The 144,179-nt window shown below is 36.7% G+C and overlaps 1 protein-coding gene across 1 annotated transcript; it reads left to right on the forward strand.

Annotated features, from left to right (window-relative positions):
* The first annotated feature begins 125,838 nt into the window (after positions 1 to 125,838).
* On the forward strand, positions 125,839 to 126,312 carry LOC145682932 (uncharacterized). Its single transcript, XM_081754293.1, has one exon. It carries the CDS (start codon positions 125,839 to 125,841, stop codon positions 126,310 to 126,312), a length of 474 nt encoding a protein of 157 aa, XP_081610419.1.
* The last annotated feature ends 17,867 nt before the right edge of the window (positions 126,313 to 144,179 follow it).

A 144,179-nucleotide genomic window follows, 5' to 3' on the forward strand; every position in this document is an offset into this window, starting at 1 on the left:
CAATCACCTCTGGTGCGTGCGGTAGTCGGTTCGATTTCGGTTAGTGCCGTAAGTGGTGGACAAACATCGTATGTGTAGGGGTGGCCAAAATTTTCCGGAATCCGTATTCCAGTAAATTTGTTTACCGGAATCAGAAATTTTACTTTCCGGATTTCGGAAAAAATCCAATGTCTGGAAAATTCCGAAATTCATAAAAAATCCGGAATTTAGAAATATCCGGAATTCGAAAAAATCCTCATTTTTTCCGAAATACGGATTTTTACCGATTTTGCTTTCCGGATTCCGGAAAGTAAAAATTCCAGAGTTGGCTATCCGTAATCTAGTGTGTGTGATTTCTGGGAATTGACTCGTATCCTACCACTTTCATGAAACGATGTTTTGTCTGAAAGTTGTTCAAAATTTCGTGCTTGTTTCAAAGAAAGCGAAATCAAACATTTTTCTACTTAAAATTTTGCTACCCCCTATAGCGAGATTTTCGGGATGCCCATTTTCAAAAATTTTATAGCTTCATTCCGCATATCTCATTTAATAATTCACTTTAGTTTCGAACCTTTAGTTAACGTTCCTTTTGAGTTACAACACACGAAAAGTCGCGAAAACCCTCCAAACCACGATACTTTCGACTTCCAAGTAGATCTTGGAAGTGCCAAACGGTATAAGCCATCAACAAGTACTTCCTTTTAAAGTTGTTCAAAATTTCGAACTTGTTTCAATGGGAACAAAATCAACCCCTGTTGCCATTTAAAACTTTGACCTTGGCCTCCTGTAGAGGAAACCCCGAGATGCAAAAGCATTACCGTGTGATTCCGCAAATAATTTTTTAATGATTTTTTTTTTTGCATGCACTACAATGTAGGGGGAAGGTAGGTTAAGCGCTTCAGACGGCAGGTTTAGGTTGCAGAAAAAACTAAAAAATAAAAGCTACCACGAAGTAAAATCGCAAATTGAAAATGAAATGAAATCTTTAAGTTTTACATCCACGATTATGCCGGTTTGGCTAAAGGAGACGCTGAAGATGAGAAATGAATGAAATTGGTGGAATGAAGAAAGTGGGAGGAAACGGGACAATCCCGAGAGAACCCACGAGCACGATGTTTGTGCACCACAAAGTCTACACACCGCGAGCTGGGATCGAACCAGGGACCCCAAGCACAAGAGATGAACGCTCTACTACTGAGCCACCGCGCCCCCTTAAGCATCAAATTGAATTGAAATAGGTCAGGCCTTGCCTAAACGTGTTCAAGATTTCAATGTCGACACCCTGAGACTTTTTTTAAATGTTATTCCGTACAGCCTACCTTACTGTCTAAAACCGCGAGTCAAATCAGATAGGTTCGATCCCAGCTCGCGCCGTGTGGACTTTGTGGTGGACAAACACCGTGCTCGTGGGTTTTCTCGGGGTTCTCCCGTTTCCTCCCACTTTCTTCATTCCACCATTTTCACTCATTTCTCATTATCACCGTCTCCTTTAGCCTAACCGGCATAACCGTGGGACGTAAAACTCAAAGATTTCAAATCAGATAGGCAGGTCTACTACGGTACTGGAGTTAGTAATAGCACACGCCAATTATAATAGTAAAGACGGTCTAGGACAGGTTTAAAAGGTGACGTGACCTTCCTAGTCTTCACTAATTGTTCCTAAGTCCTAACACTTTTAATATATAAGGTATGATAATATAAAAATGTTTTTGACAGAGGAAGTAAGAAAATAGAACTTGGCTTATTACAATTACGACTGAATTTACTGTTATGATTCGACGATAAAGCAATGCCTTAACAAGCTCCAGAGACAGTAACAAAATAGTGGAAAAAAATGTTTAGGCCGTGGCGTCGGTGGGTCATGTAGTTTGACTAATCAAAAACGATGAAAAGTGTGATGAAAGGTAGGGGGAATTGTTAGTTGACCAATGAAAAAATAATTAAATCTTTATATAAATCGTGAGAGTAACATTGTGTTTAGTGTTCAGCAATATTTTTTCTTTTCCTTTTATCTCTATGCGGTTTGAATCAAGTGTTCTTTCCGTCTGACGAATTAACCAAGCAGGTAAGACGCATGACTTCTAACTGAGTAATCCATGTTTGAATCTTACTGCAGCTAACTGTTTTTCTCCCACTACCGAAATCACCACCATCCGTTCTGTTGATTTAATCCTAGGAAGTCCAAGGGGAGCTTCTCGAAACCCTTCGTTTGTATTTCTTGAAAAAACCCCGTCGTAAGTCTTGATTAAAATATTGAGAATTTTATTTATTGTCTTTTATTACATCTTTGATAAATCCAGAGCATTAATGTGTTTTTTTGTTTAGTAACTTGTAAGTTAAAAATTATTTCCAAGTAGTTAGCTCATTGAACCCCCTCCTTGGACTTCCATGTGACATATTTTCTACAATATCACACGTAGACTTACCCCAGGGGTGGATCCAGGGGGGCAATCGCCCCCCCCTTCCAGAAGAAGAAACGTTCTTATTTTATATATAGCTAAATAAAACCCATCCCAGATAGTCTGGAGGAAAAACCCTACTTTTGGACCAAACCAAAAATTTCAGTATGTCTAATGTTTTTCAGCGGTTTTTAGCTCATTTGAGGGTGCTGAATCTGAATCTGCCGGGTGTACAAATGTACACCTTGAGCGTTTTGAGTAATTCAAGATGGCGGTCAATATGGCGACTGTAAAAGTGACAGGAATATTTTTGTATATTTTATCAAGATGGGTATCAAATTATATGTTCTTTGGGTTGCAGATTCCAATAATAAATTCAAAAATGTTATGAAATTGATACAAATCGAGATATTCAATATGGCGTCCAATATGGCGGCTGTGAAGGTGACAGGAATATTTTTGTATATTTTATCAAGATGGGTATCGAATTATATGTTTTTTGGGTTGCAGATTCCAATAATAAAGTCAAAAATGTTATGAAATTGATACAAATCGAGATATTGGATATGGCGTCCAATATGGCGGCTGCAAAAGAAGTTTATGTTGCCATTTCTGAAACCTATTTTTGAAAAAAAATATTTACTGACATGAGTAATAATAAATCGTAAAATCTTAATTTTGTGCTCACAGATGGCAGTATTTTCATAGAATTTAGGAAAAATATCTCAGAAACAAAATAAGAGATACTTCCAATACTAGAACGATTTATGAAAGGCGATCATTTTCTGCGTCGCAAATCAGGTATCTGGAATGCTATATGGTCAGACATGTTCATTGAGAATACATTTATGCGTCATGGCCATGGACCAGGAGGAATAATCGGACTTACACTAAATCCATCAGCAGTGAAGCGATGGGCTTTCAGCCTTCACACTTGCAGTCGTTTAGTAAATGGCATTTATGTCATGAGAGATGCTGGACGAGATATGGAAATAACTAAGCATAAGGAAGGAATGCCATCTCCAGTAAAAGGAGATGCTGCAGACCAAATTAAGTTAAAGGTAAAGCTGTCTCATTGTATAGATCCTCTGAAGCCCGATGATCACCCAAAAACTATTGTGAATTTGTTCCCAGAAAGTGAATGTTGGTAATGCTGTTGAGATAGGTGAGAAGGCGTTATGTTCTTACGAAGAAAAACTACCAACTGGTTTTCACGATCCAATCTAAACAACGGTTCGTAATGTTTCCTGCGATGACGTCAAAAGAACAGCTAATATTGGTGTCATTGACACAGAACTCTTGTACACGCGTGCAATGTGTCTCATATCTACAAGAGATTTTGATGCTAAAGGAGTGATTTCATATGAGCTTGCCGCTGTCTCCACATCTTTGTTTGATAAATATGGGACTCCCAGGTTCTGCAAAAGTAAGTCAAAACTGAAACAAATATTACAGGTAGAGAAGTCTATGAGATCGTACAAGCACGAAGATGCTATCATACTCGATGGTTGTGCTGTTTTGTGGGTGATCAACTGGCCACCTAACGGAACTGTTCTTGACTTCATAAAATTGTATCGGTCATATGTGCTTGAAAAATTGAACAAATGCAACGTGTACCTGATATTTGACAAATACAAGGAGTTCAGCACCAAAGGAGGAATAAGAAGCGTCAGAACAGGATCAACATATAGCAGGTATCATAAATTGTCTTTCAACACATCCTTGCCCTCCCAACAAGTTGTGCTGAATGTTACGAAGAATAAAGTACAACTAGTACGGCTGATCTGCAAGTATATAATGACAGAAGGGTTGCCACCAGATTCCACCAAAAGTCTATTCATCACTGGACCAGAAGATGTTACAACAGAAATAACTGCTGATTGTATCAAGGAACGTCCAGATATGAAAAACACTCTCGAAGAGGCTGATGTCATAATTATCATACAAGTAGTGATGGTAGCCAATCAGTTGGACAGAAATTGTACAATAAATGTAATTAGTGACGACACGGATGTTCTCCTCCTGATGCACCACTACCACACACAAAAACTTACTTGTAACATTTTTATGGAGGCAACTCAAAGTCATAGAGGAGTTATTGACATTGGATTGTCTGTGTCCAAACACCGTGATATTGTTTCAAACTTACTAGCACTTCATTCTCTTTTTGGCTACGATACAGTTCCTACTCTTTATGGCATTGGAAAGCAGAAGGCAATGAAAGTACTACAAAGTGGGAAGGAGCTTCAAAAGCTTGGAAATAAGACATCACTACTTGCAGATGTGATTCAGGAGGCAACTGAGTTTATAGCTTCTTGCTATGGTAGTAGGATAACTGGCCCTACAATGTCTGATGTCAAAAGAGATGTCTGGCTGAAGAAATTGTCAAAGAAGTCTGCCGTACATATCCCGAAATTGAAGAGCTTGCCACCAAGTACGGAGGCATTTTCTGAAAATGTAAAAAGAGCTCATTTCCAGGCTTGTATTTGGAAACAAACAGATAAACCAGACCCACCAGACATGGATCTGACACATTTTGGGTGGTATCGTGATGAGTTGAACAAAACATTGGAACCAGTTACTGTACCACCAAGAACTGTGATGGCACCGAAAGACATCTTAAAGATAGTGAGTTGCAGCTGTTCTTCTGAAAACATGTGTAAAGGACGTTGTGGCTGTGTGGAAAATCATAATAGCTGCACTGACTTCTGCAATTGTCAGCCTCTAAACGATGGTGAAGCTTCTAAACGATGCCAGAATATCTTCACACGTCAAAATACTAGGAATCTAGAAGACGAAAACATGGATACTTCTTCTGACGAAGACTGACAAGTGACTGATTTGTGATATTTATTATTTTGTTGCGGAGTAACATAGAAACATCGGTATTTTGTATTGTAAATGTACATATTTCGCATTAATGTGGTCAGCAACATAATTCTTGATTAAGAAAACGTCCAGGAAAAAAATATAAGAAAATCTTCAAACCTAAGCTTGTGTTGTTTGTTTTCTTTTGCACGCAGAAAGGAATGATTTTGTAAATAAATATAGAGAAGCCCAAAATGCGGAAAAAATGTTCTGGAGCGCAAACAAGGTGAGTTGCGGTGACGGAGAAAGCATCAACACCCAATCCAAAATTTCAGTGTATCAGATATTGTTCTAAGTATGTACCTAGCTCGAGGGTCGCGAATCTGAATATTCCATATTGAATATATTGATTTCTATCAATTTCATAACGTTTTTGAAGTAACTATTGAAATCTGCAACCCAAAAAACATATAATTCGATACCCAAGTCGATACAATACTCAAAAAATATTCTTGTCAATTTTACGGCCGCCATATTGGGTGCCATATTGAATACCTCGATTTGTATCAATTTCATAACATTTTTGACATTATTATTGGAATCTGCAACCCAAAAAACATATAATTTGATACCAATCTTGATAAAATATACAAAAATATTCCTATCTTTTTTACAGTCGCCATCTTGGCCGCCATCTTGAATTACTCAAAACGCTCAAGGTGTACATTTGTACACCCGGCAGATTCAGATTCAGCACCCTCAAATTAGGTAAAAGCCACCGAGAAACATTAGACATACTGAAATTTTTAGTTTCGATGGATTTCCTCCAAATTTTAAGAGTTTGTAGCTCTTAAAACTAGCTCTAAGTATCAGTATTACAACCCACTGCCCCCCCAGAAGTCCGTCCTGGATCCGCCCTTGACCTATAGCTTAACGTTGGACCAGAACCACTTGACCTTCGACTGGGGATCGAATCAGGTCTTCCGTGCATGTGACAAGAAAAGAAAAACTATTGTACATGATTTAGAAAATGGTTTAATCTCGAAATTAGCTCAGAATCTCAGCAATTTCATGATATAATTTTATTACACTCTTGTCACATTTTATCACATTTGAGTTTTATTTAAACACATCTTTACTAATCTAATTAGCTACTGGGCCGCGGTGGCTCCGTGGTAGAGCGTTCACCTCTGGTGCTTGGAGTCTTGGGTTCGATCCCAGCCAAGTGAACTTTGTGGTGGACAAACACCGTGTGCGTGGGTTTCCTCGGTGTTGTCCCGTTTCCCACCAATTTCTTCCTTCCACCATTGCATTCATCACTCGTCATCACCGTCTCCTTTAGCCTAACCGGCATAAACGTGGGACGTAAAACTCACAGATTTCATTTCAGATTTCTTATTAGCTACAGTATTTTGGTATGCCGAGTTGGTAAGAATATTGTACAATATTACCCTCCTGAAAGAGTCGTAGGCTTTTCTGAAATCAAGAAACAAAGCTTTTCGAGCATAATGAAATGGGAATTCATTCCTTTTCTTCTTTATAATGTTATAAACGAACTGTACGAAAGTAACTCGTTTCTTGTCAAATTCCATCTTGAATGCGTATTCATAGATTTGTTTCTGCTGTCAACCATGTCAACAGTGCTGCGCACAACTATTGTTGCAAAATTTTGAACCTGTTGGCAAAAAACCGTTTTCTCCGGTTTATTTCCGGAAAATTGGAAAAATCTGGAAAATAACAAAAATCTTTGTATTAGGTTAATTTTACTAGTAATGAAAAAAATTTTTTTGAACGCTTGAAAATTTTAAGTTGAGAAGTTTCAATATTGCGAATATTTAAATAAGAAGCATTCGAAAATAAAACTGTTTTAATTATTCTTGAAAATTAATAGTCTGCACTCATTTTCTTTATGTGCCTTTTATTTGTTTACTCCTGGTTGTGCATTAATTACAGAACTTTTACAATTGCATACACATCTACCATGGTGAAGCGTTTCTGTCGCAACAGATGAAGCTGAGTTCTTAATGTGTTCCTTCATCTCGTGGAATCTTGCTAATTTTAACCAAGTTACTTCTTAAACAAGAGAGCAGTAGTCAAATTTCACTAATACTCATGCACCAAAACATTTAATTACTATTAATATTTTAATGTTGAATTTTGTATAAACTTTATGTGCAAAATTTTGTATGTAAACAAATACTTTTTCTATTGCGATATAGTATCTATATATATAAAATGAAAGTGAATATTTTCGTAACTTAACAACTCTTGAACCACCAAACAAATCTCGATAAAATTTTCAACATGGATGAGATTCGGACCTGGGATGGTTTCTATCATTTCACTTTGTAGGTGCACTTGGAGGGAGGAAGTGGTATATATTTTGAAAATGACCGATGTTAGTGTCGAATCCATAGTTATCAGGGTTGCTGACATGAATAGTGACACTTCCGATGCCGCTTAAATCCAAATTCAGCACTTCAACTTGGAGGGAGGGAAATATATATATATATATATATATATATATATATATATATATATATATATATATATAATGAGGAAAATGACCGATATTAGTGTCGAGTCCATAGTTTTCTGTGACGCTGAGATGAACAGTGACACTTTCGATGCCGTTTCAATCCAAATTCAGGCCCGCAACTTGGGAAGGAAGAGATATATAAAAATGATTGAAAATAGTCGATATTAATGTTGAAACCATAGTTTTCGAGGTCGCTGAGGTGAACTGTGGCACTTTCGGTGCCCTTTAAATCCAAATTTATGCCCGTAACTTGGAGGGGGGGGGGAGAAGAGAGAAATATTAAAATGATCGAAAATGACCGATCTTAGTGTCGAATCCTTAGTTTTTGGGGTCGTTGAGATCAACAGTAATACTTCCGATGTCGTTTAGATCAAAATTTAGCATTCCAACTTGGGAGAAGGTGTAGATACATAAAAATTATCGAAAATGGCCGATATAAGTGTCGAATTTATAGTTTTCGGGGTCGTTGATATGAACAGTGACACTTTCCGATGCCGTTTAGATCCAAGTTCAGCTTCTATTAGTACTTCTGAAGGGGGAGGGTGATATATAAAAGTAATTGAAAATGAGCGATATTAGTGTCGAATTCATAGTTTTTAGGGTCCCTAGTTCATTGGTGACAGTTTTTGTAGCATTTATATCCAAAATGAAACGTATTCTTCCCGTGCCAAGAACAGGTGTTCTGCTAGTCTTTAATAATCATGAACAAAAGTTATGTTAAATTCTTTAATATATTTCTTGCTCCAAAAATTTATGCAATTGTGCAGAGTATGTTTGTATCTGTAAATTAGATCATCTCTCTTTTTGAGTTGTTAGAAAAATTCGCAAATAATAAACAGGGATCTTTTAAAAAAAATAGGCCTATCAGAAAATTAAAATATATAATTAAAATTTGTTGTTTTAAGCATTTTTCCTGCTTTCAAAATACATTATATATATATGCTGCAGACACGTTACAGCCAATATGTTTACTATCAGGCGAAGAAATAGTTTTTAAATTATATTTTTCAGCTTTTGTCAATATTTCTGAACAAAATTTTGTTTGCTATTGGGTTCAAAATTGCCGGAAATTTTACACAGCACAAGGAAGATATATATCTCCATAAAATATATATTTGATTTTAACTAATTATCTAAAATTATTCTGGCCCCGTTACTTTAAAGCATTCCTGCCATAAAGCGGGAACTTCATAAGATCGCTTAAGATAATTTAAATGCGTCTATATTAATTAATCCAACCAGGGCATATATTTTATTTCTTTTGGCCATAACTCCATTCAATCACAGTGCTAACTTTAAAGGAGTGCTGCACATATATTTGTTGCCACACATTTTCCCTATTCTAACACAAGAAACATAACTATTCAATTATCTTAAATCTAAACTAGTAAATATAAAATAGGCTCCATTTTAAAAGCATAATGTAGTGAAATGTTCGAAAATTTCAATTTTTCCCAAATTTTCCTTTTTTTTTCAAGCTCAGGAAAAAACAGTAAAAAATTGTTTTTTAACCCAAAATTTCCGTTTTCCCCCCCAGGCCTTCTCAACACTACGTACGACAACGAGGGGAATAGTCGTGGATTGACCACGCGACACATATTGCCTGTGTGCATCGCAGCTGCAGGTATATGATCAGTGCTGCATTTAGAAGCTTGCCCCCTCCCCACAAATAAAATAAATGTTGGCACCAACCCTCGTTCTTTTATTTCAATTTAATCGAAAGGGGTGCAGACCTTTCCTGCCATAGGAAAAAGTATGTTGTATCGTTACTGAGTAGATGCGGAGTGCTTCTTTGTTAATGTAGATCACTGTTTTTGTATTAATTACAACATAGATTTGAAGTGCACGGGCTTCTATCTAACGTTAACCTTTTTTTGTTCTTTGGTTTTAACTCAAAGCCGTTTGAAGAAAGTTCTAAATTTCGCGCTCTTAAAAGAATTTGCGCTCTAGGCCTAATGAAAAATGCGGCCTTGTACATGATGTTATATTTATTGATTCCTTTTATTGCAGAGCAATATCACGAAGTAAAACGGGAAGAAAGAAACACTATAGACTTACAGTCATGAAAAATGCAATTCAAACAGGTTCATATCACCTGATACAAAACATACGTATCTAAAAGATAGGCATGCAAAGTGTGTAATGGAAAATTTGCAACAAGGTGTGTAATGGAAAATGCTTACGAAAAAAAGCCGAATTTATTGTTTCTTTCCCATAATTCCGCGTATATGAAGTAAACGATCCAAGGTACGGTATGTTGTGACCACTGGTACAGCCACTTCCATGAGAACTGGAAACCTGAGTGCTGTTTTTCCATTACAAAAGGTCCAGCACTTTTGTTTGCTTCAACTCCTCAAATCTTTTGCAACCAACTTGGCACTTTCGAACTCTCAGTTACTAAACTAGGTTTACAACTCTGATCCACTTCTGTATGCTTTAGTAGTCTGCAGTAGATGATGAAAAAAAGAAAGAAAGAAAGAAAGGAAAAGAAAAATGGAAGAAAGATGTCTCCATTCTAAGATCAAACCCTATTCTTTAGAGCGTGTTGGTCAAGGAATGAACCGCTTACTGCAGAAAACAAACATGTCCACATTTCGTAATTTGACAGGAGAGAGAAAAAACTAAATAAAACTATCTTTAGGATATTTCCAGCAAAACCTGTATCTTTCCTTTAATAATAGAAGTATGTGTGACTAAAATACACATGCAAAATTTGTGTCACGTAAGAGGATAAAGGGGGGCACTGTTTCGTGTTTTGGACGTGTTTGCTTTCTGGACTAAATGCATTGTTAAACAAATTGTGGATTGAATTGGTTAAAGAAAACGACCATGAAATTGATAAATATCATTTATTGGAAGAAAACAGCTGTTAAACATTTCTCAATAATATGTGAGTTCTGTGACTACAAATTAATCAGTCATCGTTATTATCAGAACGTGTTTCCGTTGTGATGGGTCAGGATGCTATTGCACTCCAAATAGCATCTTTTTCTTGAGGTACAAGTATGTACATCAACGTTTTTTGATGTCATTCATTTTTTTTTTGTTTTTGTTTATGGGCACGACAGAGTGTTTAGAAGAGTTCCTCAGTCTAAAATTATCTACTATCAAGCCAACAATATGCATGTTACAGTGAACATTATATGGAGTTACAGATGAGAACTACATCTTATGGTATTTTGAAATGGTGAAAGTCGTTTGTAGGTGTTTAGCGACATTTTTTTGCCATAAACGTCAACGCTCAAACACGCTATTTTGCAAAAATTCAAGCCATCAGAAATTCTAGTGTATGAAGTCAGTCGCTTTCATTTGAGCAATGGAAAACTTGCTGAACATGGTCGAGGAAGTTTTAATGATTTGAACAACGTCATCCACTGTGTAGTCCTTTCTCAGCTTCCGTATTATCCCGAAATCCTTATCACTGGGCATGAAGAAATGATCTCTAACGGAAGACAAAGTCTCATTTAGTGCCGATAGGGAACTCGTCCAAGACAAGTTTCCTTTCTGCAATAAACGGAAAATTGAAGGCGTCGCGATGTCCAGTTTCACTGAGCGGACAAGTGTCATTTCGTTGTTAAACGATGCATTGATACATTACAAAGCATTATCATCACCAGAAAAGGAAATGTGCAAATGTTGGACATGTTTGCTTTCTGCACTAAGCGGTTCGAATATCATATATTAATGGCATTGGATCTCTTTGATTGTATAATGTATTATATCACGTCAATACTACCGGATGTCAGATTGCCTGGTTGGATTTGAGTCTTGTGTCCCTTTTATAACAAAAGCTATATCAGTTGTAGAGCTATAGCTTAACGTTGGGCCAGAACCACTTTAGCTCCGACTGGAAACCGAACCAGGTCTTCCGTGCATATGACAAGAAAAGGAAAATTATTGATACATGATTTAGAAAACGGTTTAAATAATGTTGAAGTTAGCTCAGAATCTCGAGCAATTTCATGATATAATTTTGTAACATTTCTGTCTCAATTCATTGATCATTTCCATTTTCCTTGAACATCTTTTTTCTTTTCCAGATGAGATCTCTTGATTCTTACACTAAGTATGGATTGAAGTTCAAATACAAGCAAGTTAAAAATTTCAATGTCTTATGCATGGAATCGAACCCGAAGTTCCTAATTGGAAGTCAGATGCTCCAGAGATTCTCACGCCACAACAAATAACTTTAGAGTGATTAAAATCTCTTACATATATTCAGCCGCGGATCCAGGATATGCTTAAGGGATGGGCTAAACCATAGTTTCCAACATTATCCAGTGTAAAGAAAGTAGGAAAAAAGTCCATTTTATCCAGTGTATACCTGAGCGTCAAGGAGGCTATAGCCCATATAGCCTTTCTCTTGGATCCGCACCTGCATATATTCATTCCAAATCAAATCCCCTCACGGATTCAAACTTGTAAGTTATTATGACTTAAAAAGGACATTTGATTTTTTCGAAAAATATGTTCATACATTGCAAGAGATTTCACTTCCAATCATTCGGCGTAACCTAAGATCTATCTCGTTTGTGAAGCAGAGTATTAACACAAAAGTGAAAAAAAGTGAGCATGAGGAAAAGTCGAGTAGTTTCGAGTCATACACTAACAATCATTTATTTCTGCTGCAATTTTTTACCATCTTCCTCTATCTTCACCCCGAAACTGAGAACATTTATGAGTAACTATTTGGCATTTCATTTAATTTCAAATTTGGCTAAGAAAAATGTTTTACAAATTGCAAATCTAAAATGCACTAGATGAAAACAAATATTACTATTAGTTCAAAAGCCACACGGGAAGCATGGTTTTTGCGAAAGAACTATTGTCAGCGTTTGCCAAACCATGAAACAAGGTAACAAAATGAAATGAAATATTTGAGTTTTACGTCCCATGGTTATGCCGGGGAGGCTAAAAGAAACGGTTATGATGAGAGAATAAATAAAATAGTGGAATGAAATGGTAGTATTATTTTTGTTCAGTTCTCAAAACAATGCCCTGGCTGTCACTATCTATGTACACCACTATAGGGCCCTTCGCACACTGTAGGCCCCCTTCGTGTGACGAAAACGATCGACATTTTTTTCAAGTGGCAGGCTTGTCGCGGGGTAATGATTTCCCATTTGGTACAATGGGTGTGGCGCGGGATCTTCGCACAGTACGCGACAAACGTGACACTGTCGCAGGCTTGTCTCGGTAATCTACAATCTGACGCAAGCTAAGGCCTTCGCATACTAGGCGACTTCCTGGGTCGAAGACACGCCACAGCGCTACAATTTATCATTTCAGCATCCAGATACTCATTCTGAAAGAAGAGCTCAATGGAAGCTTTCGATAAAGACGCTTTTATTGCAGAAATTCAGGCACAACCTAGTACACGGAACTGCAGCAGATATTCCTATAGCAGCAAAATGTAAGCATGTTGCCATTTTGTTCTTCCTTACATTTTCCAAAATTCGGTACCAAGCCAATGAACTGTTTGGTTTAAATTGCGACATAAAACTACATTGTTTATTGCTTCACTTTACTATTACAAGTGAAGTAAAATGAAGTGAAGTCATTTTAAAGATAGCACAAATGATCAGATATTCCCAAATATATCACATTCACAAACTGCAATCCCCAGTGAATCTCAATCTAATTCCTATCACGACCCCCATTTTATCACATCCTCTTGCCAGCGACCCCCTTATAATTTCTGGTTTGTAGTAAGCGTGTGTGGTATTTTTAATATACGCTATACCTATTACGGAGATCTCACGATGTCCATCTATTTCTATAACAGTAGAATCCGTTTCTTGTATATAGTTGATACAGTAAGAGTAATATATTCCCTACGATGAAAGTGCTGGTTGAAGATAGATATTAAACCCATTCATTGAAGAGCTCAGGAAAGTAGCTGATCTAAGCCACAACTTCTTGACCAACTAATAAAATTATCGTGCGACAAGTCCTTGCAACTGGGTTTCTGTATGAAGACTTGGAAAAGTTCTGTCTAAAGAGGAGAGAAGAATGTTCTGGTCTGGTATCTGCTGCTTTAAATGTAATAATTCCGTACACCGTACCTCTGCGAAAGTATTTTTTTCTTCTATGGTAAGCATTAAAACAAAGATAGGAAATCGCTTATGACTTGATGACTTGATAATGTGCGTCACGAAGACCAAACCACAACCTGCATATTGCAGCACTAGTGAAATCACACCATGCTCATTTATCTAATTAGCTTTCAATTTTAATTGTATATCAATATGCAGGTTTTGTTGCATTTGTATTCTTCTGGTATTTCAATATGTAATTTTCATTTGTTTCATACCGTACCTCTTTCATTTATATTGGTTTTTAGATATTGACTGGAACTGCCTAAAGAAATATGAAAACGCCAATGACCTAGTTGATAATCTCTATTATATTATTTATGGTGTATTTGACAAGTGTGTGCCACTTAAAAACAACTCAAGAACAGCTTATCCATGCTGGTTTACAAATGAAATTATCAAAAAAATCAAAACTAAAGCAAGGTATCATAAAAAATACAAATGTAATAAAGAAGTAAATTATCTCAATAAATTCAATGAATTGCGTAGGGAAATAAAGAAAGAAATTAAGCTAGCATACAGAGCGTTCATACAAGATTCTGAAAATAACATTAATAACAATGCTAATGAATTGTGGAATTTTATAAAAAATAAGACTAAGCATCTTCTTGGGGGGAAATTAAATTATGAGGGACGCGAACTTTATCATAATGATGAAATAGCCAATGCTTTTGCACAGTATTTCTCGTCAGTATATGTGCCAGATACAGGCTTCAATGACATTCCTACGAACAATTTATTAACTTATGTAAGTAACAAACTAGAGTTACTTACCATTGAGGAAATCACTCAATCTGAAGTAGAAATGGCAATCAAAAAATTAAAGCCCAGAACTGCTGTTGGCCCTAATGGAATACCTCCATATATCGTAAAGGGTTGTATAGATGCGTTTACATATCCGCTAAGCATTGCATTCAATCTCGCTTTAAAAACATGCGTTTTTCCGGATAAATGGAAATCATCTATAGTTTGCCCAATACCAAAAACCAATGATAAACATGAAATAAATAACTACCGGCCTATATCAATTTTACCTACTTTTGCAAAGATATTTGAACAAATCCTATACCGACGGATAATTGACCACATCCAACCCGTAATCTCACCATATCAACATGGCTTTATCCCACACAAATCAACAACAACAAACCTTGCACTTATCACAGACTTTATAGCAAATTCGTTAGATGTAGGATGTCAGGTTGATGTAATATATATAGATTTTGAAAAGGCATTTGACAGAGTCAATCACAAGGTACTATTACATAAGCTAGGCGAATATAATTTCTCTTCTCCCTTGATCAAGTTCTTTTCATCATATTTAAATCATCGAACACAAACTGTTATCTACAAGGAATATAAATCATCTGATTATATTGCATATTCTGGAATTCCCCAGGGCTCTAATCTAGGTCCGTTATTGTTCCTTTTATTCATTAACGATCTCCCTGATCATATATTATTAAGTAACAAATTGCTTTTTGCTGATGACCTCAAAATATATGGTAGGATAAAGACCATCCATGACTGTCTCGATTTACAACGTGACATAGAAAATATTGCTAATTGGTGTTCTCTTAACAAACTTAATGTAAACATAAACAAATGTAACATTTTATCGTTTACCAGAAACAAAAGTCAAATAGAGTTTGATTACTCAATGAATCAGATCTTACTAAATAGATTAAATTCAGTCAGAGATCTTGGAGTTATATTTGATACGAAACTGACATTTAATAACCATATAGAGAACATAGTTAACGAATCTTTCAAGATGTTAGGGTTCATAATTAGAATTGGAAAGGAATTTAACAATAGTACTACACTAACAAAAATGTATTATGCCTATGTGCGATCAAAACTGGAATATGCTGCTGTGATTTGGAACCCATCACAACAGCAATACAGACACCAACTGGAAAAGGTCCAATCTAAATTTATCAAATACTTGACGTACAAGACAACTGGAATCTATCTATATAATGAAAATTATCTAACATTAATAGACAACTTCTGTATCCCTACACTTGAACAAAGGCGAAATGTGACAGATTTGATTTTTCTCCATAAAATAGTACAAAACGAATTTAATTGTACAGATCTCATATCAACATTAAATTTTCATGTCCCAACACTTAAAACTCGTGCTAATAACTCTGGTCTGTTTTATTGCAAAAAAGCAAGGACCAATGTATTATTGAAATCACCAATTTGGAGAATGTGTTCTACTTATAACAAAATATGTATCAAACACAAAGAAATTGGCATCTGCAATATGAACTCTATGTTTAAGAAAACTATTGTAAATGTATTATGTAATACACCAACACTATAATTGGGCTTATGCCTGTTGTGTTGATGGCAAATAAATAACTCTGCATCTGTTCAAAATGTGTAATAGACCTGTTTTTGTTGTTCTTAACAGTATGTGTGAAACTAAAAAGATACCTATCAGAAAAAAAATAATTTCTGGTATTAGATTCTAATTATATTTCTCTCTTCCGCTTATCTTCGCAACCTCCAGGTTGAGAAACCCTGCCCCAGACCAATATAGAATTTTATAACATGTGTTATTTTTTATACGTTCTGTGTATTTAATATGTATACTGTACGAAATTATGAAAAATAATATTTTATGGGTAGTTAAGCTTGCCTCGCGGCACTCCATAATAAAATTTATAAGGAGAGGCCGCGAGGCATGAAGTTAACACCTCATGTAGTCAGTGGCGAATTTCGCAATATACTGACTAAGCCCCGGATTTAGTCCGCGGCTCAAGGGGGATCGCCAACTCCAGGCTACATACGTGCTCCTTATCAGTGGTGTAACTAGCTTTACTGCGCCCTGGATCCATCGATCATCGATTTTCTCATGCCCGACCCTGCTCCACACATTTCAGCTGCTGCTTTATATATATACAATAAAGCCTTAAATTGCGTTTTAAGTTTAAATATGGCTAAAAAGTTTCTAGGGGAGAGCATCCGTACCCTCGAAACTTTTAAGAGTCATTACAATAAAGCCTAAAATTGCGTTTCTAATTTTCACATTGCCAGAAAATTTTCATGGAGAACTCCCGCACCCCCTCCGAAACCTGGCTACACCGCTCGGTCCAATGACAATTTATGCGTTAGGTTTCACGTTAGTTAAGCTGTTGCCCAAAGATTTGAGTTATGCCTTCCATTGGGCATGAGTACTTTTATTACGCCATTCTTTCATTATTGTTAATAATCGATTTTTCAACTTTTGCTTCGATTCACAGAAAGTAAAATCTAGAAGTGAAATGTTAAATGTTATTGTGCTATCATATGATTTTATACCCTTGTAATTCTTTCATTATCGTTAATAATCGATTTTTTAACTTTTGCTTCGATTCACAGAAAGTAAAATCTAGAAGTGAATTGTAAAATGTTATTAGACTATCATATGATTTTATATCCTTGTAACACGGAAGTAATTGCACCTGTCTCGCTACTGCTACTCAACTTTGCCTGTTTTTGATAAGACGTAGCTAGAAAGTTGTGAGCGCTCAATCGAATCGTTCTGTAGTTCGCCAGCCAGGTCAAGTGGTATTTTGCCTTGCTTGCTTGCTTTCTGCTGTGTATTGTCTTGCCCTCAGGCGATCGAGCAGGGTGTTTCGAATGTTGTGTTTAGTACTACTGAGAAAAAAGGAACAGATATCAGTTACAGGAAGTGAACAAAATAAAAAAAATAATATATATCCTTTAGAGTTAGTATTGAACACGGAGCTAGAGCATGAAAAATCACGCCAGGAGGTACAAATTGTTTCACCCCTACATCTGGTTCGGGTCGGCCGGGAATGTAATAAAAACTTAAGTCTTCCGCGTCAAACCGGAGCTTTTGGCTACAGTGAGCTCCTGATTTTTTTAAAAAATTACCAAAATTTACGTCATAAGGTACAAGAAAATACTAACGGGTTTTGGTGTTGAAGGATGCACAAAACTAAATCCGATCCATAAGACAAGATTTTCGGGGACTTTAGTCCCATAAGACAAGGTTCAAAATTCGAAAAAGGACCAAAATTTATGTTAACAGTTCAAAGATAATTTTTTTCTCCGTCTTGTTCCTTTCCATGTGCCAATCAACAAAAAAACTTCGTAAGACGAACAAATTATGGGCCAAGTCCCCTGATGACAAGATTGTTTGAAGAAAGGGATCAAAATTACGTCATAAGGTACAAGAAAAAAACTTAAGGGTTTAGTGTGGAAGGATATCGTAATTTAAATAAAAACTGATGACAAGTTGCGAAGTCATATTTACCATTTCTAATCGTGTATTCCATATTTCGCATGATCTCATGGGCACGTATACATCGGCCCTATATTTAAAATGTCAGTATACTCTTGTTCTCACCAATATTACTGCCACCTTATTAGTAAGTCTCCCCTGATATCTTACAAAGAGAGTGTGTAGAGAGACGTTTGCGATGATTTGACTATTTACTGTACAGTATGGTTGGAAGGGCAAAAGATATTGTACTTAAAAATGATATGACTACCGTACTTCAAAGTATTACATGTAAAAAAAACACTTGTTCAGAAACACTCACAGAAGCCTCGGACCAGGACTGATAACTTGACACGACCTCAGCAAAAAAAAAAAAAAAAGCAAACATTCGATTTGGAACATCGTATAATTATTGGAAGTCTTTACAGGGCAGGCGCGTTAAAATCCGTAACGAGTGAACTCGAGAAATACAGCATGAATCTAATAGGGGTTCAGGAAGTTGGGTGGGAAGCGGTGGCGTCACCTTATGCAGTTCGCAAGAACAATGAACCACCAAATATCGTATACGTTGTTGCTCATTAAGATATTTAATAATATTTAGAATATTATTATATTGTCGTTTCGTTTCAACTCAGCTTGATTTACTCCTCGCGTATATGCATTCCGTCATTACACCGAATTCGCAGCAGCAGCGAGCATGATACACTGCTCTGTGTGTAGTACAGAGGGGAAGCACGGGCAGCTGGGGGAGGAACTGCGGTCTCCGTAGGTTCAAACGAAGATTGGAATGAGCAACGTTGACAGCTGTTGTTAACTAATTTCTAGTAATATGGTGCTTTAAACAGAATCAAAGAATAAACTGCTATTTAAAATAGAAGAATATAGTAATAGCTCAATCTTTCAATCAGTTATCTACATTTCTTTTTAGTTCAATTACTTGTAATGAAAATAAACTAATAGAACAAACAAAATCACATCTTTCCGAGGTCGTACCGAGGGAAATGGAAGGTTTAGAATCCCTCCTCCGTGATTCTTAAATTAACGCAGAACAAAATAAAATTTTAATTTATTTTCAAGACTTATTTTTTAAATACGTATAATCTGATTTTTTTTAGACTACGGTTTTCCTACCTACATAAACTAAATGTTTGTAAGAAAAGTAAATAGCTTATCAAAAAATACTGTACTTAGTAATATTGTTACAATGGTAAAATCCTACCTTCTGTATTGTGAAAATTCGAAGAAATTTTAAAACTGATTTTTCTATTTTAACTTTTATCTTAAATACATGCAAAATAGAAAAAGACGAGTACTGTTATTTGCAGTAATGTACACTCATGTCCAAAATGATTATCGCATATCTATAACTGTCTTCTTGTAAGAATATAATTTGATAATGATTTTGCAGGGTACTTTTAATACTGATACTATGTGTATAATCGGGAAATGTATATTTGTTGTAAATTACGTAGGAAAAGAATTACAAATACGAAAATTAGAATGAGTAAAACAAAATATTGCTAAATGCACAAGAAAGTTTTATTGTTCTTATTTACTGCTCTTTTGACGTGAAATTTGCCACATACATGTCTTTGCCGAATATACACATACTAAAATTATAAGAAATACCAGAAGAATTCTCTATCAAATTATATTCCTAAAACAACATATTTATAGACATGCGACAATAATTCTGGACATGAGTGTACGTTCAGCTGTAACACTTCGCTGTAAAAAACGCGGAATTTTTTTTTCTTTGGGGGAGGGGCGGGACTTCGGAGATTGTACTTGATGCGCAGAAACATTATTCTCTCAGTGTCTTTCAAAGTAGCAAAAGTGAAAACGTATTGTGTGGTGATATACTGATTGATTTATAAATGTGTTTGCCAGTATTTATTATTTATTTTCCTTGATTCTAATCACCTATGTACTGTTAGATTTTTTGGTAGGTAGGCTATACACTAGACTGTTTTCAAAACTATAGCTCATATCCATTCTTATACCTCCATTACATCTCTCAATTAAAGTAAATATATGCTGAACTATATATATATATATATATATATATATATATATATATATATATATATATATACAAAGGCGGATATATTCCTATACTCTCGTATAGCCTTCTTGATAGGTTTGTAGTGTTAGGTTTTCCTAAAATACTTTCTCAATACTAGTGGATCTATGACCTGTTCGATACGAAAGCATTTTTCGAAAGATTTTTTGTAAGAAAAATTTTATCATTACCCTATTTTGTAGAGGATTCTGTTGAGTGATTGCAAACTACTGTATATCTTTTAGTGCACTGACGAATTGTGGAAGTTTAGAAAGAAGTTAGAACATAATCGAACAAAGTTAACTATCATCTGGAGGTGAAAACTATACTGTGTCGAAATTTTAAAGTCAATTTAAATTAATAAACGACTGATAGATTATGGAGTGAAAATATGCTTGTTTTGCTTTTCTCGCGTCTTATATGAAGGGAATTAGCAAAACATGAATTGTATAATATATTGGCGACATCTCATTGATAAAAGTAAAGAGAGCTTCTTCGTGGCTAAGCGATTAGTGTAAGCGCCTTTGCCGTGGGAGACCCGGGTTCGATTCCCGGCGCGAGCTCAGATTGTTCAGATTCCACGTTAATCAGTAGATCCCGTCTCATTTAGCCTAACTGCTTAATTTAACGTTAAACTCAAAATCAACTCAACAAAATTCAAAAAATGAAGAAGTATGAGAAATAATAAAAACATTAAATTATGCTGAATTTAACTAGTGTGAACACCAGAGGCGCACACACACCGAGAATTTACAGGATTCGAATCCCCCGTCAATACTTCTTAACTCGACATACGTTTGTATACACGACTCCAAAAGTGCATTACCACCTGCAATTCTCCCTTTCATGCAATAGCAGGCAACCCAGAAAGCTCAGCGGTTGGGTTGGTTGCGAATTCGAAAGGCGTTGGACCAAACCTCAATTTTGTTACAAATATATCAGTGTTTCAAACTGCAAATAAGATAATAAAATAAATTGTTAAGACTTACCATTTTATTATCGTGATAGCAATGGATGACATAAAAGTTACAAAATCATCTTACCTAAGCAGTTCAAACAAGGTGAATGGTAAGAAACAGACATAAGAGGAAAGCAGTTTCTTTCCTTCTTCCAAAAGAAAATCTCGTAAAAAAAAAAAAAAGATTATATAATGTAAAGGTTTAATATAAAAGCCTAACAACCCCAAAACAAACATCCACACGACACAGAAGGAGAAAGAAACACAGAATAAGGAACACCAATGGCTTAGCTGACTAGCGGGCCTCTTATACAAGATAAAGAGATGGGACCCTAGTTGTAAACCTAATTTTTATAATAATAATAATAATAATAATTATTATTATTATTATTATTAAAAAATCGTCTACTTTCCCAATCTCTGACCGTACCTAAGAGCATGTCTGCATATAGCGGTCATGTGAGTACCTTTTTTTAATGAGTGGCCGTAAAGGTCAAAAGGGATGCAAATCTCTGAGAGAGAGGAACAAAAAACTTTCTTATGATAAACTCTAGGAGAAAGTTCGAAGAATTGCTTTTGACGGGTGCTTTCTTGTTTTTCGTGGACAGAAAATTGTATCGGCTAAGAAATTACAGTATATAATATTGCAAATTTGCAAGTGCATTTATTTACAATGCAATTTGACGTAATAAAGAAATTGAAGACTTCAGGACAAAGGACCTGTCAAGTCCAAAAAGTGAAAGTATAAAGGAGATAGGTTCACAAGGATTTCTCTTCATCTGATTTTCTTCAAACTTGGCACATATATACCAGACCAAAAATAAATGCACACATGTTTTTTTTTTTTTTTGTTTCTTTCGGAGAACAGGTTAAAGGAGGCAAAGCGTCCTTTCAAAAAAAGGGTACCTTTGATTTAAAAGGACCAAATTAAAGAAACGAAACTCTGCCGATGCAAAGATGACTTCAAAGTACAAAATACGGGTTTTGAATTTTTCAGAGAGAAGTTTTGCAGAGGCAATGCTCCTTCGAAATGAGAAAGGACCCCGAACAATCTTTATGGAAATTAGATTTCGGTGAAATAGCTTGAAACCGTTTTGTAGATATGATGTTCCTGAGAAAAAGTCTCAATGGGCACAACCAAAAATCGTTGGCCGTTTGGCCATCACGAGGCCACTTTCTTAAAAAAAAGCCGAAGAAAACGACATTAGAGATTTTGGACAAAATGACTAAAACCGTGATGTTGTAGATATTGTGATACCAAAAAAGTCTTAATGACCATAACCACCAATCACTGATATTTGGCTACTACAGGGCCACTTTTTTTTTTAAAACAGCCAAACATAGTAATAATCTGGATTTCAATGAAAATCCGTAAAACTGTGATGTGTTGTAGATATTGAGATTCTGAGAAAAAAAGGTCATAATGAGCACAACCACTAATCAATGACCGTTTGGCCACAACGAGGCCACTTTCTTGAAAGTAACTGAAGATGGCCATGTTCTGGATTTCGGTAAAATGACTGATACTGTGATATTTTGTAGATATTGTGATTCTGAGAAAAGGTTTTAATGAGCACAACCACTAATCACTGATCGTTTCGCCACCACGAGACCACTTTCTTGAAAGTAACCGAAGATGGCCATGTTCTGGATTTCGGCAAAATGACTGACACTGTGATATGTTGTAGATATTGTAATTCTGAGAAAAGGTCTTAATGGGCACAAACACTAATCAATGACCGTTTGGCCACAACGAGGCCACTTTCTTGAAAGTAACCGAAAATATTGATGGCCTGGATTTCGGTAAAAATGACTGAAACTGATATGTTGTAGATATTGTGATTATGACAAAAAGTCTTAATGGGCACAGCCAATAATCACTGGCCGTTTGGACACTACGAGGCCACTTTTTTGAAAGTAAGAGAAAATGGTGATGTTCTGGATTTCGGCAAAAATGACTGAAACTGTGATATGTTGTAGTTATTGTGATTGTGAGAAAATATCCTAATGGGCACAACCAATAATTATTGACCGTTTGGCCACTACAGGGCCACTTTCTTGAAAGTAACGGAACATGGTGATGTTCTGGATTTAGGTAAAAATGACTGAACTGTGATATGTTGTAGATCTTGTGATTCCGAGAAAAGGTCTCAATGGGCACACCCACTAATATCTGACCGTTTGGCCACAACCAGGCCACTTTCTTGAAAGTAATCGAAGATGGTGAGGTTCTGGATTTCGGTTAAATGACTGAAACGATATGTTGTAGATCTTGTGATTCTGAGAAAACGGCACAACTACTAAACACTTACCGTTTGGCCACCAGAGGGCCACTTTTTGGAAAGTAATCGAAAATGTTCATGTTCTGGATTTCGGTAAAAATGATTGAAACTGCGATATATTGTAGATATTGTGATTCTGAGAAAATGTCCTAATGGGCACAGCCAATAATTACTGAGCGTTTGCCCACTACCGGACAACTTTCTTGAAAGTAACGGAACATGGTGAAGTTCTCGATTACTATAGAAATGACTGAAACTGTGATATGTTTTAGATCTTGTGATTCCGAGAAAAGTTATGAATGGGCACACCACTAATCACTGACCGTTTGGCCATTACAGGGCCACTTTCTTTAAAGTAACGGAACATGGTGATGTCCTGGATTTAGGTAAAAATGACTGAAACTGTGATATGTTGTAGATCTTGTGATTCCACGAAAAGGTCTCCATGGGCACACAAACTAATCACTGACCTTTGGCCACAACCAGGCCATTTTCTTGAAAGTAACCGAAGATGGTGATGTTCTGGATTTCGAAAGAAATGAAACTGTGATATCTTGTAGATCTTGTGATTCCGAGAAAATGGCACAACCACTAATCACTGACCGTTTGGCCACTACAGGGCCACTTTTTAGATAGTAATCGAAAATGTTGATTTTCTGGATTTCGTTAAAAATTACTGAAACTGTGATATGTTGTAGATATTGTGATTCTATGAAAATGTCCTAATGGGCACAACCAATAATTGCTGACCGTTTGGCCACTACCGGGCCACTTTCTTGAAAGTAACGAAACAAGGTAATGTTCTGGATTTCGGTAAAAATGACTGAAACTGTGATATGTTGTAGATATTATGATTCTGAGAAGAAGTGTTAATGGGCACAGCCAATAATCACTGGCCGTTGGGACACTACGAGACTGCTTTTTTGAAATTAAGCTAAAATAGTGATGTTCTGGATTTAGGTAAAAATGACTGAAACTGTGATATGTTGTAGATATTGTGTTTCTGAGAAAATGTCCTAATGGGCACAACCAATAATTTCTGACCTTTGGCCACAACCAGGCAACTTGATAGTAACCAAAGATGGTTATATTCTAGATTTCGGTAAAAATGACTGAAACGTTATATGTTGTAGATCTTGTGATAATGAGAAAGGACTTAATAGGTACAATCACTAATCACTGACCGTTTGGCCACTACCTGGCCACTTTTCGGAAAGTAATCGAAAATGTTGTTGTTCTGGATTTCGGCAAAATGACTGAAACTGTGATATGTTGTAGATCTTGTGATTCCGAGAAAAGGTCTCAATGGGCACACCCACTAATCACTGACCGTTTGGCCACAACCAGGCCACTTTCCTGAAAGTAATCGAAGATGGTGATGTTCTGGATGTCGGTGTTGTAGATCTTGTAATTCAGAGAAAAGGGCACAACATCTAATCATTAACCGTTTGGCTACTACAGGGCCACTTTTTGGAAAGTAATCGAAAATGTTGATGTTCTGGATTTCGGTAAAAAGGTCTGAAACTGTGATATGTTGTAGATATTGTGATTCTGAGAAAATGTCCTAATGGGCACAACCAATAATTACTAAGCGTTTGGCCACTACCTGCCACTTTCTTGAAAGTAACGGAACATGGTGATGTTCTGGATTTCGATAGAAATGACTGAAACTGTGATATGTTGTAGATCTTGTGATTCCGAGAAAAGGTCTTAATGGGCACACCCATTAATCACCGACCATTTGGCCATTACAGGGCCACTTTTTTTAAAGTAACGGTACAAGGTGATGTTCTGGATTTAGGTAAAAATGACTGAAATGTGATATGTTGTAGATCTTGTAAGGTCTCCATCGGCACACAAACTAATCACTGACCTTTGGCCACAACCAGGCCATTTTCTTGAAAGTAACCGAAGATGGTGATGTTCTGGATGTCGGTGTTGTAGATCTTGTAATTCAGAGAAAAGGGCACAACATCTAATCACTAACCGTTTGGCTACTACAGGGCCACTTTTTGGAAAGTAATCGAAAATGTTGATGTTCTGGATTTCGGTAAAAAGGTCTGAAACTGTGATATGTTGTAGATATTGTGATTCTGAGAAAATGTCCTAATGGGCACAACCAATAATTACTGAGCGTTTGGCCACTACCTGCCACTTTCTTGAAAGTGACGGAACATGATGATGTTCTGGATTTCGATAGAAATGGCTGAAACTGTGATATGTTGTAGATCTTGTGATTCCGAGAAAAGGTCTTAATGGGCACACCCATTAATCACCGACCGTTTGGCCATTACAGGGCCACTTTTTTTTAAAGTAACGGTACAAGGTGATGTTCTGGATTTAGGTAAAAATGACTGAAATGTGATATGTTGTAGATCTTGTAAGGTCTCCATCGGCACACAAACTAATCACTGACATTTGGCCACAACCAGGCCATTTTCTTGAAAGTTACCGAAGACGGTGATGTTCTGGATTTCGAAAAAATGAAACTGTGATATGTTGTAGATCTTGTGATCCTGAGAAAAGGCACAACACCTAATCACTAACCGTTTGGCCACTACAGAGCCACTTTTCGGAAATTAATCGAAAATGTTGATGTTCCGGATATCGGTAAAAATGACTGAAACTGTGATATGTTGTAGATATTGTGATTCTGAGAAAATATCCTAATGGGCACAACCAATATTTGCTGACCGTTTGGCCACTACCGGGCCACTTTCTTGAAAGTAACGGAACATGTTGATGTTCTGGATTTCGATAGAAATGACTGAAACTGTGATATGTTGTTGATATTGTGATTCCGAGAAAAGGTCTTAATGGGCACACACAATAATCACTTTCCGTTTGGCCATTACAGGCCAATTTTTTGAAAGTAACCGAAAATGTTTATGCCCTAAATTTCGGTAAAAATGACTGAAACTGTGATATGTTGTAGATGGCTGATTCTGAGGGAAGGTCTTAATAGGCACAACCACTAATCACTGACCATTGGCTACAACCAGGCCGCTTTCTTAAAAGAACTGAAAATATTGATGGCTTGGATTTCGGTAAAAATGACTGAAACTGTAATATGTTGTAGATATTGTGATTCTGAGAAAAAGATTTAATAGGCACAACCACTAATCACTGACCGTTTCGCCACTACAGGGCCAATTTTGGAAGGTAATCGAAATTGTTGATGTTCTGGATTTCGGTAAAAATGACTGAAATGATGGAGTGAGTCAGTGGGTCAATTGGATTAAGATTTTTAAGTGGGTTGTGGGTCAACAGGATATGACTCACTGCGACACACAACCCACCGTGACCCACTCTGACCCAACAATCCATTCTGACCCACGCTGACCCACCGAACCATTCTGAATTACCAAGCCATTCTGCTCAGTGCATTGTAGACAGCATCTTCTGAGCACTGGTGAATTTGTCTACGTTTTACTTTCAAGGCCTTCTTTTTTCTTCTTTTTTCATTTGTTTCTATTGAAGAAAGAACTTCAAGCACTCTTGCAGACTTCAGGAAAATGATATTTGCAATTGTAATAATAGCAATAGGACTTACTTCTTGACTTTTCAGACACACCCTAAGAGTTTTTAGAGGAGCTAAGTACTGGAATTTTTTTGAATCACCTATAATGTATGAATTATTATATAAAAATTGAGTATAACTATGTATGTGTGATCATCATGATCAAGTTGCAAAGTCAACTGAAATGACATTTGGCATATACATAGTTAGGCCCTAATCTCAATATCATTTTTTTAAAACTCCCTTTTGTTGGGGGGGGGGGCATTTTCTATATATAGGATTGATTTCTAAAAATCGAAAACGATTGATATTAGTCGACTGCCTAATATTGATATTAGGCAGTCCTTGATATGAACCACCTTGACTGCCATGATATAAATTTAACTTCAACCGCTTCTTCAATGTTCTTCTTCTTTTTAGTTTTTAGTTTCTAGAGTCAAGGGTGAAAAAAAATATGCTGTTCAGAAGATGCTGTTTACAATGCAGTGAGCAGAGTTGGTCATGGTGGGTGATGGGTCGCAGTGGGTCACTGTGGGTGGTGGTCACATGCTGTTGACTCACGTCCCACTCAGAAAACTCGACCCACTTGACCCACCGACCCACTGACCCACTCCAACTCTGGTTAACGCTCCGGCGTCTGGAGTAAACAAGTTCTGCCAGGGGAACTTTTTTCTTTCAAAATATATTTTTATATGTTCATATTTATTATTATTATTATGTTCATATTTATTGCATTTATCTTAGATTAGTGACCGCGGTTTAGGATAGATTACGTAAAGTCAAATACGGTTATGTATGTTTACACTTTCGTTTCTTTCTTTCAAAATGCACTCCTATCCGTTCACGTAGTCCAAACGTAGGCATACACCTCTGTATTGATCAACTATAACATTCTAGTTTATGAGTTTATTTGCTTCGGCTCTTCTGAGCTTAAGAGGTAAGTAAAAACATATTAAGAACAAATAATAAGGAAACTACGTCTACCTGATGGATAAAAATAAGAAATTATATAAAATGCAATTAGCTGATCAGTACGGTACTGTATACATACTTTTGGGCCACCCTGTATATTATTAATAATTTATTTCTTGCATTTAATAATAACTAGCTGAAAATAACCACTTTTCGCATGGGTCAGATAAAATATCTATGTAAACAAACTGAACAAAGAAACCAAAATATATCGGTAATTTTCTACTACTTTTACATATCGCGGGAAACGCCCCTTGAGACCCCCTGGTTCAAAATTTAAAAAGAACGCCTCTGGCTCCCAAGCGATGTGAGCTGTATTTAGAAGTCAAAGCCTCTAGAAGAATCACCATTCATCTCAGCGACCGTGAAAACTAAGGATTTGACACTAATATAGGTCATTTTGGATTATTTTTACGTGTTTCGGTACATCTCCCCCCCCCCCCCGGTGACCCCGACCCGCACGCAATGATAGCTGATTTTGAAAGTCATCGCTAATTGAAGTGTCACCATTGATCTCAGTGACCGTGAAAACTATGAATTCGACACAAATATCGGCCATTTTCTAATATTATTACATGTCTCGGTAAACGTCCCCTTCCCCTGAGACCCCTGGTTTGATTTTTTTTAAATAAAAAACACTTGGTCCTGGTCTGGGGCCTGGACAAAAGTATCCATTATTAAAATTTAGAAACTTTTTGTCAACTCGTCTGATCCCCAGGCCGCACACAGACAGAGACACAAGCAAACTCGAACAGATAGAACAAACAGCGTTCTTTCGCATAGAATGTTGTTGCTTCCACCCAGCCTAAGTGCTGGAGGGCTTCTTTTATACGTAAACACGTCTGTTGAATCTTCTATCGAAGTAATGGGTCGCGTGTAGTACTAGTATTAGCAATTTTGTTGTTATTGACCTTGAAGAACTAACAAATGGTTTCTCATGAAGTCACAAGTCGCTTTGGTCCGTGAAGTTGATATACAGTAGAACTGACCTATGCATTACTCACCCGTTGTGAAATAGCAAGATTATGTTGGTTTTATCTGAACACCCACAAATCTGTTATAGCAAGAGGCCTTTCCACAACTACTTTCCAATCTAGATTAAATTTCACGGCTAACTTTTTGAATCATACACAAGAGCAGAGATGGTCATCCTCCCTCATTTTGCCCTCATGAGGTCCGCCCTCACCCTCACCTCACCCTCATTTTAGTAGTTGAGGGTGAGGGGGTTGGAGGGTGAGGGCGATAAAGTAATTGAGGGTGAGTGTGAGGGCGTCAATGGAGGGTGAGTGTGAGGGAGGGTGAGTGTGAGGGCGTCAATGGAGGGTGAATGTGAGGGCGTCAATGGAGGGTGAGTGTGAGGGAGGGTGAGTGTGAGGGCGTCAATGGAGGGTGAGTGTGAGGGAGGGTGAGTGTGAGGGCGTCAATGGAGGGTGAGTGTGAGGGAGGGTGAGTGGAGGGCGTCAATGGAGGGTGAGTGTGAGGAAGGGTGAGTGGAGGGCGTCAATGGAGGGTGAGTGTGAGGGCGTCAATGGAGGGTGAGTGTGAGGGAGGGTGAGTGGAGTTCATCAATAAAGGGTGAGTGTGATGGAGGGTGAGGGGCGTCAATTGAGGGTGAGGGTGAGGGAGGGTTAGGAAAAATGACCATCTCTGCACAAGAGTATCATTGATATGTTAGTGTTAATAATATTTATGGAACCTAAGACAGGTTTTAACCTTCCAAAATGTGCTGTGCATAAAAGTCGGAAATCTTATAGAGTGGTTTCATCCGTGTGTCTGTTGACAGATAGCAGAGCAAAAACAGAAAGTGATATAGATAAATGGTTTTCTGCTATTGATTCTTCATCCAATGAATAGAATAGGTTTCATCTCATCCGTTAACTCTATATTGAACCCAGAAGTGGTTCAAATTAGCAATTTCCGGTTCTAACATTTAACCCATAGATGAAAACGGTAACATACATGAAAACTTTTTTTTTTGTAAACGATTGCGCGTGTATAGGCAACATATCATGGTCATTAACTATCTCTAATAAAATTGAAAATGGTTTAAAGTTATTATTACTTCCGGTTTCAACAACAGTTTCAACTTTTATCGTCATAGCATAAAACGGTAACATAGCGAGAACTGATTTTTGAAAACGAGTTACCATCTAGATACAACATCATGGGTACACAAAATATTCTACCGAAATTATAAATGGTTGAAATTTACTATTACTTCCGGTTTCAATTTCCAATTTCCGCCTAATAGAAATAGTAAATGCTTCAAGATGTGGTCTTTTGCAATTAATTCAGTATCCAAAGAATATATTTTATTTCCTCCGTTAACCTTCTACTCAAACCGGAATTGCTTCAAATTAGCCATTTCCGATTTCAACGTTTGTCGATATATAAAGAAAATGATAACGGATAGTGAGAAGTGGTTTCTACAAACGATTTAGAGTCTAAAAACAAATATCTACAATACTAAATTCGGCTGTAGTTAGAATTTATTATAACTTCTGGTTTCAATAACGGTTTCAACGTTTATCGCTATAGAATGAAGACGGCAGCAGATAGCTAGAAACAGTTTTAAGCAAATGATTCAGCCTTCAACAAACATATCGTTACTATCCATATAACTCTACTAAAACTGGAAATTGTTCAAATTTACTAGTACTTCCTGTTCCAATACTGATTTCAGTAGAGCAAAAATGGTAGAAGATATTAAAAAGTGGCTTTTTGTAATCGATTCATCATCTCAAGAACAGCCTCCTCCATCTCCGTGGCAGCTTTGATCAAAGCAGAATTTGGTAAAATTAGCCATATTCTGTTTGAACGTTCCTCGCCATAGAGCAAAAACAGTAACAGATAGAACATTTTTGTCCAAATGATTTACCGTTTCTAGGCAACATACCATAATTATTGTCAACACCCTACCGGAACAGGAAGTGGTTCAAATTAACTATTACTTCCTATTTCAATTCTTTTTTCCATAGATCAAAACAATAGGAGATATCACGATACGGCTTTTTTTTACGATCAACAGGAAGTGGTTCAAATTAACTATCATTTCCTATTTCAATTCTTGTTTCCAGGAATCAAAACAATAGGAGATATCAAGATACGGCTTTTTTAAATCAACTCAGGGTCGTAAGAAAATATTCCTCCAAAATTCAGCATCCCAAAAATATTTTCCACCAATCCTTATTCAAACCAGAAGTAGCTGAAGTTAGCCAAGTTCGGTTTCAACGTGTATTGATACAAGTTTCTAATCTATGACTAAGAGTGTCAACTTGTTGCATATATTAGACGAGTTACCAGTATCAATACCAAAATAAAAGAAGTGAGTATCGTTTCACAGTGTGAAACGAAGATTTCCAAACTATATGAATTCAATAGTGAAACTTGAAGTAGTGTTATCATCTGTCACAAAAGAAAATTCACGTTTTTCGCGGGATAGTATCTTTCTATCACCTCTCGATTTAATTAAATGTTTTAAAGGACCAATCCATAACCATAAATCGATAAATGTATTACCTCTCGTTTTGCAGCTCAGACAAGATACGATAGAAATATCGTAAACCTTAATAGAAAGACAAAACAGCTACGTTCTTTTACAAGCTTGAAACTTACGAATATTAGCAGTATATATTTACAAAGTAGAGAGTTTCTGCTACGTTATTCCGTAGTTCATTGGATCCGTACAGAACTACCACTCAGATACTATGTGAGCTTTGTGGTGGACAAATACCGTGTGCGCGGGGATTTCCGGGGTGGTCCCGCTTCCTCCCCCCACTGTTTTCATTCCACCAATTCATCCCATCGTCATCCATACGGCCTGAGCCGTAGTTATCTCAAGAACGTATGACAAAGTCAAGTAGTTGACCTACTAAGTAGAATTTGGTACGCTACCTTTAGACCGAGCTCCCTCGTGGCTAAGCGGTTAGCGTACGCGCCTTTGGCGTGAGAGACCCGGGTTCGATTCCCGGTGGGAGCTCATGTGGTTCGGATTCCACGTTAATCAGTAGGTCCACGTCTCATATAGCCTCGCTGCTGAAAAGGACGCTAAACTAAAATCAACTCAACTCAACTACCTTTAGACCAGGGGGCCAAAGCCGTGAACTGGCGTGCTCATAAGATCACTGCAGTTTGTAGTTATGTTCAATTAACAAGCCAAATACCAAATGATGTTACATGTTCCTGTATTCTTTATATCATAGTATGATACTACAAATATAACAAAATATTATGATGAAATAAATCACCAAGACGCCAGGGTCGATTAGGTGTTCCCGGAACGGTGGCTCAGTGATTGAGCGTTCACCTGTGGTGGATGGGGTCCCTGGTTCGATCCCAGGTCTCGCCAAATGAAATTTGTGGTTGACAAACACCGTGTGTAGGGGTTCTCCCGTTTCCTCATACTTTATTAATTCCACCATTTCATTTATTTCTCATCATCACCGTCTCCTTTAGTCTAGCCGGCATAACTGTGGGACACAGAATACAGATCCATCCGGGCTGTCTTCGGACCTGGCTTTGCAGGGCTCTGGTCTACAGACACATGGATAAAACCTTTCTATAAGACTTCCAGCATTTATGCACAGCATAGGTTTGAAGGTCATTTCTATATTAACTTCATGAACTAAAGGGAACTTGTATTCCTCGAAAGGCATTTGTTGGTCCTTCAAGGTCAATCGAACAATGAAAAAACTGATACTAGGAGTATTTTAACACGCCACTCACTACAACGATATAACAGAATGCTGCCTCCAACTGTTAATAAAAGGCTTAACTAGCTGGAACTCGCTAGTACAGTAGCAACGTTATATGCCAAACAACGTTGTACTGCGTAAGAAATGCTAGGGGTTGTTCTGTCCATGCGAGCCGCCTCCTTGGTGTTCCCTGTTCCAGCACTCACACAAATAATCTTGTCAGGGCGCTGCAGGCAAGATTTTTAATTTCAAAACATAACAAACACCTCTAAAACATAATTGTTTGTTTCAAATGTGTTTGTGCAAAGGCAACCAAGGAACACACTAAGTTAGTCACTTTATACTTTATGTCCAAAACAAAATCCTTGCAAGTTCTTTTTGCAATACCATTAAAATTATTTTCTTTTATGATGATGTGTTCATTTTAATTTGTATGAATGTAGTATTTTCTTTTATTAACGTTTGATAATATCACTGCCTCTTGCACTCATTCTGCATCATGTAAGTTGTTGAAAATATACACTAAATACCACGATTATATATGTTGAGAATATGCATTACAGTAATTAAACTTGAACCCGGGTTTAAACCTGTTTCTTTACGTTTAAGTGAGCCGTGTTACCGACTGAGCTAGGACAGTCCCAACTTATCCTTATATTACCTTTATATTTTACTTTATCACAGCATAGTCCTTTATGACAGTGTTCATAAAAGATTTTAACTAAAATGAAATAAAAAAATCGAGACTCCCCTGAAAAAATATAACACGTCCCGCCATTTATATGCACCCACATACATTTTGGAAAGTTGTTCTATCTGTTGTGTTTGAAATCAGTGTTTCCTTCAGAAACTATGTTCCGGGGGGGGGCACACTTCGTATTCCGGGGGCACTATTGATAACTTTCTATTTTTTATTATATTAGAGATGTATTATTTTGGTCTCTTTCGGGGGCACTCTCAGAGCTCCGGGCGGGCAGTACCCCCTAAAAGCAATTCTGGAAGAAACACTGTTTGAAATACACCTAATCTAATATAAATAAAATAAAAAGTTTGTTTGTGTGTCTGTCTGTATGTACGTATGTATCTGTGTGCTGCCTGGAGACCAGACGAGAGGACCGAGAGTTACCAAGTTTTGATCTTTGGTATCTTGGCCCAGGTTCCAGATCAAGACGAAGCGTTTTTTTTTTAAATCGAACCAGGGGGTCGCAGGAGACGTTTACAGGGACATGTAAAAGTAGTAGAAGATAACCGATATTAGTGTCGAATTCAAAGTTTTGGCAGTCGCTGAGATCAATGGTGAAACTCTGATTGCATTAACTTCCAAATTAACCCCACTTAGTTGCGGGTCGGGGTACCGGAGGGGATACCTAACATGTAAAAATAATCCAAAATGGCCGATATTAATGTCAAATCCATAGTTTCTCACTCGCTGAAATCAACGTTGATACTACTAATACAGGCGTTGACTTGCAAATACAGCCACCATGCGAATAATGGGTTTTTCTGATAATTATTAATAAATGCAAGAAATAAATTATTAATAATAAATGGGAAAAGATAGGAACGCATTTTGAAAGAAAGAAACGAAAGTGTAAACATACATAACCATGTCTGACTTTACATAATCTATCCTAAATCACGATCACTAATCTAACAAGAAGAAAGTAGACTTTGGTAAATTAACTTTGGGGTAATTTTTCGCGAGGTAGTATTGCACATTTAAAATATGAATATTTAGGGATGCGCACGAGTCGAGACATGTCTCGAATCTGGACTGGAATTCGAGTTCAGGCACACTTTGTAAAATTCGAGACGAGTGAAGACGAACTTATTTCTCGACTCTAATTTTCGAGCCGAGACACGAGTCGAGTCGAGACTTTTCGTAAAAATCTCGACTCGACTCGAATGTCTCGAAAATCTTTCTATAATTTTTAATATTATTTTGAAGAAAGTATTCAGTCAGAAACAGCCTTGAAACCAATTCCAGCATTTATTACTTTAGAAAGGTACCGAACGCATAAACTTAATGGTTAATCTTTCGAAATCAAAATTTAATTTTCAGGTCAATTCAGTTAATTAAAACTAATAATTAATGTCGTAATATTTGATTGTACTTCAAATATAATAATCATAATAATAGTCTAATAATAATAATAATAATAATAATAATAATAATAATAATAATAATAATAATAATAATAATAATAATAATAATAATAATAATAATTCTCTGGGGGACATACACATGAGCATGTATCTAGTATAGCTCGAGCAAGGCACAATGACGGCCGACGCGTATCGCACACTGCTTGCAGACTACGTACACCCTTGATGAAGACCATGTTTCCTAACGGTAGTGACATTTTTCGACAAAATAATGCACCATGTCAGAAGGCCAGGAGTGTGATGAAGTGGTTCGAGAAATGTCCAACAATTTTCTATATCTGTTGACGGTGTGCGAATTACAAGGGGGATGAGGGAAATCCCCATTTGTAATACTATATGTTCCTATAACCAAAGGAGATTTTCCTCCATGTCAAAGAACTATGTGCTGTGTAATTAAAATGTATGAGTTGTTTTATCTGTTGTGTGTATGAAATAAATTATTTTATTAAAAAATGCAACAAATAAATTATTAACAATACATGTGATCAGACAGGAATGTATTTTGAAAAAAAGAAAAGAAACGGTAAACATACATAACCATATTCAACTATACATAATCTGACTAAACTAACCGATGGTAATTAATCTAGAATAATGTAGGAAAGATGCAAGAAAGCAATTAATAAAAATAAATATCAACATATAGAAATATATTTTGAAAGAACAATGTTCCCCAGAGGTAACCTTGTAAATTTAGGATTTAGATTTCTGGGCTTTCGGCATCTGAGACCATTTAGCCCGTCACTTTCGAGGGATGACGTCTCTAGGCGAACACACTTTCCGGGGAAAGGGAAGGAAGAAAGGATTGGGGAAGAAAGGAAGTGACCTGAAACATAAGGTATCACCCTGGCATCCCCCTGGTGTGAATGTGGAAAACCAAGGAAAATCTCATTCAGGGTGACTAGCCTGAAAAACTTAAATTTTTCGACCGAGTGCCCTCACCAGGAATCGAACACGTTATCGCCTTCACTTAACCATATAAACGTATATTTGTTTATTTCATTACATTGCGAATAGGCGAAATTGGAACAATGTTGCATCGGAGTCAGTCAATTAGTTCGAATAAAATCTGTTATTCGTAGCACAATCTCTTCGAGGACATTTCCAAGATCGGGGCAGTAACCCATATGGTCGAAAGTAGTGTTTCCACGAGATGAGATGAGAGAAGACTTCAAGCTGTCTCGTCTCGTCACATATCTCGTCTCGCGAGACAAGACACGAGAAGTGTCTCGTCTCGTGGCAACACTAGAGCGGATGAAGCCCACAAAAAGGAGCTGTTATACAAAGTGGTTAAAATTACAGCTTTTAACCACTTTCGTTTGGTTATCAGCACAGCACACACAACACGATTGCAATCTTCCAATCAGTGTTTCTTTCAGAAAAAATGTTCCTGGGGGGTATATTTAGGATTCCGGGGGGTACTGCTGGTATTATTCTATTATAGATGTATTATTTTTGTCTCCCAGTGGGGGGCACTCTCAGAGTTCCAGGGGGCAGCACCCCAAAAACATGTCTGGAAGAAACACTGCTTAAAACAACGACTACTTAGTTTCGACCAGGGGCGCCCGAAGGGAGGGGGAAGGGTCCCGGCCCCCCTTGCTCACGAAAATGTATGCGTAATATAGCAAACTACGTATATTAAATACCAGGCGTAATATAGCAATCAAGGAGATGACCCCCTTAAAAATTTCTTTGGGTGCCAGTGGTTTCCAGTAATGAATTATTGCGACAGGAATATTTGTCAATATCGTCGGTACAGTCGAAATGCATGCCTTCCCCACTTATTCTGAAATCATTTTTTCAAAACCTCTGGTTGTTGAAACAAAGAAACTAGTTGAAAGAAAGAAACAAATGAAATCTTTGAGTTTTACGTCCCACGATTATGCCGGTTAGGCTAAAGGAGACGGTGATGATGAGTAATGAATGAAATGGTGGAATGAACAAAGTGGGAGAACCCCGAGAAAACCCACGCACACGGTGTTTGTCCACCACAAAGTTCACTTGTCGGGGACTGGGATTGAACCCGGGACCCCAAGCACTACAGTTGAACGCTCTACCACTGAGCCACCGCGGCCCCAAGAAAGAAACAAATATGTAAATATACATATATGAGTACACATACACTGATAAAGTAGTCATACATGTGTTTCAATCTTCTGACTACTTAACCCCGACTAATGTAAGATTGCAAGAAAGTAATTATTAAGAAGAAATATAAACATATAGAAATGTATTTTGAAAGGAAACAAAAACAACCGTACCAGCCGTGATATGAATTTGGGTTGCCCACTTAACAAGCAGACACCTTACCGAATTATCTGCGGCAGAACTTGCAATTTGTGGTTTCGAAGCTTTAGTTATACTGTGTGTGTTACGTAACGACGCTACGGGATGTCATTACTAGTGCGACCACCGTTTTGTAAATTGATTGAGGAAAAAAGAGTGGTTTCGTAAATCTACAAAACGGATCTTGTATATAGAGGATATAACTAAAAGGTACGGCAAAACTTCATGGGTGGATTCGTTATGGGTAGACAAGCAAAAAAGTTCAGATGACCATATGTCGGGAAATGCATCGTTCCAGAGTTACGGCATTTGAGCCGACTAATGGTGTGAAATAGTCACATTCTGGACGCTCCTTAATGTGTCACAATTTAAACCTCAATATATCAAACTCTTATTAAGATAGGAAGATAATTTTAGTAGCAATGTGTTCTGCAAAAATTAAGCTTTCCGCTGATATGCATTTTATGAGTGTATCCCCAAAGAATGCCATCTCCAAAATGCTGATGCAAAAAACAAACAAAAAACAAGTAATTACTCTCCCATGTCCACCGTGGTACTCAAACACACATACATAAAATATACAGGGTGAGTCAAAAGTTCTTGGACACCTGCATAAGTTTGAAAATCGACGGGAAAAGTAAAAAGTGATGATGGGAACAGATTTTTGATGAGAGGTCGCAACTTTTGAAGTGTATGTCATTTATGGCCGCCTTCTTGAAATCCGCCATTTTGGATTCAAGTCATTTTTTAAAATGGGAAGGGGGTTATGACACATCAAATAACACTAGCTTGAGCTCAGGAATTTAGTGGTGTAATTTGTTTTTCCTATCTAATACAGTTTAGAAGTTATTAACGTTCAAAGGTGGGAAATTACGTTGATACTGAATGCTACAACACATGTTCTATGTGTTGTCCATCCGTGCAATGCACAACTGTAGTCGCCGCAACCCCTCTGACTGCACACGGAGGAGATGTCTCCTGAAATTTGGTCACAGGCTTGTTGGATGCGTTCCTCCAGGTGTCTCAAATCATGGATTGTCTCAGCATACACTATCTGCTTAAGATGTCCCCATAGATAAAAATCAAGGGGCGTTAAGTCAGGGGATCTGGGCGGCTACTCCACGGGACCACGGCGACCAATTCACTTCCGTGGAAGTTGTTCATCCAACCATTGACGGACACCAAGTCTGTAGTGTGGAGGGGTTCCATCGTGCTGAAAATAAGATGGGAAAATGCCGTCACCTTTCAGTGTGGCAGGGAACACAAAGTCCTGCTACAGCATCAGATACTGTGGTGCAGTTAAGGTGTTGTAAATGAAAAATTGCCCAATGATGCGGGTGTCCCATATGCCACACCACACCATCACCTTCGCTGGACTATGTTCTCGACTCGGATCAACCCAGTTCGGATTTCCGTCACACCAGTATCGACAATTATGTCGATTAACCTCCAAAGTGAAGTACGCCTCGTCACTGGACAGTATGCCCTTGGCAAACGCAGGATCCAGTTCATGTTGTTCAGTAGCCCACATGCAGAACTCCAACCGGCGATCAGGGTCATCCTCGATCAGTTTATGTTGCATTTGCAGCTTGTAAGGATGCCACTGATTGGCGTGCAATATCCGGACAACGGAGGATTGGCTTATTGCACATGCTAGGGACACACGACGGGTACTTCGTTTAGGACTTTTCACAAACGACGCAACAACCGCCGTTGCAGTTTCCTCATTGGTGGCAGTCTTTAGTCGCCCACTACGTGCCCTATCTTGAACAGAGCAAGTCTCTCGGAATTTGGTGATCACGTGAGACACCGTGCTGTGCGATACCGGTTCTCTGTTTGAGTGCCGTCTGTTGTAGTCAGCTGCTATTGTTCGGTAGCTACGTTCCACTGATATAAGGATGATTTTAATCTTCTGTTCACGTGTCAGACCTATTTTAGATCACCTGGAACAGAGAGAACTGGGTCAGTATCAATGTAATTTCCCACCTTTGAACATTAATAACTTCTAAAGTGTACAAGATAGAAAAAAAACAAATTACACCACTAAATTTCTGAGCTCAATCTAGTGTTATTTGATGTGACATACATCCTCTTCCCATTTAAAAAATGACTTGGATCCAAAATGGCGGATTTCGAGATGGGGGCCATGAATGACATACACTCCAAAAATTGCAGCACCTCATCAAATCTCTTTTCCCATCATCACTTTTTAGTTTTTCCATCGATTTTAAAACTTATGCAGGTGTCGAAAGACTTTTGACTCACCCTATATATATATAGGCGGAAAGCATCGTTCTTTAGAAATACACAGATACCAAAAATATCTTCCTAGGTTAATTAGGGTCTGAGTTATTGAGGTTTAAATTGAGTCACATTAAGGAGCGACAAGAATATGACTATTTCCACCATTAGGCGGCTCAATGGCCGTAACTCTGTAATGATGCATTTCCCCACATATGGTCATATGAACGATTTTGCTTGTCTACCCATAAGGAATCCACCCCTGAAATTTTGCCGTACCTTTTTGTTACACTCTGTATATATGTGTGTGGTGCAACAGTAAGTTCCCAAGAATATAGATTAATTCATTTTTGATTTTAATCTACACAACAAATGCTTTTTATGAAAGCAAGGAGCCTGCGAGTTAAAGATGGTTAAAGACCGTAAATAAAATTGAAGATCTGAATTTCAGAACATCTGAAGTCCACCGGAGTACTTTTTTTGCTTTTAGAAGAAAGACAAGAAGATTATACTTGGAATGCTATTCTGTTTAGCTGAAATTATTTTGAATTTTTTTTTTAAAAAAGTTTTGATTTGGACTTACGTATTATGCAAGTGAATAGCCTTAAACTTAGATGCTAACATAAAAAACAGAAAACGAAAAATACGAAGAAAAAGAGGGCGCTTGGGATGTTTCGCAATTCAGGTCTTCAATTCAAACTTCAAATGGAACTGGGGTAACTCGCAGACAGTGGCTGACTTAACACTTTGATAATAGCGGGTGTAATGTCTGATTTAAGAACTCAATTGATATGGCCTGTGTAGCTAAGTAGACTCCCACCCTTCCCCCTTAATATTGGATACGGAAATGGAAAACTTATTTAGAATTTGATTGTTGATTCCAGTATATTTCAAGCATCACTTCTCGGAATCTGGGCCTGTGATATGTCGATATATCGCTATCATCGATATCTATATTATCATATATCAACATTCGATATCGCAAATATATGGACATGAATACATCATTCTAAATTTTCGATATCGATATTCGAGGAGTGGGTAGGCGAGGTATAAAGGTCCCCTAAGACTTGCGATGGATGAAGAAATTAAACTTAATTTTTCCAAGATTGTTTTCTAATCATAATATCTTTATTAACAAACATTGCAATGTAAATACATCCACTTGCAAATTTGCAATATTATATGATGTAATTTCTTAGGCGCCAGAACTTTTTTGTTCCCTGAAAAAAGAAACAAAAAATTACGTGCAAAAGCAAGTACTTTGAACTTTGAACTAGAATTTACCATAAGAAAGATTTTTGTTTCTCTCTCTTGGAGATTTCCATCCCTTTTGGCCTTTGGGACTGCTAATTGACAAAAGGTGCACATATGATCGCTATATGCATTCATGCTCTGAGGCAGAGTCAGAGATTTAGAAAAGGAAACGACTTTTTAATAATAATAATAATAATAATAATAATAATAATAATAATAATAATAATTATTATTATTATTATTATTATTATTAATATTATTATTATTATATTATAACAATGGGGCTTACAACTAGGGTCCCGTCTCTTTATCTTGCATGCGAGGGCCGCAAGTCTGCTACGCCACTGGTGTCCCCTATTCTGTGTTTGTCTCTTTTTCGTTTCGCGTAGATATTTGTTTTTGTGCTGTTAGGCTTTTTTATGAAACTTTTATATTATGTAACTTTTTCTTTTTATGAGTTTCTTTTTGGGGGTGGGGTGAGGGGGAAAGAGAAATGCTTCCTTCTGATATCTGTTTCTTACCATTCATCTTGTTGAGCTGCTTAAGTAAGTCATTTTGTAACTTTTGATGTCATCCAACTCCGTCACAATAATAAAATTGTCATTCTTAACAATTTGTTTTATTCCCTAAATTGCAGTTTGCCACACTGATATATTTGTGAGAAAATTGAGGTATAGTCCAACGCCTTTCGAATTCATAACCAACCGAACCGCCGAGCTTTTTGGGTTGCCTGCTATTGCAGGAAAAGGAGAATTGCAGGTGGTAATGCACTTTTGGAGTCGTGTATACATTTTCATAATTGATTAGAAGAGAAATGACTGATGTAGCCTACAGATCTAATCTTACACCTCTTCTGTACTGTTTCTTTTCTTTAAAAAAATCTAATTCTATAGTTTCTTCTTAGAATATAAATGACGGAAATTAACAATTAGATATCGTTTCTCGGCTGTATAATTACATCGGATGAATCGTACATAGATGTAGGTCTTATAGTATTGGACCCTCCTATCAAACTTTGGATTCATCCAGCAAAGTTTTTTTCGGTGCGCGCCTGATGAATATGTCAAATATTCTATCAAGATTCGTTCGCATGGTCATTTCTGTTAAGATTCATAATAATCTTGTAGAAAAAAAAGTAACATTTGCTCACTTTTGAATGATTGCATCAAATTTTGGGGTGTTTGAATATACGGTATGTCTCCATTCTAAGCACTGGTGTTTTCCGTGGTTGGGTTGATTTCATGAAGTATCCTATTCTCCTCAATTCTATACTGATTAGTATATATCTTCGGTGGACAGGCCCCGGGGTCAATTCCAAGTGGGAGAGCATTAAATACATTACAGTAGTCTTTTTAAACTGTACATCTCGTCTTATGTGGCCTAACCCCTTGAACAGAAAACGTAAATACAAAACAAACAGTCATAAAGTGTCTGGAGACAACAATACAAAGGTGCTTGGAGAAAACGTTCGTAATTAAAGTTGCCTCTGCAACTATCATAATAATTTGATACATTGCATGCTTCGTGTATACGCATTGTTAAGAGTTCGCAAAACAGCATACATGGCAATTCAAAAATACAAAACAGCAGACAGCAGTCTACTGAAGATTTCATTTAGTATATATTGTCATGAAATTGGTAGTTAGTCTGTAGAAAGAGAATGGCATACAACAATATTAATGCAAATCATACTAATTAATCCGATATTGACTTCAGATACAAAGTTGTTTTCAACATATTAAAGAATATAAAAAGCACTTAAGGGAGTGCAGTAGCTCAAAATAGTCTCAAGGAATTGGGTGTACTATCAACAGAGAAAAAAATGTAAAAACTAAACTTCGGAAGAGTTATTGACAAGTTGATTGCCCTGAAGAACATCAGAAGTGATTTCATACACGAATGAAATGGAGCGTTTGTTTATGAATGGGGACTTCTTATTATATATGAATATATATATGATTATTTTCATTGATTTTTTAAAGTTTTTCTCATTTAGAATGCTGAAAGAATTCTAGAATTAGTATTTTCTAACGGCTGTGAACTACCAAAAAAATATGTCACGAGACGCCACTGATCACAACTCGAATGCCAAAAAGAAGGAAAATAAGCAATACAATTGTTCAATAAAGTTTCCATTATGATAACACATGTGTTACTTACCTCACTAATATAGCTAGATGTAATTAAGTGTTTTAAAATATTTAATGTTATTATGAAAGTTGTAATGTATTATTTAGACATACTTAGATGCACTCTATATCTCCGTGTGCGAGGACTGATGGGGGAAGACAAAACACAAACATTCATCTATACTTGAGCGTGGTGGGGAGTAACTTTTTCTTTTTTTTTCTATCAGGTTATGTGAAACAGATTTAAGTCTTGTGCGTGCGGTTATTGTTATATATTATTTTTTCCTGACGATTTGTTTGTAAATTGAGCTTCGGGGGTCAAGAGTAATCTTTGCGTTTACATCATGAAGTGCAAAATATTGAGATGACAACGTATAATTGGCTGAATTTGGATGGCAACTTTCCCGATTATTAGAAAGTGAATATGGGAGAACTATGAAATAAAGTAAATAGATTCGTTTCATTTTATTATAAAATTAGGAAATTAAACCAAAGAAAAGATTGCTCCTTAGCAAGAAATCTCGCAACGTGGGTGATGCACCAACCTATATCTACTTGCACATGCTTAAGTTATTTAGATTGTAAACCATACAAAGAAGGAGTGAAAAGAACCGTGGAAAAAGCAAACTTTACTATATTTAATTAAACTAGTTTAAAAACCTAGGTGTAAATTTAATTTGTTAGATGTCTTTATTTTGATGGATAAGATTTGGTTAGCGGGGCATGGTGTTATTTTGCATATATTTCGCAGCTTCTGCGCCCCCTTGACGAATGGTTTGTGATTGTCTCTGCCGATTTCTTGTTCCCTCTCCTTCTTGGTTTGGGTCCAATATGTTCCGGGGTTGGAAAGTATGTAATTCCGTTTGAACTTGTGATTGGTAGGAGTTGTGCCTTCGTAATATGATGTGAGGCTTCCTTGATGATTAACGTTAGTAATTTTCTACATTCTTGGTGTGTTGTTGAAAAGGAACATCCTGATTGGGAAAGTTAGTCGCCGCCTTATTTCTTTAAACTGAAATTTTGTAATTTTAATTTAGCCAAATATGAAATAAAAGGACATACATTCTTGCTTCATATGTATGTTTTAGGATTAACTAATTCGTATCGTACTTCCAAAGAGAAACATGAAAGCAATTTAATGACCGTGTCTATAGCGACAACTCCCAGTCACGACCCCTCTTCACTTTTATTAGAAAGAGTGAGAAAGGAGAGAAGAAGGTAGGAGAAAGGAGGAAAAGGGGAAAGGAGAAGGAAGAAGGAACTAGAGATAAAGGATTACTGGATAATTATGAACACATGGTAAAGGAACTTGAATAGTTATTAAAAGGTGATTCACATTCGAAAATTATTACTTGAGGATCAATTCTGAAGTGATCCCGAAGAGAGACAAGTTCCCTCATACTACCCCAACCTGGATCCAGGTAACTGCACAAGTGGGAGTTAAACTAACTCAGCCCAGGCTACGAGAAGTTTCAATTTAATTATTTGTCTATTACTTCGAAATGTTAAATAACCTGTATCCAGTATTTGAATTTTTATAATGAAAATCGAACACACATTTGGATCAGCCAAGAAAAAATCAAGTAATGTATATCTTCTTCACCAATAGAAGTTTCGAGATTTCTGAAAATACTGTCGTTATTCAGGTTCATCCTGTTCTTTGGCTTTTCTCCCAGAGCCGATTTAGACTACTTTAGAATTGGTTATCTTTCATGACCTCCGTCATACATTAATACATACAATTTGCTATTACACATTTATTATGAACACCATCATACGTAGTAAATCAATATTAAATGCTACCACTTAAAACTAAATTTATCATTCATTCACACACGGCCACATATATACAGGACAGCGTATCAACATGGGTGAAAATAGTTTAAAGAAATAATCTAACTACAATTTGGTGAACATTTATTATATCTATTAAGAAACTAAACACAGAATTTTATAAACATGCAATAAGTATACATATAAACATATCAATGCACACAAGAGATTGAACAATGGCAATGGAAATATATATATATATATATATATATATATATATATATATATATATATATATATATATATATATATATATATATAGTAAAAGACAGATAAAAAGGAAAGAAAAATGTATTTTTATTTAACTTTTGATAAATATGATATACGTCCGTGAATAAGTATAATACGATGAGTGAAAAAAAGATGAGGGTTAGAAATGATTCTTTATCTCATCTATGAAAACGCTTAAAGTAATGATACGAGTCCTCTCTCGTAGCTACACCATACGTATTATCGCAGAACCCTTTCTTGTGTCCATGCATTTAACTTTATTGCAATCCTTATACACACATAAGATAATTTACTAATCATAACTGACACATATTCAGTTCGTCGAAGTATCTATCGAAAACATTTCTCCCATTTCTGGGATTAAGAGATCAAAGTCTTGTTAATGATATCACGGTGACTAATGTTACTTATTCTGTCATTCACTTACTATCCCATTCATTGACGATCTTTCAGTTAATATCACCTTATACAACCAGGTGCACACCTTATGCAACCACTTGCATAGGTTCACACAATGTATATGTAGGAACGAAAACTTTCCAAGTTCAGAAGAAGTTTCGTTTGTATTGAGAACACGACTACTGAGGTGGAAACACTGGTCAAGTTTGAGGATTCGTATGGAAGGGATTGAACCGAAATGTAGCTTTACAAAAGGATTTTAGTTTAGTAACTGGAAGGTAGATTTAAGGATAAATTAGGTTTACGATGGCCTGCCTAAATCCCATGCTACATGCAGTTAGTGTAATACAGATGATGTTAGTCATTACATGTGTTATTTAATAATTTTACAAAGTTTGAAGAGAATGTCTATAACATGCGGCAGTATCTACTAACATTTACATTTTACATTTATCGGATATCTCGGAATTAGAGCAACCAAGGACCGTTCGGGGTAAGGCACCAAGACCCTTTACACATATTTATTTATTTATTTATTTAATTCACCATTATATATTTTACTTCAATATCATATTTATATTCCACACATATTTTTATCTCTCTCTCTCTCTCTTTCTATGTATATATATATATATATATATATATATATATATATATATATATGTGTGTGTGTGTGTGTGTGTGTGTGTAGTCAATAATCATTTCAACTTTCAACTCAATAACCCCGACAAATTACATTTTTGGTTGCAACACTTCACATGAGACAATCCGAATATATCGTAAAATTAACTAACTTGCTGCACATAATGATAAGATTAATATTCTCAAGAATTTTAATTAAACTGGAAGACATTTAATTTACATGGCAGGCTCGTAAACAAAGAAATATGTATAACTATATAGTTCTAAAAGGTTAAAACTACTTTTGGGTCCAGAACAACTAAAACAACATTTACTTTTATGATTACCAATGGAAACAAAAGTAGAAATAACTGATAGTCTAACGCAGAATTCTGAATGGATAATGATTAAAAAATAACATTTTGTCGTGTACTGAATTATCGCTCACTATCGAAGTGGGTCAAAATATGACACAGAAACGTTCCCTTAACATTCCACATCAACGAATACATCTACGAACGTATCTCGCGACATCTCAATTAGTGAATCAAGCTCAAATGATATACGTTGAATGGTTGGTATTTGTCAAGTTCAATACTGGGAGGGGGACGGTTAAAAAGAAACAAAAAAATGAAGAAGAGAATGGAGGGATAGATAAGGAAATGAAGAAAGAAAAAGCGACGACAAAGGAATAAGCTAGGATACTGAAACTACAAAGATAAGTGTTCAAATTCAGACATATGACAATCCACAGCGAAATATGCTTTCAGATGCCGAAAAAGGTGGCCTACTAAAATGTGTGGCTCAACAGGGTCTCTGAGCGCCTGAATACGAGTAAGTACCTTCTAGGCAACCATATCAAAGGAATAAGTACTGTGGAATGATTGATTATTAAACCGTTCCCGTTACCAATTCACTCAGATTACGGCCAGTACAGCCGGAAGTGTCAGTGTGGTCTGTAATTTAGAAATTCAAAAATAATAAACTACCCCTCAGAAACTGAGAGAACTTTGAAGTAAAGTATGAAAAAATAGTATAAAGTCGGTAAAACAGAAGAAATCCTAACAGGGATTTGCCAAAATTAAAAAAAAAATATATAAAATAAATTCTGTACTAGTAAGTTTTCTGCCAAATCTTACCAGTAGCTCCCAAGTCCGTAAGGGTGCCAACCTTAAGGACTCAACTAGTTTCAAAACACTATATCTACTAGAAGTAGAAGAAATTAAAATTTATGGACATTGTGGTTTTGGACGCTCTGGTACGGTATAACGAGATTCTACTGTAATAAATTTTCTATGTTATTCAACCCTATGCACTTCGTTACCTCTGCGAATAGTAGTGAACTTAGCTTAATCACGTGACTTGGAAAAAATTCAAAGTGGCAGAGTAGTATCATAAATTTATGCTGAACGTGTATATGTAAACTGTACTAATAATGCAAACGGTTATTCTATTCTGTGATTAACTGGAAAATATCCTAAATCGTTCACTATATGACCGTTATTCATATCGTCAGGCCGATTCATCAGTTAGCCTGTATGTTTACTATCAAATGTCAAGAAATCACAAGCCACAAAGCGAAAATACCATTCATCATTTTACATCACACACTATCTTCACACAAATATCCTAGCGTAATGATTAAAGCACTAAAATTTTATCATTACATAAATACAATCAATATCTCGTAGTAAAATTTACAACCGGGCACATATATACACGGGTGTCCTATTATTTATTCAAACTCTCTATTATACACATACATATATCAATAATATTGTTATTACTCACTTACATATACATTTATTCGTTTCTATAACGAAGATTTATTTTTCACACACCCTATACTCTATCATTACGCCCAGGACTGTTCATAGCAGTCTTATTATATACACTAAAATCAATACATTACTCTAGTACGCCAACCAACATGAGTGAGCTAGTATGAACCGATATCAGATTCTTTCAAAACAAATCATAGTATATTTCACTATACATATGCGGATTATTTTGCAGGCGATGAAAACTCAATATTCTTAACTATATGCAATTATATGTCAGCAAATGTCAACAATGAGAACGTTCACAGAAAGCAACGGAAAGAGAGAATTTGAAACTGCAGCCTGACAACAAAAAATGTCATATAGCTAAACTTCAAGGGGAAAAGCAAAATTGACTATTATTAATAATTTGATTACTGGAATATATAAATGACTGTGCTTTCCAGGAAAGTTAACTTACAATGTAAATTATCTAAATACTTATTCATATGGGCCAAAAATAATATTTACTCATCACTAATCGCAAAGGAAGGGCCATTTTTGTGTTGGCTAGTTTACTATCAGAGTGAGAAAAACCTAGCAGCGAATAATTCATAACTCGGCACGAGATGGCATTAATAGTACATAAAGAAATAAATCCATAAATAAATAAATCACACTTCCACTCACACATCACTACGGTCAAAATACAAAATTTACACACACATACATGCTACATCCCACATAGACCTAGAACACAAATATTAATACATATTACTACATATATTAAATTATCTTATCACCCACTTCAACTGCACATAAATAAAACAAATTACTGAAAGCACCATCCTAAATCGGCTCTATACACTATGAAAAAGAGAAGGAATAATCAGAAGCCAATGGCCCTACTACTAATTAAATCATGGATTTGGAATTATACAATAATTGTCAATGCCCCAGATGGGACATATTGAAACATACTAATGGTAAGAATCCCTTTCCTGAAGGGAAAAGAACCGTGACAAAATCGTTCAACCTGTGCTAAATTACACGAACATTGTGAAATTCAACTTAACTATAAACAAACCTACACCTACCGCCGTGTAAAGAAAATCAAATTTACTACATACACAAACAGAAGCTATTGGACAGGCCTATCGTAACCTAGCAGGAAATTTTAAGGATAACGAGAGTTATCAGGAAAAACACTAATCTTTAAACTGTTTAAAAGATCACTTAAAGAATAACCGGAATCTCGATGCACTTCACTCTGAAGAAACCTGTCCATAGCTACTTACTAATGTAAAACATGGCGTCTGTGAAGCTGCCTTCTATATTTTAAAATGACTGGCTAGTTTCTCAGCATAATTGTAGCAGTTCAGGACTCCCTCTTTCTTCCAACAAGTTTAATTACTATTTCATACATGATTACCTTATTACTTCAGCTTTCTTCCTAGCAAATGGTCAAGCTTCAATTGTGTCTTAGGTAGAAAGTGACGAGAATCGCGACTTAATACTAGCGTCAGAAATGGTTTCAATCAGGCCAACGAGTTTTGGCGGCGTGAAACACAAAATGAATAGAAGGAAGTAAAAAACTGGTTGAAACCTGATTTTGGGTGGATATGGGCATCTCAGGGGGACGAAAGGGGCTTAAATTATTTTGCCAAATATCAGATTGTTGGATAATTTCAAGAATGTTTGTCCAATTGCGGGCCTATGTTTTCGTATTGCATTAAAGTGTATAATTTCAATACTCATTCATTTGAAATGCCCATATACAGGATTTATAATGAAATAATGTATAAATAAAAATATTATTCTCCGAAATATAATTCCTACTGGGTTATTCAAAGCTTCTGCATTACTTTTGGTTTGAATAAGGAACAAATAAATATGCTACATGGACCGAAAAATATATATTGAAAAATCTACAGTATACAGTACGTTTGATAAATATTGAGCCCATCCAAACAAAAATGTCATTACCCGACTCTAATGGTACATTACATTGTGCTGGTGAGGATACTTGACACCCACATCATGATGTTGTATTTTGCTTCCCTAATGGCTTGATGTATTTATTACTTGTTTTGTTTGTTTCTTCTGTACTTTTTCTGCTGTTGGTTCCTGTTGTTTTTGCAGTATAGGCCCTATCCTCTTACGTTGTTCTTAGTGGCTGATCTTTGTATTGAGCTTGTGCTGGTAGATAATATTTTATGCTGTAGCATTTCTCTTTGAAGGAGACTTTTTGGGAAATTCCCATTGGCAGTCCTATGTCCTTCTATGGTACAGTTTGCGCAGAAGGTCTTGTTAACAGTTTTTTTGCATGACTTCTCATGCGTTTCTGCACATCTGAAACAGACTCTTTGCTGGCACCGGTGACCATACCGGTAACAGTTCCAGCATGGTTCCAGCCTCACCTGCACTTTTGACTCTTCCACTATGTAAAGTGTACCCTTGATGTTTACTTCATGATTTATCAAGAAGTGCATTGTTCTGGGTTATTAGAGAAGAGGCGTGATAAATTGAGTGGTAGTACTTGAATGCATTCTTGTGATAACAGTGAATGCTATCTTCTGTTTATAAAGGTCATCTTTCATAGAGCCCAATTCCTCTTGACACTGTATTCCTTTAATCACGCAAGCGACACTTGGATTCTATCGTTCCCTCTGAGTGATATTTTCCCTTTGTGGCGCATTTGGGCCTGATAAGGCCCGGTTATCCGGTGATTTTTTCTGTGATCCATTTTTGGCTTTTCTCGACTTAACTTCAATGAAGCCGTCATTCTTATCTTCTACCGCAACTTCCTTGCTCTGTAGTAAGTTTCTTCCACTGCTGGCTTTAGTAGAGCGTTAGGGATGAAGATAAAAGTTATTTCTGAAACGCTTAATAAATTGCCGAAAACCGCTTGAAGTTATCGTTTTTACCGTAGGTCTATTACTCTTTTATTTATAATGATAGTTAAAACTGGAAATGACTCATTTCTACCAATTCCGGTGTGACGGATCACCTTCATTAACGAACTGCTAGGAGATAATCAATGCAGGTATCGATTTGCAAAACAGAATTACGAATTCGTACCCATTAAAAATTTATCATGCGGAGTAAGGGACGGACAGACGGTACTAACATTACAATAGACGAGATCGAGTATTATGGAATAGTCGGATAATATGGAATACCCCATTATCTCACCTATGATGTGTTGCTTCCACCGGAAAGGAAAGAAACTACTACCTCACATACCCATGATACTCTATAGTCAGTCTCCTTGTGATTGTGATATTCCTCTGACAGCACAATCACATAGCAGGCATATGCGTATCATGTTCCCTCAGGTACATGAGAATGTTTCCAGTATGCCTCTTATGAATCTTTGAGAGAGAAATCACATGAATGGCAAGTGATATTCACAGTCTATGTCCACCCCTAGGCACATGTCTGACATGTACCTGGGGAACGTGCCTAGTATATTCCCCATGCCGTAAGCGTCAATGAACCACAAAATTACTTCCCAATGGCCTATATGTGTAATGTGTTTACATTAAGCTGAGTCTAAAACACACTTTAAACAAGTAAAAGAAATGTACTTCAGGGTGGGCGCGATCCACCAACTTTTGAATTACTAGCTGCGTGCTCAACCGAGTTAGCCACGGAGGCGATGGAGACAATGTCGCTTGTAGAGGGATAAATTGTTGAGGTCTTTTGAATGTTGCTAATCAGAGTGCTCCTTTAACCGCGGAAATTCGACGATAACCGCTTGGGATCAGATAAAATCTGCTCGCCATGCAATTTTAGAACAAAATGACGAATGTCTATTTACTTTACTTCATGATTCTTCCATATTCACTTTCAAATGATTGGTGACAGTTGCCATCTAATAAAGTTGATGCTTTTCTTTGCTTGTAGTACACAATCGCTTAGAGAAAGAAACAGGAAATGCTCTTAGAGTATCTGAAACAATATGTACCTAAAAAACGTACCTAGAACATGATAGATATATGTCCCAAGTGACGACATAAAAACAAATGACTGTTAGGGTGCGAAACTGAGCCAGGTATATAAATGCTATATTTATGGTACAGTCCGCAGCAAAAAACGTGCAACATGAGCATGTAAGTTTATAGTGAAACTACGCCTAACAGCGCAGGGAATCAACATAATGTCTAAGTGGCTCGAATTACGCCAGGAGAAACCTATGCGTCCTCCCCTGCACATTTATTTTGGAACAAAAGACTTCGTCGTTTCACAATAAACTTACACGCTCATGTTGTAGTTTTTTTGCTGCGGACTGTACATTGTTGCAAATATCAATTACATGTAACAAGTACCTAAAACTATAGGTAGCTGAAGTACATATTTAACACCTGAATATCATAGTGCCATGTGTCGGGTACCTAAAAAGTAGCTGGGACACAAATGGCACATGTAGAGCTCCTCCGTGGCTAAGCGGTTAGCGTACGCGCCTTTGGCGTGGGAGGCCCGGGTTCGATTCCCGGCGGGAGCTCATGTGGTTCGGATTCCACGTTAATCAGTAGGTCCACGTCTCATATAGCCTCGCTGCTGTACCGGACGTTAAACTCAAAATCAACTCACCTCAACAAATGGCACATGCCTAGCACATCCTGTGCTGTTAGGGTCGTTGTGTTGGTAGACGTGAAAATCTAATTTCTTATCACTGAAAACTTTTATAGGTAAATGTTTTAAAACCTGTATTTTCCTATTGAAATGTAATAGAACAACAATTCTTTGTTTACTATGACTTTGGATATACAGAGTGGTAGTTTTATAAGCGTCATTATCCTATACGGCTTTGAATGCGTTTAACAGCTCTTTCGTTTCCAAGTTGTCGTGGAGGGCAATATGGAATACCCACAAGAAAAACATGGTATTCCATATTCCGTATGGTATTCCGATTACAAAATATCTATTGGTATTGGGCAATTATACATTTATGATGACAACTATGCTAAGCGTATTTTATACTACAGCAAATTTTCTGATGATACAAGGGGTGAGCTTGGGTCCATCGTTCCTCATGTTTAATGTGAGCACACAATGACTGTGCCGATCCTGAAGCAGAGTATTATATTTGTAACTTTTGCAAGTAATCACATTCAGTTATGACTTGATGTTAAAAATTTCCATATATTGTATTCATTGTATGTTCAGCAGAAAACTCATTTCTTTTCTATATAGCATATGTATTCCATATTACCCGGCTATTTCAAATTACAGTGGTTTCTTTACAAATTATAAGTTTTGTCCACTCCTGTACCAAAACCTTTTTATCAAGATACGCATAAATAAAGCCAAATATGTTAGGCGCATATTTGTTTTTCTTTTTGTTTCAATATGCAATTCTTAACTGAGTTACAAGCGAAACAAAAATGGTTTTCCATAATATCCCGAACTTGCTCTATTATAAGTCCTCTTCGTGATCCTAATAATAATAATAATAATAATAATAATAATAATAATAATAATAATAATAATAATAATAATAATAATAATAATAATTCTGTAGTAATTCTTTGGAGAATTTATTATATATAGCTACATCTTTTCCTTCTCAGCTTCCAAAAAGTCAAGCTGAAATGGCCCTCTTGCAGGGTGTGTGGCCAGCGACGCTGATGATGTTTCAACAGTCCAAATCCGCAAAAATCTATTGGACTGTCGTCTGGGCTTTTCACAGACATGCCTTCGAAAAGAATAACATGAATGCTCAGTTCCTCTGCCACGTCCTAATAAAACCGTAGTGATGTTCTGGCGATGTTACTCGAAGTCTTGTCCATATGGATCATCACCTGGTTCGCGTCCACTTCGTACAATAGTTTAATGTGGGCTATCGCAGATAGATAGGTGTGTCTAGCATTCACCTTCATGTCTTTGTTCACCTTGCGTATCATCAACTTACTCTCATATCTGAATTCCGTAAAAACCATAATGCCAAGAGGAAAACTTTACCTGCGCTGAAGAATAAAGCTGCTGTGCCTCTTACCGTCAATGCCACAGTATGTGATCGCCGGAATGTGACCATCAGCAGTGAGATAGACTTATTGTTATAGTGACAACTTTCTTCCATTAGGAATACGCCAGGAACTTAAAACTTGAATACGTACGAAAACTTAGCATGGAAAGGGCCATTATGTAACCTCGCCATACTCGTTGATTGTCGGCGCCATTTGATAACACTCACACACCTACAAGGTCATACACAACACTACACCCGCCAGCAGACCCATAATTCCAGTATGATACGATAGTGCAGCACCGAATCGAATATAATCGGATATAAGTGAATGACCTATTGTATACACTTTTTGTTATTTCATGGACGATGAGCTACTTTCTCACCAAATTTAGTTGAGATCTGATCAGTAGTTACCGAAAAATTAAACACCACATTCAAACGCATATATACCTGGTAGGAACCTATAAGCTCCCGTATACGTATATACACCGTCATCTAATAATGCATATAAATGCAATCATTATTGTATGCATTTTTATGCCGTTATATATATATATACATGAAAAACTACTTGCATTAATAACGATATTACAAAATACAGTGAAACCTTTCTTTAGCAGTATCGAGCGGGACACGCAAAAATTTCCGTTAAAGCAGGTTTCCGCTTAACAGAGATAGATTTCTGCTTAAAAAATACGATTCAATTTCATATCCTTCGATTATGGAAGGTAGTTTAGCTACCCATTCATTAAATATTTCACCATTTACATCATATGAACACCACAAAATTCGTAAGAAAAGCTACCTCATGTTTTTTGCATAAACTTTCTAACTATACATTGTATTCTTTGAATTCAGCTTTACCCAGGTTTTCAGCTCCCGTTTTAGCGTATTCCTGTAATATAGGGCCCGATATGCGGTGATTTTACGGTTTGGCACTAACAAGTCACTCCCATACTACTCAATTAATGTCTTATTTTTCAATTTCCTTAACGTCTATTTTTATTTTCCTATTACTGCAGTTTTATTTTACCATTACGGGAGTTTTCCCACCCCTTGAAAATTTTCATATTTTTCTTTAGAATCTCGTACACCAGAGTTTTACCGATGTTGAACAACTTCATGATTTGCTTTACATTCAATTATGTCGTTCTCTAACACGAATACTTTTATCCTTGGTTTACAATCTATAATGACTGCAGCCGAACCAATGTAAAAATGTAAGTTTAGAGCTGTATTGGTAAGAGTTTTATTGCAAGCTGATTGATCAGGCGTAAAACCGAGAGTTGAGAAGGTCAAGGACAACAATAAACAGGAAATTACTCTATATTTCTGAGTATTGGTGGGTCAAGGAACATTTTGTTTCCTTAAATCTGGTAAGTCTATGTTTATGAGATTCCAGAACCATGCCTGCTGAGAGCAAGGGAGAGAGAGTATCAGAAAGTGCAAATGAGAAACAATGACATAATTCTCTGAAATGTTCTGCACATGAATTTTTGCTTCAGACCCTGATGCATTTCGTCCAAACCTTGCGCGGTCTAATTTAGGTCAGAAAAGTTTTCTTTGAGATGCCGAAAGTCCTTTGAATCCTTCACTGCTTATCTTCACGACACGTGATAGAGATTACGACTCTTGCTTTGTTGCTTCAATTCCTTTTCGCCAGAACCTTGTTTTGTCAGTTTTCTTCTCATATTTGCCGGCTGTCGGTAGTCGCTATATAATCGGGACTGAAGTATACCTACAAAGAAGGCTGACAGCTGACATGTTCGTCCGTCTAGCCAAAAATTGTGGGAGTGAATATGAATAGTGGGTGTGGAAGGTCAACACTGTCCAGAAAGATTTAAGAGAAGAACAAACTTATCGCAGACATTGTAATGTATATGTTTGCTCTCTCACAGAATGCCTAAAAATTTTCTAAACACTGTAGTCCGGAACACAGAATTTTTCGATAAATGTTTGTTTTGCTTTCCGTTGTCCGCATAACATAGTTTCTGCTTAATGAAGGGTCTTTTACATGTTTTTACTCCAAACGTCATGGAGAAGGGAAATATTTCCGCTTTTAGTAGTAACAGAAACCATTTTTTTCGTAATTAATTAATATATAGTTATGATACCGTTAAGTTAGAAAGTCCTGGGAATAACCTATACAATAATAAATTTAACGTAATTGATACATATTATATTTCAGTCAATCTTTTCTTAACCCCTTCAGTGCGTAATTTTCAGAAGCGAACCTCTGTAAAAAGTGTATTTTTTTTAGAACTTTGGGACATCTCAAGCAATCACAATGAAATTTTCGGCATTATGATCTTTGTTGCTTCTAATTAGCTACTATAACTTGTCATTGTCGTATTTAGGCTTATCACCATCATCATCATCATCATATGGTTAGGTTACACAAAATTTGGGAATGCCTCAACAGATCAAGCCCAATTTTTCTGTGTAGTCTCTTGGGGTTCCTAGGTGAACGCAAACTCGCTAAATATTGTCGGGAATAACATTACTCATATTATGGGCAAGTATATTCGCCATACGCAATACAAAATAGCCAAAGCAAAATTAAAGCGTATATATACGCCATCCGCACAGCAGGTGCGTTTTGAAGACACGAGTTAACTCGCCACCCACACTGTAGGGGTTAACGTTATTTAGTAGTAACAGAAAGTATTTCGTTCTTCTAATTCGTCACTATATAGCTATCCGAAAAGTATAGTAACATTATTATTTCATAAAAAATGTAAAAGTTATGAATGGTACATAACGAAAAAATAACAAATATAATGCTATACTTGGCTGTACTTCCATCTTTTTCGTTATTTTAACGTTAAGTTAAATTAGTAAGCTTTGGGGATAACCTATAAACTAATAACGTTATTACAATATACTATATACCTATCAATCTTTTCATAATTTTATTTAGTGATAACAGAAAGTAGTTTGATCCTGCAATTCGTTACTCTATAGTTTTCTGTTAAGTATAGTAACGTAATATTTTCGTAGCAAATATATAAAGTTACAAATTGTACATAACAAAAAAATAACAATTATATTGCTATACTTGGTTGTACTTCCATCTTTTTCGTTATGTTAACGTTAAGTTAAATCAGCAAGCCTTGGGAATAACGTATAAAGTAATAACGTTATTACAATATACTATTTACCTATCAATCTCTTCATAAGGTTATTTAGTGATAAACAGAAAGTAAGTTGCTCCTTTAAGACGTTACCTTTATAGTTATCTGATAAGTATAGTAACATTAGTATTCCGTAACAAATATATGAAGCTACAATTAGTACATAACGCATTGTGTTAACAAATATATTTACGTTACTTCCGTCTATTTCGTTATGTTATAGTTATTTTAAGTTATCAAGCCCTGGTCGTACGTTCAAGAAGAAAAGGCAGCAGAAAAGAATATCTTGTTCGTTGGAAAGGGTATCCTTCTTCTTTCGATTTCTAGATACTTCATCATCCGTAAAGAAGACCAAGAAGTACAATCGAACGTGATGGGGACTTTCACGTTACGTTTCCTAGTAATAGGTCTATGCAATATTTTCTGATAAGACCTTAACATCATACAGTACTAAACTTCATCAAGAACGGAATTCCGTGAAAAGTGGCAAGTGGCTATTTTTGAGATTCATTATCCTTATTAAATCTCAAACATTAATGAAAAAATAATACATTTTTTTACAAACCTTTAAACAGCGATGAATGGAAGTTTGTAACTATTCTTGTACGTTATTATATTTCAGAGTTGAAAAAAAATAATTAATGCGCACAACAGATTCCCTAATTTCCATATTTCATACATTCGTAAAAGTAATACCAGCTTCATACGACGTCTTCATAAAGACAAATGTAGACGTTGCATTACACCAAGTGTTAGTTGGAATTCGATCCAAACGATGATTTAAAGGATATGCAAGAAGGCGAAAGGGTTCCAAATTTACGTTTAGGACATCCATCTGCAATGTATGCATATTGTGGTATAATTCAATCCGTATTCGTTGTAGATACAGTAGCACGACTATTATGTATCATAAATATGAATCCTGTGAATCATACATTTCCAAGTAGTGCTATAGAAGATTTTAATCCTCCACATTATGTGTCTACAGAAAAGATGCATTTTGTACACATCTAAAAATGATATAAGAGATTTAGTTGAAGCCTCGAATGGCATTTAGTTTCGGAACTGTATGCGTTAAACTACATTTTCGACCAGTGCGCCAACATCAAAAATTATGAATAATCCATATTTATAATATTACCTAAAAATAGCTCTTTCTGAAACTATAAACGTTTATGTGTTTGGACATGGTATTGGAGTTTACTTGGTGGATTTTTTCATTCTTTCATGCCGTTAGTAAAACAACAAGCTAAAGCAATAGGAAATAAATTAATAAAAATCTGCAGCAAACGTCATCAGTGATGTCATCATTGATAAACAACGTATTAACGAATCCTTTCATCAACGAACGGGTGAAGAGAGATCTATCTTACAAGGAAAAGCTAAAAATGAACTGAAATCTATGTTAGGATCTTGATGTCAGAGAAGGCAAAAAAGAATTACATATCATTACATCTATAACCCTTCATCATTACACATCATCAAGAGGAAGAAGAAGAAAAAGTGCAAGAGGAAACGTACACAGAAAGAAAAAATCAATCTCTTAAGAAGAGGAAATCATCAGTCTCTTTCTTACATCATCAATCCAGCGAGTATGTGAAAGTGAACTTGATATGTTTTCTACAAAACCAACGCAAACCAGTATATTAGATAATCAAGTTACATATAAATCAATCAGTTCACTAGCTGATAGTGCACATATAGAATGTGTAATCCCAGGAAGAAGTGAAGAATTCATTGATATACTGTATACTCTCCTTTACATTCAAGCTCAAATCGTTAAGCCTGATGAATCAGCATTCGGTGAACGTGATAAAGCTGTAGCTCCTATTAATGTTTTTTAATTCCATGTTCAGTGAAGTTGAAGTGTATTTGAATAACAAACTGGCTTTATTTCCATCGTTATCGATAATTCATAAAAAACCTGTTAATTTATGATTCTGCTAAAAACACTCATCTTCAATGTACATTATATTATTGCAGAATAAGAACAAATAAAGAAATAATACGAATTAGAGAATAAACACCTCATCCAGTTCCTTGGCAGGTGGTAAAGTGCCAAGGACCGACGAGACGTTACCACGTTGGATAGAAACGGATATGCGCTGTATTAGAAAAGATGTGGAGCGAACTTCGCCGGAAACACAAGAAATGCTTCTTCCTACCTTCCTAATGAATTCAAGACTTCATGCACCCCAAGCACCACTTGTTTCAATAGCGATTGGAGTGAAGACAAACTTTTCGAGAAGGTTGTTGTATTTTCTTTGCTTTTCAGCTTCTCTGCGATTAGCAACAGCTCCAGCGTTCATTACTGACAGAAGGAGACTTGAATGAGCGTATGTATCAGCGCATGTGAAGTCCCACAATAAACATTTACCTCTCATCCATGGAATCAGTGTCATCCCATCCGGTAGCTTTCCATTCGAACGACAGCAACCAGAAGGTTCCCGTATTAAAGAAAATCCAGCTGTGTTGAGGGCTCGTAGTATTATATCATTTACAGAGGAATGTCGGGCGAATCTACCAGCGCTCTTCATGCATGAAAGGCCATGCAGGCCACATTGGTTAACCTGATCCCCACAAGTTGGACAGCGATGAGGCTCACAAACTGTTAAGCCTAAACGTAAGGCTGCAGCAATTCGAAAGCTTTCATTTGACAAATTGTTTTAAGATATTGCTGGACATATGGATGCAACATCTAGTGGTAATAGGGAATTTGAACAGCGTTATGAATTTAAAAAACAGAGGAAATTCAACATGCTTGAAAATCTTCATTGTCATAATTTTAATCAGGATAAATTTTTAATGCATGAGGTAGAATTACGCATGAAGCTAATTTCTGTAAAGCCAAACGTTTCTCTCAGGCTAGTGATTCGTCTGTTGAGGCCAAAATGCATATTTACACTCTGCTTTACATATTAAAATGACTTATGTTGGTCCTACAATAAAACCAGCACATGACAAGCTTCTAGAATCAATAACCACCGAATGTCCTTTCACAAGAGTGTAAATGAAGTCATTCGTCATTCCATAGGATCTTCAATCAAAAACAATTGATAATTTATTTATGGGAGTATTACCAACTCGAGTGATTGTAGATGTGTTCGTCTGGAAGTTCATTTTAAGAATAATCTACAAGCAAGTGTCTCATACATTTCATATTACGAATTTGAATCTCTTCGAAGTTGATCACCAGAGGAATGTGATCATGGATTTTTAGAGGTACTTTATTATTTAAATACCGCAGCATATATGAACTTGTATGCATTTTTATACATAATGTATTCTACACTAGAAATATTACATGCACTTCAAACAAATTCTTTATTTCAAAATCGTTACGTTGGCGTATTTGCCAGCTATCAATTACCATCACACCTCCCGCTACCTGCAGCTATCATCATAAATAATGATCCGTCCAGTGAAATCGGTACACATTCGGTATCCTTATGTACTAATGGTGACGGACGTGCCCACTACTTCGATACAATTGGATTTCTTCCATATGTAATGCAACACATGCAATTTCTACGTAGAAACTCTCTTTATTACAAGTTGAATAATAATCAAATTCAAAGTGTGAAATCGTCTCTATGTCAACATTATTCATAGCTATTAATATGCTTTTAAAGGTAGAGGAAAATCCTTATACGATTTTCATCATACTCTCTCATCCACACACCCCCCAAAAAATCTTCGATTATTCCATCGATTACTACAGGTAATCTTTCCTTCTTCTTCATTATTATATCTAATATCTCCTCTTTTTCTCCTCCTCAGTTTTTTGTATATTTTTATTATCATTTCATTGTTCATTATTATTATAGATAAAATAAACCTCAATTTCTATTTATTACTTCATGTAATCATTTCCCCTTCCTCTTTGTTAAACTCATTATATATATATATATATATATATATATATATATATATATATATATATATATATATATATATATATAATCATTTATTCGTTTGATTTGTATAGTTATTATTTGCTCATGATTATAGAGAATATAAATTCTAAATTACGTTTTTAATTTTTTTTCATTTCAGAGAATAAGAAATCCTCATCATATGTATGGACAACATTATTGCACATTATGACATCTAACAACTTTCCAGCATCATCATCATCAATATGAAAATTTCAAAGGGACACTTAAAGATTATTATTTTACTGTGCATGTATAAAAAGTGCATTTTCTAAATAATTCACACAGTGAACACAATGGAACTGTGTTTAAAAACGTTTTCTAAAGATGCACTATACTTACCATCTTTCTTCTTGTGTAATATTATCATCGTCAATAAATAGTTTGTATTCTTCTGCTTGTTTTGAAAACATGTTTTATGTATTCTTTTCTTCCGGATCCTAATAAATGTTTTATTATCAATTATGTAGCTAAAAACACACACACACACACACACACATATATATATATATATATATATATATATATATATATATATATATATATATATATATATATATATGTTACGGAGGCCCGTAACAATAAGAAAAAAATAATGTGTTGGGGTGACACATGGCGTAGCTTCAATAAGACCTGGGTCAAGACTCCCGGTACATCTCGATTTCAGCCGAAAGCTTGGTTGAATCGCACCCGAAGTGCATCGGATTCTTTACTGGGCCCGGCGTCCATCATGTACCATCGAGACCCAGAAATGGTAGAGCATTAAAGTTAATCAATAAACTTGGCACCTACGAGAGGTGGGCGATCGAAACACTGGTATTTGAGGATTGCACCTTCATACAGCATGTCCTCCAACATAGGAAAGAATTTGACCTCCTTACTACATATAATTTCCTAAGGGATTTTCTGGAAATTAAATTCATTCCCTCAATTAATTAGCTTTATTAAAGAAATTGAAAAGGAAAAAAAAATACAAAAGTGTCTTAACCACATACCACTCGGCTATGGCCGAGAATGACACTTCGATTTGAAAGTTCTAGACTACTACTGGCTAATTTAATATATATGAGTGGTCATGAGTTTCCCTGAAATACTTGAAATAATCACAGAACCAGCTGTTTAGCTCTTCCATGAATGTCTGCTAGTCGCGCACAATTCGAGTTTGTAAGAAAGCTGGAAAAATTGAAGTAAATCTCAAAATGAACCAAATTTGGTCGGAACAACGGGAAAATTACGCGCTCGTCGGGCGTTATCAATATTGGTGCTCATAGTTCTGCACGAGTACGTTTCAGCTCGTTCCGAGACTATCTCAATACAAAAGAGGGAAAATTTAAAAAAAAATTGCTAAAATTATTCTTAAATTCTCAAGTTTCGAGAAATCTAATTAAAACACATTACAGCATTAATTCAGACTATTTCTGCCTAATATAGTTCGAGTCTACAGTGCTTAGACTTTTCTACAATACCCAACCCGGCTGGGATCAGTTTATGCTTGCTGACACAGCCGACCAACGCGGCCACAATAATAGGGAAAGCTTTAGATTTCATTGGACTGCCTTGGCAAACAGAGACTAAGTTCTCTTTAAAAATCGCTTAACTGTTAATAATTCCCAACTTTGACAAAATTCACCTTAGAGCTCTCGTTTTTGGGACGGAGGAGGAGGTTGCCTACTCCCGGTCTTGTTCCTGAGTTGGTGGACATGGGTGCATGTCGACTACCTTACTGTCCTTAACATCCGCGCGCTATCTTTTATTCTCCTTACATGTTTGCAAGTATTCTACTCACCGTGTGGATTCTATTTTATTGTAACCTTTTAAACAGCGCGTATTGAGTTCATATAGACACTGCGAAAAAATTCCTGTAGGACCCCGCGGGGCTCCGAACTCGCGTTTTTATACTCGGGAAGTAGGGTAGCCTTAACCTTGGGTCGACCCACAAAAGGAGGGATAGGAGTCCTGTAACCTTGGACACGCCTCTTTAGAGTGAGATGGAAGAAGACACAACAATAGAGAGAGAAGATGTTATTTCCGTATTTGTCTGAATACCGGAAATCGCATCTGTTTATGAATTTCTGCAAAATCCAAATTTTTCATCAACATAAAGATTTATATGAGAAAACAAAAGTTATTTGTTAAAGAGAACAGCAATTTAGCTGAATGTATTAGAGTAAATTTAATGAGGGAATATTCTCCATGGCGCGCAATTATCGTTAACAACAGCATTTTTCCTCCCTATATCTGTTAAACATCAGAGATCGCCGTGAATTCTGCTTACCATCACTCACATACCAATCTCCCTTTACCTAACAAGTCCTCTTTACCTATTGCGTTCATTTACACTCCTAACGCAAGAGCCAGGAATCCAGGTTCCGACCGGTTCAAAGCAAGTTTACGGCCTTGTACGGCTTCGCCAGTGACTTACTTCGAACCTAGGATAGAACTTGCACACGTTAGGTATGATCATGCATACAGTCGGCCAAGCTTCCTGTTGCGTTCAGCCAACCAAGTACAACTCAGTCTCATACTTCGTCCTCCTATTACCTAACATTTTCATGTGTACCGAGCTCGACTGGGAGTCGAACCAGGACACCTCTCATTCGTGTTCCACCCCAGCAGGAAAACGCTGTTTTCCTATCATGGTGTCACTGTGAATATAAACTCTATCCACAGTATCGATTCGTTATTATGTTTTAACTTTTTATTTATTTATCATTATTTTTAATTATTCTTTTCTGTTGCTTGTAAGTACTGTTTAAACTTAGAAAGAAGTAAATTTCTTATCTGTCTGCGCTTCCGGTGCTAAACTCGGCGACGATTTCCGGCAATAAGCTATAGTAATGTTCATCATTTGTGTCTCTCTCAACTTTACATGTCTGGGGTACGTGTGTTTGGTGCCCGGTTACAAATAGTATCCTGAGACAGGGCCGTATTCTGAAGTATAGGGGCTCAAAACCTGTATCGTAACATCCTCCTCCACCCATTGGAACTGAAGGTCACTCTATGACCTTCAGTACATTGGGCGCCCTCGCCCAAGGTATACTGGGGGATAGCGGTATAATTTGAACAAGTAAGTTGATAAAAAAAAACAATGTATGTTCACCTAGTTTCCTTACTACTATTTCTATTATTCCTTAGGCTACTACTGTTCCTCAGTTTGAACTCATTAAGAGTACTTATTTTTTCTTACACCCAGTAGGAAGTCATCAACACTCTTATGACTTATTAGACTTCATGGGAAACTCATGACCTCTGTGTGAAACTTTTACCTTTGTGAACGTTTCCATATTACTTTAGCCCAATTTGTTATATTAAGTTTGTTATAGTAGTACAGCGACTTCATCTGATTATGTCTACAATCTACCTAATGTATACCTTAATACACTTTAATATTCATGCTTCCTTCATATTACACTGTCCCTTTTGTGATTTCTTTTATAATTTCTATATTTCGCATATCATTCTTTTACTATTTCCTTTGTTACAAGGTCTTTTCGCTTTTTAATTATTTATTTATTTATTTATTTATTTATTCATGATCAGTTCACACACTCACTAGTATGTCTCTTCATGATTGTAATCATACGTCCCTGGATTATAGAACAGGTATTATCACTTGACATTATTGTTTCTCCATACAGATCTTGGAATCTGTAGTTCCGCACCAGGTTTCACGGAAGTAAGAGTTCGGCTATGATAATGTTCGCACTCACTCGTAGTTATGCGTTTTCTTGTGATTCCGTGGGCAAGTAAGCCATTGGATCACTGCAAAATTACTCTCAGTGTTTCACTATCCTCCATTGGGCATCTTGGCAACATATTTCTTGCTCGGCTTCATTGCGAGCTAGGTGTTAAATCCATGGGTGAAAGTAGTGGCATGAATCTTGTTTTTGGGTATGCTCAGTTCAGACCAGGTGGATCCCATGGTTCATACTAGAACGTTTCCATGGGTTTACTTCCTTCAATGGGGGCTTTTTAAGTTACGAGAGATTTAGCCCCAGAGACAGATGGGAGGCGTGACTGTGCCTCTAGTAATTTAAAGAAGCTGGCCTATCCGGTCCGTAGACCAGGTTGGCTTAACTGGGAAGTATAGATGCTAGAGAAGGCCGTGTGTGCTTAGGGGTATGACCTTTCCTTCAACTGGCTTGCTCCGATTTGATGGTCTGTCTTTCCCTTTGAGTTTGGATATATGACATCCCGTAAGTCAGTGTGAGGTGGCGTATACTGCCTTTAAGGTTATATGAAATTCAGCTTCACTGATAGGGGCTTTTAAAGTTATACGGGATTCAGCCCAAAAAAAAAGATGGGAGGCATAACTGTGCCTCTGGCATTATAACGAAATACTGGTCCGTAGACCATGGTTGCTTCTATTTGAAGTATAGATATTAGAAGAAGGAAACTGAGCTCTGTACGAGCGTGACGGTGTGTTTCTCTCGTAATCTGGACTCTCAGCGTGGAGATCCTGGGTTTTCTTCTGTTTCGGCTGGTACTAGTAGACGATAGAAGGCTGGTTAGTGGCTGTTGAAAGTAGGTATTGCATCTCTGATGGGGAGGTGTTATGGTGATAACGCCTGTTTCCTTATAGAGATTCAATTTAATGAAGCAGGAGAAGCGAATTGTGTAGCCTCGCAATACTTCTAGGAATTCCTCTGTTTGATCCTGGACTGCCAGATCGGATCTTTCTACTCCTTCGTCCAAAGGAGGTACTTCGCTCGGGAATGGGCCAGTCTACGCAGGTTGTCTCGGGTGCACATCTGGGCATCGCTCTCGTACCTATAGGATTTCGAGAACAAGTATATTAATTCAATTATACCATTTTGTGTTGTCTGAACACATTCCACCCTTATTATTCCTTCTGCCTACACTATTCCTTGGGGTTCCTTAAAGATGGTGGGGAAACCAACTGCTTGTGTGAGTAATGTAGTCAACTATCTCTTGTGTACATAAACAGATCGTAGTATAATGAATACTTGTACACGGTGGTGTGTGTGATGAGGTTCTACTGTATGGGATAACATCCTCGCCAATTATCACTAGTTCATTCCGTGTGGATATGATTATCTTCCGGTGCTTGAAGATGCTTTATTTTCTGTATGTTTTCATAGTTTCAAAGGGGGTCAACCTCTAAACTGTGTCACTATTGTATGGGAGTCAAGGTCTGTACTCTAATCGTCGTGACATTAGTTGGGTTACAGCGCCTAACATGAAGGAAACAGAGCCGGAAGTCGTTATCTCATTCCTTCGTTCATTGACTTATGAGTTCGGATGAAGCCAGAAGTCTATTATGTTGTCGGTGCTGTCTTTCCCTGTGCCGGCAGATGACTGTGTGTCAATAATAATTCTTGCGTGTGAAATTTGGGTGGTGTTTAGTTTGGTGTTTATTAGTGTTTATTAGAGCAGCACATTCGTATTTGCGAGGAGCGAGAGAATATTATTTATTTATTTAATTATGTGTTTTATGTCTTGTGTTCCATGTTATTGGGGTAATGGAGTGTTAACTAATCTTAGATTCGTTAAGGTACGTGCTTAAAAGTATGTCTGCTGTATAAGCAAACTAGGGTTTGTCATGTTCTTACACCAATTTGTCACTGTATTGGCACTGGGTTTCGTGATTAGAAGAATACTTTTATCCATAACGTGACCACAAGTCATTATTCACAAAGTCAGTATGTATTCCTACGCATAACAAACGTATAACAAACGACATACTTTTCAGCACAACCCAAGGATAACTTAGTCTAATTGTAATCAGGTTTCCTACTTATACATGTATATATGACTTTAGCTATAAAAGATTTCCAATATTACTGAATAATATATGATCAGTATGGGATCAGTATGGTTTCTGCAGAGTTGCGCTCGAAATGAGACAGATCCCTTCCTGAGTATACATATTCGAAATGGATTATTATTATTCTTATTATTATTATTATTGTTATTACTATTATTATTGTTATTATTATTCTTATTATTATTATTTTTCAAGACAGTACATACCGTTTTTTTTTAAACATCTTAATGGAACAAACAGACAAATAAACAAAATCCTTGTATTCCTATCCAAGGCCTTAACTTTGGTCAGGTGTTTCCGAGCCGAAACAGTAATTCGCGACAGTGCGCGCAACCTTGCGGGCATTTTCTATGATCAGCAGAGTGAGCACAAACTACCTTGTTCCAGTATATATATACTTCTAAATCGCAAGAGAATCTATCAATTGAGTGAGGAGATCTAATGAAGTCAATTGGTTCTTGTTTTACAGATATGCATTTTTTTTAAGGGTTTAGAGATTACCTGTGTTTCTTTTACCGTTATCTTCAGCATTAACTTTACACTTACTGTATGTGAGTTGGGTATTTGATCAAGTTACCAGTTTGATTTTTGTTTCGAATTAGTTTCACGCAGGCGAGACGGGATAGTCCAGCCTCCAAAATGTGCCAATATTTTCCTCGTTATTCTGGATTTGATTCGGGATTCCAACTTTTTTAATATAGTTATTGTCTTTATTATTATTATTATTATTATTATTATTATTATTATTATTATTATTATTATTATTATTATGTTACTTCTTCGTTACCTGTACCACCCTAAGGGCTAGTATTTTATAATCCTCCTGCATTCTTATACTACCATGCTGACCACTTATATCGCAGAGTCATAGAGGACTAGAGGATAAGTACGCTAGGTAGAACAAAACAAAAAAATCTATACTTAGAAGTAGTCTCCTTAAAGTATGTCCATGTTGAATGTTTGGTCGCTAGCCGTTTGGTCCTGGATTGTAGGCCTAACCGATGTGGTTGTCCTACTGAGCCCCTTCCTTCCACACTTAGGCACGGTTAGGCTGTATCTGTAAGAAATACTCAACACAAACAAGGACATAGAATTATACAGGGGGTGACTGGATTTCATCATTTTTTTTTCAATTGTGGGGAGATTGCTAATATGTCTATTATAATTCATTCATACCAGAAAATTTGCGGTTCATGCCTTTGCTCTGAAGCGCGTAGTCCTACTTACTGCCAATTCTGATGTGTAGAGTTCAACTATAGTATTATTATGGTAGAGTGCAGTTTTGTTTTCGTCAGTGGCTTATCCCAAGTATGGTATGCATTCTAGGCGTAGCCTCTCAACCTTTTCTCAACCTTTTGAAGGGGGGTTAGCCCTCATTTTACCTTCCATACAACTACAATAGAGGTTCATTCAAGCGCTGTACTCCATAGGGACTAAAGACAAATTGGTAGTCAACTGTCAGGAATGACAGTTTTAGACATTACTATCATTGTTATTTTGATGCCGAAAAACTGGAGGGGGATTTGGCCCGCGGGACTCAATTCGGGATTAGCCACTGATTGATCAATGTCGTTCTCAGGTGGTTGCTTTTTTTTTTTTTTAATGACTGTATAGCCATCAACTACTGGAAGTTATAGCATGTTACGGAGTTATAATATTAAAGTTATAGTTATATATTAGGTTATAATAACTTCTATACGTGTTATAATATATACAGAGTGTTGATTAATTCGTGTGTCAATTTCATTTGTTCATTGTGCAAAAGTGGTATGAGGTAAAGCCGTGGAATTTGGTATAACTTTAGACGAAGGACATAAGTTTTGTTTCGCCATAGAAGCATGTCACTTGTACTGAAGATTGAAGAGATATAGGGTCAAAGATCACATTTCGATTTTTTCCTTATGGGATTCCAATGTTAAATTCTGAAAGAGACTGAAAAAACGTAAATCGAAGTGATAACAAAGAAAAAGCTGTATGGTATGATTCTATGTCGCAAGCCAACCAAATATGCGTCAATTAAGTATCATGGTCAGAGGTCACTGTCAGATCAAGGTCACAGGTCACCTTGAGAGCCCATTTGACATGATGAGGCACGGACATTGCGTTGTTTTCAGTGTATTCAAGTGTTTTCTCAAGATGACCTGTGACCTTGATCTGACCGTGACCTTTGATCTTGACACTTGATTGATGCATATTTGGTCGGCTTGCGACATAGAATCATACCATACAGCTTTTTCTTTGTTAGCACTTTGATTTACGTTTTTTCAGACTCTTCCAGAATTTAACATTGGAATCCCATAAGGAAAAAATCGAAATTTGATCTTTGACCCTATATCTCTTCAACCTTCAGTACAAGTGGCATGGTTCTATGGCAAAACAAAACTTATGTCCTTCGTCTAAAGTTACACCAAATTCCACGGCATTACCTCATACCACTTTTGCACAGTGAACAAATGAAATTGACACACGAATTAATCAACACTCTGTATATATATATATATATATATATATATATATATATATATATATATATTCATTTCTACTTTCTAGGTAAGTACTAGCCTATTTGGATTTCGATGAAGTGGTTCAGTTAAGAAAGTATTAGACATACCCGAGCTCATCAATCTAAACGTCTTCGTCCCAACAATTACTCAGCTATTAAATTGGTTGGCTGGCCAACGGAAGGAATAAATTTTTGACAGGTGTTCACTCTTTTTATTAGGTATGTTTTTTTTAATGGTTTTACTGCTTTCAATGACTATCATTTACAAAGTATCTCCAGCTTGATTACTGTTAAGCGCAGCCGTTTACATTGCCGATTCACTGCTGCCACGAGGATTATTCCGGGCTTAGCAGTATCACATTATTAAATTTGATACGTACAAGAAGTTATTATAGGTTTTGTTCACAACTTTTCCATGATAAATCTTAAACGGCTAAAAATGCATACATAAGAGAGAATAGTTTGAAGCAAGAGCGGATGTTGACTTCCGCTGAGTGTGATAGTTACTGATAATACACACTCGGGTTTTATTCTCTTATGCAGCCTTTCGTTACATGTTCTATATTTTTTTCCACTTATTTGAGGCGAAGAACATGGTGGGGAACGATCTTTGATGTCCATTACGCAAGGCTGTAACTAGGGGTGTGAATACAGAGCAAGATTAGTTTGTAGATCTATTATATATTCCGAAGCTATTCCTCGTTTCACATTCATTTCTGGTACTAGATAGAGTTATATTCTGAACAGAATGTCCATCGTTTTACCTGTGATCATCATTTTCTTGGTTAGGGAAGTATTATAACAGTAGTGGTGAGCTTTTTAGCTCATTAAGCCTTGATTGTCTTAGCTACTTGATCATATGTGAGGGACCTGGAGTCCCCTCCACATAGCCACTGCTAGGGGGGAGCATATATGTTTTCTCTGTGACGAAATGCCATAGGCTGCTTCGACGGAAGTTGTACTTAGTTCGAGTAGCTATAAAGTTAGTATTTCTATACCTTTCTTTACTTTCGGGCCAGGTCCGTCTCGTCTGGATCTCGTTTGATGTTTTTTTCTTTCTCTCTCTTTTTTTTTTACGTAGCCGACTCTTGTTTGTTTAAGGTTTTATATGACTACCTATACAACTAACTAAGCTTCTATATATATATACTATAATAATATAATATAAGTCTGTAACAAGTTACTTTAACATATATTTTCTATTATATAATGCACTTACGTATATTAGAAACGCTTGTCTTCGCTAGACCTATACAATTGCCTTGCAGGATAGCAAGTAAGCGATAGTGGGCATTAGTGCATTAAGCCAGGCGTCAGGCGTATTATATGGCTAAACGCATAATTAAAATATAGTTTATATTGCATACATTTATCGTATTCATTTTTGGGTATACGTATATTTATATCTATACCTTAGAAATATTTAAATCTTTTTTTTTTCTTTAAATATCAAAAGTATTTATTAATGCAACAATGCCTTGCATTTATCTTTAAATCTCTATCTCTATCTATATCTAGAACTATATATTCTAACCTACGGACTGATATTCTGTGCGTGCTATCACTAAAATATATGTACTATGTGTGATTATATGTTTCTTAAATATTAATCATGATTTCGTTTTCAGGCCTATATATAAATCGATACCTATGATACCTAAATTCTAGAAATTCTCTAACTCTGTAGCCTCAAACAAACACGACTATGTCTATATTAATATAACCATTCAATATCAAGCTTAAGAATATTATGATATGAATATAATACCATTAGTGTACTATATAAATTCACTTAACTATTTATAGACTATCTTCATAAGCTATATACACGCTTAATTTACTATAGATATTAGTAATTCGGTTTTATGTAGCAAAGCTTGATATAAATGAAGCCTGTTATAGAGGGTACGGGAGCAAATTTGTCCTCTATGGGATATAGACGCGTTCAATGGTGTGGATTGGGGCGCGGCACACTACACATTTGTTTACTGTGTAAGCACACGTCACGCATAGTGTAATGTGGGAACAGGGGCGGCATATTATTTGTAATTCGTTCTCGTAGCAGACTTTACATAAGAATTTGGTCTCGAATTGTACCTTGTTATTTGCATTTTGCCTTTGGTCATCCATCTCTTTATTTTCCGATTCCGTCGACCTTTCTTCAGCGCCGACTTTACTAAAAGGGGAGGAGTTAAAGGAAATACAGCTGTTTACAAATTCAGTTCCCTTCATAAGTAGTAAATAGGCACAATGTTTAGAATACCTAGCGTGTTCAATAAAAGGTGAGTCGTCGGGGTTCCAATTTTTTAAACCAATACCACAGAAAAAACATTGCACATGATCTGATTTTTTCAGATAGAAGAACCCAGCTTTTGCTAACTCGGCTGGCTTTTGTCTTAAACCAATTGGCCAGTGTTTAAAAGAGGATTCCCTTTTAGCCAAACTTGAAAATGCCCTATATTTTGGTTGTTGGGGTTGGCCTTCTTTATCCAGTAATGGAGGAGTGTGGGACCTTTGTAAGTATTGTTCCCGTTCAGATCAAGAGTGTGGGAGCACTTGGGGCTCGTGCCTATAGGTGCCACATACATCATAGTTTGTTCGATAAGAAGTTTTCCTGGGAATTATTGGGACATTACCCACATCATAGCTCCGTAGAAAAGGACAAAATGGTGACCAACGACGGTGGCTTGTTTCAACCCGGTCTTCGCGGGTCCAGGAACTAACTTCTAGATGACAAAATACACATTTGACTGTATCAGGAGGGTTGAGGAAATAAAAGCCATCGCGTGCGAGCACTTGTGGTAAGATATAACTTACACTCCAGTGAGCAAAGGTTGCCAACCTCTCTCGTTCGTCCTTCAGCAAAGAAGAAATTTCGTTTTCAAACTCACGTCCCGTAGATGTAGACGGTCTGGTTCTTGGCTCCATCTGTAGGAGAGGATAAAGGTTTTGTTTTGATTTTTTTATAACACATGTTAGGCAACTTCTAAATATTCCGGAGGTGAGTCTCTCGGTCTTCTAACGGAACGGGGAAACCTTTGACAAAAAGGACGTCTTCTCCGTTGTAGGCGATGTCGTCTTCGCATAACTATAATAATAAACAGTCCTGACGTAATAGCAATAATTAACGTAACTACTGCCAACACGATGTTAAGAGTAGCTTGCACAAAGACCCCAGTTTCTCTTTTATTGGGTCCCGGATGTTCTATTATCAAGTTAGGGGTATGGCAAGCAAACGGTAGTGTAGGTTCTGTTATTTCTGCCAGCCACTGTACTGGTATTAGTTTAGTAATTCGGGTCACCTGCTCCTGCTGCGTAATACAAGGGAATAATGCTCTTTGTTCTTCCCGTCCAATTTACACTCTAAAATTACACCCTAGATTTAATAGGAATGCTCCCATATCCACGTCGGCCATTATATCCGGAATTTCTACTCCTGGGCATGAAATGTGGATGGACAAACCCTTTCTCATGAGAATAGTTACAGTAGTCAGATTAATTCTGTGAAACAAATCAATGTACGGATCACCATAACAATTCATTTCACAGTGTTTTCTCACATTCGTGGCGTTATTATGTAAGAGTGCCGTGATGCAAGCTAAATCAGCCAATTCATTTGTGTTTATTTCTCGTACGAAGCATAGATTATCTCTAATAGAATTGCACGCTGGAATTAAGAGTGGCTCTGTTGGTGATTGAACAACTATTTCTCGAATTGTTAATCGTACATGACAAACTTCTGTATTGTGTTGAAATAATATCGGTTGGAAGTGAATTAATTTGAGAGTTGTGTTCCGCGTCCTGAGGGGTAATTTAAGGGCCATTAATATGCGATTTGGGGCTATAACACATTCGCTGAATTTATTTGAATAAAGAACCGCTATGTCTGTTGCTGGTATTACAAGCTCGTAAGCAGTGCTCTTTAGTTTCTGCTCAAGTTCGGTTAGCCATTGCAGTAGATGATTTGGGTGGAGCAAATCCGGATTAATAGTTTGAATTTCGCACGCGATAACTAGTCGCTTCCAGTCGATCGAATTATTTATGGTGTTCAGTGTTTTCCATTGTATCCACGTGTCATGTTCTGTGGACTGTAGTCTGTTGAGGAAAGCAGTTAATTGAGCGTCCCGTATCCATCTTTGCTTGACGTGTAGTTTGTTGATAAAAACAAATGGGTATCCGTTGGGACTGTGGTCCTGCATCAAAATTTCCAATTCGTTCATTGGAAGGTGATCCCACGTCGGGATGGGGGGGTACAAAAGGTTGATATTTATATTCTATAACCAATGGTAATGAGGATTCGTATAGGAGAATATGAGGATTAACGTCAGTCAAGATTCCTGAATGAGCAAACAATCCCAAGTCTAGAGCTCTGACATTTCTCAGGCTTAACATGAAGGCTAGTACGGCTAGTCATAATTGGCCACTTGTGCTGGAGGGAGATGGAATCGTCCGGTTACGAGGTTTTAGTTCTATATGTTGCTCAGTGGGGTTCGGATGCATGCGTAAGACTGGGAATAATCGTACACAGAGTAATTTATAACAGAAAATCAATATAATCGCAAGGATAATAACAACAAGTAAGGCATATAAAAGTGGCTCCGTAAGATCATGGATAAGAGATTGAGCCTTCGCAGGTATTGCTGGTAAAAGCATTGCCGGCCACAAGAAGGCTCGAACTCGGATTCCTATATATAGGATGACAAGCGACAGTATAGTATTCCAAATGAATAAAATCGTTAAGTAAGGTCGACCCTGTATTTCCATAATATGTACATCTGAGGGAAGTGAGGGGATCCATTTTTCCGGGTGTACTGGCACCTCGGGGTACGTCACTCTGACGGTCCAATTTTTCTGGTTGAGCGTGGCGTTTAGGTTTGAAAATTCAAGATCCTCGAAAACATTCTTAGGTAATTTGAGCGTTTCTATGGGTAGCCACATGAATGGAATGATCTGGTGCAAAGTGGATGCTACTGGAGAGTCCTTTGGGCATGGAAAGAATGTTGGTATTCTTACCTTATCCTCAATGAGTAGTGTGCACGCACAGTGTAGTTTAAGGCGTAGCGCACCAGGGTTAGTAGAACTACTAGGCAGATATTTGCGGTGGTCTGGGCAAACTAACTCCATTCTACGAGGTGGATTAGTGATGATATATTCGTTTTTATATAGTGGAGTTATTAAAGTTTTATTATGTGACTGACAGCGGAATGTGCAGTATTCATTAATTTCAGCTATAGAGGAAGCTTTCCATAAATGTGAAAGGCAATCCGGGGATTGGATTGAAGTAGTAGTTATTTCTGGGATTTGGCAGAGATTGTCGGACCTTTTTAGGCAATGTTGCACGTCCGGCGTGGTTAGGATAATTTCAGTTTCCTGATTAGTGGCCAGGATGGCCTCTTCATGGGTTATTTGGCACGTTCGCCCTTGATAGTGAAACGGAATGGGTCGGACAGAGAATAAATGAAACGGCTTCGAACCACGATATATGGGAACTTTAACAATTAGTGTCACATCGTCCTGTCGGAAATGACACGTGGTAGTTTTTAAGCTATAATAACGGAAGAGTTCGTTTCGGGGTTTGGCCAGGGAAAAATGATACATCTCCAGGTTGTTTTCCAGTGCAGCGAGGTCTTCTTGTAATTTTGTGGGGGTACCAACGCTCACGGGGAGGGTATTGCGGATGCAAGAAATGTGGATCTCTTTACTCAGCCGTTCGTATTGCAAATTCGCTACTAGCTTGGTCAGCGTTAAGACATGGACTAACATGGCCGTTTCCAGATTTCTAAAGTTTTCCTCATTAGTCCTCGACACAGATCCTTGTAACCTCTGAATTTGATACTGTAGGTTGTGGAGGGCATTATCCACTTGAACGGAAAAGTTCTTCGCAATTTCCCGGGACAGAAAAATGTCCTGATGATTTAAGTGCACTTGAAAAGCTAGTTGTCGTGTAATCTCGTTTAATCTTCTTTGGTTAACCAGATAATCTTTAAACTGATTGGAGGTTACCAGATTGCAACACCAATGGAAGAGCTGACCGACTATCTCTAGCCCCCGTTGCAGTCGTTTGGGGAAGAGGGTCGTAAGATTCATATACTCGGACTCTAGTTGTGTTTCCATGACACGTTGTAAGTCATTCATTGTGTCAAACAGGTGACATGAATGACGGGATACGTTCCGCGATTGTTCGCAATAACCATATGCAAACGATTCCCGGATACTTTGTAACTCTTCATGTAGGGAGGGCATGTGGAAGGTTGGCACTGTATAAGTAATAGGCACAAGCTTATGAAAGGCTACCTGATCCGGAAGAGGTTGCCAGAAAATTCCTGTATTCGCTAACACTGGGAGTTGACCAGCTGGCTCAACTATGGCGGAGATCGGTATCCATGGCCAAATCAAGAAGGTCATAACACTAAGAGACATCATCTGGAAAGAAATGAAGATTAAGTCCGTGTTAGTTATTATCGGTGTCTCGATTAAACCTAGTTTTTTTTTCAATCTGTTCCTGGTATTAACGTTCCAGGTTAGAGAGTCTGTGGCATGTTTCCTTCCTGTAGGAATTCATACCAAGTTATTAAGCGGGGCAAGACCCGCAGGCCAACCGTCTGTAGCGTAGAATCCGCTATCAGTCGTATTCTGAAGGCATAACCATACGTGGCATAAATGGATCTCACCCATGTTTTAACCTTTCTCTGGAAAATCGTAAACCAACATTTGAAGATACAAAAGCTCTTCAATCGAAAGTATTTCATCACGAGGTAGCACCGCACGTAAGACCGTAGGCAGGAGGGGAATATTTTTATTGCCAGTGTGGGAGGGATATTACCAAATAATTCTTCCCAAAGGGTTTGTTCCTGTTTTACGATATATGACCACACCCGAAGGGGTAAATAAGGGCCTTTAGAGGTGGTACGCGCGTTGGTTTGATCTCCAAAAGTGTAATCGGTAATGCGCCGCAGTGCCCGATAGGGACAAGAAATGCATCCGTTTGGAGATCCGAGTTTTCTGCTGTACCTGTTTAATTCCATGGAGAAGAAATTCGGCAAGAGTATGGGAGGTTTCTAGTATCCCGTCAGTGGTTTGCACGGTCCGAATGATGTCCTCACAAAGATGTTCCAGAGATTCGAAAAAATTTTCTACCAAGTGGGGATACACGAAACGGAGCGGATATTTTTGATTAATGGTGATAATTATTGTAGATTTTATAGACTGGGTCAGATATGTGTGGTAAGTGATGGGAGTAGCGTGACGTTGCGTCATTAGCTAAGCCACGATTGATTTGCTAAGCCACGGAATATTGGATAAGACTTACGTGTTACTTGAGCTTGCCTACCCTGTGGCTTCTGTTTGAACTTTCAGAAATTATTACTCGCACTGGAGGGAGAATGAGGCAAGCGAGGACGAGAGAGAAAGAAGGAAGTTGAATTGCACTCATCTTTTATGCTAACCAAAATCGCTAGGCCAGTCCCCATTTCAGATTCACTCCACAACCCCTACAGATGTTGAGCTAATTCATAAGACATGGACATCTTGTTCCTTTCCGCTCTCATTTCCGTCCATGCTTATGCTTTTTCGGAAATAGTTTCTATCTGTGGTTGTGGATTATGTCGTCTGTACTGAGTGCTCGTCGCAAACTTATCGATCGCTTCTACAATAAGTTTCTTAAATGGTTACGCACAACCTACCCGTGTGTCAGAGGCGATTCACGTTCTCGTTTTGTGTTTTTGTTCTTCCTGGATTCCCAGATACATCAGAAAGAGGGACTCATCACTGTGTATCATAGATGCCAACAAGTCATAAGCGCAGTAAAGGCTTGGATTGCCGCGGAGATTATTCTCCGTGGAGGTAGTCCTCTCCTCAAGGCTAGTTTGGAACAGGATAAAGAGTCCATTCGGTGGACCTTACGTTGTGATACGTATATCACTGGTTTCTTGATCGGGCCTGGCCTCCCCGAACTTTAGTGGAGATGTTGGTAGGTACTTTACTTTCCCTATTGTGGACCTAATGTTTTTCTTTTAGGGCGGTGCGGTTGTTTTTGTAGGGGAACGCCTTACTTATGGAGCCTTGTTCAGGTTATTAACCGATTATTATTCACGTTATTGTGTCTATTTATCCGTCTTATTCCGGCACATACATTCTATATATTTTTTATCCGCATAGCTATGCAGGTTATATATGTAATATTTCAATATATATTTAAATTGTTAAAACAACGCATTTCTGCTACGAGAGTTCGGAAGTAACATTCCGCCGGAGGTGGTTAAGATTAATGTTATCTGGTTTCCTGTCTACATTTAACTATCGGTCGGCGTGAAGGGATTTAGCTGAAGGCGTGTTATTATTTAGGATTTGAAATTTCAATGGAACATTCCAAAGGATAAATATATTTCCATTTTTTTTTTATTGACCAGCCCACTGGGATCGTCTCACAGAAGTGCCTGCTACATATTGTCTATACCGCGAGTATGCTTTAAGGATCGTTGTGTAAGCACAACTTAGGAATGATTCTTGATGGGGTAAATAGGGACATTTTAATCCCTCAGTCTCAGGACACATAGCCATGGATGTCTCAAATGGGTAAGTATAGGTCCTCAAATTTACAAAAAAAACAGGTGGGGAATAATCTGAAAAACGGCACGCATCCAACTCTGAGTCGGTAAATATGACAACCGGCCGGAAGTCGGGACTGAAGATAATCAACTGCCTGTTGCAAGGTACATTCTCAGTAATCATAGTCTGCCCCAGAGAGCACTTCGTAGGCCGTCACAGCGACTTTATCATTTTCGGGTAAATTTGCAAAACTAATTTGGGGTGCAATGATATAGGTTTCCGGCGTTACTAAGACTGGCTCGTCTACACTTCCGCCGGGGATAGTCAGAAATACTATCTCTTTTGGTATATACAACAGGTTGGATAATTCACAACCTGACATGGCTATGAAGCTTTCTTTTTCTAAATGCGATTGGGGTCTTACCAGGTTTTGATGCAAGTTCGCCATTTTCGTTTTTATAAAGGAAACAACTTTCTCCTATTCTGTAAGGTAAAAAAATGAAACAATAATATAACACAACATTTTATCTCTAACTCCTAAAATACATAAGCTATTCTTAATCAGTCTTAGTAGTACTATGTGGGGTGTTGACCATAACAACTTGTTGGATTGCATTTATTGCGTCGTCATCTGTTATTTCTGAATCAGAACGCGAGGAGCTAGTACTGCTATCCCAAGATAGTGTGTCCCAATCCAGGGGGTACGCACGATGGGTAAATGTTCGATACATGTGTTCCACAATAGCATGACTGCAGTATGGCATCTCTATGCGGGTATGCCCTGAGATAGGGCATCTTAAATTAAGAGGCGCAATTTGACATTGTTCACGTGGTGTTAGAGGAATGCTCTCAGGTTGGAGGTCCAACGTAAAAAATTGTGGGCACCATTTTTAATGATTCTTGAAGTGTGGCTTCCCCAAGCAAATATAACGCTACCAGCTGGAATCTCATCGGAAATCTCGAATAACGCGGTGCTTAGAGAATGTCGTCCTGATCCATATACCATATTTGTCTTCTTTTCAAAGTGTGATATGTACATACGATGGAGGACAGGCAAATCGCGTGGTTTAACTGGAGTCTGTAATGTTTGGAGGTGAATTTGGGTTGCTCCTCGGATCTTATGGGATATGTTTTCAAAAATGAAAGCTCTTGCGGTATGCACATGGCGGGTTGCACCACTAGGCCGACGGTAGCAATGAAAAAAGCCTGGGCGACTTGAAATGCAGACTTGCTTACGAGATCAACAGTCTCTCCGGTCATCTGATCGTCGTCTCTGCTTGCCATAGTGTTTCTCTATAGTTATTCGATCTGTATGGGGAGATAAAAATTGTTAATGTTTCTTCGGAATCGTAAGGTCTGTGGCATCTTAACATCCGTTTGTAAGCAACTGGACTAAATAGCTTTACGGGTAAACTGATGATATAAACTATATACTTGTATCAATTTGGCGTAACTACACATATGAGGCGCTTGATTATGGGGCTTGTAGGGACAATAAAGGTTTGATATGTCCTGACAAGTCATATACTCAGGGGTTAGGTGTCGCACATAAGGTTGCAAGTCAATCGCGATTATTCGATCAAGTGCACGGCGGAGGTACATCTGTACTTCTTCTCCGTACGTTAATATCCTTGCCCCCGGTAACAACCGCTTTCGCACCCAGGTAATAGCTTCATCGGGTGTAACCCCTCTTAGTTCGTATACACCATGAGATTGCTGCTCATACTCGTATACGATTTCTTTATCCGGTCTACTTAAACTTTCGAATGGGATGGGCGGTTTGAGGAGGAAGTTTACGGGCGTTATGGGACCTTGATTATCTTCGGGAATGAGTAGGATAGTGAGTTCTTTCCACACTTTGATCCCATTATGTAACTGTACACCCTCCATAACTAACAGGGTTGCGGGGGTAAACGAGCGGAAACCGCTTACCTCCCTTGATACGCCACATTTTTTCTCCATATTTATGACAGTTGATCCCTTTCCACTGCAAAGTGAGATTCATGATTATTTGAAAACGTAATTATAAATATGTCCTAGATTTCTATTCTACCCTAGCGTAATAACAATCCTATCATTGCTTACTTCCTAATATAATTTAGGTGTTGTAAACTATTTACTTATTTATTTATTATTTATTATTATCCTGCAATAACGCCTGACTACCAACGTTCGCCTGACCTGTGCACTACATGTGTCTATGTATCTTAATCCCAGCTCCCTTTAATTTCCTTGTGATTGAGATGGTGGAGTGTTTTGCATTGTATTTAATGTCCTCGGCTGACTAGGCCTGTTGTCTCGTCTTGCATTGAGTGCCCCATTAAGGGGGCCATTAACTTTTCTTCTATCATCTTTTAAGGTTCCAGCCGGAGGTTTATTCCCAGGAGCTGAATCCTTCAAAACAGTCCCATTTATGTGAGTTGTGGCCCAACATTCACGTTTCATATGCGAGGGGCGTCCACATCTGAAACAGGTATACTGCTTCCTTGCTTGCTGTTGTTTCTGCTTGCTAATCTCCTTCTGCGATACGGTTACTGTTTGCAACCGTTTTGCCACTGCCCGGGAAGGGAAGGCTCTCTTTCCCTGTGTGCCCGTGGATCGGGTGTTTCGAGTACTACTGACTGATTTTAAAGGTTGTTCCTGTTCCCTTCGTAACTGCGAGTAAATACGAGCCTTTTCAAATCGCTCCAAAGCGCTCTTAATCTCCTCCAACTTATCACACCCACGCTCAATCACGTAGGCTAACGCATCAGAAGCCAAACCTCGTAAGATATGCTGAATCTTGTCATCTTCACTCATTTTCGGAGAGACCCGTTGACACAATTTGAGAATAGAGTAATAGTATTGAGAATATGTTTCGTAGGGCGCTTTCCTTTTACTCCATAATGATGCGTGCGGGTCGCTCAAAGAATCAGTCGTTCCGAATGCTTCCCGTAGACGTTTAGCCGCATCATCAAAACTGGTTAGTCCTAACAATTCCTCATAATGCAATTCGTAAAAATCTCGAGCCGGTCCATATAAGTATGCCACCAAGTATTTGATGCTATCTGCGTCAGACCAGCGATATAATTTGGCCGCCACGCGATACGCTTGTAAGAAGTCCTCGAGGGATTCCTCGGGTTGTCCTCCATATTGATCTACTTTGATTGAAGGAACTTTCGGTTGAATAGTTAGCGTCCCATTAGAAGTAGCCATTTTGCTGTGCCAAGCAATACAAATCAAGCTTTTAGGTACTTACGTAGAAGCTGGGAGACTACTTGGCTCAACAATTGAACAGTTGTACTACCTGCACGGAAAAATCCTATTATCCTTGCATCTTTTACCACTGTATAAATGCATGCATGCAATGTTCGAATAATTCCCGTTGAGACAATTTTTTTTTTCATCTAGCCGGCTAGATCTCTTCTACCTCGTAGCATATTGGTTTCTCCGTTCAGTTTCAATGAGCTCGTCGCGTTGTCACTTTCTTTCCTTGTCCCACTAAGAAGTATACTTTCACTTACACACACAAGCACATGAGTGCTAGTGGGAAATATTGAATTTGTACGAAGAGTAGGGGAAATAATACTCTTCTATACTGCTGCCAATAAAGGGGGGGCAATTTCCCAACCAACACTGGGCTATTACTCACCCATTCACACATTACAAGCATCAAGTAGGACATTCCCATTTTACTCCTTAATCCATTCAATTTCATTCACTTGAGTTGTCTCCTGCTTTTCTCGTGAATGGTACTTCTTTAGTCGTTCGATGTTAACGACCTTTATCTTCCTAGGGTTCGCAACTAGTTCAAGGCGACATGCATTACTTGGAAATATTTTTTGCAAATAATAGGGCCCGACATAACGCGGCATCATCTTTGTGCTAACATCCTTCTTCTGAGGATACCATCGGCACAGCACCAAATCTCCTTCTGTCAATTTAATCGGCTGTCGACTAACATCCGCTCGCTGTTTGGTCTTCCCTTGATTCCTCGTAATGGCTTCCTGTACCAATTTTCGTATGAGACGCAGCTGTTGCTGATGTTGCTGAACCGACGGGTACTCGTATCGAACCCTCGTTTCGTTAGGAAAACGTGCCTTCTGTCCAAAAAGGACCTCATACGGTGAGTACTTCCGCACTTCCGAGCGTGATACATTGTAAGCGTAGGCGCATAACTTCACATACTGCGCCCAGAGTTTAGGTTGTTTCATAGTATATTTAGTTAAGAAAGCTGCTATTACCGCATTCACTGTTTCAGTCCTTCCATTAGTACTTGGTTTAAAGGATGCTGTCCTTTTGTGCTTAATTTCGAACAAGTGGTTAAATTCTTCCATTAACCGGGACATGAAATTCCCTCCTTGGTCCGTTAGTACGAATCTGGGAAGTCCGAACACCGTGATTAGATTCTCTAGAATGGCTCTCGCTACTGTCGATGTCTTGATGTTTCTCAGAGGCACACAAATAAGCCAGTGACTTAAGTGTTCCACCATTACCAAGATGTATGCGTACCCTTGACTTCTGTGCAAAGGACCGTATATGTCTAGTCCCCACACGTTAAATAACGAATTTTCTACCGGAATAGGATTCAACAATCCTTGCTTTTTCTCCCGGGGAATATTTACTCGCTGACAGAGATCGCAGCTCTGTACGTATTCCTTAATGATTTTTCCCATACAAGGGAAATAATATCGTTCGTTGACCTTCGCGTACGTCCTAGAATATCCACTATGAGCACCGTGAAGTGGTTCGTCGTGCGCCTCTTCCAAAACCTTTGGTATCATCTTCTCAGGAACTACAAGTTTGAAATTATTTCCCATGACGCGGTACAAAATTCCATCTTGGAATTCATAGGGTCGAACTTCGGTACCAGTCGGATCTTGCTCCTTAAGTTGAATCAGGCTGGCTACTGTGGCGTCTTCATGTTGTAGGTCCTTCACGTCGCATTTGGTTCCTACGCAACTGGGATCCATTACTAGATTAGCCCAGGCTACTTGTTCTTCTTTTATTTCCTTTCTTTCTGTAATGTCTTTTTCTTGCTGGGACGGATAACGCGACAATAAGTCAGCTAGAACATTGTTACTTCCCTTCACATGCGTGATTGTAAATTGATAAGGTTGAAGCCGGAGGGCCCACCGCATCAAGCGTGAGTTAAGCGACTTATTTTTCTGGACTTGACAGGCTCCTGAACAATCACTAAATACGCGAAATGGTTTGTCCGCTAGGTAGTAATGGAAATGGAGGATAGTCTTCACTATAGGCAGTGCTTCCCTTTCGGGCGACGAGAACCTTGTCTCGGCATCATTAAGAACTTTCGAGAAATACACCAATGGTCGTTCCCCCTTATCGTCTTGAACCTAGGCGATATAACCCCCTATGGAATTTAGACAAGCATCCGTGTACACCAACACCTCCCTAGCGGGATCATAATGGGCAAGCACGGGTGACGTGGCCAACTTTTCCTTTAATGTGTCCCAGGCACGTTTCTCTATCTCGCCTACTACAAATTTCCGGTTCTTTTTAGTAAGGTCAGTCAGCGGTTTCGCTATTTCTGAAAATCCTTTCACATACATTCTGTAGTACGAGCAAGAGCCGAGAAATGATCTCACATCTTTCACCGTTTTGGGGTAGGGTATGTCCCGTATGGCTCTAACTTTCTCTGGGTCTACTCGCACTCCATTCTTTCCTACGGTGTGACCTAAAACCAACGCCTTTTCATAAGCAAAGAAACACTTCCCAGGGTGCAACTTCAAATTGTGTTCTCGCAACCGATCAAATATTCGCATTAACCCATCTAACATTCCCTGAAAGGTCGAGTGAGGCACCATAATATCATCCAAGTATATTAATAGGGTCCGCCATTTCATATCGCTGAACACCGCGTCCATGGTTCTTTGAAAAATTGAGGGTGCAATGTTCAATCCAAACGGCAAACGTTTAAAATTGAACTTACCAGCGCTACAGACGAACGCTGTCTTGTCTATATCGTCCGGATATAAGGGCAACTGCCAATAACCGCTCCTAAGATCCAGGGTTGATATTAATTTAGTCCCATTAAAGTGTGCTAGGATGTCATCGATGCGTGGAATCGGATATGGCAGGGGTCTGATAAGTAAATTTAGCTTACGAAAATCCGCACAGAAGCGAGTAGAACCGTCCTTCTTCCCGACTAGAACGATCGGGCTGGCGTACGGGCTGGTCGAGGGCTCTATAATTTGTAAATCTAACATTTTCTGCACCTTCTGAGCCACCAACTCGCGTTGTTTCGGAGTTTCACGATATGGTGGGTACGCCACTGGTATGTCTGTTGTTAGTTCTATCCTGGGGACGTACACATTTCTAGCCGCTGTAAGGCAGGTTTTTTCCCAGGCAAAAACGTCTCTGTACTCCATGATTAACCCTAATAACCGCTTTCTCTCTTCTGGGGAAAGGTTCGGACCGATATTCAACGCTTCACTTAAGTCCTTTATGGTTGACGGCATCTCTCGGGTAGGGGCCGCCAAGATGTCGTATTCAAAATCGTCGGTCTTTTTGGATATTTGTATGACCTGATGTACATATGCCTCTTCACCTCCAGAGAACTCCTTTTTGGTCTCTGGATATGGCTTTAGTGTGCCGAGGCAAAATCCTTTAAGCACGGTTTTTGTTCTCTCTCCAGAGTTAGTTACAGATATTCTTAGGGTACCATCAATGTTGTAAACCGGTCCCTGATGCAAAAGGCGTTGATATCCGTCCCTAGCACCTTGAGATGGGGTAAATTCCCAGACACTTACATCGGCTTTAGGAGCCCTTATTTCCACGTCCCGTTCAGAATGGGGAGGAATGCACAATGTTTTTGGTAAGATGACTTCATACGGACCCGTAGTTTCTCCTGTTATTTCTTCATTCTCGCGTTCGTCTGGAGGGGTTACTATTATCTCGGGAGTAACCCCAAAGATCGTTTGTAGTTCATTCTCCGTCGAACCTCTTCGGACCCGGCTCTTCCTAACCTGGAGGTTTTCGGTCGGATTCGCTCCACATCCCACATTATGTCTTCTCTTCGCCACACCTTGAAGTGTTCTCACAGTCGAAAATTTGCTAGTTCCCCTCTGATTACTCTGGGGTTTCGGGCTAATTCGCTCCCGTCGTGGGGTACTTATCTCCATGGGCTGGGTCATGATGGAGGGTCGCACTTTCCACAATCGTCCAATAGATCTTTTCGTCGTAGGCTTAAAGGGCCAAGTTCGCCTTTGATCGTAGTCCTGCCTGTCGTCACCCAGCAATGTCGTCACCTTCCCAGGTAATATCCTGTAGCTCGGTGGGGTCGGTTTCCAGTGCTTCCTCCGATTATACCAAATAATATCTGAGAGGTCTACTCGGTGCACGGCGTGAACATTATATTTACGAGGGGTTTCGAAATATACCTTACTCGTATGGTTCCCCTCTCGATCAATCATTTGCAAGTGATTTGGTTGCACCGAGTGCACGAATTTATTCAGGAAATCAGCTCCCAGAATCACGTCAAAAGGAGATTTCGTGTCTAGTAAAGCCATATTAACGTACCGTCGTACCGGGGGACCCGGACGACCCTTTAAGAAACACAACACCCGTATGACCGGTAGATAGTCTGACAGTTGTAAACCCACTCCTCTCACACGAACATGCCCCTGTAGACGGTCGGGGATTAGGAAGCGTTGGGGTAAGAATCTAGGGTTCAGAATACAAATCTGAGATCCTGTGTCCACCAGAGCGGTTCCCGAGCGATTTCCAATCCGGACCTGAACGGTAGGTAACAGCCCATAACCGAAACCCAGACCATGCTCGTTTTTCTCCTGGTTTAAATACATCCTTTTTCTACTCGTGAGGGCATGGGCCTGCACTGCATCTTCTGGGAAAATGTCATTCTCCGGTAATGCGTCCACAATAGAGGGGTTCACCACTCGGTCCCATTTAGTTTTTAAGAAGTTAAGATGTCCATGACCAAGTCTACGACTAATTGCCTCTGCTCCTTCAAACCTCCTCAAAAGCGGTATCCAGTCTCTCCAACTAGCTGTCGTTTCGTCCAAACTTTGTAACAGCCTCCAGAGCAAATACGGACGTAGACCGGCTAAAATTCGGTAATTTACTTCGAGGTCTGTGGGTGTTCGCCCAAGTCTGCGAAGATCCCTAATTAACCGGTAGATAAACGCTTGACTACATTCCCCCTTTGTTTGTTTTCTTGTTTTTACACTCTGCTCTAACCGCGCCTTGTACTCAAAAAATGGAAACGCGTTCTGTAATAATATTCGAAACTCGTCATAAGTGATGGATCCTAACGGTTCTATTTCTAAATTCCACCAGTCAAGCACAGGACCGGTCAGATATGCGGTTACGTAGCACATTTTACATTCGTCATCCCAGCCATATATACGGGCTACAATAGAATATTATTCTAGGAACCGATCTGCGCTCCCCAAAGGTGATCCACTAAATTTTGCTAGCTTCAGTTCGGGGCAAACACGTCCGTCAGATCCAGTTTCCGAAAAGATAGGGGAATCTGGATGCGGTGGAGGACTCGGGATGGGTGGCCTCTCTTTTCTTGCTGTTCGCCGAGATTCATCCTGCGTAACTGGCGGGTTAGAGAAGGTCTTCTCTTTATGTGCAATTGGTGGTTGATTATTACTTTCTATTTTTGAATTAGAAGTTTCGTTATTCGCTGGTAATTCAATAATATTGGGTCTGATTGCCTGATTTGCAAGGATGGTCCCTACGACCGATGTCGGAAGCCCGTGGTGGCTTAATATGTACATCAGGATACAAAGACGCGCCGGCGATTGATGCTCCTCCGGGCCATTGGTTATCCACTTTACCCTGCATCAATTGTATATGGTCTGCAGGTAGTTTCACATCTGCTGAATGTGCAAATGTCCAGGTGGAGTTTACCGTACCATTGCCTGTATGTGATTCCTCCGTAACATCACTATCCAAATATCGTTTTAAAACTCATACCGGAATCGTCTGCGCACTTACCGATACACACTCTGGTAATTGTTCCTCTGTACCCGCTTGGACTGCCGGCGGCCGCACCAGTGGTTCAGATTTTTCAACATTAGCGTCAAAGCCTCGTAACGCTAACTCAAGATCTTCTCTATCAACGCCCCTATGATCGTCGACTATCGGGGAACTGCCTGCTACATAGTCGGTTTGTATTGACCGTGTAACATATGTTTTTGGTTCCATTCCCTTTACCTTCTCTTCAATTCGTTCTAGAATTGTGGTTAAATTAGTTAAGTCTTGCGTCGCAATTCTGGATGGAGAAGTAATTTTCTCTGTCACTTCTCGAGAAATTGCTTCATTCAGTAGTGACTCCGTATCCGTTGAAGGCTTTGGGTCATGTATACCCGTGGACGTTGAAGGCTGAAAGTCATACTTCGGGTCCCATTCCATACTAGGGAGTCGGGAAGTAGTACTCAACATGTGGACGGGAAAGTCGGCCGTCATGGCCTGGCCGGCTGAAACTGCTGTCTCGGCATCCTTCGCGCTTCTACTCGGTTCCACCGTTTCCCAATTTCCTACAATTGTTTCCGCATTTTCGAACCGAGGTGTGTTACTTTGATCATCTTCCATTAGTGCAGGTGATGAATGGTTTGTTTCTTCCGCCCTTTCAGCCTGAAAGCTTGCATAGTCCGCAGGTTGCACAGGATAAGACTCGGTATCGAACTCCCCGGCAAGCTGCTGGTTCGCGACCCCCTCTTTAAACAATGATTCTAATTCTTCGTCTCCACTGAGACTTTCAGCGTCCTCATCGTCTGTAACCACGAGGAAATTTCGAGGAGCAGGGACAGGCTTTTCTTTCTTTACTGCCGTAGCAGAAGTCGAAGGCTGGGCATCGTCGACCGGACTCGAGGCGGCTATCGGAGTAGGTTCGGAGCCTTCTCCCTCTATCTCAGCCACGGCGCGGGGTGCTGGAGATTGTGCCTCGATGGGGGAGCCGCTTTCTGCCCAAGTATCAATAAATCTTTTATTTTTCTTATCATATTTCCATCTTCCCCATTGAGGTTCGCGAGTTCCTCTCTTCCAAATCTGATTACAGGTGGTTTTTGTGCAGTAAACATTACCAAACTCGTCGATACAAAACGGGTGTTCGTGATTAATTTCGTACCATATGTTCGGAATAAATTTCCTTTTTATTTTCCGTAATGTCTCTCGGAAATTCATGGTTATTCCCTACCGGTGGGTTCTCGAGGCTGACAACACTAGAGCAGCGACTAACGTCACACTACCATCCGTACGCACTAAGTACCCCGAAAACAATTCAAAATGATATAGTACTTACATGAAAAATGAGCAATATTTCCTACAGCAATATCCTTAGTTAACACTTTAGCATTTTCGCACACTATGCATCTCACTTAAAAATTGCATTCATCACATTACATTGACACACTACCTTTCCACATATATCAAACACAGGACGACTACGTCCTCTTATCCACTTAATTCCCCAAACAAACACAAATATCACTTGATAATGAGAGATCATACGTTGACAGCGAGCGATGGTACAAGTACAGTAAGGCAGCTGGTGCAAGGCAACTCAAATACCCGGCGCCTCCACCAATTATGTTACGGAGGCCCGTAACAATAAGAAAAAAATAATGTGTTGGGGTGACACATGGCGTAGCTTCAATAAGACCTGGGTCAAGACTCCCAGTACATCTCGATTTCAGCCGAAAGCTTGGTTGAACTCAAGCGGTCGAATCGCACCCGAAGTGCATCGGATTCTTTACTGGGCCCGGCGTCCATCATGTACCATCGAGACCCAGAAATGATAGAGCATTAAAGTTAATCAATAAACTTGGCACCTACGAGAGGTGGGCGATCGAAACACTGGTATTTGAGGTTTGCACCTTCATACAGCATGTCCTCCAACATAGGAAAGAATTTGACCTCCTTACTACATATAATTTCCTAAGGAATTTTCTGGAAATTAAATTCATTCCCTCAATTAATTAGCTTTATTAAAGAAATTGAAAAGGAAAAAAAATACAAAAGTGTCTTAACCACATACCACTCGGCTATGGCCGAGAATGACACTTCGATTTGAAAGTTCTAGACTACTACTGGCTAATTTAATATATATGAGTGGTCATGAGTTTCCCTGAAATACTTGAAATAATCACAGAACCAGCTGTTTAGCTCTTCCATGAATGTCTGCTAGTCGCGCACAATTCGAGTTTGTAAGAAAGCTGGAAAAATTGAAGTAAATCTCAAAATGAACCAAATTTGGTCGGAACAACGGGAAAATTACGCGCTCGTCGCCGTTATCAATATTGGTGCTCATAGTTCTGCACGAGTACGTTTCAGCTCGTTCCGAGACTATCTCAATACAAAAGAGGGAAAATTTAAAAAAAAATTGCTAAAATTATTCTTAAATTCTCAAGTTTCGAGAAATCTAATTAAAACACATTACAGCATTAATTCAGACTATTTCTGCCTAATATAGTTCGAGTCTACAGTGCTTAGACTTTTCTACAATACCCAACCCGGCTGGGATCAGTTTATGCTTGCTGACACAGCCGACCAACGCGGCCACAATAATAGGGAAAGCTTTAGATTTCATTGGACTGCCTTGGCAAACAGAGACTAAGTTCTCTTTAAAAATCGCTTAACTGTTAATAATTCCCAACTTTGACAAAATTCACCTTAGAGCTCTCGTTTTTGGGACGGAGGAGGAGGTTGCCTACTCCCGGTCTTGTTCCTGAGTTGGTGGACATGGGTGCATGTCGACTACCTTACTGTCCTTAACATCCGCGCGCTATCTTTTATTCTCCTTACATGTTTGCAAGTATTCTACTCACCGTGTGGATTCTATTTTATTGTAACCTTTTAAACAGCGCGTATTGAGTTCATATAGACACTGCGAAAAAATTCCTGTAGGACCCCGCGGGGCTCCGAACTCGCGTTTTTATACTCGGGAAGTAGGGTAGCCTTAACCTTGGGTCGACCCACAAAAGGAGGGATAGGAGTCCTGTAACCTTGGACACGCCTCTTTAGAGTGAGATGGAAGAAGATACAACAATAGAGAGAGAAGATGTTATTTCCGTATTTGTCTGAATACCGGAAATCGCATCTGTTTATGAATTTCTGCAAAATCCAAATTTTTCATCAACATAAAGATTTATATGAGAAAACAAAAGTAATTTGTTAAAGAGAACAGCAATTTAGCTGAATGTATTAGAGTAAATTTAATGAGGGAATATTCTCCATGGCGCGCAATTATCGTTAACAACAGCATTTTTCCTCCCTATATCTGTTAAACATCAGAGATCGCCGTGAATTCTGCTTACCATCACTCACATACCAATCTCCCTTTACCTAACAAGTCCTCTTTACCTATTGCGTTCATTTACACTCCTAACGCAAGAGCCAGGAATCCAGGTTCCGACCGGTTCAAAGCAAGTTTACGGCCTTGTACGGCTTCGCCAGTGACTTACTTCGAACCTAGGATAGAACTTGCACACGTTAGGTATGATCATGCATACAGTCGGCCAAGCTTCCTGTTGCGTTCAGCCAACCAAGTACAACTCAGTCTCATACTTCGTCCTCCTATTACCTAACATTTTCATGTGTACCGAGCTCGACTGGGAGTCGAACCAGGACACCTCTCATTCGTGTTCCACCCCAGCAGGAAAACGCTGTTTTCCTATCATGGTGTCACTGTGAATATAAACTCTATCCACAGTATCGATTCGTTATTATGTTTTAACTTTTTATTTATTTATCATTATTTTTAATTATTCTTTTCTGTTGCTTGTAAGTACTGTTTAAACTTAGAAAGAAGTAAATTTCTTATCTGTCTGCGCTTCCGGTGCTAAACTCGGCGACGATTTCCGGCAATAAGCTATAGTAATGTTCATCATTTGTCTCTCTCTCAACTTTACATGTCTGGGGTACGTGTGTTTGGTGCCCGGTTACAAATAGTATCCTGAGACAGGGCCGTATTCTGAAGTATAGGGGCTCAAAACCTGTATCGTAATATATATATATATATATATATATATCATAAAACACATTCATAAAACACATAAAACTCATTAAATTAAAGAATTTCATACTATTCAGAAAGAATCCAAACCGAATTTTTTAATTTATTGATGTAATCATATAACTAGAACACAATAATAAAGAATTCAAATCTTACGAAGTTCTTCCTTACGTAAATTAAAACATGTATGTGAATCCAATATTATTATTATTGTGATAGGAATTTGTTTTAAATGGTAATATCAATTATTTTGAAGTTTTTGCGAAATATAGAATTGCCTATCATACTTGAGACAAAGTTCTTTAATAACGAATTCAAATACGAAATTTTTATTTAAAAAAAACAATTCAAGTATGTGAATTAATTATTCTCAGTAATACTTATAGCAATATATCAGGATTTTCTTTTCATAAAAAAAGCATTAATAAACTAACAAAAAAATCCTATCATGTATAAGTGTAACAATTTTTGTGAATACAACATTTCAATTTCACTATATTTTTATTATAACATTTATTACTACAGGGTTCAGCATAAATAGAAAAAGCAAATTAATTTTCTTCTTTATGAACAGAACATTACCACGTCGATACTCTCCAAAGGTTGTCTATCGTTTTCCCCTCACCATGGCTGTATTTGTGCACTATCAACTTAATCAGCCATACTGCATCTATGGGTATTTGTTTGCAAAATACTTTAGTTTCAAATTTTATATTTCACTATCAATGTTCACATCACTGTTCTTATCAAGAGATACACTTGGAAAACCGATGTTCATTCCATTAACCCTTCCGCAATCGCGCACAGGCAGTCACGCAAGAACTCGCATGCGGTCGAAACGACTCCACTGGAAAATTTGACATTAAGGAATGAACTACATAATTTTAAATGAATTTTATGCTTTGTAGTAGTTAAATAAAACATTTTTGTCATAAAATGTGTTACAGTACAAAGTATCTTTTAAATAGAAATTGGTTAAAGAAAAGCAATAAGAAAATATGACCATTGTAAATGAGTTTCTAAAACATGTAATCTTAAATATATAAAATAATAAGAATAAAACAAAGTAAGAATGTCTTTGTAATACTAATAAGTTCCTTTTATAATATCTTCTTTACTCGCTGTTGTAACAGTCCGAATCTAAGTTCATTTGTTCATTCCTATTAATATCTTTAGTCACCATCCTCACTGTCCTCATCTAAGCTCATTTCGTCATTCTTAGAAATACACTGAACACATGTTGATGCTGTATGTTCTTTGCAGGTATAACGTGAACATGAATCACATTTGGTTTTTGTTTTTCGATTTCTCGTTCTGTCGCAAAAAGAGCAGCGTCCAGTATCACCTACAGCTTCAGGCATCTGATGTTCCCTACTTTCTTGAATCCCTAAAATGAACCGCAGGCTCAGTTTGATGTCATGTGGAACACATTCAATTGACAAACGATCAATCATAAAATTTCTCCGCAGCATGTTGGAAAGTGTCTTGAAGAATTGCCGACTATTCGTGTCGCCTGTTGCGTTTGGCCTGTCTCTCAATATAATATAGGCATTTATTCCTGATATGTTCAATAGCATATAAAATAGGGTCAAAGGCCAGCGATTGCTAATCCTAGAAACAGAATATTCAGCCTTCTTTTTGTCCGCAACATCGACCCCTCCTTTTGTCATATTGTAAAACGAAATCTTCTCTGGTTTATTGGCTTCACCTGATTCTGGTCAATAGTATCATCATGGTGCATCGATGACAATAACACGTTTCTATTTTTGGCTGGTACATAAGAAAGAATTGTATGTTCGTCTCGGAAAGCAAACAAACTGGTGCACTGGGGTCTGGTCCTTGTCTGTACAGAAACTGGAGGAATTTCACGTTTATTTTTTTCATCATACCTACGTTAGTTAGTTAATGATTTTTCAGGGGAGATTCTGATAGTGGCACAAAAATGTACCAGTTATCAGTTGTCAAGTTCCTGCAAGATCCTGAAATAGGTTGAAACAAACGTTCAACAATACTTTGTCTACTGTTATCTACTTGATACAGTCCATGAGGCTGTTTCCCTGCGTACAGCTCCATGTTGTACGTATAAAAATGTTCGAGCATCTGCCCTAATATATTAATCCCGTATTTTTCTGGTTTATTAGCAATATAGTGTCTGAATGTTCATCGCCTTCGAAAGCCTTCAAGTATCTCATCGATTGTTACGTATTCACCCACAGAATAATGTCGGATACATCTCGACACAAACTCTTCAAAAATATTCCTAAAATATGTGAATTTATCAAACTTTACTTTAATAGCTCTTGTATTTATGTTATCAAATCTGAGTCCTCGCAGAAGCAATGTGAACCTCGTTCCAGACATGGTCAAACGAAAAGCTTCAACTCCTGTTCCATCTTTGCTCCAAAAGTCTTTTAGATTCAAATGTCTTTCTTTTACTGTCCCTGCCAAAAATAACAGTCCAATTACTGCTTTTAGTTAAGTAATGTTAGTTTCTAAAGCATCACGTGGGAGATTATAATTTATCTGCTGTTTCTCAATCCACAAATTAGTGTTTGTGGCAATTTCTTCTAGAGTACTGTCCGGAAAAAAGCAATTGCCAAGCATCCAAGGGGTTCTGAACATTCTTAGCTTCTCTTATAGCCCTTGGTACGCGTGTTGGTTTTATTACATTACGTTTCACTATACGACCACTGTTAGAAATAGGATGCACAAACCACGTTGTAGTTTTGTCTTTATCTACTATAATTGGCGGCTCTTGTTCCACATTTACACTTTGTGGTTCAATAACGTCAGGTATATCACTTTGTTCATCTTCTGACTCACCAGATCCCTCTGTTTCTGTATCATGATCTCTTTCATGGAGTATATCTTTACTCCCTGATAGTTCACCATCAGTTACTACTCCATCATCATCATCACTACAGTCAAATAAAAAAAGACTAGCACGTTCATGTTCACGGCGTAGTACCTTATTGGCAGATTTCTCTTTCTCTACACTCAGAAGCAATTTTTCAATATTTTATTGTTCTTTCGAATCCACATTTCCTTCAAATCATAACTAGAACCCTCACCAAAATATTAAGTTAATCGTATGTGTTATATTGATAATATATCTCCAAAAAATATTAATAAGCTCATTTAAAGGAAAAATACTGAGATAAAAAAAATCAAATACGTGAGCGCGGAAGAAATGACAGCAATAAACCTAAAGGTTCAGTTGACAGAGCACACAAAGTGCTGGACACCAACTACATTCAAAAGCGGTGGCGGGTTGCAACAATACAGTCTGGGGAAGGATTAAAGAGGGTTGAGATGAAGTTTGCTTAAAGTCACTGAAAAGAATCAAAGAATATTTATAGGTACTTCGAAAACACCGCGCTGCCAGTTCTCTAGGGTTAATAACACTCTGTTTATAAACGCATGTATGAATTCCGAGAAGACCTCTACATGTAAGACATTGTGATTATACATGATTGTGAATAGTATATGCATACCAATGAAAATATACACGTAAAACAACACTGTAAGCTTTACCCTTTTTTCACAGCATGCTCAATACGCGGTAAAATTTCCAAGAAATAAAGCTTTTACTTGAATTTAAGAACACAGTGTTCAGAGGAGCATGAAGTGTTTCTTTCTTCTCTAACATCACTATTTTTTCCCACATTAGTTTCCGCACCACCAGTTCGTTTTTCTTTCCAAGAGATTTATAGATATAATTTCCATTTGAGAATTTAAGTAGTCCGAAACAAAAGTAATCAAATGTACAAGTTTATCCCACTCTTCGAAATTTAATTTCACTCCAAACACAAGTCCTTTACCAACACGAATCACTGGTTCAAATGTGTCACTATCCAGTAAAATACAAATTAATTTGGCTTTCATTGAATTAAGATCATATTCAACATTTTCACGTACTCTTTGTTAGTAGACATAGTTGATATACAAGCACTCAAAGACATGTTACTCCAGTAGCTGATCAACACAGAATAACGGCACTAGGCATACAAATGTATGTGCATGCTTGAAGGGGAGGACAAAGAGGAAAACTGATTTTTCATCTTGTTTATGCATGTCCCATACACTTACGATGGAGATAATAATTCAGTAAATCCAATATCGTGCATGTTACGTAAAGATAAACTAATCTTCATTCATGCATATGTTACATATACATTTCCATGTTGATAATACGTTAATAATTCATCATTATCTGCTTCGAATGTTTCAGTACAGCGTCCTGGCAAAATTACTTTTTCGCCTCCTTGAAATACCACACATGTATTCCGACCATATATCGTTGTAATTTTATCACAGTTTACAATACGAAACGGTACGCCAATTTCTAAATCTCGCATTTTTGTAAAGGGTTCAAACGATGGCTTATTAAAATTACCTAATAAATTCATTGACGTTGCCATCTTTAATTTGACGTTTCTTCCTTCGCAACAGCTGCTAATGGAATGATCTACACAAACACATACGTGTGCGCTCTACGTTCCGTTCCCGACGTCACCATCCTTTCATTCGTTGCTTTTAATCATGTGATCCTACTACATTACATATACTACATCACACACACACACACACACTGAACTTCAGAAAATAGTCATAATACGCATAGCAATGACCAATTTTCACGAGAAGAAGAAGAGGAAAAATCATGCTTCATCTTGTTTATACAGGCACATAAGAGCATGAATGGTCCTACCACTTAGAACTATTCACATAGCAATGACCAATTTTCATGAGACGAAGAATAATGGGAAAAGGCATGTTTCATCTTGTTTATGCACCTAATACACGTCTATGTCCACATACGCCTAGTAACAGTCAAATGTTCTCATATGAGATTTTCCCATGCGGTGACCAAGCGCTTCAACTCTACTACGTCATCGCTCATATACGTGGCGAGCTAAATGGCCTTAGATGCCAACAGCCTAGAAGTCTAATTCCTCATCCTAATAATAATCAAAACTTTTTAAATTACTTTTACAAACTTTGATATTTATTTAGTTTATTTTACCTTATTAGCTGTTCTTAATTTACAATTACTGAATATATTATTTGTTTCTTCTTTTCTTTAATCAGGAGAAGTAGTGCTCTAGAGACTCGCTAAATCAGTACAAGACGTTTCTGAGAATGTACTATAAACTACAATATAAAAAGTAATTTCTTAAATTTGATAAACCGTTTCTTATCTGTGCACCGAGACAATATTGTTTTAGAAACGAGATTTAGCGATTCTCGTTCATTAAAAAAGAATCAGTGAGGTTTTTTGTTCCGCTTTATATAACCTCCTTTATTTTTCTTCATGTCCGATTAATGAGAATTTCAAACTTTTACTTGTAAGATATTCGCAGTGCACAGATAAGAACCAGTTTGTTAATTTAAGAAAATATTTTTATCAGACCAAGGAAACGTATAGTTTGAACATTTCTATTTTAAAGCGACTTCGATGGTACCATTTTTTGTTAATTAAAGGAGTAAAGTGTGTCTTACATAACAACTTGTCCCTTGAAGAACTTTTTCATTCCTACACGGACAAGTTTCTTTCTCCTGATATTTTCAAATCTTCACGAGGATAAAAGAAAGAAACACATTTTATTTTGTAGACGATAGTATTACATTTTGGAAACAAATCTCGTTACGGAGATTAGCTTACCAAATTTCTTTTAAACGATTACCTTGTACATGTGTCCCTAACTACGGAAGACAACAATACTTTAACGATTAATCACCCTAAAATTTGTTTAGTAAATAATGATTCAAAAGTAACAAAAATAGTTCGATGATAAATGAAACATTTAACTGGTAATAATAGAAACAAACAATTGCACTTGGTTTTATGTTGATCACTATAGGGCAAAGAGGGTAACATTTATATGACGTAGTAGTTTTCTGAAATTGACTTTACATCCAAGAGTACATTAAACCCTTTAACCACCATGAGGCATCAACACCATGCGTCACTGTTTTTATTTTGTGCCGCGTGGCACTTGTGGATGCATTACGTTGATGGTTGTGTGCAACACGAAAATCCACGGGAAACGTTTTAATGTGTTGTAATCTGAAAGCCAATGGGCCCGTAGAACTAATTATGTAGTTGGTCTTAGGTTTATATCCCTTGCTAATTGTTGATGGGTGTATCTATTAGTTTCTAGTAACATGTGTTGAATAATGCCGTAAGTGATAAACAGCTTGAATATATCATACAGCACTTTATCAGAGAAGTTACTGAAGATTTCAGATTTGATCACTAGTCTACTTTCAGTAAATGGAAAATTATTTAAAGTAGTCCCATTAACAGGTCTCCAAATGATATCATTATAAATTTCAACTTCACTAACTTAATCGTCACTACCATCACCTATCAAATACTGTTCAATTACATCATCAATGGTCTCAGGAACGCTTTCTCTTTGTTGAACAACAGCATCAAGTATATTTTGCATTGAAAGTCCAGCTACTGCAGCGTCCTCACTTTCGGAGTCATCATGATTTTTGCGGGAACGGGAATGTTTATTAATGTTCTTTTTCTTCCGTTGCTCCTTTCAGGCTCTGAAGAATCCGTACCATCGCTATCATTTAAAGACACTCGATATTCATCTGAAAGATAAACATAATCAAATAAGTCATCATCTTGACTAGCATCTGATAAGAACTCATCCACAAGTTGCTTTAGACGCTTGTGCTCCGTTTCATAATCCATACTGATGTTTAGATACGAATCAATGAATCAAAACTGAATGGATTTCAACGTGAAGAAAGCAGAAAAATCTTGAAGAAACACTGATGAATAGCAAAACACAAAATACGGTTGGAAGAAAAAAGAAACTGAACACAATAGAGAATAATTCTAGCATTTACACAGCCTTTCCAGTTCAGAAAAACTAAATAAGAATGAAAAATTATGTTACACAATCTTCACATGCGACTTTCCGCTACCTTTGTTTCTAGGACCATGCAGTGTGTGTGACTGTTCAGCTTTACCCTGTATGTACAATTACGACAATTGCTGGAGTATCAAACTTTACTTACACTAGCTAATACATAAATACATAATCACTTACCATAGCATTATCACTTACCAAAATGATACTGTCATTATCCCTCCCTTCCAATTAAACCTCCCAAAAATAAATTCCTCCTTCACTTGAATCACTGTACTACAAATGGAAGTAGTACAAATCTACTGTATTAAAAATTGAGCTTTTCACACCACAAAAACCACTTCTTCACGTGGTGTTAACATGTCACTAGATCAAAGCAGTAAGTGTATACCTGCGCGCTAAGATGAATTCTAAAACATGTATTGTAAACAAAACGTTATAAAATAGTAGTGAAACGTAAACACCACGAAGGTATGTTTGTAATATCACATGATAGCTGAGATTATGAGAGTAATATTACTTTCCAGAGTTCCGAAGATGTTTTAACTCATTTTAAGTATTCAGACTTAACAGTCTCTCAGCCATTATTTCTTTTAGTCGTCTCCTTATGCCTAGCCGGCATAATCGTGAGAACTTAAGAATTTCATTTCATTTAATTTATCTTTTAGTCCAGTTCAATCGGTAGTTCTTGAAATTTGTATCTCTATTCTATTGAGCTTCTTCACAAGTTTCAATAGACGACGATAACTACTCAATGATTTAATTACAACTTACAGTAAAATCCTTTGACTCAAATAAATTATTAGTTATAGCTAATGTTTGCTTATTGTTAAATCTAAAATTAACGCAAACTCTACCATACACACTAGACAGATCTACGTTAGGACTTCCTCGCAGTTGTAAAATCTTCTGTCAAGGATGTCAATGTAATAGTCAAATATTGCCAAAAATAAGTTTCTGTCTTTCTATGGGTAAAACTTCCTCAGTAGACTTAGACCCAAAATATTTGAGTATAAATTAACCCCTAGATGTTTAGAAAGGTAACAAGAAAGTTTTGTCGCTTTTTCACTATCTTCGAACATTGATATGCCACCTAAGACGTACCTGAAAGATCGAAAGTAGTACCCGTCAGCATTGACGAAAATCTGTCAACGTTCTGGAAGGCCATGAATTCCATCGCGGTAGAACTTGGTGGGCAGTGAAGTGATAAAAGTATCAAGTGCATTTTTCACCTCTAGTAAGGTTTGAACTGGTGTCTTTTAACGTGATTGTCCAATTAACGGAGCAACTGATAATCCAAGGTGCAATGTCCTGGGAGAATGACAGACACGATAGTGTTTCGCATCAAAGATTTAGAATGGTGTACCTGGTAATTCTAACTACGTCGGAGTTAGTGTTCTCCTGTAACAGGAGAATCTCTTTGTTATTAAGAAGAGCTGGCTCCAGAGATTTGAGTTTTTCTTGGTCACGGCTCAACTGTTGACAGTACACAGTAGATTGGTGCTCTGGCTAGCTGGTAGCAGTTCCCGATGCATGATCCAGTGAGCAGTCCACCAAACACACAGGAGTACCATCTTCTGGTTTAGTGCTGGTTTCAACTGTTTTGGAACCGTCTCATGGATGCTAATGAATGATGATGGCACCTTGGACTTTAGCACAGGACCTGTTTCTCATCACATTTCAACACATTGTCCAGAAATGGGTCCTTCTTCAGACGACCAAAGAAACACAAATATCTGCTCGTGTTTCCTTCAAACCTGGAATCAAATCATGTTTGATTAAGAGACCCAACTTGTAGTGCTTCCCAAGTTGGTGGAGGTACTGTCGAATGGTTTCTCCACTCACACTGAATTTTAGTCTCAGTTTCTCACATGTCCGACCACTATTCGCCTCAGTTGCTGCCTGAAGATCTTCATTTTGTACATGTGTTAGTCTTCCGGTATACGGCGCGTCTTCGAATGTTTCGTCACCGTCCTCAAACTTGTTAAAAAGCCGCTGAACTGACCGCGCAGTCATTCCATCTTCATAAACACAAGCCATATCTTTCGCCGTACTCGTACACTATACACGCTCTTAGAATGCTCTATGGAGGTCTCATTTTCTCTTTACTCTTAAGCACGTTCACGACGTAACAGAACTGCCAAAACCAGGTAGTATCTTGGATTTACCCACACCAACAACTGAATTTCTGCTATCTCCATTCGAATTCAACTAACTTTGTGAGGGCTAATTGAACACAAACCGACACAGAAAGCTACAGACATTTCTTCATTACTTTTCTATTTTTCATTAAACACTGTATATTTCTCATAGAGTGGGTAATTATTGACAAGAAAAATGTTATTTGAAAAGTGTAATTTTCCTCGTCAAATTGTGCCCTATCACCAAATTTTACTTAATACTTAATTTATGTTTAAAAATGTAAATAAATATTGACCACGAAAAATTGTTTTCACGAAAGAGGATAGTCCAGGGCAAATTGTACACTCTAGCTAGATTACACTAAATGGTTCAATATATTTTTCCAAGGTGGGTAAACATTTACCAAGATAAGTTACTTCCTACAAGGGAGATAATAAAATTCCAGATATTATACACGCATCAGCTAAAAAACGTTCACAAATTTAGTATTTTTCGATAAATATGGATAAATGTCCCCCAGGAAAATTGATTGACTCCAAAATGTTTAATATTACTCTGGAAAATTGTAACCCCTAAAAAATATCGTTAAACTCGATAGTACTTTTCTGCAAAGGTTGGTAATTACTAATCAGGATTAAGGGGAAAACATAGTATGTCGAGAGTGGGATATGGGAGTCGCTGATTTGAACTGCATCTTAAATTTGATAATTTAGTCAAATATGTAATAAAAATACATGAATTTTGAATTGTGGAAGTCTTGCTTCATATGTACGTTTTAGGATTAACTAATTCATATCGTACTTCAGAAGAGGAACATCAAAGAAATTTAATGACCTTGTCTATAGGGACAACTCTTAGTCACGACCTCTCTTCAGTTTTATTAGAAAGAGGAAACGAAAGAGTGAGAAAAAGAGAAGAATGTAGGATAAATGAAGAAAAGAGAGAGACGAAAATTAGAAAGGAAGAAGTAACTAGTGATAAAGGATTACTGGATAATTATGGAAATATGGTAAAGAAACTTGAATAGTTATTATAAGGTGATTCATATTCGAAAGTTATTATTTGAGGATCAATTCTGAAGAGATCCAAAGAGACACATGTTCCTCATATATCTCGACATGGATCCAGCCACCTGCACAAGTGAGACTTACCGTAACTCAGCCGAGGTAACGGGAAGTTTTAATTTAAGTGTTTGCTTGTTATTTCCAAAAATTAAGTAACTTGTGTCCAGTATTTGAATATCCATGGTAGAATTCAAACACACATTTGACTTAGCCAAGAAAAAATTGTTTCAATAATGCATATATTTATTCATTTATTTATTTTTGTAAAAGGCATACAGGATTACAATCCTACAATAGCCTTATTAACATAATATTTTAATACGATAGCATTATTCTAAAATAAAATAGACAAGAAAGTAAAATAAAATAAGTAAGGTACAGACAAAACGAGACAAGATAAAATAATACAAAATACAAATAAAGATACAACAAACAAAAAATAAATGTAAGTATAAGCACTTTCCTGCAAATTATACATATATTAGAAATGCACTAAAATATTAATTTGAATTCATTATTTCAATTTCAATTCACAAATATTAATTTCAATTCAATACTATTCCAAATAAAACTACATACCAATAATGTTTTAGTTAGTGTTTTTATCTTTCGAGTGTACACATTACGGGCAAAACCCATTTCAAAACATTAAGCCAGAGAGCTCCAAATCTATACATAATTGTTTAATTTTTGCATGAAAATGTGATTCAGTATCAAAAAAAAATATCACAATATTTCGACACAAAATTATACACTTTTAAAGTTCTAACAATCGATGAATTTTTGTGTTGAGTAGTTCTTGAAAATGAAACACAAAAGAAGAGATCGTATCTAGGCCTAAGGCCTGGCACATATAAAGGAACCTAAGAAAGTAAAGAAGGACAATCTATTCTATTGTTGAATAGTTTTTTTTCAGAAAAACCAAGGACAGTACTGATCGGCGAACTCTGAGTGAAGTTAGTCTAAAGTATTCTCTTAGTATAGTATTGGATAAATAATATGGGCAACCTTGTAGTACAGAAACCTTAAAAATTTATTTATGTTCTATATCATGTATATGTTCTTTATAATATGGATTCCAAATAATAGCTGCATAATCCAATTTACTCCTAATTAAACTATTATAGATAATTATAGGAATTTCTGGTTTCTCAAAATACTTAGTATTTCTAATTATAAATCCTAGCAACTTGTTCGTATTAATACTAACTCCTTATAGTGAGTTGGAAACAATAATTTTGTATCAAAATAAATTCCAATATCTTTAATTGAATTATCTTCCTCGAGTTGATAATTATCAATTGAGTAATTTACTATAGAATTTTTCTTCCTTGTATAAGACATAACTTGACATTTGTTTATATTTACAGTAAATGGATTTGTAGCACACCAGGCAAATATGTTATTAATGTCTGAGTGTAATATTATTTGGTCATTTTCATTGTTAATTGTTCTATACAATTTTAAATCATCGGCAAAAAGAAGACACTCAGAATCCTTGACTACGTCTGGCAAATAATTAATCTTAATTAAAAATAAAAACGGACCAAGATTAGATCCTTGTGGGATTCCTGAAGTAGCAACGAATTCTTGAGAAACTCTATTATTGAAAGATACAAATAAACGTCTTTTATTTAAGTAGGAGCAGAATAACTTCAGTAATTTTTTTGAGAAACAAAAATTGTACATCTTTTTTATTAGAATCTCGTGATCTACCCTATCAAATGCTTTTGCAATATCCATATATATCACATACACACGTCTATTTGCATCTAGCTGATCATAAATACATTTTGCAAAACTTAATAAATTTGTTATTGTTGATGTTAAAGATACAAAACCATGCTGTAGCTGCGATATTCCCAATTTAAGATGTTCATGAATTCTGCCATACAGATTATACTCAAGTACGTTAGCTAGTGAATTAATAATAGAAACCGGTCTATAATTCGAAATTACGGATGAATTTCCTGATTTTAATATAGAAGTAACAGTAGATACCTTCCATCTACTTAGGAACTCACATGTTTCAAAGCCAGATTAAAAATAAACTTTAATTGTGGAGTTATTACTTCAGCAAAACATTAATAATATATGGCGGAATACCATCTGGACCAGCCGATCGTTTAGGCTTCAACTTTTTCTTAATAGCATTTAGAACTTCAGCACTAGTTATTGACCAAAAATTCAGAATATCAAAGTACAAATCCTGAGTTGTTTCAGAAAATTTAATTTCCTCGGCATTATATTTAAAATTAGATTTCACAAGAACTGAGGAAAAATAGTGAGCAAAAGCATTAGTAGCTTCCGCATTTGAATATGGGAGATCTTCTAGAGTATAAAATGTATGTACTTTAAAATGGATTAAAAGGAAAGAAAAAATAACTTTCGGTAAATGTGATGTATGCTGTGAGTAATTACAGTGTGCAATATGATGAGTGAGGGAAAAAAGATGATGGTTGGATATGAGTATTTATCTCATATATGCAAATTTTTAAACTAGTTATACGAGTTCTCTCTCTTAGCTCAAGACGAGCTATAATATCGTATGTATTATCAAAGCACCCTTTCCAGTGTCCATTCATTTCACCTCATTTCATTTCTTATAAACACATATAAGATTGTATTTACTCATTGTGAGTGACACATATTCTTCCGTCGAAGTATCTATCGAATACGTTTCTCCAATTTCTGGGGTTAAGATATCAAAGTTTTTTCACTAATATTACAGTGACAAACGTTACTAATTCTGATATTCACTTACTATCACATTCACTGACTACCGTTCAGTCAATATTATCTTATACTAACAGGTGCACATTTTCATCGTTATATTCACACATTATATATTACGGAACGAGAATTTTAGAAGTTCAGAAGGATTTTCGTTGGTATTGAGAATACGACAGTGAGGTGGTAACACTGGTCAAGGTTGAGGATTCGTGTGGGAGGGATGGAATTGAAATTTAGTTTTACAGAATAATTTTAGTTTACTAACTTGAGGGTAGATTTAAGGATACATTAGAGTTACGATGACCTGCCTTAATACCATTTTACATGCAGTTAGTGTAATACAGATGATGTTAGTCGTTACATAGGTTACTTAATAATATTATCAAGATTGGAGAGAATATTTATAACTTGAGGCGGTATTTTCTAACATTCACATTTTATATTTGTTGGTTACACCATTACACTACATCATTAAACTTTTTACTTCCATATCATATTTATATTCACACACATATTTATATATTAATATACATGTACTCAATAAACACTTAAACTTTCAAATCAAAAACCTCAACAAATTAAATTTTTAGGTTGCTACACATTACATAAGAGAATCCCAATATATCGAAAATTTAATTAACTGATCACATGTAACGATAAAATTATACTGTCAAGCATTTTGTTTAAAGTAGTAGTCATTTAATTATTTAATTCGAATGGCAGGCAAGTAAGAACAGAATATGTGGTATATATGGTTCTAAAATGTAAACATATATTTGGGCCCAAAATCAACTACAACAACATTTACGGTTATGACTGCCAATAGAAACAAAAGTAGAAATGACCGATAATCTTACGGGGAATTCCGAACGAATAATGCAAAGAAAAAGGTAAAGTTTTTTTAGTGTACTGAACAATCGTTCACTATTGCAGTGGGTCCAAATATGGTGCAGAAACGTCTCCTCAATCTTCCTCATCTACGAATACCTCCACGAATCCTGTCTCGACATCTCAGTTGGTAAGTCAGATTCAAATGATATATGTTGAATGGTTGACATTTTTCAAGTTCGAAACCAGTCAGAGGGAAGATTAAAACTAAAAAAATATTGAAAGAGAGTAAGGGGATAGGTATAGAAGAGAAAGAAATAAAAACGCGTCGCCTAAGCTGGGACACTAAAACTACAAACATAAGTGTTCGAATTTCGAGATACAACATTCCACATCCAAATATACTTTCATATGCCGAAAAAAGGTTGCCTACTAAAATGCGTGGAACAACGAGTTCTCTGAGTCCCTAAGTGAGCGTCAGTACCGTCTGGTCAACCATCTCACAAGGAATAAGTCCCGTAAATGATTGACTATTAACCGTTTCCGGTACCAATCCACTCCGATTACAGCCGGTCCAGCCAGAAGGATGATATGATCTCTAATTTAGAATTTCTGAATAAAAAATATCCGAGCCCTAAAACACTGAGAAGAGTTTCGAGAAGAAAAAACTAGAATAAAGTCGATAAAATAGATAGAATTCTAACTAGGATTTTACGAAAATAAAAAGAAAATAAATAAAATAAATTTGTACTGGTAAGTTATATGACAAATCTTACTAGTAGTTCCCACATCCGGAAGTTCACAAACCTTGACCTGTCATTTAAATTCAATCGCTACCTAGTTTAAAACAAAGGAAAATGAACATATTTGAAGGAGGGAGGATCGAAACCTTGGTACGGAATAATGGGATTCAACTGTAATAAATTTTCTATATTGCTTGGTCCTATCAACTTGGACACTTTTGTGAACAGTAATGAACTTAGCTTATTCATGTGACGTGGAGAAAGTAAAGTTGCAGAGCATTATCGCAAGTATAATGTGAATTCGTATGTTTTAAATTGTTTAATTCCTGCAACAATTATTCTGTTCTGTGATAAGCTGGAAAGATATCCGGGATCCTTTGCTATAAGTAGTATGATATGGTAACTTCTAGCGCACTTTCCCTCTCCTAGTACTTTTGGCCAGCGCAGAAGGATCCAACTAATTATACAAAGTTACACAGCGCAAAGTATTCCATTAACTGCAATGTTAAAGTGAGATCGCATAGGCTTTTATGACATTTAAAATCAAACAAAAATGAAATAACTATTTTGGATATTTTATATTTAATAAATCATGAAAAAGTGTGTAATTTGTGAAGAATTAAAACAATATCAAGAATTTGCTCGAAATGGAAATATAAGACGAGATGAGTGTAAAGCTTGTCGGAATAAACTGAACAAACAAAGTGATGAAACAGAAAAAATGGGTACTTTTGCTTATAATGTTGTAAATCTTGAACAATTATCTCAAAAAGAATTTATAGACTTACAAAACGAACTGAATTATATCAAACTAATGTTTTTAGAATTTTACATCGACTATAAGAATGGAAAAATTCATCTTGATGAAAGAGCAAAATATCATCTTAATAAAATAAATGAGCTGTGGAATAATGCTTTACCCTATAAGAATCTAGTCTACTATTTCAGTTTTAAGAACCATCATATCTTTATCAATCATATTAATAATAACAAGTGGAGTGATTATATAAATGCATTTTTGAAATGGAGGGTAAGAATGATACCTTATTTAAATTGAGAGTAAAGATAAATAAACTACTGTTTTATGAAATTACTCATAAAACGCTTATATCTATAACTTTTAACTTCTAGTGCTGTCTTTGATTGAAAAAATAGTTTTTGTTTGGTTCAAATCTGTTCAGAAATAGCTGAATTATAAAAGATAAAATTTAGTATGTTGCATAGGCTTTTTTGACATTTAAAACCATAAAAACTTACATTTAAAAACTGTAACATAAATAAATTTTCAAAGTAAAAAGCAGCAAAACCTGTGTACCTGTGGACCTGAGAGGACTTACGCCTTTCTCTTATTTGTTTGTTTGGTTTTGCTTTTGGCTGCCTCTCAGGCTCCTTTTTCTGTCTGTTTCTCTTTCTGCTGCTTCTGCTCCTGCTCTGTTGAGCCTCCGTTTCCTTTTCCCGACTATCGCTAGTCTCCATTCACGTCAACTCCCTCTGATAAGTTTGGCTTGTAGAGGAGAGAGTGAAAATCCTTCTTCTGGCTTTGAGGCGACTCGAACCTGTGACGATTACGACGATAACTACTCATAGCTGGCCAGACCATGAGCGAGCACGCTCGGCTAACACGTACTCAAAGAAATCAAGTGAAAATCGGTCCTTATATATGAACAAATACTTCTACAAGCAACGCCATCTATTAGCAAAGTGATAATCTACATATGCAACACCATCTATTGAGTAGGTGAGTAACTGCTTGAATATGGTCATCTAACCGGCAAATTTAGCTAAAGCATCAATGTTCAAAAAAATGTCAGTGTTGCCAACCCACTTACCAAATATAATAATGTTTACCCAAAATATTTTTAAGGGGATAATGTTACCCCTCCATAGTTATAATGTGCTAACTCATCAAATAAAAAAGTTGGCAAATTTCAGAAAAAATGAGTTGGCACACTGCAAAAATAAAAATTCAGATATTCGAAAAAAATACTAGCATAATTCACATAAAATTATAAGACTTTTAAAGGAATAACATTTTCCCGAAAACTAAAAAATAAACCCGTAAAAAATTCCCGAAATATTGAATTTGTTATATCTTTGTTATTTATTAACCGATTTTCAAAATTCAAACGGCAATCAATAGAGAAATAAATTTACTATCTACCGGATGCTTTGCAGGTTGCATAACTCTTAAGATATAATTACAAAAAACTCAAATAAATCTGTTATTTATACATGTATCTTTAAAATTCAAATGATATGGCGTTCTCTATGTCCAAAGGTCTTAGTTTTTATAGTCCTAAACCATAAAAACACATACACTTAGAACATACTTAAAAATTACAAGTCCGGATACTGATAATGGAATCTTCTGCTAACTTCGTTTCCTCTGGGGAACAATGATTTCTTAAACTCTAACCTCTGATCGCAATTCAAGCTGAATAGACAGCCGTTAATATCAAAAACTACTTGAACTTCGGTTTGCACAATTTTCACAATTACATTGAAATTATTAGTAAGAACGAACTTCTTTTGGGGATCCATTATAATCGCTCCAATTGTTTACTTCTGAAGACATATTTTAATCATTTTTGTTCTTTTTTGAATTCATTTCTAAAGTAAATCTGATGTATTTTATAACCATTATCTAAACCTTTCAAACCCTCATACTTAACAAACAGTTCATATTTTTTCAAATCTTTCAACACTTGCTCAGTATCGTCATTATATCTTTGTGGTAATAACGTTTTATATTTCTCATCTAAATGTACTAAAACTCTTTGACCATAACGTTATGTTTGAATCAATTTCCACAATGTTATCTCGTACGGTCTACCTTTTTCTAAGTCATCTATGCGAAGGAATCTCAATTTAACGTCATTTTTCTTATTCAAATAAGTAGCCATATCTTATTTGTTATAAGGAAAATGTTCGTTTTGTGAAAAAATTCATAAAACCGATCCTCATTTGAAATTTACATACAGAACTCAACAGTTGGATAATTATCTTTTAGACCAGTGTATTTGATTTTCATTCCATCTTTAGCGATCTCATCAATCATTTTATCTGTTAAGCGTTTTGTAAATCTAGGTGGAAGAAAGATCTTTAATTCCTCGCACTCAACCAAAATGCTCTTTCCAAACTTAGTTTTAATCCTTTCAATTTTTACAATCTTATATTCTGTATCTAATTCTAATTCTCTTAATCCAATAACTTGTATTTGCTCAAGACTTCCAAGTTTATTTAAAACATCAATATGACTCGCCATCGTATTTATTATATAGAAAATCAACGATCACTCTTCAATTTTTTATCTTCACCAGAAATATTTGAATCATTTTTGTCAATTTCGTTTATGGAAAACCTCCATAAACCATACAAAAATACATTTAACTATCTAAAACTCTTCTACTACTTTCTCATCCTTAGGATCATATGTAAATTTCTTTTGTCCAATTAAAAATAGCATATAGTATTATCAGCAACAGTTTCTGCAAAGTCTACTACAATCTTTGTTTGTTCTCTCATTTATCGATACATTCTTCCTCTTACTACAATTAATCACATACATTGGTCTGTTATCTATAAACTCTTTAGGATCATAGTACATTTCGATATTGCCACATGTTATTTTCTTAAATGCAGTATAATCTTCGTACATCTTAAAATAATCCCTGTTAGCAATATCTAAGTTTCTTGATTCTTTTGGAAATAACTAATTCATTCCATTCTTAAGATATATATTCTTTACCTTACAATGATCAAACTTACTTGCATCAGCTGTTTGTTTGCCATTTCTATCAGTTTGGAACATTACAACTACGAAATCAGGCATAACAAATTGTCTAGAATTAAATTTAGTAGTAACATATAACTCCAAGAAAGAACCTACGACAGCCTTTTGAACACATTGATAAGTATGGAATGAGAACATGATTTTAGGTTCTTTAAGAATATTCAACTTTAACTGGTTTTCGTAATTAGATTCGTATTCAAAAATTGGCATTCTTATCTCCATACTCTTTATTGTTATTTTTCCATCGTGAGGAGCTGTTGCAACTGCACCTGTTCCAGCCCATTTGTACAAGACATCGTTATTGTTTTTAGCATTTGTAAATGCTATTCTTAATCCACCTTTCCACATAACCTCTTCATAATCACTTAAAAATCCTGGAATTAATATTAATATATACAAAACGCTAAAGTTCTTTCGTAGACCAAGTTTATCACCTGTTTTAAAACCTGCTTGTTAGAGACATTCAACTTCTGGTTTCGAAATCTTAATGTTCCAATTGCTGTAGATGTTATCGCAGGTAGTTCAATCTTATCTATAACAACTCCATGCTTTCTAACCTCAATTTGAGAAAAGAAGAATGGTAGAAGTTATCTACAAGTTTTATAGTATCATTTGCACCAAATGTTCCTCCAGCTGATGCGCCAACAACTTCAAAAGTCATATAACAATCTGCTTTGTGTGCATTTGTAAACCCCTCCCCCACATCGAAATCAAACTCAATTTCTTTGTTAGCTTCATTCAAATTATTAAATGTTCTTGTGTTAGATTTAAAACTCTGTAACTCGTAACTCTCAATACTATCCATTTATTATAAAGAAAATGTTGAAACAACGCTTTCATGGAATGTACCCATAAAAAAATCATACATAATAACAATTAAAAACTTATAAATCCTCATCCTAACTTAACCTTAGCATTCATAGCAGTACCAACTCCAAAAGCAGCTAATCGTTCACCAATTGATGCATCACTACTAAATGCTCTATTCCATGCTTTAGTTTCTAGTTCCTTATCTGCAATATGTCTTGACTTTGTTTGTTTATTGTCTCTGTAGTATATATCGTGTTCTTTACAGGCCTCATCTAATGGGTTAATACCTTTATTACCTCTTTCTAATCTCTCTTGTAGCTTAGTTCCCGGACCACAGTACGAAAATCCTGGAATATGTAATTCAAATGGAAGTTTATTAATTAAATCATTTACTAATCCTTTTCCAAGCTTCTCATCATTCCAGAATCGTGGTGGTAATGTATTTAAGATCTTAATCAAATAACCTATACCTTTCGGATTATTAGGAATAAATTGTGAAAGCTTATTATTAATCATACTCACTATACCTACTTTCTCATTATAAAAGTTATTATTACCAGCCTTTTCTTCTCCATCTATAACTATTAACCGTTCAATTAACTTTCTCACATCATCCATTCATATATATTCTTTAGCTTTCTCTGTATATTGTTTAATTCCTTCCCCAGTCCTTTTAGGTGTCGTTTTCTTTTTAGGAGTTGGAGGTAAATTTGGTTTAATATAATCATTCCAAATAGGCTTGATAATATTAATATACTTAGAACCTCTATTCGATGCTACTTTTCTATCTCGACTATATTTTTGGAAGGCAGCACCTGATTCTATTATTATTTCTTTGTACTGTTCAAAATCGTCATCGTCATAATCTTGAATGGTTTTATTAGTATTCATCATTAACAATTCCCATAGACCTTCTGTTCCGTTATAAGTTTTACCATTAATTATCAAATCATCACCACTCACTTTAACTTCAGAATTTCCTATCTTATATATTATTCTTCCATCTTCTTCTACAGCTCTTATTCCAAATACACTATCATTTCTTCTACTATAATATTCCGTTGCAATCTTAAGAAATGATTGCGCTGTTGTTAAAGGCTCTATTCCTTCAACTTTGTCATTAATTTGCTTTCTCATTTGCTTTATTTTTCCTGTTATAGGTGTATCACTACTACTTGGAGAACCATCATAAGTTATCTTTTTAGGTGTTTCTAGTAGACTAGGATTTATTGAAGCCGTCTTATGTACAGCTGGAACAAGTTCAGTTATTAAAATTTTAATTTGTTCTGCTACTTCTTTGATCTCACTTCCCAAGTTTTGAATAGCATCAATTACAGGCTATTCTTGTGTCTTAAATTTATCGTGTATACCTGCTCTTTCTTTCTTCCAAGATTTGAAGCCCTTTATCAGGAACTCCTTTAACTTAATATTCTTATCAATTTCTTTCTCATCCATTTATTATATAGAAAACGAACAAACGTCAATAAATGTGAAAAAACGTCAAAAACGTGAAAAAACGTTAAAAAGCGTCAAACGTTAAAACGTCAAACGTTAAAACGTAAAACGTGAAAAAACATCAAACGTTTATAAAGTGTTTTATCTTGTTCCTATACTTACCATTGTTTACTTTCCTTGTCACTCAATTACTATAAAACCATAATCTTCTTGCCAACATTTTGAACATATCTCTTTAAATTTATCATAGGGCATATCTCCTCCAGCAAACTCATGATACACATGTTTAAGATTAGTATCATCGTGTCTAAATACACATAGGAAGTTAACGTTATCTCTTATACGCTGTTTAGGTACCTTTCAATATGTCTGTGCTAGATAGAAACAGTCTAAATGTCAATGTCTACCTCTCGTAAAGTAATTTCTAACAGTATCTTCATTCTCCAAAATGTAATCATCAAACACAAGAACAGAGTATTTTTCACATTCATCAATAGGGACGATAAAGTCATTACTGCTTAAGAACGTTGCTATTTGTTTATTGGACTTTAATTCTGCTTTTTCAAATCGATCTTTTAATTGCTCGTACTTTGGCTGATTCATGCTTTTAGAATATATGTAGAAGTAATTATTGTTTAACCAACCTGGTTGTAATAAGAAGTTAAATAACAGAAAAGTTTTACCACAGCCAAATGGACCCACAATAAGACATTGAATATCATCATGTATAAGTTCTCCATTTCTTTTCTTAGCTGTTGTTTCTTTAATCATCTCCTTTACACCCCAATTAATAGTTTGATTACTCATTTATTATAGAGAAAATCGTTGTGTCCCTAGGTGCTAACATTTTTATGATCTTATATGTTTAAATTGTTCTCTGATCTTATGCAACGTATCTTTTATATATTCGTTATCCGTTTCGCCATTTAATGTTATTATCATCTCTAACTGTTCTTTAAATGAGTTAATACAAGTGACAATGGTTTTATATTCATCTTTTCTTTTACTTATGTTTAACTTAGAAGACAAACCTGTTATAATGGCACTTCCAGTTGCAAGAGACGTTGTTAATATTCAGAAAATTGTTACGGGTATAAAAATATTAATAAACCCAGTTGTTGCAGAAAGTATAACCGATAACGTAATCAAAGTGTAGTATGCATATTTAACAATTCGTAGATTTCTATTTTTCTTCTTTAAGCTGTATTCTAACTTTTGAATGATATCTTCAATTAACTTGATTACTTTCCCTCTTGGAATATCTCTAGGTAAATGAAACTCGTTCATTTATTATATAATAAATGGCTAAGGTATTTAAGTTAACGAGTGATACTTCTGTTTTAAAGAAGAAACTCCATTACGAATTAGAAAACAGTAGCAACTATTTAAGTATAGGACTAGTTGGGTCTTACACCACATACTTAACTCCAAACATTACAGAGAAAAATAATAAATTAACATTTTGTAGTGATGAACAACTTTCGAAGCAACTTATAGTTCATCCTGGTCAATATAATTTAAAAGAATTAGAAGAATATATTAAATCAAATCTTCCATACTCTGATGCTTTTAATGCTAGTCTAGATATTAAATTCACCGAAGATAGAAAGAAAAACAAAGTAAAAATATCTAGTAGGCTTTGTGATATAACCTTAGACACCATTAACACACTATTAGGTTTTAGTCAGAAGAAGTTAGCTAAAGGTTCAGAACATGTTGGAGATAAGGCACCAAAGTTTCACCCATTCGATACAATTAATGTTCACTGTAATATGGCAGATGGTATGTTTGTTAAAGAGACGCAGTATACGTATAGAGAAACAGGAATTATAACATCATTTAGAACAGATGCTAAGTTTAAACATAGTATTATTTATGAGTCTACTTATTCATTATTTTTCTCTATATCTAAAGACAAGGTTGACAATTTTGAGATAAAGATAACAGATCAGAATGATTCCTTAATTGATTTTGGTGGAGCAGCAACAACTGTACTTTTACAAATCAAGATTTTCTTTTAAATAAATAGGAAGATGTGCTCTATTAAAGGTTGTATGTTTAGTGTTCCTTACAACGAACTAAAAGATTTAAATATCGATCATGTATTAACGAAGAAACAACTTAACGATAAATCTAAGAAAATTATAGAAGGTAAAGGAATGAATTTAACTCTAACTACTGCGCAAATGAAAAAAGATTAAGAAAGAACACATGGGTGGTTTTATCTTTACAATTCCAGCCATTCTACCAGCTTTAGGAGCAGTTGGCTCATTAGCAGGTGGTGCAGCAGCGATTACTAAAACTGTACTGGGTGCTAAGAAAAATAAACAAGAACTTGAAGAACAAAAAAGGCAAAATATGGCTATAGAAGAAGAGCAAGGAGCAGGTAAACCAAAGAAGTCAAAAAACTAAAACCATTGACCAACTTCGATATAGAGAGGTTGGTTAAAGAAATAAAGATAAAACGATTTAGAGGTGTATTTATGAGTGACGAACTTCCACAAAAACCCTATGCAAATGAGTGTGGTATAGTTAACTTCGATAAATCAGAAACATTGGTACTCATTGGATATGCTATTGGAAAGATAACAACATAAAGTACGTGTTCGATTCTTATGGTGGTGTTCCTCCTAAACAACTAGTACAATATATTGGTACCGAAAACTTATTTTACAATGACGAACGAATACAAGACTTTAATTCAGTTATATGTGTTCATCGTTGTGTTAAGGTTTTAAATCTTCTAAATCAAGGATATTCTTTTAGTGACGTTATGTATATGATTAAAAATGATTAAGTGCTTTTATGGTTTATATCCATAAAAGTATTTTCTTTAAGATAAATATGGAAGCTATACACAATAGATTTTTAGATTATTTTCAGAAGCATCAGGATGAACTAGATGCACTAGATAAATATAATTTTTATCAGTATTTTGAGTATGCTAGTGAGTTAGACTTAAAAGATAGAAACAACGTATATAATGTTATTGATTTATGGAAAACGCTAAGACCTAAATTTTTGTACACGGAAGAAGAGTTGGAAAAGTTATATCCAATAATTACCTTAAAGGAGTTATTGTCAAATTATAGCTTAAGACTGTTAGAATGCAGTAATTGTGGTAGTAAGTTATTAACAAAAGGTATGAGTAGGTACATTTGTAATGATTGTTCTGTAGAGAATGGTTGGGCCTACAGTACTAAGGAAGAAATGAAAGCTGGTTGTGCAAGAAAACCATGATATGACACTACAAAAAGATCAGCAGAAAAAGATCATAACGCGATTACAGTTATCTCGTTTGCAAGCTTTACAGGATAGAATTATATCCGAAGATGTGCTCAAAGTGTTAAATAATGAATTTAGAAATACACCTAAAGATTTAATATCAACAAAAGATGTTCTAGAAGTACTAAAGAAAAACAAATACACAAAATATTATGATGATGTTTATTTAATACACTATTACGTTACCGATCAAAAACCATTAAAATTACAACATATGGAAGAAACAGTTATAAACGAGTTCGAAAACTTATACGAGACCTTTACAGAACTGTATCCGAAAAGAGCATTGTTTATTAACTTAAAATGTGTTTTGTACTATCTGTTGAAAAAGCATGATGTTCATGTTGATATTGATTTTAAACATTCACCTAGACATATAGAGATGTTAAAGAAATGTTTTGAAAAATTAGGATGGGCATTTTCTGTATAATAAATGAGTATGGATATATTTCGTAATGTTAAAGATAGAAAAGATGATGTTGATATTAGTGAAGAAAAATTAAAATTGTTGGAGAACTTAAATGATGTTGTTAGCGCAAGTCAACTTAGGTCAATAGAAGCTCAATTAGAGAACGATAGAAAACGATTTGAAGATGCATTAAAATCGTTACAAGACATATACATAAAGAAAGATTTTCAAAAGATTAGAATGGATACTACTAAATTGATTATGCAAAAAGAAACTATACCGCTATTATGTCGATTAGGAGCTAAAAATGTTAAAGAGCCAATCTTAAGAATATTTAATCTCTCTAATGGTTACAATTTTTTTTTAATGGTACAATAATGTACATGGAATTAAGTTTGGATAAATACTTTCTAGACATATATTTGGATGATACTTTGATTGAAAATTTACCTTTTAGCTTTGATATCATAATAAAACCATTGAGACAAACTTCAGGTTAAAAGAAAAACTAAGTTTATTATTAATAATAATTTAATTAGTGGACTATATAAATGACGGTGCGTTTCAAGAAAGTTAATTTACAATATAAGTCATCTAAATACCTATTAATATGGGCCAGAACTAGTATTTACTCATCATTTATTGCAAAAGGAGAGACATTTTTATGCTGACCAGTTAGCTAAGTACCATAGTAACAAAAATCTAGCAACGAATAGTTCTCAGCCCGACAGAGATGGCATTGATAGTATGCTTTGTCATCGATAACTATGAGTAATCTACTAAGTAATTATGGTACAGTGTTACTATGAATTTGCGATACGAATTGATTTATCCGTTTAAACTGATCACAAGAGAAAACTAATTAAACTGACTACAAGGAACACTGCCCATAGAGAAATAAATCACTTTTTGACTTCTACGGTAAATTACTCAATTAGACACAAATATATGCTACATTCCACGTAAAGTATGAAAAAATATTAATACATATCACTATACATGTTAAATCATCTTATCAGCCAGTTAAATAATACATAAATCAAACAACTTACTGAACTTTAACATCCTAAACCAGCTTTATGCACCATGAAACAAGAAACGGAATAAATAGAATCTAATGTACCTACTACTAACTAAATCATGTTTTCCAATTACTATTAATGAAAAATGATGATAGGTCCCTTTCCTGATGTGAAAAGAACCCTGACGAACTATTGACTTAGCCCATTATCACTGGAAGCTGTGATTAACTCAGGAATAAGTGGGAATCCCTGTTTAACTTATACGGACATTGTGAAATTTAATTTAACTATAAATAAACCTACACCTACCGCCATTTAAAAAAGTACATACTATACTATTACACAATTTCTACTACTTCTACAAGTACTATACTTAACACTCACTTTTAGCTCTAATGTGATTGAGAAGTAAGCAACTTATATTCAATGAAAATGTGTTAACAGAAGAATGAACTCAAATGTCACAAAGCACTTTGTATTAGATATTGCTTGATTTATAACTCGAATTGGAGTATATTGATTGTACTGTTTGATTTTCAATTGCTGCACGAAATTCTCTTTTACGAAATTGGTCTGACTAGCAATGTCTAGGAGTGCACGACAAGGAACCAAATTTCCCTTATTATCCCTTACCATTACTATTGCAGGAGATAACAACATTCTTGCATTAGGCCTAGCCTTTAATACACAATTAGACACTTGCTCGCTGTTGCGCCGGACTACTTCCTACACTTGATAACCGCAACAATTTGTCCTTTTTACGTCTACATGTAATCATTTCTCGTGTATTTTGGAACATTTTTTACAATCACTAGATTTACAATTCTTCAGAAAGTATTTGCATTTCAACCAGTTCATGCATAGTTTATTTTTATGAATAGTGATGAGCAAATGCAAGACCAAGACCAAGACCCGGGTGGTCTTGGTCTTGCACATACGGTCTTGATTTTGGTCTTCCACTGGAACCATTGGCCTTGGTCTGGTACACCCAGTTTTGGTCTTGATCTTGGTGTTGCTTGCAACACTCTTGCAAGTCTTGGTTTTAAGAAATCTAATGCTTTTAATAGGTATATTTTCCTCAGGATATAAGGGATAATAGACCATACAATAGTAACGAAAATACAATGTATGATTCTAAATGTAGGGCTAATATAGTTTAACTTTGTGTAAGTATAATGACAATGTACAATATAGGCAATGGCCTTTATTTATTTATTTATTTCCAGTGTGTGGCAACTCTTTACTACTTCTGAGATAAATCACAAAGTTTCGTAATCTTTTTATATTTTTAACAAATTCAATACTCCACTGGTTTTCAAACTGGGGAGGATACACTTGAGACGCATGGGAGAAAAACCAAGACAGCACAGATTACTGAAATACTATGAATTTAAAAATGATTTTTACATTCTAAGGGCGTTATTTTTTCTTCTTAACCACGATTAGCTAATCTTAGTATCGAACAAACTTCCAATTAAATATTGAGATTTTGTCTTACTTATTCCAATATGTACTCTATCGAGCACAAAGATGGACATTACGCAAAAGCGATGAAAATCATTGCAGGCTTTCGAAAAATGGGTATGGAGAAGAGAGGAGAGAATTAGTTGGGATGAACGGCAAACAAATGAGGAGGTGTTAGAAATAGTAGCAGTAGGGGAAAGGAGGATAATTTTAGATGTAATTAAGAGGAGGAAGAGGAACTGGTTGGGACATTGGCTGAAGAGGAACTGTATTATGAGCGATTCTAGAGCGTTTAGTGGTACGAAAGAGACGGAGGGGCGAAGAAGGCTGTAGTTGAAGGAATGCATTAATACAGAAAATTGCTACATCAAGACGAAGAGACTAGCTGAGCACCACCATACATCTAGGCTTTTTAGTTGCAGCAATTGACCTGCCAATAATGGGGGAATAACTAAGATGGTGATTATGATATATTTATCAATATTGGCGAAAAAGAAAGAAACAATAAAATCATAATGATTATAATCATATCTCCTAATAGTTTAGAATAACTTGAAAACTGAAAACGACTCAACTGTCTACTATGCCTTTTGTATAAATCTTAATTTATATAAACACTTTAGAAATACTAAAAACGGCCTCATACTGCAAGTTATTTGAAATAACTGTACAAAATCACTTTGAATTCTGAATATGGGGTATTTGTTGTATAATGTTATATCGCTCAATCCTCTATGTGACATATATCTAAGGAGGCTAAAAGTTATATTGATAGATATTCAACATATAATCATTCGCCAATGAAGTCAAACTTGCGGTCACATGCATTATTTTTTTTGAATGCCATGAAAGTGTCATCTCTTTATTAATTTTATGAGCACACATTAAAAATTTCCAACAGATGCTTGAGTCTCCTAGCCAAGGTCATACCCATGTAGTCGGCACCTATGGTGAACTGAATTACCGATGTTCAATCCTATATTCTCTTTCCTTTTGGAACAAGAACACCAGTCAAATATCTAGTTTAATGTCCCACTATTATACAACGAGGCTAATGGAGACGATGATGTTGAGAAATGAATGAAATTGTGAAATGAAGAAAGTAGGATTAAAGGAGGAATCCCTGTAAAATCCCACGCACACATTGTTTGTCCACCAAAAATGTTCATATGGCAAAGCTGGGATCGAGCAAAGGACCCCATGCACCAGAAGTGAACTCTCTACCACTGAGCCGGTACTTGTGCAAAACTGTTGTTCAAGAGTCTTGGTCTTGGTCTTGCAGGTATGTTCTTCGTCTTAGTCTTGCAGGTATGGTGTTGGTCTTTCACGCCTTAGTCTTGGTCTTGACCTTGTATCAGGATTCCTGGTCTTGGTCTTGCATGGAAAACTCTTGCAGAAAGTGCAATACCAAGACTCTTGGGCTCATCAATATTTATGAATATACACATTTTTGCTGTGTCCTGTATTCACAAAAAATGTACAACAATGTAAGGGATGCTATTACAAAATCAACATTATTTGAAAAGCCTCTGATGACTGAATACATTTGGCTTGCTTGTTTTGTACGAAATTTCTTTGCTTCACACCATTAGTACTAGTTTTGATGTTCTCAAGCCAATGATGTTTCTCGAGAAAGGAAAAGAATCGTGTTAATGCAGGGAAATTAGAATTCGTATTTTGAAGCTCCTGTGGTTTTCTAGTAGTTGCGTCTAATTTTGATGCTTAGGTACAGTGTCAGGTCAAAATTATTAGTGTGAAGTTCATTTTTCGCTGAAAAACGTCTAACGCATTTATATTGCTAACAGAGCCGTAGCTAAAGGGAAGTGGGGTATTTGCCCTGGACGCTAATTGCAAGAGGATGCCAAAGGAGCAAGAAGAAAGGAAAAGTGTTGGAAATGATTAAATAACGAGGCGCTCCGAAAATATATTTGGGATTTATTAAATCAATATTGTTGTTGACTTGTAAAGAAAAACATGTGTTAAAAATTTTCTTGTTCCGCTTTCAACCCAAACGTTTCAATAACAGTCACAACAAGTTTTTATTTATTACTTAAAGAGAGTTATTATATATAATTCGTTAATGACGATGAGATATACAAGGTGCTGAGTTTGGCATAGCGTACGGAGGAGCGTTTTCAAAATTAGAAACTTTTAATATCTGAAATACGTATTCAGCGTTTTGTTAGTAATGTGTTTTTCTAATCACGCTTTTCTACCTAGTCGTATTAATCAGAACAGTGAGAATGAATGCATGAAAATAAGAGGGGTGAATAGATTCACATAGCTGCTATTTGTGCTGGAATATTACAAATGAAGATAAAGAAGGTAAAGAATAACATTTTCGAACTTAAGGCAGTTGTAGAATAGGGACATCAAATGTCAGAACTTAATCCAACGAATTCCGTCTATTTGAAAGATTGATCATTACTTGTGATTTATTTATTCCGTTCATATATGAAATGCTTCCAATGTGAATGACTTTATTGAGATCATTTCTTCATCAACTACTAGAATCGCTAGAATTTGTTTGTGCATATGTATCTAGTTGTGTGATACTTTTATCTATGTACATACATACAAAACAAATAAACACATTATGAGTACGTACGCATGTGTATGTATGGTGTTAGTGTACTTTTAATACGTTAATAATAATAGGTAAACTTAAATTCAGGACTTTCATTCATTAAAAATTAAGTAATTACTATAATTTCAAACATATGCAGTACCAAAGTATATTTTGGATTTTAAATACAAACATTAACACTCGCATATCAATGGAGGGCTGCCAGGGAATGACCCAAGTGCACATTACCCTGAATTTCTCCGCTATTTTTAAAATATCAATATCAAATTTTCTGACATTTAAGGTTGGTACCTAGTCCTTCGAAATGTAATAGAATACCTATTGTTGCGTAGATGGTTTTAGTAGTATGCTACATTGCCTATGTTGTGTCATATGCTAGAGTATAGTAAAAAACGAGATTTGCATGTCGTTACTAATAACACAAACGCAAGAAATATTATTACTATAGAAACTACGTTGTTGCTAGTACTAGTAGTGGTAGTAGTACTACTAATTTAGTGCTACTACTACACTAATTTAGTACTACTATTATACTACCAAGATAATACAATAAAATGCAGTAAAATACATAGAGATATTCTATATTTTATGAGGTTAATATTTCAAACAACAATATTAATTATTTTACTGATATTTTGAAGGTAAAACCCAAGTAATAATTATAAGCATAAGACGGTAGTACAATATATAACAGGCAACAGTGCTTTTCATGAAAAAGTGAATAGTCTGTAGCTTGCCTTTCAGTTGAAATGAAAGGAATGGCGAAAATAAAAAAAACACTCACGTTTGGAGAAATTGAAGATGAACTCATAAATTCTGATCTCGATGTTGATGAAGATGTTTTGATAGTTCTGATAGCTGCGAAGATGACTGTATTGTTGCAAAAGAGGGCAGGCGAAAGCAGCTAAAGAAGTGAATCGGAAGAAGGCGGGGAAGTTACTGAACAGTTACGAAGGTGACCGCGTTCAGATATAAAAGTAAATCAGGTTTCTGATGATATGAAAGATCCGTCCTGTATGATTTGGAAATCTTAAACTCTCAAAAATAAAAGACAACCTCAATCGGAAAATATTATGAGAACTCGAGCTGGTGTTAGAAGAGGAGTTCATCCTGACAGCCCGGAAGAAATTTTTTGGTTGTTCTTTGATGATAATGTTGTTGATTGCATACTATAATATACGAATCAAAAGCTTTTCATATTAAGGCAATCAGGTAAGGACATATTTATTCAAAATTCAAGAGAGCTTACAGGGGCGGACATATTTGTACTTATAGGAATTCACTTAAATTGTAGTGTATATCGACAGACAGTATTCGAGATCTTTTTAGTATGGATAATTTACCCTTTTACAGAGCCGCATTGTCTGAACACAAATTGCGGTTACTATTGAAATGTTTGCGGTTTGACGATGTAACCACCCGTGAAGCTTGCAAGAAGGAAGATAAATTTGCCTTAATTAGAGAGTTATGGAATATGGAGTTCAGTAAGTTTACTAAATATTATTACCCTCATGACTCAGTTACATGTAGAAGTAGTACCTTTTGGAGGCCATTGTCCCTTCAAAGTTTATATTCCTACTAAATCTGGAAAATATGTAATCGAAACAAATTTGATCTGTGATTCTAATACCAGGTATTCTCTTGTTGGGGAACTTTATGCAGGAAAGATGAAAACTGTGGGAACTGGGTACAATAGTGGTTCTGAAATAGTGAAAAGATAAGTAGAAAAAGGTCAGTTACAGATGTCTAGTAAGAACATCACTATGGATAGAAAGCATACATCTATTCAACTTGCTTCTGAATTGCTGGAAAAGAAGATTACAGGAGTTGGCACTATTAGAAGTAACAAAAATGATTTTCCATTAGAAATTCGTCCCCTTGCACGAAAAAGTGCATTACCTGCGACTGTCAAGTTTGCTTCTTCCGACAAACTGACTTTGGTTAGTTTTATACCTAAAAAAAGGAAAAATAGATACACTTCTCTCTACTCAGCACCATGAAATGGAATTGTCTGTTAATAAGCCCAAAATAATCCATTATTACAATTCAACGAAACCTGGTGTAGACGCACTTGATCAATGTGTGAAATTCTGTACTTGCCAAAGAGGAACACGTCGATGACCTACAGCAAGTTTGTGTGACCTAATTGGCATATCAGCTTACAACTCTTCCATAATCTTTCGAGAAACTAACGAAGAATTCGCTCAAGTACATTCACGTGAAGCATCAGGTAGAAAATATTTTTTCAAAGAACTTGGACGGCAGTTATGTAGGTTCAACATTGAAAAACCAGCAGAAAATCCCAGCGATCTTCCCAAGAGGTAAATTATAGGTATTGAAAGCTTTGGATACAGTTGTAATCAATGAGAAGGAGCCGTATCCAGCGGTACTGTACTTACAGAGCCATGTAGGAACGTAACTCAGTTAAGTTGTCAAAAAGGACACAAAATATATGAACGCATGCACAGAATGTAACACATATGTCGTTCCCACACAGCACATGAGGAGAAAGTAAAAAAAAAAGGTCTACTGTTTCCTTGAGGTAAGTCAATCCCCATTTGCAAACAAAGATATTTGTAAATTTTGGTTAAGTTATGTAATTGAGTTTTGAAATTATAAAAATATGCCAAAAAAGATATTTTATATAATGTTATTCAAATACTTATATGATATATTTCCTCCATATGCTTATAACTAATACAACAATAGTACAACACTTATGATTTGCCATAAAAAATAATTGGTATTATTGTTTGAGAAAGTTACCTCATACCTAACGTAACCTAACATAACCTCATAAAATATAGAATATATGATTTCTATTAAAAGGGAAGAATTTACCTTCATTAATACAAAATGTAATTCATTCATTCATTCGTTCATTGAATTATAGAAAGTAATGAAATTATTATCATACTTGACAACAATATCCAGAAAATAAAATATTTGCCCTGGGGTCCCTCACTGACCCACATTAATGTTTAAGGCTCATATAAATAGTATTGGTATGCGAGTATTAAATATATTCATTACTTTCATTGATCAATATTGACAAATTCGCAAATAAGGCTCCTTCTGAAATTTCGTTACATTTCGCAAACGATTTTTCACAGTAAAAAAAAAAAATCAAAATTACAATGCTATTTGTGTGATCACGTATAGAATAAAAATAAAAGTTTGAAATTATTACTGCTCTATTTTCTTTTCGCCCTAACTCGTTGTTCATTGTTGCACAAACGAAAATTTGTGTTGCACATTTCTGCGCATAAAATGCCCAAACTTTTGTCACCATTTTCTAGCAATTTAGAGAAAGTTCGGAAGCTAACGTTTAGACAGCCACACACTTTATTTTGGTTCTATTTACATTGTTCATTGTTGCACAAACGAAAATTTGTGCTGCACATTTCAGCACAAACGATGCGCAAACGATTGATATCACTTTGGACCAATTTTGGCAAGGTGAGAGTCCTGGCGTTTAGACAACCCATTACTTTAATTTCGCTCTAGCACATTGTTCATTGTTGAACAAAAGAAAATTTGTATTGCACATTTCTGCACAAACGATTTACACCATTTTCGACCAATTTTGAGGAGGAGGAAGGGCTACCGCTTACCCAGCCACCACTTTATGTTCAATGTAACTCATTGTTCATTGTTGCACAAACGAAAATTTGTGTTGCACATTTCTGCGCATACAATGCCCAAACTTTTGACACCATTTTCTAGCAATTTAGAGAAAGTGGGGAGGCTAACGTTTAGACAGCCACCCACTTTATTTTGGTTCTAGTTACATTGTTCATTGATGCACAAACGAAAATTTGTGTTGCACATTTCTGCACAAATGATGCCCAAACGATTCACACCATTTTCGACCAATTTTGAGACGGTGGGGAATTACGGTTTAGACATCCCCCACTGTTTTCGCTCTAGCTCATTGTTCATTGTTGCACAAACGATTGCCACCATTTACGACCAGTATTGACAAGGTGGGGGGCTACCGTTTAGACATCCCCCGAGTTGGTTTTCGCTCTAGCATCATTGTTCATTGTTGCACAAACGAAAATATATGTTGCACATTTCTGCACAAACGATGCACAAACGATTGACACCATTTACGACCAATTTTGACAAGATGGGGGGCTACCGTTTAGACATTCCCTGAGTTTGTTTTCGCTCTAGCTCATTGTTCATTGTTGCACAAACGAAAATATGTTTTGCACATTTCTGCACAAACGATGCACTATGATTGACACCATTTTCGACCAATTTTGACAAGGTGGGCGCTACCGTTTACACGTCCCCCTAGTTTGTTTTCGCTCTAGCTCATTGTTTATTGTTGCACCGACGAAAGTTTTTGTTGCACATTTATGCACAAGCGATGCACAAACGATTGACACCATTTTCGACCTATTTTGACAAAGTGGGAAGGCTGTCTAAATGGACGTACTTTTTTAATTCTGAATATGCATATAACTCTTCAGTACGACGTCATTTTAGTGGGTAAAGTTTAGTAAGCTATTGTCAACCTTTCTTGTTATAATTTACAAGTTGTTTTTTTATTATTCATTATTGTCATTATATTATCATTGTATTATGTTTTATCTCAGATGTATTAGATATTTCAGTGTAAACTGACGTCCAGCTGTATCTGGAATGATTTCTGTAAATATATTGTATTATTTTAGTCTCTTTTGGGGACAGTGCTCCCAAAAATAAGTCTGGAAGAAAAACTGATGCAGATGATATAAAATACACTGTTATTTAACTGTTTAAAACCATGTTTCAATGTTTTGTATGCTGCATCATTTAAAATCATATTTTTCAGTTTATTTTTCAGAATTTATTTTTTTTATTGATTTGCAAGAAAAAAACAATGTTGAGATTTGTGGACGTTCATAAAGTAACAAGCAATATGATATCTAAATATTTCGGCCGCCCAAAGGTAAAGGGAATTATCTACATTTTGCTTGTTTTCAGAACAACCTCAAGAAAGACGATTTTTGATAATTAACGATATTGTTAAAGATTTTGTTTTCTTTTAGGCGTCATTGAATACAAAGTATTGATTGACGCCGAAAAGAAAAAAGTTTTTAACAGTAACGCTAATTACTAAAATTCACCATTTCTGGAGTGGTTCTCAATCAAGCAAAATTTAGATATTCCCTTTTACCTACGGGCGGCCGATTTGTAAACACTTATGATATATTTTATTCCGTTGTTTGCTATACTACATCTTTCTTCTGACATTATTATAGTGTTGTGACACAATATCCAGCGGCTACTTTATATACTTAAAATAGCATGAACTGAATACTTTATTATTAAATATAATACTTTTATTTAGTAATATTTTTCTTATACTTTTCTCCTTTCTTGAGATCAAACATGACACATCAAATTGTATATTGTGTTTTTGAATATGCATTTTCTCATTTTGAGAAATAAATAAAAGCAATTTTCATCTACGCTTTTCAAAAACAAGCATATAGTCAATGTTTTCGTTCTTTTCATTGGCATGAGTAATGGATAACTTGGTTTTTTTGTGCTCCGGAATTCTGGCTTAAATTGAATGTAAAGTGTTAATTGTAGTGATGTGTGGTGATTACAAATGACTATGAATATACAGTAGTAACGTTGGTGAGCATATTATATCAGTAAGTATATGATACGACAGTATATAAGGTAATTATAAGTTGCTTTGATTCTTTGTTTACATTGCTGAACAGAGTAGCCATATAAGTAAGCCTTAATTACCGGAGTCGATCAGTGATTCGAGATATCGATTGTTGTCATGATTGTCTGTTCGGAATGTACAAAACCGGTATCGAGACAGGACATACCAGCTAAATTACAGTGCATGGACTGTCATAATTGGATGCATTCTCGGTGTGTGAAATTGAACGAAGCAGATGTTGAGTTTATTAAACCACAAAACAAACACTGGCGCTGCCCGAACTGTTCAAAGAAACGCCGAAGTAGCATGCAGGAGTCAGACATATCACCTGAGTCTGTCCCATCTATTGCGGTTGTTTATAAACTGCTGCTCGATATGAAAGAAGAAATCAGGAATATAAGAAAGTCTTCTCGAGAAATGGAGCGCGATTTAGGCAAGTCCTTAGATTCCTGTCACGAAAAGTTGAGCAGTAATCAAACGCTGCTTACTAATCAACAACAATTAATTGAAAAACAGCAAAGTTGATAGAAAGTTTGACAAGTGAGAATAAATTATTGAAAAAGCAAATCCTGGAATTAAAAGCTAAGTGTGTTAACATGGAACAGTACTCTCGGTGTAATATCCTGGAAATATATGGAGTGCCTGAATCCCCCCAAGGAAATATCCCTGAAATTGTAATGAACATCGGAAAGGCTTTAAATGTAAACATTGATGAAACCATGATCGATGTTTGTCATCGGTTAAAGAAATTCAATAATCGACCTACTACTGGTAATATAGTTAAGTTTGTCCGAAGACACCATAAAGAGTTATTTCTTTCACGAAGAAAAGTAAAGAGAAACCTATCCATAATTTATATAGGTATGAATAGTGACAATCCAAAATATATTAATCAATCCTTTGCCCCAACCAGGAAAATATTGTTTGCTAAGGCAAATCAGCTGGAACGTAATAAAAACTATAAATATCTGTGGGTAGATTATAGTGGTAAAGTTAAAACCAAGAAAGATGACCAAAGCCAGATTCATGTAATCTCCTCAGAGGAGGACTTAGACAAACAACAGGGTTAAATTTGTTGTGCTTCGGTCATAAAATCATTATTAATTTCATTATAATTGTCCCTTATCATGTATATAATGGTTTTATTATCTCTCTGACATCAATTGATTAATATTTATAAATACTCGTATAGGAGATGGAGTACAAAAATAAACTGTCATCATATTATCAAAATATTAGGGGTCTCAGGACCAAAACTCACCTCTTTCTCAAAAACATATTAAGTAGTAACTATGATATTATAGCCTTAACAGAAACATTTTTGAATATTGATGTTAAGACTGCTGAATTATTCGATAAAAGGTATAATGTTGTTAGAAATGATAGAAACCTTACGTGATCAGGTAAATTTAGAGGTGGGGGTGTACTTGTGACGGTTAAGAAGTTATATAAAACTATTCATGAGGTACCATATAATGCACAAAATTCTGAATCACTCACAATATATATTCGTGATAAAGTCAAAAGTTATTTATAAATGTTGTTTATATAACACCATCTTCCCCAATAAGTGTATATCAAGATTATTTTAATCATTTAGAACAGAACCACTGTTTAGTTGCTTCCGACATTTTTATAGTTGGAGACTTGAATATAAAAGAAATTGGTAATTCAAATCATAATCTCCTAGGAGGATCGAGAACGTGTCATAGGCTCCAACAATTTATTTCATATTTTAACATGACTACATATAATACTATACAAAATTATAACCTAAGAAACTTAGATTTGGTTCTAGCGAATGTTACAGTGGAACTCGAGCAAGATGAGTCTCCCTTAGTACCTGAAGATGTTAATCATCCTAGTTTATCGATTTCAGTACCGTCAGTCAAAAAAAATGCCCATAAGTAAGACAAGGCAAAGAAAATATTATGATAATAGCAAAGCTGATATTTACAAATTATACTGTACACTGCGTGATTATGACTGGAAAAACCTATATGATTTCGATAGTGTCGACTTAGCATTAATCTTTCTAAATGATTCTTTATAATAATGTTTTGATAATTGTATACCAATATGTACGCAAGTTAGGAAGTCTAGATATCCGGTATGGTTCACCAGAGAAATAATTCAAACTATTAAAATCAAGAAAAATGTGCTAAAAAGCGTAAATACTCTAGGTATTATGACGAAAGATTCAGGAACTTAAGGTCGGAATTAAAATAGCTTATACATAGAGCTTATGATGAATACATAGAACAACTTCAAATGAATGTAAATGATAATATAAAACGTTTTTGGTGATTTGTAAATACCTAACAACAACATAACATAAGAAATCTAGTGTACACTTTGAATAACGAGAACTATTCCCAAGGCAATATTTCAAATGGTTTTGCAAAATATTTTTCTTCAGTTTACAGTCAAACCAACTTTAGTTATAAAAGTAAAGATGTTCTTGGAGATTTTCCGAACATATATCACAAACTAGATATTTTGCATTTTAACTATGTTACTTCAGATGGGGTTAAAAGTGCTATTAACCATCTCACATCCAAACAATCTTGTGGCCCAGATGGAATTCCTTCTTACGTTATTAAAGCATGTGGAGAGGTTCTATCCGAAATTAAATTTATTATTAATTTGTCATTGAAAACTAATATTTTTTCCTCAAAAACGGAAAGAAACAAAATTAACTCCTTAAATTTTGAAATCAGGTAATTCGAAAATTATGACAAATTATAGGCCTATTTCAATAATTAATTCAATGTGTAAAGTATGGTGTATATGAATATATACTATACGACAAGATGTTTAATCATGTGAAATTTTGCATTTCTTGAAATCAATATGGCCCTTTCCCTAACAGATCAACTGTAACTAACTTGTTGGAATTCTCACAGGAGATTTACAATTGTTTTGAAAAAAGGAACAAATAGATGTAATATATTTGGACTTTGCTAAGGCTTTGACAAAATAGACCATGAAATATTAATCAAGAAACTTATAACATTCGGATTATCAAAAAATTTAGTTATGTTGTTTCTAGCTTATTTACATAATAGAAATCAATATGTAGAGTTTCAACAAGAAATTTCTTATCAGTTTGTAGGTTCATCCGGTGTTCCGCAAGGTTTCAATCTTGGTCCTTTGTTGATTTTAATTTTAATTAATTATTTACCTGAGGTTGTAGAAAATTCCAATTGTTTGTTATTTGCCGACGATGTAAAGATTTATAAATTAGTTACAGTTGAAGAAGATAGCAAAATTTTACAACAAAACTTGAATAAAATCAGAGACTGGTGTGGCTTAAATAAACTACAACTGAACATAAATAATTGTAAAACTGTAACATTTAATAGAAAAAGCAATTTAGTTAAATATGTATTGTTGCAGTTAAGCTTCGAAGTCCTAAGCCGGACTGAAATTATGAGGCGAGACGCCCGCGCTTTTCTTATTGTGCGTGTTGCAGAGAAAGAGAGAAAGGGAGAACGGAGTCAAGTGAGGCTTTGATTGTAATAGCAATCTGATGCCTCATTGACACTAACCCACAGCATGTAATAGTGGTATGACCCTGGCTTTGATTTACCCAAATCACAGCGCCGGGTCGCACCTGTAAATTTATTAAACACCACGCAAGCGATAAGTACATTAAAACATTATGTATCTGGAGCTAAGCGTGAAATAGAGATGTATTAGTAAATGTAAAATAGATACTTCAGCCCCCTCTTGATGGGAGAAAATCATAGAAAAACTAGAAGTCTTGGCCACTATTGGGCATGAGCGTGAACAAGGTTCTCCAAGCTCGTCAAGGCTCGTGACGTAGCTTTCGAGCGACGTCAGAACTAGCAGAAAATGCGTGGGACGAAATCGCTATATAAGCGAGACCCTTCGCCGAGCTCGGGTTGTTGCTGTTGTTCTTCTCTGGCGTTCAGCGAGTGCTTTCGATTCCTTGTCACGGACGCTCCGTATCAGATCAAATATGTAATTATTTTTCTAAGTCCCCCGACATGGGACAAATACTTGAGACTTGTGAGAAATCAACATAAAGTTCGATTTAAAAATGAGACCAAGTTTCCACTTCGAAAATTATCACTTCCCCTTTGGGCCAATGCAAGTTGCAAGTACGAATTATCAAATTTACTATTTTAAATAAATCGCGGCTTAGCATGATTATCTTCTAGCACCCGTTTGGTAATGTAGGGGTTATGCCCATACTTGTTATGTAGTAATAATCTAAAGTTGTAATTTCAAGTAATCAAGTTGTAAAAATCTTTTAATTTCATTTTTATTTTTTTGCTATTCATATAAATAAAAAGTAACGATGGAAAGGGTCTTTTTAATTTAGTCATGCTATCCCTCCCTATCTGGATTCAGTTCACACTCTTCATGAGTTACCTGGGTTTCGATTTCCAGTATAAGCTCAACCTCTGAAATACGAGTCTCCCCCCCCCATTGTTGAGACTTTTAGTGCACTTTCTCATCATCTTCGAATCAGTAAAGCCGAACAAGAGCCAATACTGAGGCTTAAAGGGAGTTGGACTCAGTTACCAACTTTGACATACTGGGTGGAGAGTAGAGGAGTGATCTCAAATACGATTTCACGAAAGAAAGTGTATACAAATACAACGACAATCTCAAACAACACATAACAGTTTTATGGTGTTCGGTGTTCGCCGGGTAACGAACTGTTTCCTGAATACTTTAAACAAGTCTCTGGTGCTCGTTCACTTTATTGGTGAACCAAAAACCTCAGTTGTGCTTTAAGGGCAAATCGCGAGTGAATTTTTATCGAAGATTTTTTAAATATATAAAAGTGTGAAATGTACGCGAAGTTTTTCTTTTGACTAGTCAAGTGCTGTATCTGTACTACGTAAAGTCAGTAAAGTTCAGTGGCGTACTTGGCCTAGTTGGTGTTTAGCTTATGGCTCTGATATACAAGTATAATCCTTCTGCTCTAAGTAGTGCGTTTTACAAGGAGTGAAGTAGCGACGAAAACTTTATATTCTCAACTTCTCTCGCTTTAAGTTGTTATAAGTCGGCGAAATAGTTGCTAGATGTCGCAGAGCAAGACTCAGTCTACCTCACGACGTTTTCTTGTGTAGTGATGGAAATGTAAAATCGGGACGCGAGTGTTAAGACAGAATTCAGCTTTTGTATCATGTACTTGCAAAACCCTAAACCTGCTTATGCTTCTGCTAGCTTTGGGGGGATCACAGTTAGTTTATCTCTGGGCAACAGAGCCGCCCGTTTCACGTGATGAAAGTTCGACACGTTTGTCCGGCGATAAGTGGCTAAAATCCCTACCGTTCATTTGGGGAGGATCACAGGCAGTTTATCTCTAGACAGCAGAATCGCCCGTTTCACGGGATGAAGTTTGATGGTCTGTCTGGCGATAAGTGTCTAAAATCCTTTCCCATGCAAGCTTGGGAGTCACAGGTATCTTATCCTCTTGGTTCAGCAGCCCCCCCCCTGTACTAGGGGTGCATGTCCGATGGCTGCCTGGGAATAACTGCCTAAAACTCCTATTTATGCAAATGCAACAAACAAAAAACCAAAATGCAGGTACATGATCCAATGGTTCAATGTTCGTAATCCCCCCTGTGTGCAATTAAAAAAATAGTTTAAAAGAGCGAAGTTAAAAAAAAACAAGTTAAAGAATAGAAGTAAAAAAGTAAAATCATCATAGTAAACAAATAAACATTTTCCTTACAATAAATAGCTGTCTAGACATTTTCCGTTCCCCGTTCTAAAAAAAATAAAGCAAATTTATAAAGAAAGGGAAGTTGAGGAACCTAAATAAAGATATTGAAATAATAATAAGTCTCATAATACGTAAAATTTTACGTAGCATTTCCGAGGGAAGTAGCTATCAGTGATTAAATTCCTATTATGTCAGAGGAAATAGGTTGATTACCCACTGCCCTGGTTTAGGAGGCCACTGACTAGAAAAAACAGAGTTATTCATAAAGAATGAGTTTTGCGCAGAAAATAAAAGAAAAGTCATTAGATTTAGGGCAATCCCATTGTCCTAAGACACCCACGGGCAAGCACCGTTATATTTTGGATCGGTGGAATAATTATTATTGTATTGAATGCAATAAAGTGAAAGTACACGGACATTCTCCTCCTCAATTTGGCCGTTGGAAAAAGAACCCATTACCTAGATACTTGAATACGTGCAGTCAGCCCAGACATTTCGAACCAACGACCGCTAGCCTGCTACTACTGACGCTCCGGCGAGTGGCTACGACCTAACGCCGGTTGCCGCGTCCAGCCCTATCCCGACTAGAAATGATACAGAAATACTAAGTGCTGGTTCTAGTGATAAACCAACACCAGCCCCTAGGACGATATATGTAAATTCAGATACTGACGAAATCCCACCATGGGTAGATCCAAAAACTCTAGTGAATGAAGTAAATTTAAAAGACGAACTATAAATTGCAGAACTAACAACTGCAGGTCAGGAATGCCTTTAAGTAACAATTGAGGTAGAATCAACATCAGGTATAATACCTAGTGTCCCTTCCAACCAGAGACCCTTAGACGATAATAAGTTAACTGATAAGGAGAATAGAATAAGTAACTTAGTGATAAGTTCAGGCAATAAAGATAGTGGTGTCTCAAAAGAACCAGATAGTCCAGTAGCGTTATATTTTCCTATTAAATACGAACTATCAGATCCTACAACGCCGTTAGAAATGCGAAGACCGACCTTCCAATCTTTTTATGCTGGTAGTAGTGATGAAACAGTCTATGCCGAGATCGGTCCTAGAACTATATATGCTAACTTAAATACTGAATCACGAATCTCAACGAGTAAAGAGCCAATTTACGAAAATATTGGTCTCGAACACCGGACTTTAAAGAATAAAGAGCAAATTTATGCAAATATAGGAACCGAACCAAGGGAAACGAAAATTGAGAGCCCTGACGAGAACGATGAAAATGAATTGCGCTCTCTGACACAACCTAACGATGAAGCATTAATAGACCAGATTAGGCATTCATTACAAACAGAACTGCCCCTGCAGTAGGAAACTTAATTCGAAATTTAACTAAACAACTACGGAACAAGAATCTACAACTACGGTACAGGTCACAGTTGTTCGTCGCCAAGGTGACAATGAAGAGAAATTAGGTATTCTTTTTCAAGCTGACCTCTCAGCCCCCTTGGAAGATTTATTACCTGAGGAAAATGTAGTTGGAAAGTTTGATATGGAAATACAGACCGAAGTTTTTCAAAAGAAAGATGTTAGAGTTCAGACCGAATATAAGTTTCCGAAAATGATCAGGATTGACACGGATCGTGATCTCAAAGTTATTCGGACAACAGCTACTCAGACCAACCCCGTTATGTTTGAAAATAGCCTTATCCTCCAAGAGAAACTGCAATATTTGGACAGTATAGATAACATACTCAGTATAGTTACTAAAGTTAGGTGGTCAAACGGAGATTTAAGTGGTGTACATTCAGATGGGGGGATCTTTGAAAGACGATTGGTTGGGATACGAACTGCAGAAATTACAAAAAAAAGAAATAGCCCAATTTCAAGACAACCCGGAGTCTCTTCCTGCGTCATCCCAGGAGGATGAATCAAAACCTTCTTGGAACTCCGAAGAAGAACTCCGATATGACCATTTGGACCCTTTTACGGCTTCTACTCCGCGAGCAGCGAACGAAGACCCTCCCACAGAGGACGCCGATCAGAGAAATGATCTCGTCGCCCCTGCCCCAGTTGAGAGGATGTTAGACGATGAGAGGAACAGTGATTATGTTTTTCCCTCAGTTTTCTCCGACCACCAGAAGCAAATTGAGGTAAAGAAAAAGAAGAAGAATACAACGATTCCTGGTCCGAGAGTAGAATAAACGAGAATATTCGTAAAATCTTTGATTACGCGGAAATTGGTACGTCAGTAATTTGTTTGGATTAAGTAGAAAATAGAGATGATCCCTCAACCTCCCCAACTCAAAGTGAATCTAACAAACAAACTAACAGTGTTAAGAATATTGCAAATTACAAACTTCAGTTAGTGCTAGTTCTAAATTTAGTTCTTATAATGAGACTAGTGAATCACCTCCAACTAAGGAAATGAAAAAGTATCAACAAGAGGAAAAGTTAGATCCCTTACAGAGAGTGCTTCTTTCGCCACCTAGCAGCATAGTTTCACCCACGACTCCGGTGGAGAAATTAGAGTTTACTGAAGGAGAAAAGACAGACAAATCAGTACTTAGCGAACAAGATAGATCTTATACATCAGAATTTAGTCCAGAAGAAACCTCCGAGTTAGAAAATAGAAGCGCGACTGATACCGACTATAGGTTTGTTTGTGAACATTTCAACATCTCAGCTTCTTTAGACAGGTTCTTAGATCTGAAAGATGAGCCTTTTTCACATACATCAAGTGAAGGTAAGACCTTTGACAAGCAAAAATCAAATCTTTCGCCCTTTTTAAAATTAGATCCTGAGGATAAGCCTTGTATAAATTTAAAATCTGAGCAAGAAATTAAAACTAGTCCGGCTACCGAGCCATCTATACCATATAGTTTTGAGAAACCTAAATTTACAGATACAGTTATAACAGGGCAAGTTAGCAACCCTCCTCCCGAGGGTGACAATCAAAATTCTACTATTAATGCTAACACACAATCATTCAAGATTTATCCAAATGTTGAAATTCCCTCCTTCTCTGGTAATAGACATGAGTGCGTGGAAACCTTCCTACAAGAATATGAATCAGTGGCTAGCATATACGAATGGTCGACCCCAGAGATAGTAAATTATCTCCCTTGTTGTTTGAAAGGGGAAGCTTTCTCCTTCTATATAGTAGACATAGCAAACCTATCACCCTTAAGCTATAACGAGATGAAGGAAAAACTTGAAAAGGCATTTCCTAGTATTGAGTACACCGCAAGATTGGAATATGACTTTGATATAAGAAAACAACAACCCAGTGAAAGTACTTTAGCATTTACTTATAAGTTAATAAGGGATATGAAACTCTTACGAGGTTGGATTAATAAAAGTGAATTGATGAGTAAGCTTAGAATGAGTTTGTTACCAGACGTCCTAAATAAGCTGATGCTTGAAGTGGATGGTTGTGATAATCTCGAACAGTGCATGCAATATCTTATAAAGCTTCACACAGCACAAAGATTAGTTAGTCAGAGGATTAGTTATGACGTAATATGGGAAAATGACCGCTTGGACTGGTCAAGCATTAAAGAAACTACCCAACCTGGATTTGTGCAGATTAGTTCTTGTTACTCAGACGAAGTAGTAGCAGAACCGGGTTATAAAATGTATAGGAATACTCACCAAAATACCTATGGCTTTGGCCATGGGCGGGCGCAGCTCTGTACAGTCAAGATAAAAATAGGAGACCGCTGGGCGCAAGCCCTTATTGACACAGGGTCGGAAATCTCGCTGGCTTCGAAAACCCTCTTAGCCCCAAGATTTCCACTAACTGAGAGATTGAAGGGTTATGTAAACCTTCGCGGCGTAGGTGCCCACCCCACAGATTATATTCCTGTGGTGAGAATAGCGTGTTGTTTCAAGGATCACTTGAAGACAACCAAACGAAGGTTTCTAGACGTAGCTATAGTTGTCCCACAGTTTTGCGCCTATGATGTTATTTTAGGGATAGATTTTTTGCACAAGTATGTCACAACAATTCATTAGAAATACTTGAAGCTAGCAGATAAAGACGGGAATCATGTTGAAGACCTATGGTTCACAATCCCAAAAGGTACAAATGGGCATCGTCAAGGTGTAATTCATACCTTAGATTTAACACATGTTGAACGATACCCACCGTCAGTAGTAAAAGGATCGTTTAACGATTCCCAATCGGCACAGGACGATAATGCTAGACAAACGGCCTTCTCTAATCCTCCTCATAGAAAGAACCAAACTTATAGGAAACGAAACCTCCCACTCAGGAGTAAGGATCCGTCTCCAAAGTTGGTCACAGGAAATCCCCTAAATCCCGTTGCTAGTGTAGCTGATAAGAGACAAAAACTCAATGCTAACGAAATTACATCTCGAATATTCGTGCGTTCCAGGGAAACTACAAAATTTCCCTCGGAGCCTACGAATAGAACGAATTTAAACGTTAATAGGCGTGAAAAGGCAAGACATAAACGAACTAAGAAAAGCAAGGTATCTTCCAGTGCTCCTGAACTGGAAATTATCAATTCGCCTGACTTAGGGACAGGGGAAAAGAATCTATCCAACCTGGCCCCTCAACCAGGCCCTAGTGGAACTTCGGTAGCTAGTTCTACAGAATGTTCGAATACAGAGACTATTCCCAGAAAGAAAAGAAAGCGTTTTATGCGACGAAATATAGCAAAAAGAACCAACACTCTGTAAAGCCACCCGCTGCCCTCACAGGCGCCTTATGAGCCTGTAGAGGACAAATCAAATAGAGGACAGTCAGAAACATTAGAAAAACCTTTGGTAACGCAAGGAAGTGTAAATGATCCAGCAACTCTCTGTGACCTAGAGAGTTTTGCTCAGGATCATATTAAGAAAGAGATCGTGCCAAACCCCTTGGGGTTGGGCGACGAAATTTTTGATATCTATCCGGACACTAATTATAAAGTGCCCCTTCCAGCAAATGTCCGCGTGCCGTCCAAGACTTCGTATGACATAGAAATTATCTCGCCAACCGGGAACGTGCTTATTTGGGAATTCATACCGTCCAAAGGAATTCGGTATTGGCTCTCCTGTATGATCCCCAGGGGACCAGTTTTTACTAAAAATGGAAATATTACTCTGACTATTTTTAATAGTTCGGATCGATCTAGAACTTTCTCTAAAAACCTTTATTTAGGGAAACTTGTTCCCCAGGTTGAGTCTTTAAATGCCGAGACAGACAGAGATGTGCAGGCTGTTAATCAGATCATACGTCTTACTAACAAAGATGAAACAGACAATATGAAAGTCTCTGGACAACCCCAAAAAGTCCCACAAACAAAGGAAGAATTAGCTCCAGTTCTAAATATTGGTCCAAACTTAAACCCAGAAGAAAGAAACCAGTTACTGGACCTTTTGATGGAATTTAGGGATGTTGTAGCCTGGGACAAATCTCGTCTTACTGCGGCTACCGATAAGTTTATGTCCCCTTAGAGGTCATCACAGATATTCCTGTTTCTAACCCCCATATAGAGAAACGCCAAAACAGAGAGAGATAGTCGCAGAAGAGGTCCAGAAAATGTTAGACAGTAATATTATCCGGGAAAGTAAGAGCCCAAATTCGGCACTAATTGTGATAGTACCTAAAAAACAGGGCTCCCCGAGGATATGTATTGATTATCGCGCTTTCAATAGGATATTAAGGACAAACTTTGTGCCAGTGCCGCGCAGGGATGAGGTATTAGCTTTCTTAGATGGTACCAAATTCATAAATACCTTAGACTTGCAAAGTGGGTACCATCAGTTACTCATCCGTCCGTGCGATATAGAGAAGACTGCATTCATCTGCAGCCGGGAAATTCGAATTTTTTAGATTACCATTCGGCCTAACCACGGCCCCGGCCCTTTTCCAAAACATGGTGAATGTTATCATGGTGACATTTTGTGGAAGTATGTAATCTGGTATTTAGACGATTTGGTTTGCCTTGGTCCTTCTTTCCCAGCTCTAATAGATAGAACGAGAATCATTCTATCTCGGCTCCGGGAGGCGAACCTAAAACTCAGCCCTAAGAAATGTTACTTTGGTTACGAAGAAGCCTCGGTGCTTGGTCACATCGTCGGTAGACGAATAATTTGTGTAGATCCCGCCAAAACTGAGGCTATATCAAAGGTACCATACCCCACTACAGTCAAAGAAATACGTAGTTTTATTGGTCTTTGTTCATTTTACCGAGCTTTTGTCCAATGATTTTCTACGATTGCAAAACCACTCATTTCATTGAATAAAAGAACGCCAAATTCGACTTTGGAGAAACCGAGAAAAAGGAATGGGGTACTTTGAAATCTTGTCTCATATCTGCTCCACTCCTCGCACACCTTGACCCGACTCAGGACGCCGTAGTCTATACGGATGCCTGTCGAGACGGAATCGGTGGATACGTCGCAAAAATTAAGGAAGATAATAATGAACACCCGATAACCTATTTTTCGAAATCTTTGTCTCCAACGGAGCTCAACTATTCCACGGTTGAGCTTGAAGCTTTAGGTGTTATTAAGACAATTTTGCATTTCCACTTTCTTTTGGCAGATCGCCCCGTTGTTGTTCGGACTGACGCCTGCGGCATTTGCTATCTAAGAAATAATAAGATGCTAAATTCTCGGCTTATGAGCTGGGCCATCCGTTTACAACCTTATCAATTTACGATTGAACATGTAAAAGGCCGCAATAATATTCCTGTTTCTTGTCAAGGTGTCCGTTGAAGGTTGAGTTACCCTCCAAATTTGATCAAGAAGAAGATTGTGCAGATGTGTGCAACGTAGTGTTATGTCCCAAAATAGATTTAAGAACAATGCAAAGAGAGGACGATAAAGTTAGAGAACTAATACAAAAGAAGAAAGATAACCCTATTGATCGTGCTCTAAAACCCTATGTGGTAGTTGATGATGTGCTATATCGAGTCATGAACAAAGATAAGAAATTAGTGATACCAGAAAAGGGTATTCCCGACATCTTACAAGAGGCCCATTCGTCTCCGCTGTGTGGGGCCACACGGGATTCTCTCGCACGTACTCTAAAGTATACGAACGTTACTACTTTCCTAACATGGAGAAAATATTTAAGGAGTATGTTCGCTCTTGTGACGAATGAAAGGGAGAATATCCCTCGAGAAAAGAAACAAGGTTTTCTTCACCCCTTACCCGTAAAAGAGGAACTATTCTCCGGTTGGAGTTTGGATATTTTTGGCCAGCTACATAGTAGTGCAGGCTACAGTTACATCCTGGTTATGATAGAATATCTTAGCCATTTCGCAATATTAATATCGCTGCGAAACATGAAAGCTCCTACAGTAGCCAGAGCCATGTTGGACGAGTTAATTACGCGTTTTGGCCCCCCAAAAAAGGTATTGACGGACAGGGGCACTAATTTCTTATCAGCAATAATGGCCGAACTAAATGACTTATTTGACATTAAACATGTTCGAACTGCAGTATTCAAACCATCAACAAACGGGCTATGTGAGCAATTTAACTCTGTCATTGCAAATTTTGTAACTAAGTACACGGCCAAGCAGCCTATCAAGTGGGCAGAATATGTCCGATTGTGTGCATATGCTTATAAGGTATCAACATCCCCTATTAGAAAATACTCCCCATACGAGATTGTCTTTGGTCAAAAGGCAAGATTTCCCACTCAGTTGGACACCCAGTATCAATTTACAAAAATACAAGAACATCAGAAACAACTAAAGTTAATCCGTAAGCTAGCTCAGCAGGCCATGACGCATGTACAGCAGCAGACTAAATTACGAGTTGATCGCACTAGACAACCTATTAAGCTAAATGTTGGTGACTTAGCATTGTGTAGCGATTATCTACCTAAGAAAGATATTTCTCCTAAATTGACACCAAAGTTTATGGGACCGTATTACCTAAGAAGTATTTCTCCCACAAATGCCTGTAAAATCGAATTAGTAGCAAACCCTACCCACACTCAGATTGTAACCATTGAAAGGTTAAAGAAGTATTTCCCCCGAGACAACTCACGTGTGCTGGAAGTTTCTAGCGGAAGTGAGGACGAGGAATGTTAAGCGTAACGTATAGGTTGACCATGAGGCTTAGTCGCCTCAATTTAGACGGACTTATGCCATACAGAACAAAAAGGAAACTTGGAGTATATTATTTATTGAGTGTGTTGAATATCTCATATATCGCATAGACCTCTAAAAGTTGGAATACAAGTATTTAAACATGACCTCTGGCACACCGGAACACGTACGTACATAGCTATAGATAGTGCCTAAAGGTATACATACATATTACCATGACTCGAGATCCACTCCCTCAGGATAATTTGAACTCCAACCCAGCAACGAAAAGATCTCTTACAACCAGTAAAATTGTGAATTAAAAAAAAACTGTATAGTATACTCATCAAGAATCAGAAACAAAAAGTTGATTCTCTTCTTACTTCCTGGGATCCATTCCCCTCTCCCCTCGATGTCGTAAGAGGCACTAGTAGGCCATGAGTAATACGCACTCATCTTAGTCGGCGGCGCTAAGACTGATCTTAGGTTCAAACAACTCATTTTTAGAATTAGGGCCTTACCATACCAAGACGCGTCACAGGAAAAGTTATGTCGAGTTGTTACCTAAATGAATGTTTTGCCAACATATTGGGATGAATATTTTTTGTCCTTTGTGTGAATATGGCCGGCCACGACTGAGTTACCCTTCTTCTTCTCCTGTAAGACTCCCAATATGCTGACGAACACAGAGAACATATAAGGAAAACAAGCTGAAAGAGAAATTACTATTAGTGATCCCGAACATTTATACATACATGTGTACATCATTGTATTACCGCGTATACTCAACTCCGACTTTATGTATACGTCGTTGCAGCTGGAAACTCCACATTCACATTATAGGGATCCATCCGTTGCCGAGGCATGATTATTTTATTTCTTTTTCTCCAAGAAACTCGCCGCTCTCCCTCTTCGCGTCTAGGAATGCATTGACCTGGAAAATAAAACAGAGTCAATAGTTTCTTTTTGTTGCTCAGCTCCAAACCTACTCCTACTTATGATACACGTATTAATGTTTACGTTTTGCTTTCTTTTGACCTGGGTTATCTACCGGTATGATTAACCCAACAAAAGACTTGAAAACTAGAAGTCATGAGACTTTCAAATTTGGTGGCCCCCTCCATAAACGGCCCTGTTTGATAGGTGAAAAACATCACATCACAACAGCGCAAAGCACCGTTGACACACGGTAAGTCAAAATCAGATAATCCGTGAGAATGATATACGAACTTAAGGATATAAATTTTAAGAACTTAACGCTAATTATAAATTTAAGTGAAATAAGTTAAATGTCAAACCAAACAAACAAAAGTAGTACTCTTTCAAACTTAAAAGTTAATCCAATATCATTTTGTTCAATGAAATTTCTTAAAATGTTCGCGGATAGTTCCTAAAAACTCGCCTCTCATTCAGCGCTAAAACTAAAGCAAATCACCTGTTATCAGGTTACGAGAGTGAACCCAGCTGCTATCAAGGAATCATGATGGTTGCGCGTAGCGTCAACATCGAAGAACACACCAACATTTACAACGAGAAAATATATAAATAATTAAGGATAGGAGAATGAAATTACAACGAAACGAATAATAACAATAATGTTGCCCGACTAATCATCACGATTGGGATACACCGTAGTCTCTGTTGAGCAATTGGTTCTTAACGACCTCTGGTTCGATCACCGATGAATCACTTCTTTTATCCTATATCTGAATTATTACTCCGCACGAGCTCAAGTTTATAATCGAATTGGTTATGTGTAAGTAGGTTAGAATCAAATACTTTCAATAGAACCTTAGTTTACCACATATCATCACTATCTACACAAGGGGTCCCGAGTGCGAGACCCGGAATGTTCCTGTCAAAATCAATATCATTGTCAAAATGGTCTAAGTGTCCGGTACTTATTGGCATTTATACAATAGCTTCCAACTTTGAACGGAAACAAATGTCTAAGATCAAAACCCGACTCAAATAAGTCTAAGATCAAAACTTTCTGTATGCGTGACACGCTCAGAACCATAGTAAACATCGTTTTTTTTTGTTTTTTCCTTAGGGGAACACTTACGAAATTCACAGCTATCGAAGTCACACAAAGTAGTACACTATCGGAAGCATCGACTTCAACTATCGGTAATACAAACCGCACTTCTTGTAATCACTGTTAAACTGCAACTTCGGACACTATCTTTCGTTGTGGCTTTCACTTAATTCAGTGATAATAACAATCGGTATGGAATACTCCCGGGATACGAACCTCGATTTCGTTGCACACTAGAGTTCAGCACTGAACTATGTCAACACTCAATCGCTAAACGAACTGGTAACTTGAAGTGAAGTAATTGAAAATGCATGCTTCTATGATAATACACTAATAACTCAGGGAGATAGTACTTACCTTTTTTCTTTTTTATTCTCCTTCAAGAAATTCTTCTGGTAACAGGAGACCTCCCCACATTGTCTTTGGAAACGTAAGTCTCCCCTTTTCTTTCCTTTGCGTTCTTCGAGCAAAGATGATGAATATACAACAACAAACTGAAAAAACATGAACCACAAAGTTAAGAACTTATTTAAACTCGTTTGTTATTATACCTAATAATTAGCATAGTGTAGAAATCAGATAAATTTAACTACTAATTAAATCCAGTAAATTTTTAACTAACAAGTTCTTTAAATTTCGACTAATAATTAGTCAGGATACGCAAACACACCCGAGTCCCCGCGTTCAATCTATAATACTATTTTGTGTGTGAGAATTTTTCGTTTCAGAACTTTCATTCTAGAAGCCTTTCAGAAAACTCCTGCCCAGGTGAGAGAAGTGAATGAACCAGCGCATTGGAGATAACTGAGTATTCAATTTCTTTTTTATTTTTGTTAAAAGTTATTCATTTTTAGCATTTAATTATCAATTTACTTCTAAAAAGAAATTTGTCATTTTTTCTTTGTTAATCTTACTAAGCTACCTACAAAAGGATACAGATATAATAAGCAAATCATAATGTGCACAAGACAAGACTGCCTCCTCCTCTGAGGGCCTAATTTGCCAATAATTAACTTTACAGTGTTGCACCAAAGCTCAAAAAAATCCTATAATATTAATTCAAGAAAGTAAGAACAATTGAGATAACATATCTTCAAGGATCTAGTGAAACACTATAAAAAATGAAAGAAAGAAATCGGCATACAATTGTGAAAAAATATGCACGTTAACTGAGAATTTCGCAAATGCTTGTTATGCCCTCTTGTGGGATATGTCTTGTCTTGAACACTATACGCACACAAGTTGTAATAAGGCGTGAAACTAGAAATGAATTTCAATTATGAAATATTACTTGTTTCAAATTTATATCAGTTTTCTTGAGATGTTTTAAATTTTTAAGTTTAATTAATTGACATAAATTTTGAAGATAATTTGGAACTACCTCCTAACTGACATAGTTGCAAAGGTATAAAGAAATTAAATTAAATCTTGTTGAATCTAAGATCTGCTTGACAGTCCTATGGTTCACTAAGTTACCTCAAAGCATTTCATCAACTCGTTAAGTTTTATCGTTGTTAAAATTATTTAAAAAAAAGCGTAGATAATGTTAGCATTTTAAGATATAAAATACCGTATACAACACAATTTCTGACTCATGCATAGCAATCCAAACGACTGAACACTCCCATCCTCTATTTTAGAAAGAAATGCAAATATACTTATTTGACAATGTTATGATGTACCTGGTCTGAAGTGCTTAGCGAACTGGTAGAACAAAAAAGTACCTTGGATCTACTCACCATATGACTCATCACCCATTAATCACTCCAGTATACGAAAATTATAGTTGATAATCCACATTCCTCCATCATTATTGTTCCACTCACAAAGAAACAGACCACATTAGGTAAATCAATCATCTTGTGAAGAACTTGTTCTACCATGGTGTTATCTTTATCTTCGCACCATCACAGCTCAAACACAAGAGGCATCCTAATAGTAATGTGTGGTTTGCGCACATACACTTATTTCCAGGCTTCCGGTTTAATTTGTTCATTTTTCAAATTTATTCTTAATCTCATTGTGATATTAATACTATCACATACACTATTCCAACAGGAATCTATACCTAGACCCTGACGATGTGTGGACAGCACACTCGGGACATCTGGATAAAAACATTTTCCTCGTTCGACTCTCACTGTCAGATAGCTTCATTATTGGTAACCTTCGCAGGTTCCATCGATCACTATACCTTTCCTAAACTGATGTGTGGTCAGCCCCATAAAAAATCCGAATTAAGTCAACATATTCTTATCATGCTCCCATGTCCTAATCGTCGACACATAATATCAGTAATACATACGCTAAGCATTAATAAAGAACAATTACGAGAAAGATACGGTTGATCATCCTATATAAACAAATACTCCGCACAAGCCAAGGTTGTTATGTAAAGCATTAATGATAATGTAGTCTAATAGTCTCTATGATTTCAGATCTCTATTCATTGCTTTCCCAGTGTGATGCCTAGAGTAAGGCCCCCACAGTCCTAGTATCTAGTGATACCAAAGGATCCAGATCACAGCTTGTCGGCCCCATCCAGGGCTGATCCAGAGGGACGATATGGAAATCGATTTTTTTCTCGATCCATCACTTTTTGTTAGTGGACAACAGTTATCTAAAATCCGAACCTCCATCTGGATACAGAACTTTCTCTGTGCCACGAAAACTTATGATCTTCTGTAGTGACAAGGAAATTTCTTCCATCCACAGACAGGCTCCCATTTACAAACATCAGTTCATTTCTTACAGGTGAAAAACTCTTCTCGTCATTGGCGCAAATCCCAGGGGGACGACGGGGACATGTCCCCTCCAATCTTGAACCTGGGGGGTCTTTATAGCGATTTCCACTTCTATTCAGTTGGGTTCTGGAATATACGGTTCTGCGGTGTGTATCTCCCTTTCTCCACGCACATTAGTTTTTGGTTGCTTGTTAAGTAAATCGTCAAAGAAATCTTTCCATCTATTTAAAATTCTATCTGCATCAGTGAGAACTGTTCCATCAGCTTTCTTTAATATAAGCACGAGGTTGATAGCTTTTCTTAAATTCGTTGATTCCTTTATACATGTCCCGAATGTTTTTAGTTTTACTATTATCTTCAAGTTCCTTAATTTTAGCTAGGTTGTTTCAATATACCATTTATAATTAATAAAGCATAGGCGATACT

This window comes from Thermobia domestica, chromosome 4 (genome assembly GCF_964235325.1).
Source record: "Thermobia domestica chromosome 4, izTheDome1.hap1.1, whole genome shotgun sequence".
Classification (NCBI taxonomy): domain Eukaryota; kingdom Metazoa; phylum Arthropoda; class Insecta; order Zygentoma; family Lepismatidae; genus Thermobia; species Thermobia domestica.

What these genes read in the sequence shown, in the direction of transcription:
- LOC145682932 (XM_081754293.1), top strand. Translation starts at nt 125,839, where the DNA reads ATGGAACAGTACTCTCGGTGTAATATCCTGGAAATATATGGAGTGCCT.